The sequence below is a fragment of the Castor canadensis genome, chromosome 1 (genome assembly GCF_047511655.1).
Source record: "Castor canadensis chromosome 1, mCasCan1.hap1v2, whole genome shotgun sequence".
NCBI classification, from domain to species: domain Eukaryota; kingdom Metazoa; phylum Chordata; class Mammalia; order Rodentia; family Castoridae; genus Castor; species Castor canadensis.
This window is the reverse complement of record NC_133386.1, coordinates 115,333,050-115,477,228: the sequence shown is the minus strand read 5'-3', so window position 1 is coordinate 115,477,228 and position 144,179 is coordinate 115,333,050. Positions and strand designations below refer to the sequence as shown.

Below are 144,179 nucleotides of genomic sequence, written 5' to 3'. Positions count from 1 at the left end.
GGACAAATTTTCTGTTAGGTCCAAGTAGACTCCTCTGCCCTGGAAAAGAAGCAGAGTACTGTGAAGTCCTGGACACTCCTAAAACCCAGACTTTTAAAAAACATTGACACGTCTTCTTTTCCCCCACACCAAGCTAACACAGGTAGAGTAAAAACAGCAGTGCAATACAGCTGGGTGAGTTGTAGGAGTTAAATCCTTACTAGGGGCAATGCCTAGGGAAATTAAAAGCTATGGAAGAAGCAGACATAGAGAAAAGAATCTCTGTTAAATCATCTTACGCTGCATTCACAAGGTATCATGAGAGGAAACTTAAACTCAAATTCAACCCTTCTACTGAATAGATGGAAATGAATCCCATGCTTAAAATCTAGCTGAACAAATGAGGTGCTCACTTTTAATCATAAAAATTATTTACCTCATTCTTTATAGTTTTACACAATATGCCTGGCTTTCAACAAAAAAATGTCATGTGATAAGCCAAATATCTCCACCACAAACATACATAGACTGAAGATGCAAAGACATCATCAAAGCAGCCTGCATTTGACACAGATGTTGAAATTGTCAGAAAGAGATTTTAAAATAATTATGATTAAGTTATCAACTTTCCAATGTAAGACAGCATGTCATATCAGATTAATTGGACAGAGATAAGAAACTCTAATTAAAAAGATACAGACACTAGAAGAAACAAATAGGCAACAGTCTACTGTTCCAACAGGCTCATAAGTAGAGTCAACACAGTCAAAGAAAGAATCAGTGAGCATGAAGACAGGTAGTGGAAGTTAAGTGAGCTGAAACAAACAACAACAAAAGGGTGAAAAAAGAACAGAACAATCAATAAATAGTAAGGGAAATTTTCAAATAGTTACATATGTACAACTGAAGTCCCAAAGGAGAAGAAAGTGAAAATAGGGCAAAAGCATATTTGAAGAAATAATTTTGCAAAATTAGTGACAGACTTGAAGCCACAGATTCAAAAGTGTCACAGAGCACCAAGCAGAATAAATACTTATACGGTATTTCAAACATTTGAGTTTGTCAGAATATCTTGAATTGAAAAGTAAAAAACAAAAACAAATAAACAACAAAAATACTAAAATAGATTTTCTAAAGTCCTGGGAGTGGGAGCTAAATGGGGAGGCATTAACCTAGACTCTTAAATGTAGTAAAAAAATGAAAGAAAAATAAAAATTTCCCTAGGCAAACAAAAACTGAAGGAGATTGTTACTAGACACACTCTCTAAGAAGTATGGAAAGATATTTTAGATGTAATACATTTGATATCAATGAGAAACTTGGATCAGATGTACAAAAAGAAATGAAGAGGATAGAAACTGGAATGAATGAAAATGAGATAAAATTTATTTATTTCTTACACACAATGGTTCTAAAAGTACTTAGCCTGTGTAAAAGTAAAATGTATGACAATAATAGCGTAAGCAGTATGTGGGGAGTATCGGGAATATTCTGTTGTAGACGCTACATACTGCATATGAAGCAGTATAATGTTACTGGAAGATAGATCCAGATTAACTTAAAATGTATATTGTACACTGTAAGAGTATCACTAAAGAATTTTTTTTAAAGAGGAGAAATTAGTAAGTCTATTGAGGAGAAAAATAGAACCATGAAATTGTGCTTCAATTCAAGAAAAGGCAGTGAAAAAAAGAAAGAAAAAATGTAACAAAGAGAAACAACTAGCAAGATACTTACATTTTAATCACTTGAACTAATAATAATATAATCATTTTAAATATGAATTACTTAAATATACCAGTTTAAAAAATAATGGTAATTATTCTGTCAGATTCAGTAAAAAGCAGAACCTAAGAAACCTATTTAAAATATAAAAGCATAAATTCACATCTTCAAATATTTAGACCTTACTAATATAAAAACATATAAGACATAGTACCTATATTAATAGATATAAAAGACTAGACTATGAATAAGGCAACTCATTAACTTCTGAAGGTGTTCATAATATATACAGGTGTGTGTATATACATATATATATATATCCATCTTATATCACTACGGTATCCTATAAAGTACTTACTATTATCTGTAACTTTGGAGACTAGAAAACTTTAGCTTAAAAAGTTAAACAATGCATCCAATGTTTCTTGGCTAAAGTAGAGCTGGGGTTAATATCCAGGCTTATTAGAAACCCCACACGATGATTCACTGTTTGAAATTGCCACTACAGATAGCTTGTTTAATAATAACTGAGAGTCAATTGATTGATTTTTGCAATATTTTCTGGACCTTTTGAGGATATACCTTTATTAATTATGAAAACAGGTCAATTTTATTATGGAAAAGAAGAGGGAGTTATTATGATCTCAATTTGCAATCTCACATGTCAATATTTTATAGGTCTGTAATAATATACTTATAACTTTTTGACGATCCAATTTTATTATGCTTAGTGATCTGAACTTGTGCTCTGAAATTGTCTAAATACTAACTATATTACAATATTTATTCTACGATTTTCTCAATACTCTTCTGTTTTGAAAGTACTGGCTAGAATACTCTGTATCTTGACACTCTCCAAGCTTTTATAAATGCTCCATAGGTATCAATTTTTCAAACTCTTTATCTATTACTTGTATACATTTTGAATCCATTAAGCCTTATAAAAATTCATGTAAAGATAAATCCAGGAACTGGAAGTAATTTTCTGGAAAGGAAGGGTTGAATACAGACCAAAAATGCTTTTATAGGAAAATAAAACCAATAGACTATTAAGATGTTTTTTACTTAAATGCTCAAGTTATAAATTTTATGCTTTAGAGTTTTACTTTAGGTATGACTGACTAAATAGTCACCATGGAACAAAATCCTGTATTCCTTACTTAAGAGTCACAAGAGTATATTTGGATTGGAAAACTGCAAATTCGTTTTTTAGCTACACATGGTTGCTGTAAAGAACACTAAAAGCGCTCATAAAGCAATAGGCCAATAAATACACTAAAAACAGTAAAGTGTATCTGGGACAAACTGGCTTTCATAGCACAGTACCACCCATTGTAATCACCAGTATCAGTTTCAGCAATAAAGAAATGGGTACGAACAAGAGTAGCTGTTAACTCTAATCAGATTGCTAGATACCAAAACACTAACTGGGAATAAGAGAAGAAAGCTTGGAAAAAAATGTTTCACCTGACTGACAGTAGGGCAGGCAGGTTCTTGTACAGCAGGCTGGGTATCACACCCCACTCTAGAATTTTCCTAACTCCTTAAGCTAATCTTGTGGTTTCCCTGATCCATTTCAGTATTACTTGATAAAATACATACTTGCCTGTGCTGTTTGGCCCCTAAAGATACCACATGTTCCATTTCATCCGTTAGAGAATAACACATTGGAGCAAAAGAGCATCAGATACAGACTGAATTTCTCTACAGCTCCGAAGTGTGACTGGTGACATGTTTCCTGTCATGGGCCCATGAGATAAGCAAATCCTAATATCTGATTATCTTCACTGTCAAACTACTACGTATGCTTCCCACCAGGAACGATTTTTCTGTTGGCAGTTGAGTCAGATCTATTGGAACATGTCTATTCTTACTACACTAAAGAACTGTGAACGAAGTATAACCTTTAGTCACTGTTTTAAAAGCATGTCAGATGAGTTAAAATAATATGCTCTTTCTAAACAAGGCGGCAGACATATTAACTAAGCCTACTGAGAGTCCTGCACTGTCGTAGCGCTGAGAACAAAAAGAGGAAAAGACCAGTGCCCTGTGCTCAAACGCAACGTTCACGAGAACTAAGCCACCATCAAAGGAAGAACGAAGCCTGTGTCTTCTGGGGGCAGTAAGAAGGCTTCGGGAGACAGATCTGTCAATCAATCAACGAGCCCATCACCCGAATGAAAGGCCCCGCCTACTCCAGCTCAGGAGCCCGCCCCCACCTCAAGTTGGCCCCAGCGGTCCCCCACATACGGGCCCAGCCAACCCAAGGACGTCTCGCGTGACGTACCTGAGACGCGTGCGCATCCGCGGCCGGGACCCTCCGTGCATGGAAGCGCTGGGAGCGACCTCTTCGGCCTGGAGGCCGCAGGTACAAGGCTCATCTGCGGCTTCCGCCGCCGCCATCTCGCCGGCGTGAACAGTCAGGTGGGCGACGGCGGCGGCGGCGGCGAGGACCGGGACGAGGACGGCGTCTGCGTCGAGGGCGGCGAGGACAGGGATGGCGGTGGGGACGGGGGCGGCGAGGATGGTGGTGGCAGCGGTAGCGTCGGCGAGGACGGCGGCGGTGAGGACGGGGGCGGTGGCAGCGAGGACGGGAGCGGTGTAGACGTCGACGAGGACGGGAGCGGTGTAGACGTCGACGAGGACGGCGTCAGCGGCGAGGACGGCGTCTGCGTCGAGGGCGGCGTCAGCGGCGAGGACGGCGTAAGCGGCGAGGACGGCGTCAGCGGCGAGGACGGCGTCAGCGTCGAGGACGGCGTCTGCAGCGAGGACGGCGAGGACAAGGATGGCGGTAAGGACCGGGGCGGCGAGGATGGTGGTGGCGGCGGTAGCGTCGGCGAGGACCGGGACGTCGTAGGAGAGGACGGCGGCGAGGACTGTGGCGGTGAGGACGGGGACGGTGGCAGCGAGGACCGGGGCGGCGGTGGCGAGGACGGCGGCGTGGACGGGGGCGGCGAGGACGGCGGCGGTGGTAGCGAGGACGGGGCGGCGGCGGTGAGGACGGGAGCGGCGTCTGCGTCGAGGACCGGGGCGGCGGTGGCGTACGCGAGGGCGGCGTCTGCGTCGAGGACAGGAACGTTGGTGAGGACCGGGGCGGCCAGGATGGTGGTGGCGGCGGTAGCGTCGGCGAGGACCGGGGCGTCGTAGGAGAGGACGGCGGCGAGGACGTGGGCGGTGGCGAGGGCGGTGTCTGCAGCGAGGACCGGGGCGGCGGCGGTGAGGACGTGGGCGGTGGCGAGGGCCGTGTAGGCAGCGAGGACCGGGGCGGCGGCGGCGGTGAGGACGTGGGCGGTGGCGAGGGCGGTGTCGGCAGCGAGGACCGGGGCGGCGGCGGCGACCGGTACGGAGGGTTTCGGCCCCGGCAGCCCCTCCACATTCACTCGTTTCGGGCCACAGCTCGCGGTGGTGCCCCCGTTCCCACGGGGCCCCGCCGCCCTGAGTTGGTCTTCGGGCGCTTGTCCGCGTCCTCGCCCCCGCCCCTGAGCCCGGACTTCGCGCGGCCGTCCCCTAACAGCCCTGGCGGGTGTGGAGACCCCTGCGTGGACCCGGGACCGCGGGCCTCGGCCGGGGCGGCGGGAGGGTCGCCGGAAGTAGCGGGCAGTGCCGCAGCGTGGGTCACCAGCAGTGTGGTTTCTCCTTCCGCGGGAATCCTTCACACGGCAACGAGTGTGCGTCTGTCCGCTCCTCCCGAAATGGCCAAGGTAAGTCCGTCTGCCGATGCGCTAGGGCGTAGAGGGACGAGAGAAGCGGAGCGCTAGCAAATGGCCCAACGTAGAGTGTGATCTTTGTGTGCCAGGCAGAAAGGAAAGTGGCAGTTTGGGAATCACTTACTCGGAAAAGTCTGTAACTGCTTTTAATGCTTTTGGAAGATGAGTGGGGTTTAGGTCGTTAAAGACGTGGGTTGGGAGATACGGAATGAAGTCCCCTCCCCGTCACAATTTAGGAATTGGGCACCCTCTCTTGGGACCCCTCCCAACTCTGGAAGCTCTAATCCTGGTGGTTTTCTGTCCCAGAAAACTCTCAGGTTTCACACAGATACAGTAAGATGTGTGAAAGATGAGTGGAAGATAAGATGGAATTGCGAGGTGAGAACCAACTAGCAGGGAGCCTTGAATTCCAAGCTAGTAATTTATAGACTTTTTCTTTAAATCGTGATGATTTAATCTGAGCCTTGTGTTAGGAAGATTAATGTGGCAACAGTTAGCAGAGTGGTAGGTATCCTGTAATTGCAAAGATGCTAAAGGTGTGATTATATACACAAGTCGTAGGAGTAGGGTACTAGTAAGATTAGGCCAGATTTTACGATGAATTTTTACTTGGCTATTAGCTGCACAGGAAAGGGGTGTTGTAAAAGAAGCATGTGGTACTCCTAGAGGAGGGAAATTTAATTGAACTCTAATGGAATGCTAATATTTGAGCTGATTTTCTTTGATCTCAATTAAAAAATGGGTCCAGTACAGTGATGTTAGAAGATATTTTTGCAAATTCTGTTTTGGAATGTAGTTCATACTATATTTTAGTATCGAAGTATACTTAAATTTGCGTGTTAATTGAACTAGATAATGTGTCTTGAATAACTTGGTATACATATTAAGAGTCATAAATGTCCATGTTTTAGAATCTAGACAAACTAAACTTCTCATGCTTTGGAATATACTTTATTTATGACTATATTTTCTCCTCAAAGTAATTTTTTCATAAAATTTCTCAGATGGTATGATACCTATCATTGATGACACACATAATCCTTTTCTCCTTAAATCTCAGAAGCTATGGCAACAGTAGACTCACAAATCCAAATGGCATTAGTTAGCAAGAAGTCACTGTAGCTGAAAGAAGCCTACTGCTTTTATATCCGAAAGACATGTTTCAGTTGGTCTACGTTCTGAAGCATGGACATTTACGATTCTTAATATGTATGTTGAGTTGTCTGACTTTCCCTAAACTGAGACCTGTTGGGATTTTTCTTTTGGTTTGGTTTGTTTTATCTAAACAGCGAGACAGTAAATATTTTAAGTTCTGTGGATGAAGACGTTCTAAACCTACATAATTTTACCATTATGTTATGAAAGCAGTCATAGGCAGTACATAATGAATGAATGTGGCTGTGTTGCAGTAAAACCTTACTTACTGAAGCAACGGGCTGTATTGAGAAATGATGTGCTGTCTTGTGCTTTACCTTATTCCAACTCAAGTATTTTAGTGAAAGTTTATCCATGAATACTATTTACATATTCATCCATTTTTTTATTCATTTATTCTTATGTGCATATATTGTTTGGGTCATTTCTCCCCCTTGCCCCCTTCCTACCCTCTCCACCCTCCCCCCCTCAGTTCCAGGCAGTTCTGTTCTGCTTTTATCACTAATTTTCTTGAAGAGAAGAGACAAGCATAATAAGGAAGTCAAAATGTTTTTGCTAGTTAAGGATAGCTATACAGAAATATTCCTAGCATTCCTTTCATGTCCACCTGTTCATGTTCATCCATTTCAAACTGATGTTACAAGTCTAGAAAATGAACATAAGATTAAAAAAAAGTACGGGCTGAAATGAAGGAAAGTGAATGTTGCCATCAAACCAAGAGGAAATAATAGCATAGGAAACAATTATAATATATTGTAGTAAAAGAAGAAATGGATTAGAAAGTAAACAGATTGTGGTCCAAGATGTTTTCCAACTTCTCTGTTTTGAGGATGCCAAATCTTACTAGCTGTGCTAGCTTTTTAGTGTTTCATTAAAAAGTGCAACTTTGATACATTCTCTTTCTATTATGTGGTGTTCTTGAATTCTGCCCTTTACTGGAGAAGACAAACTTTTACCCAAATTAATTAATATTTGTGTTGTCAACCTAAAATAAATGGTGAAGAAAAAGGTTTCCTTATGAAAAGAGTTTAACCAGAAAGGAGACAGTGGTTGACAAGTCCATAGGCACAATCAGAGAGACAAAGGAAGGCAAAGGTTTTTAAAATTAAAATGAGGAAAGTTACCTAAGTTATTTTGAAACAGTAGTCCTTAACCACAAGGATCAATAACAGAGTGCCGTCAGTCTAAGCCTGAATACGTGGCTGCTAGGTAGGCATCCTCATGGAAGTATTTTTTTTGTGTAACATTCCAGAGGCCTTTGTGCCCGGCTTTTGTTTTGGCAGTCCTTTGTTACAGTTCTTATTACCAGGCAAATATGCACGAAGACTCCCTCACCATGGCCTTCTGGCTCCACGTCAAGGTTTGACATAAGTGACTATTTTGATTCTGACAATTTTCATAGCGCTTATTTTTAAAATTATAAACATGCATTATGCTTGTCACATAATAGGTGCTCAATACAGGTAGAATAAATGTTGATTTTTAAAGACACCACAATGTAAAGATTTGCCAGAGGTTCTAACTTTTCCAGAATAGATCTTTTTTTTCTTTTTTTCTGTTATTTTTAGGCACTTTATAAAAGAGCCGGCCTGGTTTGCTATCTCCCATCATATTGCTCTTTAGTTAAAAGAGTGGTCAGTCCAAAATGCTTTTCAGCTGTAGGGTCTTGAGGTTCTAATGAAGCTCATGTGGCAACTTAAACTCCAGGTACATATATGTAAAAGTTGTTATTTTACTTACAGGTGTTTCAAAACATTTTGAGTTGAGTTGTGTTTCCTCTTACAGTTTTTACAGGGGTTTTACAGATTTGTTTGAAGTGGTGTTTGGTCTATTGAAAATAAATCAGCTCTCAATATTTATAACAGAAACTTACAATGTTTTAAAAAATGCTCCTTGATTTATGATGGAATTACATTCCAGCAAATGCATTGCATGATAAGTCAACAGTGATCACATGGCTAGATTAGAATTGTAAGTCACTGCCCAGCCTCGAGAGATTATTATATAGCCTGTCCCTACTGGGGAAAAGATCAAAATTTGGTGAATAGTTCTTTCACACTATCATAAAGTCAAAAAGTCTTAAGTCAAGCCACCATAAGTCGGGGACCATCTGTCTTCCTGGTTTTCATTCTTATTTCTGAACTTTCGGTTCTTTCTGTCCCCGCTTACACACAGTGCAACCTGAAACAAATCACATCTCTTCTTGATCCTATTAATCCCCGTTACTGCTTTTTGTTGGTGGTGATAGTGGTACTTTGGTTTAAACTCAGGGCTCCTTACTTGCTAGGCTGGTGCTTTAGCACTTGAGCCATGCCTCCAGCTCTTCTTGCTTTAGTTATTTTTCCAGATAGAGTCTCAAGTTTTTGCCCAGGACTGGCCGCCTCAGCTAGTGATCCTCCTGCATAGCTGGGATATGCAGCTGGGACATACACCACCGTGCTCAGCTTGTCCGTTGAGATGGATCTCCCTAACTTTTTTGCCACAGGTTGTCTCAAGCCACAGTCCTCCCAGTCAGTCTCCACCTCCTGACTAGCTGAGATTACAGGCATTACCACCACACCTGGCTTTTCTAAATGTCTTAAATGTAGCAGGTACGTTGTAAGTATAATACGTATTTAAGTTGATAATTTACCTGCTATCTATAAAGTGCTGTTTCTAATCCGTTTTGCACATCAGTATCATGCTCGTTATTCTAAAATATTTAATCGTGTCAATTTTTTAATTTTGATTAGCTCTCATTGCTTTCAGCAGCAATTCCCAGCTATCCTCAATCTAAGTCATTACTCACGGTTATTTAAGAAAAGGAAGGAGAGATTATGTAGGTTTGAGACATGCTACGTGCCAGGCCATACTCCTGTCTGTGAAGTTTATAATGCGCACCAAAATATTAAGGACTGTTAGAAATTTCACCTAACACTTCCCAAAGGTATTGCACATGGAACCTTTTTTGCTTGAAAATACTACTACAAAGAAATTTAATTTCACTTGAATGTTCAAAGCCTTCCATTTTCCCCGCTTTTCTTTTATAACAGCATCTTCAACTTATTCCCCTACTTACATCACCTGCATACTAACCATTTATCTTAAGTGAAACATTTGCCCTCCAGAGTATGTAAGGGGTCAGTATCCTGAATATAAAGAAATTCTATAGACAGCCGGGAAAGAGACAACCCAGTAGAAACCCAAAAAGCAAACAGGATAGGAACAGGCCTTTCACGAGAGAAATCTGAAATGAGCAGGAAGCATGTGAAATGTGATCACATCCACTATGAATGTGGAACATTTGTTTTCTCTAAAGAGAAAACTAACAAGTCCTGAATAATTTTTTAAATTCATCTCGTTCAGACACAGATTTCACCTTAAGACACATTGCAGTCTGGCATTGTGACTACCTTTGTTACTCACATGCTCTGTATCAGTAATCATGTAGGAACTCGTTCTAAATGTAAAATCTTGACCCTCACTGCAGACTTACTAAATGGGGATTTACAGTTTAACAAGATCCCAGATGATTCCTAAGTACTTCAACCTTTGAAAAGCGTTGGCTAAGGGTTTTGTTGAGCATTTTGAGACAGTGTCTAGATTCAGTGGGGAAAGAATTGCATGACTGAGGGTGATGGATGGTACTGTATGTAGAAGAGGAATATGGTGGCACTGAGCTAGTGATGAGGACTATGTGGACATGGCCATTTTTACTCAACTGTGGCATGACATTAAATAAGTATTTTATTGTCAAGTAATGTCCTTGCTTTCTCTAAACTAAACCTATATCTGAGTACTTATAAGTTTAATTTTCTACTTTATTCTTCTCTGGATCTTTTTGAATTTTTTTTTTATAAATTAGGATATTTTTAAATTGTTATCTAAATAAAGTAATATGGACTGTTCCACATTTTTAAGCACTGAGTACAGTGGTACATGTCTGTAATCCCAGAACTTGGGAGGCTGAGGCAGGAGGATTTTGAGTTTGAGGCCAGCCTCGACTACAAAGAAAAGATGGAAAGCAATTACAGTAATACATGCTGTTCTTTGACTTTTCTTTTCTGAGGTGGGTTTGTGGTTGCTTTACTAGGGTTTGAATTCAGGGTCTTGGGTTCTTAAGCAGGTGTTCTACCACTTGAACCACCCCCCTCGCAGCCCTTTTTGCTTTATTTATTTTAGAATAGGGTCTCACATTTATGCCAGGCCTATCTGTATCACGGTCCTTCTTTTTATGCTTCATACGTAGCTGGGAAATACACGACCACCACTACACCCAACTTCTATTGGTTGAGATGGGATCTTGAGAAATTTTTGCCTGCTATCGTCCCAATCGCCATCTCCTAAGTAGCTGGGATTACAGACATGAACCATTGCTCCTGGCCCAGGGTTTGGTTTTGTTTTGTTTTGTTTTTTTGTTTGTTTTTTTAATGTACTGTATTCTGAACTTCATAAAGTTTTTTTTACATTTTTTTTAATGACTATCACATATTCTGTGTATCTATAAGTACTGTATTAACTTCCCCAGTAATGGACTTTCCTTGAGCCAACAACTGGTTGTTCTAAACACCTAGTTTTTGGAAACAACATGAAACTAATTTATTTCACACAAGAAAGCAGATTTCAAAGATACAGATGTTAGATTTTAAAATGTCTAATTGTAAGAAGAGCATCCTTTCAAGCTACCAGTGCACTTGCCTGTTAGGAAGAAAATGATCAATTTTGCTCTTTCTCTTGAGGCTGTCAAACAGTTGTGGCCTGATGAAACTGTGGGACTATTTAGCTCTCAGGATCAGAGATTCCAGCATCCTGGAAACATAGGTTTTGATTGTCACCTCAATGGGACTGCTTCCCAGAAGAAAAACCAGATTCATAAAACTTTACCCAGTGTTCTAGCAGAACCTTTATCAGCTGAAAGACGTGAATTTGTGATGACACAGTATGTGAATGAATTTCAGGTAAATTATTAACAGCATTATGTTTTTATTCATGTTATATTACTTCTTGATTATGATAAGCACATTACTTTCCCTATAAAAGTAAAAAACAAACCAAAAAAAGCCTAATCACAATATCGACAGCTTTTAAAAACTTTATCATTGTCCAAGTTGTTCATTATTTGCCACATAATTTCTTTTACTTAACTTTAGGTTATAATCTCTTTTGGATGATTAAACAATTCTTCAAAAATATGTCCCTTAATAACTATTCCAAATGTAGACAGATTATTCCCGTATTACTGGAAATTTAAGTTTCCTGTTTTTCCCTTTTGAAAATGGCTATTATAATTTGTATATGGACTTAATTCCAGCCAACTTCTGAAGCCATTAACAAATTTTAAAGTCTCTCTCAGCTTTAGTAAACTAAAAGGGAAGCATAATAAATATTTCAATTTTTTAAAACAATTTCTAGTGGTTTGGGGGAGTGCTTTTGTTTTTGAGTTTTGCTTTGGTTTTTTTTGTTTTTTTTTTTTTTTGATTGTAGGTTTGAACTGAGAGCCTACAACTTGAGCCTATTCACCAGTCCCTTTTTAGTTTTGTGCTGGGTATTTTCGAGGTAGGTTCTCTGGAACTATTTCCCCATGCTCGTTTATCTCTGCCTCCTGAGTAGCTAGGACTGCAGACATGAGCCACCAGCGCCAGGCGCGTTTTGTTTAAATTTTGTAACTAGGAATTGCACTATATAGTTTCAGGTAGAGTTTTTGATCAAAGACATTTTATTAGGAACAATAATCCCTCACAGTTACTATGATTTTATTAGATGACCTGACATTGGGACCCAGTTGACTTTCCCTGTCTTTATACCTTAAATAATTCTTTCTCAGTCTTCTTGGTTTTTTTGGTCCTCCTCTGCCTACCAAATTTATTTGAAAGTGCCAGAGTTGAGTGTGCAATCCAAATATGTCCAGAATTGCTATGAAGAGGTATGTCACACTTTCCGCATGGAGACATTGAACATGTAGTAGGTAATACTAATTTTTCATCTGCCAAGTAAAGTGCTCTGTAGTAATCCTGATGCTCTGTACCTTAATATTTAATGCGTCTGGCTCAAAATGATTGCATGTTAGAGATAAAGGCTTTCGGATGTCCCCTCATCTGACCTCATGCTGCAGTTAGGTAGGAATAATAGAATTTGTAGTACCCTTTTCCCTAGAACTTGTCATTTCTACTCCTAGATGGTTATGATAGCTATAATCTCATGAGCTAATGTATCATACAAACAAAAATGATAATTTATTTGAAAATTATGTTAACAGCAATAACATGTAACACTGCTTATTCTTCAGAATTGTTGGCACACTGCCATTTCAGCTCATCCAACAAAACCAGAAGTCAACAAAACTGAGTTCATTTTACTTTTCAAATATAATGTGCATTTGTAAAAATGACTTAGTACAATAATTTAACTGAGTCCTTAATTTTCTAAGGTTATTTTTATGAAGTATGTGTCTTTCTAAAAAGCAAAGTATTTCATTTTTAGGTTTTGAATCACTATTTCCTGAAGTGGCTGATAGCAAACTAACGTTTTTGTTACACAGAAAACTAACAGTGATATGACTGTTTGGAGTGAAGAAGTAGAACTTGAAAGAGAAATGTTTATAGAAAAGTAATTTTTTTAAAGTTACTGATTTCAGTATCCTGTAAGTAGTGCTTTAAAATGATGAATTTTTTCCAATTCATTTTGTGAAGTATTTCAAAATACTGAAAATTGTAAGTATTTTTTTTGAGAATTTAAACTCCTAAAATTTTTAGTTTCCTTGAAAAACTTAGATTCCATTCATTACTCTCCTGGATTTTTCTAAAGTTTGTCATCTTTCTCTTTGTTTCTCTCTCTCTCAACGTCTCTCTTTCCTTCTCCTCCTCTCTCTCTCCTCCCCTCCTTTCCACCTCTTTACCTTTCCCACATTATAGCATATCAAATAAATAGCATTACTCCAAATCATCTCCAAGGAGTAAGTAGTAATAGTATATAGTACAATACTAGGACTGGGCATGGTGGTGCATGCCTGTGATCCCAGCTACTCAGGAGGCAGAGACAGAGGATGAAGGTTTTTGGCCAATCCAGGCAAAGAAGTTTTAGGAAGACCATATCTTAAAGAACAAACGGGAAGGGGAGGTGGTTGTCACATCTGTAATGCCAGCTACTCAGGCAGTAAAGGTAGGAAGATTGTGGTCCAAAGCTAGCCCTGGGCAAAATCCCATATGAAAAATAAACTAAAGCACAATGGGCTGGAGAAGGTGGCTGCAGTGGGAGAGAGTCCTCTAAGAGTTGGTTGTTGGATGATACCAGTTTCTTTCTCTGCAAGATAGAAAAGAATGTTCCTCTGCTTACATACTCGCTTAACTGATCTCCATACAGGATAATGTTAGGAATTATTTTATATTTTCTTCAGGATTAGATGCATTAGTCTCCGCATTTGTAATAATTTAATTTGCATATTCAGTATTTTATGATAATTTCATACTTAAATGTTCCACATAGAACTCTCCAGTAAATTTCATGTAGTATCTGAGAATTTTGAACATATTAGTCATGTACTAATTAACAAGGAATTTATAGAGAGGCATAAGACAGTCTTTCTGAATTTCAAGGCGATCTGAATGTAGAGAAATGGAACTTAAATAAGCAGTAATTAACAATAAACATTCATACCAATAAACATTTTACTTACATATAAAGGTAATGCTTAGTAAATGTATACTGATCCCCATTGTTATTGAAGCGCTCTCATAACTGCATTGCATTAGTGATCCTAATTTTTGAAATTCTGACTAATTTGATAGTGATTCCAGTATAATTCCCATTTTTCTTTGACAAGTTGTAGGGCTTTGAAATAGCAGCTGTGTAATTTTGAGATTTATAATGTTATGTTTACTGAAACCATTTCAATTTCTGTAAAAAAGCATTCAGTTGAAGTATTTCAGTGATTATTTTGGAAGCACCCCCTAGCTAATTCTCCAAGTACATATATTTTTATGGCTTAACCTATTAGCATTTTTTCCAGCACATGTCAGTATTTCCTGTTGGTGAACATAAATCTGAAGAGAAACACTTAAACTGATTCTTGTAGTAATTTCATATTCTTTTAGTTAACCATTATAAATATTTGATTGCATTGTTCTGCTCTCCTTGTAGTTTTTATGTGTAGCACATCTTTTTATGAAATTGAAGTATGTTCTAATGACTATTCTTATTTTTAAGAATTAAAAGGATTAATAAGGTATAGTAATAGGTTATAATATGAGCATTAGCCTACAGAGTACAGTTTCATTTAGTGTTACGTTAATCATTACTTTACCAGTAGATGCAGGGAAAAAATACGTTAACATAGATGTTGTGCCTCTGTAATAGGGGTCAAATGTATTTTCTGTAAAAAGTAAAAGACAAAATTACAACAAACTTAGTTTTGTAAAAAGAAAAACTTTTGAGAAATTAAAGTGAACAAAGTTTATTTGAACAAAGGATAATTTAGAAACGGGCAGCCCACACAACTAGAATGAGTTCAGAGAGATCTGCAGTGCCTTGGGAGGCAGAAGGTAGCAGTAAGATCCAGAAACAAGTCTGAGCTTGCCTTATTTGTACAATCATTGAACAGCCTGTGACTAGGTAACACTTAGCTTTTTTGTTGTTGCAAAACGTATTCCTACATTAGGCTTTCCTATGTACTAAGTCTGATTGCAGACTTAGGTAGATTGAGACTTGAGGTAGGGAGGCAGCCTCAGGCCAATTTTAACAGTCTACATATCTAGGTGGCTTTCTCATTCTATAAAATAGAATGAATGCTCCCATAAGCTGAGCAGAGGATTTAGGCTGTATACATAGAAAAGGTCTGAAGAAAGTAGAAATGTAGAACCTTCTTTCAACATTCCTTTCCTTCTAAGGTAAAAATAAATGGGACTTTCTCATGATACTGGCTCATGTAAATTCGGCCCCTCTGATTGACTGCTACCAATCTCCTGGCCTTTTTTCTTTTTTGAAAACTGGCCTGTTTCATAGAGAGTTTGATAACTGATTATGTGGCAAGTAGCATGCAGACGACATTCTGGTTTGGTCTGTTCTGCTTGTGCCCAGTACACAAAGAGTGACCTCCCATAAACTTTGTTTAATGAAGATAGACTCCGAGATTAATGGGATGCCTGAAACTGGATAAGATTTTTCCTGTCCATTCATACCTGTGATGATGTTTAATTTGTAAATTAGGTACAGTGAGACAATAATAGCTAATGCTCCAGTTATAGTAAAATTACTGTAATCAGAGTTATGTTTCTCAAAATATATTACTGCACTTTTACTTTTCTGTTTAAAGAACACTTGTCTTTGGCATATCCTGGTTGCCTGCATCATTATTCTTGCTCTTTACTTGCTCATAATCACTGTGATAACATCTGTGGTTGATGTGGTAATCTAGACAGCTCATAAATGATGAACAGGGAGATAGGAAACAGTGTGGATGTGCTGGACAAGGGTGATTCACATCCTGGGCAGGATGGAGCTGGATGGCACACTATTCAGAATGGCATGCGATTTAAAACTTAGGAATTGTTTGTAGAATTTTCCATTTAATATTTTTAGAGGTCAATTGACTGCAGGTAACTGAAACCACAGAAATTGAATCCACAGGTGGGGGTCTCCTGTATCATAGGCATTGTGGGCTATTGAATCTTGGCTATCATGTCCATCTTTTATTATTAAAACAACCATAGATAACATGTAAGTAAATGAATGTAGCCGTGTGTCAATAAACATTTTCTAAACAGGCAAGCCAAATTTGGCCCTAGGGCTATAGTTTGCTAGTTTCAGATTTAAAATACATCCTCCATTCCTAAACATACGAATGTATTTGTGACCCAGGATAAATTGCAAAATAGCCTATATCACCAAAAATACGCATCATTTGAAAACTATTCATCCAGTAAAATAAAAACAAAGAAATATGTTACTTTGAAATAAAATGACATATGGAGAGATCAAATATGAGAGAAATGCGTTTAATATAACAAACCAACTGGGGTGACATTCTTTTTCAGAACAACTGAAATGGAGGTGCACATGTAATGCATGAAATGAAGGTACCCAATTTTGGAAAGTGGTTTTTAAAATGCTGCAACAGAATGCTTTCTAGAGTTCTCAGTAGGAACCTTTTTAAGCATCTTTTTCCCCTGCTTTAAATAAGATGATATGAACTTGCTGTTCATCATCTTGGCACAGAATTCAGTGATTCATTATCTTTGACCACTTTCAAAGGAACAAAAGGCTTGTTATTAAGGATTTGCCAACTGTTGCAAGACTTCATCTAGGTATTTGAGGAGCTCTTTGCCTCATACTTATTTTTTCTGTGAAGTTGCATGATCTAAGGCATTTCACAGCCCCCTGATGCTCACCTTAGCAAATCTCTCTGAGGTGATTAGCGTGGTAGAAAAAATTGATACTGTGTACCCAGCTTCTGCTCATAGTGAAGTTTCACTGAAACCTTTTCTCCTCACAAGGGAAAGTTTTGTTTTGGGATCAAAAAGGCTTTGCTCTTTGGTGATTTGTGTATAGATTCCTTTATTCCATCTGGTAGAAAATACAGCTTTTCATAGGATTCTTTTGTAACTCAGATTTTTGTTAAATATTGTTAAGGTAGCATTTTGATACACATGTACATATTGAAATGTTTACTGAAGCCGAACAATTTAGCGTATCTAGCACCTTAATTACTTCATTTCTTTGCTTTTGTCATGAGAACACCTGAAACCTATTGTAGCAAATATCCAGTATCCAATTTGATATTATCAACTGTGGGTGTCGTATTGTATATTAGAGCTCCGGACTTACTCATTCTACTTAACTACAACTTTGTGTCATTTGACCTAAGTCTGTATTCCTCTTTCACTCCCCTCATTCCCATCCTTCTGGGTAACCCACTCTACTCTTTGTTCCCATGAGTACAAGTTTTTTTTTTTTTTTTAGATTTCATATATGAATGAGGTCATGAAGCACTTTTCATTTAGCATAGTGCCTTCCAGTTTCGTCCATGTGTTTGCAAGTTGCAGTAACTGTTGCTAGGGATTGAACCAGAGCCTCGCACATGCGAGGCAAGTGCTCTTCTACTGAGCTACATCCCTAGCCTGGGATTTCCTTTTTAAAGGTTGACCAGTATTGTGTTGAACATATATACCAGAACTTCTTTATCTCCTTTCCTGATGATAGGCACTTAGGTTGTTTCTATATCTTGGCTATTGAAAATTATGCTACAGTGCGTATGTAAGTATACATAAAAATCAACTCAAAGTGTATTGAAGACTTAAATGTAAAACCTCAAACAGCAAAATTCCTAGAAGAAAAGAGGGGAAAGCTGCTTGAAATGGGCCTTTCCAGAGGGTTTTTCGATGTCACACAAAAAACTTAGGTAATAAATGCAAAAATAAAGAAGTGGAACTGTATGTGACAGAAAAGCTTCTGCACAGCAAGGGAAGCAGTCAGCACAATGAAAAGGAGTGGGTGCAAATGTTTGTGAACAACGTATCCGTGAGGGGATTAATACAAAGACTTTGTTAAGTAATTAGGCCTCATGTTAACCAGAGTACCTCAATGCTAGAGGTGCTGTGTAATGCATGGTCCCTGTCATACTATTACTTTTCCAAAGTCCAGAATTTTTCAGCTGAGGGATTATGGACAATAGGGTGAGTAGAACACAATATGTTGCATAAGAGATAGAGGACAGTTTACCTACTGTGCCAGTGTGGATACGCTGAGTTGATCAAAGTCAGTGAACTCAAGCGCTAACAAGGGCAATGGAGTACATTTAGGAATGAAAATAATAAAATCTTTCCGCTTAAAACACACTAATGGTGGACTTGAAGTATTACCCCCAGTAACTCAGGATGAGCCTTTGTTTAGAAATACAGTCTTTGCAAATATAGTTAGTTAAGATGAAGCCATACTGGAGCTCTGTTTCATTATGCTTGGTGTCCTGACAAAGGGCGATTTAGACAGACACAATTGTAGGGGGACTGCCACATGAACATGTGGATGACCTCTACAAGGCAAGGATAGGCCTGGGGCAGAGCTTTCCCAGTGCTCTGAAGGAACCAACCCTCCCAATACTTGTATTTCACATTAAAGCATCTAGGATTTTGAGACAATAAATTTCTGTTGTTTAAGGTACCCATTTGGCAGTACTTTTATCAAAGCAACCCCAGCAAACTAAGGTGGTAATTTTACAAAATAGAGTAAAATTGCTCTTGTAGAATATAACAGAAGAGGATGCAGGGTCTGTTTAAGCAAAAGGTGGGCATAATTGTACTCAGACCTTTCTGGAGTAGATGTCACAGTAGACCTGATGTGGGAAACACTTAGTGTCCACTGTGTGCAGGTGTGTCTGTGCTGTCTTCAGTACTGGAGAACAAGAAGGCAGGAATTTCTACAAAATAACCTACTGAGAATGTCCTGAAGATGAAAGATCTAGAAAGACCACCCAAAAGTGAAAGTTGGGGACTTTGAATAAATAATAGAAAAATCCTCATTTGGATATCAGGAATTTGGACATTTTGATAATTTATTGAATTCTACTTTCTATGTATTATAGCATTAGAGGAAGAAACTATGTAAGAATTAACTATTTTGAGCTGGGTATGGTGGCTCGTGCCTGTAATCCCAGCTGCTTAGAGGCAGAGATAGGGAGGATTGCAGTTTGAGGCCAACCTGGGTAAAAAGTTACCTAGACCCCATCTCAATCAAAAGCTGAGCATTGTGGTATACACATGTAATACCAGTTATGTAGGAGACTGAAAGTAGGATCACGGTTTGAGGCTGGCCCTGGGCAAAAATGTGAGACCCTATCTGAGAAATACAGCAAAAAAAGGTCGGGATGTGACTGAAATGGTAGAGCACCTGTCCAGTAGATGGAAAGCCCTAAATTCAAACCCTGGTACTACCGAAAAACCATCCGTGCAATTACTGTTAGCATTACTAGGAGACCAAGGATTCAGCACACACGGAAGCACTGAGTAGAGAGAGCAACAGCACATATGGTAGAGTTCCTGCTGCTGCTGTGAGCTTGGAGAGTGCACAGGGAGGCTTCAGGGTCTCTGGAGGGGAGGAGAGGGGCAGGAGACGGGGAAGCGCAGTGAAGTCTCCCGAATGAGATGAACTCATGTCAGGATGGAGCAGGCTGGGGTCCCACTCTGGGCTGTCCCTGGAAAAACTGGCTCAGAATGATCCACTCCAAGATGATATAGCAAAGCTATTTAGACTTTCAAAAAAAAATCATTAGGGCCTCCTGCAAAAAGAAAAATTACTTAATGGCTGAAAAAATTAGGCTGACTGGTCTGTACGAGAAGTTGATAAAAAGCAAGGCAAATATGATAAATGTAGGGGACGGGAGGATAAAAGTAACAGTGGGTGACTGTAGTCAAATTATATGTATGTCTGGAAATATCACAACGAAACCCCTTTGCATAATCTACACCTGATGATTAAACAAAACAAAAAAAAAAAACAAAAGGCAAAAGTGCAGCAGCATTTTTAAGAAACTCAGAGGTAGGAGGTTTTATATCTAGTTTTTCTTCATGCATCCTGGTGCTAGAAAAACATGAAACACACAAAAACTCAGGCCTTCCCAAGGATCTGCCATAGCTGTGGTTCTCAACGTGTGTTTCCCAGACCGGTAACATCAGCATCACCCAGAACCTTGTGAAAAATGTGTGCCTCAGGACCACCAAGCCTCCTGGCTCAGAACCGGGAGTGCGGTTCATCAGTTTATGTTTTGGTGGGTCCCACGGAGTCACTCACAGGAGGGTGAACCTCTTCAGCCACAGGAAGATTAGGAAACTTTGGCAGAGAACTGACAATGAGTGTTGATACTCATTGTAGACCTAACTCTAAGATGTGATTGGAAGATCAGAATGTAAAGTATCATGTGTGTTGCCAAAGTACAAAGAATACAACTAACAAATGAGAGATAAGGGGGTGGATGGAAGAAAATGGGATAAAATCATCATTATTACACTACCACCAAGGTAGCAGATGGAAGTCAGAAGATAACATTTAAAACTGTCCAACACGAGAAAAAATAGAAGTGAAAGTGGAGGATGAAGGGATCATAAGAGATAAAATGGTAGCCAGGCATGGTGGTGCATGACTTAATTCCAGCACTAGGGAGGGTGAGGCAAAAAGATTGTGAGTTCGAGGCCAGCCTGGGCTACACAGTGAAACCCTATGTCCCTCCAATCCCCCCAAAATATATAACAACAAACATAACCAGTGGAACAACTCTATTAAATGCAGTAGATAGGCAGTCCTGGATGAAGGAAAGAAAAAAAAAACATAGCTAAGACTTTACTAGTGTAGTTGATGAAAGTATACTATGAAATATAGGTGTAATAAAGAATTGCATGAATTGAATTTGATAACTATAATGTGAATTTTCAAGAGAACTTTCTTATCCTTGGGAAGTACATACTCCTGATAGAGTGAGGTGGTGAGACATGGGTTCACAAAAAGTAGTTTGTATTAGAGAGAGGAAAAATAAATGTGGAAGTGTTGAAAATTAGTAAGTCTGTAGGGAATGCATGATTTTTGTGTACTATTCTTGCAAATTTTGTTTAACATAGGCTTGAAATTCCAAAATGAAGAGGTTATTTAGTTATTCTGTACTTTGCAGGTTTTATGCAGGCTTATTACATGTACTACATTTATCTGGATGAAACAGACTTTACTTTCTTTATATAAAATCGGCACTTCGGGCTTTACAATGCGTATCAGTTATCTCTAATTGGTATTTACTGAACTTTACTAGTATGAGATGATGGTGACATGTCTTTCTCTCAAAGTAGCAGAATCACACTAGAAAGTTGGTAGATGGACAGTTTTTTTTTCTTTCATTTATATATGCATACAATGTTTGGGTCATTTCTCCCCCTTCCCCCCCCACCCCCCTTCTTCTCCCCACCTACCCCCTCGCTACCAGGTAGAAACTATTTTGCCCTTACCTCTAATTTTGTGGAAGAGAGAATATAACCAATAATAGGAAGGACCAAGGGTTTTTGCTAGTTGGGATAAGGATAGCTATACAGGGAGTTGACTTGCATTGCTTTCCTGTGCATGTGTGTTACCTTCTAAATAAATTCTTCTCGAGCTAACTTTTTCTCTAGTTCCTGGTCCCCTTCTCCTATTGGCCTCTGTCACTTTAAAGTATCTGCATTAGTTTCTCTGCATTGAGGGCAACAAACGCTATCTAGTTTTTTGGGGGTCTTACCTATCCTCATATCTCCCAAGTGTGCTCTCGCTTTATCATGTGATCGAAGTCCAATCCCCTTGTTGTGTTTGCCCTTGATCTAATGTCCGCATATGAGGGAGAACATATGATTTTTGGTCTTTTGGGCCAGGCTAACCTCACTCAGGATGATGTTCTCCAGTTCCATCCATTTACCTGCAAATGATAACATTTCGTTCTTCTTCATGGCTGCATAAAATTCCATTGTGTATAAATACCACATTTTCTTAATCCATTCATCAGTGGTGGGGCATTTTGGTTGATTCCATAACTTGGCTATTGTGAGTAGTGCTGCAATAAACATGGGTGTGCAAGTGCCTCTGGGAGTAACCTGTGTCACATTCTTTTGAGTATATCCCCAAGAGTGGTATTGCTGGATCATGTGGCAGATCTATGTTTAGATTTTAAGAAGCCTCCAAATTTTTTTTCAGAGTGGTTGTACTAGTTTACATTCCCACCAGCAGTGTAAAAGGGTTCCTCCCCGCCCCCTCGCATCCTCACCCACACCTGTTGTTAGTGGTGTTTCTAATGATGGCTATTCTAACAGGGGTGAGGTGGAATCTTAGTGTGGTTTTAATTTGCATTTCCTTTATTGCTAGAGATGGTGAGCATTTTTTCATGTGTTTTTTGGCCATTTGAATTTAAGAAGGACAAATTTTGATATTAAAATTTTTAAATATTGGAATGGCTCAAGTATTTAAAAATGTTCACATATGCAATGTGATTTGAAGCTAACCAGAGATGAAAATCTATTTGATGGTTTCCTTGGGTCTGCCATCCATACTTCATGATCATCCACTACAGACCTCATGTGGGCAAAGCAGGCAAATTTTTGCATTGAGGACTTTCAGTGGTTACTTTGTATTGTATTATGGTAATGGAAGGAGGGGGGAATACATCCAGTTGTTTCTTTTTGAATATATCAAAACTCAGAGTTAAGGCAACCTAATTTACTCAGGTGGAAACAGTAAAGATAAGTAGTATTTCCTTTGTTTTTTCCCCTGGTGGGACTGGGGTTTGAACCCAGGGCTTCACACGTGCAAAGCAAGCACTCTGCCACTTGACCCATGCCTCCAGTCCATTTTGCTCTGGTTATTTTGGAGATAGGGTTTTACAAACTACTAGCCTGAACTGGTCTTGAAACTTGATCCTCCCAAGTAATTGGAATTACAAGCACAAGCCACCAATGCCTAGCTTTTCCTAATATTTTAAAGTTCATTTATACCAGTTTTAACTAAAATACCATGAAAACAATAGTGGAGTCTTTTTCTTTTTTTAAAGATATGGCTGTAATGAGGCCCTTAATAAATGAACAGAATTTCGATAGTACTTCAGATGAAGACCACAAAGAAGCACTCCTGCCTGTTCAGAAGCACTACCAACTTGATGACCAACATGGTATTTCGTAAGTATTAGCATTTACAGTCTCCTTTTTGTCTTCATTAAGTATGTATTTTGTAATCATCTACAGGAAAGGCTTGGAACATAAAGAGATTAAGCTGCAGTTTCCACCTTAAAGGAGTTTGCAATCTAGTTGGGAAGCAGTAATAATTTAAATGACAATGCAAGTAAGAGTTACCACAAGGATGCATGTCACATGCTGTGTGTCCTGAGAGAAGGGGGATTGAGAACGCAAAAGAGCAGTATGAACAAAGTTGTAGGAAAGACACAACTTAATGATGTGTCCTTATCATTAATGAGTTCTTATCCTGAAAGGAGTTCAGTGATTAAACAAAGTAACATGAAATTTGTCGGAAGAGAAGCGTATGAACTAAAAGATTCTAGGCAAGCAGTTTTGCCTAGCAGTTCTGTGCTCTTCCTAGCTTTAATTTCTTGGTCAAGAAAAGTTTCTTCAGCTGCTGCCTAGCAACTATTCTTAGGTCAGATCCCTGAGGGAATTTGTGATGTTCGGAAATTAATTGATAGTTATCTTACCTGATAACACAGGTAGTTTTAAACTTGTGCTTTCTTTTAATTAACTTCCTCTCAGATTGATAATCATAGGCCAGGTGTTTAGTGCCCTGATTATATAGACAGTGCCAGTAAAGTGCTGTTTTACCAGCCTAATCTTCCACATTGTTCTGAAGTCATAGCAGCAAAGTATCTTACAAGAAAATCATCATTCCATTATCACTTTTCAGTGTGCAGAACCACTTTCAGTTAAATATCTCATTCAATTTCCACAATAATTCTCTGTGTTCCACTTGTAAGTAACAAAGATAGGACTGGAACCAAGTATGAATTCTGGATTACTTGTGAAGTGGAAATAGGCTCCAGTAGAAGTGGAAATAGGTTCGTCACCTTGATTAAATTTTCACTTCCCTTCTAATAGTAAAATTATAATTGTGATTTTAATAGTTTTGTTCTAAAATGTTTAAATCTCACAATTTTTACTTTTCAGGTTTGTGCAAACTCTGATGCATCTTCTTAAAGGAAATATTGGGACAGGCCTTTTAGGACTCCCATTGGCAATTAAAAATGCAGTCATAGTGGTAAGACTTCTTTGTAATCTGCACTCAGCTTATAGGTAATTGTAAGCAAAAATCACTGCCAGCTAGCATACAGCCTCACCAAATATAACCTTTGAAGTGATATTTAGAAGATCTTTGTTGTACTGATAAAATTATGTGAACTGTGATAATGATATAACATGAGAATTACTGTTTTCATTTGTTGTTAATTACTTATTTATACTCTGACAAAACCCCCATGAAACCTAGCACAATATTGGAACGTCCCAGGTATGGTTTTGTCTTTTGGAATTTCAGAGATTTGAGCAGTGTACTTACAACAACAAATGTAGTTATAGAGCAGATTATTGTATTGTCTCCATTTTTCTTTAGACTCAGAATGAAGTATACAGTTTTCAGACAAGGAAACATAGTTAACAAAAGGAGTAACAATATCTTTTAAAAACAAACATTTAAAACATTGTTAGAGAAATTACTGTAATTACAGAGAACCTTGATGGGGAGAACTCATTTATAAAGTAAAGAAGTTATATTTAACCCTTTTGATTGGACCCATTTCTTTTTTTGCAGTGCTATCATGCGTGTTGTCTTAAATATTGCTTAATGTCCTTTCTGTATCAAGTTTATTGATTTTTTCCCTTATGCAAATAACTAATCATTTTGTCCAATTTTTTTCATTGAAAATCAGTATTACACTGACTTACTGATTTTATGATTAACCAGTATCTTTAAATTTAAATATTTAAACATTTTGCATTTTCTTTCCCACAGCTTGGGCCAGTTAGCCTCAAGCTGAGAAATGCATCCTTAGCTAATTTAATTTAAAATTAAGATTTATTTTTGATAGCCTAAAGAATTCCTTTATTTCTTACATGCTGTATTTCTACTAAGCCTTATTTCTTCTCATGTCTATGATTACTATGTTGTTACAAAAGGAAACTTACTGATTCCTTCTTGCTTGGCCATCAGTTAGAGAACTGGTTATAATCCTTACTGCTTTAAGTTTTTTTTGTTGCATTTATTAAAGTCAAGCTGGTTAAATTACATATTTTATTATTTTAAAAACAATTTTATTCACCTAGTTGTGTGTAGATGACACAAGACAACTTACTTAAAACATAATCCTGTAGTGAATTTTTGTAATGACTAAACTATCCCTTGATTTATAGTTTTTGTTCATTTGAGTTTTATATGTTTGGTTTGGTGAAAGTATACTAATAACATCAAATATTGAGCCTTTTCTGTAACAAAGATTTGTTGCTTATGTAATGTTTTACAGAATGGATTTATCTCACTGTAATTATACTATTACATGACTTAAAAGTGTCTGATGATAGAAATTAAGCGTGTAAATACTACAGTTACACAGTGTTCCTCCAGATGGTTTCCAGTGTTATTTCTCTTAATTTACTACTGATAGCTTGGATATTGAAAAAGATCACTGAGAAAAACTAGATTCCAGATGGAAAGTTGTTTTGGATGGTGAGGTTCTGGTTATTTTTATCTGGCCTTATCTGACTTTTAGCCGTATAGGTATGAAGTTAGATTTGTAATTTCAAGGCAGTTTTATGACTAGCTTCCAAAACAATTTGAACAGAAAATGGTAAGTAATAGCTTCAGTTTCTATGAAAAATACAGTGGTAACTTAGTTCCAAATTAATCCTACATCCTCTTGAAAAACAGAGAGAGTTACAAGGAGAAGGGATTAAAAAACTCATGAACAAAAATTAACAAATAGAGAAACCAGTAGACTGCAAATCAAGATTAAATTACAAAAAGGACAAATTAAACTGTATGTATAGGTACAGACATATAGATACCTCACAGAATGTTTAGTAAAAGACAAAGAAGGTAGAAGTGTTGAGAAACAAAAGGAAATGGACTTAGAAATACAGAGCAGGATAACAAGGATTAGAGAGAAAATGGTAGCAATGGGAGACCAGCATGGACAGCTGCCAGCTGCGTAATTGGACGTCAGAGAAGCATCATGGTGGCAGGATTATGTCTGGAGGCACTGGTAATGTCCACAGCTTCCAGAGGAACAAACTCCAAACCCTCAGTAAACCACTCAGCAGATGATTTAAGGATGAATTGAAGAAAGAATATAAGACTAGGTTTTTGCACATCTGCTGTGGGTACCTTTTGGTAAGATCAAGATACCATCAAGAAAGCAGCAGATTAAAACTTACAGAAAACTTGTGAATGACTTGGAAAGATAATCCTGCTCACAATACTGGAGTATGCCATTAGGTAGGAGGAGTAAATTCTCATGTTCTATGGTACAGTAAAGTGACTGTAGTTTATAACAACTCACATAGTTCATGAAGAGCTAGAAAAGAGGGTTTGGAAGGCTCCAAACACAAAGAAATTATAATATTACTTTTTAAGCACAACTTGACTTACTGAAAAAAATCACTTCAATTTGAAGTAATTTAGATAGGAAAGTTGTCAAATTAAGTAGAGTTACTATAAACCCTTTACTTAACTTCCTCTGATGTTAACAGGTGTACAACCATAATGCAGTTACTAAAACCAGGATAATAGCATGGATACAATGCTACAATTTATAGACCTTACTGTAGTTTTGCCAGTAATAGCCTTTTCTGGTCCAGGAGTGAATCTGAGGTTCCACTTTAATTTAGTTGTCATGTCTTCTTAGTTTTTTCTAATCTTGGTAGTCCTTGCCTTTCTGGATCTTGATGCTTTTGAAATGCCAGTAGTTTTTGTAGAATTTCCTTCAGTTTGGATTTTTCTGGTGCTTTCTTGTGATTGATATTAAGCTTTTTTTTTTTCTTCCTTTTTTCAGACAGAGTCTGACTGTATATCCCAGGCTGGCCTCAAACCTGTGGTCCTTTTGTGTTACCTCCCAAGTACTGGGATTACAAATGTACAGCACCACATCTGGTTTAAAGTTAGGCACGTTTAGCAAAAATACCACAAGACTGATGCTAGGTACTACATCCCAGTACCTCTATCTCTTATTGGTTGTCAGCTTTGATAACTTGGTTAAGGTGATCTCTGACATATTTCTGTACTCCAAAGAACTGTTTTCCTTTTATCATTATTGTGTTAGGGAAGATACTTTTAGAGTTTGTAAATATCCTTATTCAGTTTTTTTTTCATCGTAGGGTTGGAGATCCAATCCAGGTCCTTGGGCATGCTAGGCAAGTGCTATACCAGTGAACCACATCCTAGGTCTTTGACTTTTTGGAGACAGCATCTTGCTGTGTAGCCCAAGCTGGCCTTGACTAGCAGTCCTCCTGCTTTAGTCACTCTAGTGCTAGGCTTGAAGTTGTGTACCACCATATCTAACTCATCCAATTTTTGACCACAAGTTTTAGTCTCCTTCAGCGACTCTTCTTGCTCAGTGATTATAGTGGTGTTTGCATAACTGTGATGTGCTGTTTCCATTGCTTTTATATCAGTTAATTGGAATTCTATTATAAACTATCTCTTACTTAAACCATACCACCTGTTTTGTGTATTGTAGAATGAGCTGTGTAGGAGGCAGAATAATGGAAATGCTTTGGAAATAAACTACCTGAACTTACTTACAGTGGAAAAATAAAGTTAAACTGTTCACAAGTGATAGTCCAGGAAAGATCACTCTCTGTTCTAGTTTGTTTTGTTTCATCACTCAGAGCAAAATATTTTTCCACAAGCAGTAGTTTAGAATCTGACTTCTGTTAATTACATTTACTGTATTGAAAAGATCTACATTTAGTATTCATGTAATTAGTGCCAAACATTTAAATTTAGAAGAGCATGTATTTCTGTTTTCTAGGTGCTGGAGCAATTCTCATTCCTCGTTTAGACATTGTGATTTCCTTTGTTGGAGCTGTGAGCAGCAGCACGTTGACCCTGATCTACCACCTCTGGTTGAAATCCTTATATTTTGAAAGGAGCATTACAACATATGGATGATCCTGAAAAATACTTCTATAGCATACACTGGAGTTGTTGGCTTCTTGCTAGGTACATACGTAACTGTTGAAGAGATTATTTATCCTAGTCCTAAGGTTGCATCTGGCACTCAACCAAGCCCTCCTCCAAATACGACTTCAACATGCTTAGCCTCTGGCTTGAGGTAGAAGAAGCAGAGCTCTGAGTCCTCTGTTAGTATCTCAGTTCTGAAAATTGTTAAAAGAAGAGCCAGAAAATACATCGCCGTTTCTTAAAAATAGTGCCGAGTACACTGTTGGGTTGGTAGAACATTCAGACTGGACAGTAAACTAACTCACAGCAGTGCTGTACCGTTAGAGACCCTTGGTTTTATGCATTAGGTATATAGTTTTTAAAAATTCATTTTAAAATTTCAAATATAAAAAATTAAAGAATAAAAGCACTCTGTTATTCTTCATATAAACACTTTAACCCAAATTTACCTCTCTTCTCCCTGTGTTCTTCTTTTGCTGCTGAGTTGAGAAGGTACAGGATTTCAACTATAAGGGAATTAAATAAGGCTATATAAATATACAATTTCTCCAGACCATCCAAGTGAATTTCAAAGTAGAATTTATGTATAATATAAAGTGCATTTATTATGTTTTTATTAGATAAACAGTACTTATTATTAGCTGCAGCAAGTGTAGAAAACTCCGACTAACCATAATACAAGCATCAGAAAATCCTCCAACTCAGAATGATTTTAATGCTGCACTGTGATGGTAATTGTTGTTCATACCATTCGAGAAGCACTAGGCCAGATTCTGACTTAGTGTTTCAGTCATATTTGACAGGCCTTTGAAGTTTATCCAGTACAACCATCTTATTTGCCGTTGGAGGAAATAGTCTCAGAAAGGTGAAGTAACTTGTTCAAGACCACTCAGCCTTGAGATCAAGAAAACCTGATCTGATTCCCAGGCCAAGAATTTGTTTTTCACATCACATCGAAGAAGAATCAATTATGTTCTGTTTTAGTGTTGAGTCTATTTAATTCTGTTTGTAATAATTTTGCACTATGGCTTCATAAACCTCAGAAAGGAAAGAAGTAGTTGTCTTTGAAACAGAATGGAGATACTCACTGGTGTAACTGCTGGCTGGTAGAACAAGCCCAGTTACAGTGTTTATGACTTGAGTTCTCCTTGAGTTTCTTAACTTTCCTTGGTTTTGTAGGCAGAAAATAGTTATTTTGACAAAATACGTGATTTGTGGACTCTTTCCAACCTTGTGGCTTTCCTAACCACAGTCTTTTACTGATCTGGATGTGCAGGATAAAAGAACTATGAAATGCATGCTTAGGTTCTTTCCTAAACAACAACAAACTTTATTTTTTTTTAATTTTATTTTATTTTTTCATTTTTATTTTATTTTTTTCTTTTATTATTCATATGTGCATACAAGGTTTGGGACATTTCTCCCCCCTGCCCCCACCCCCTCCCTTACCACCCACTCCGCCCCCTCCCTCTCCCCCCCCCTCAATACCCATCAGAAACTATTTTGCCCTTATTTCTAATTTTGTTGTAGAGAGTATAAGCCATAATAGGAAGGAACAACAACCAACTTTCTAATAAATATTGAGACACTCCAGGCATCTTCCAGAGAAGTACCTGCTATCACTCCATATTTTTCAAGCACACAAATCTCATTTGATGGGGAAGCTGAAAAATTACTAAGCTTTTAAAGCATTCAGAATAGGATTGTCTCCTGATAATCTAAAAAGATTCACACTTTAAATCATGAACTTTTTAATCAGCTTGATATAGTATTCTAATATATAATTCTGAGATGCCATTAAGCTCACTGTATATATTCTCTATTTTTGTATGTAAATGTTAACTTATTCAGGTATTTTTTTGCTTACATTATTAACTGGTCATCAAATATGAGCCTACAGATACATCAGAAGCTTTATTTTGGTACAAATTCATAAGAATACATTTTTGAACACATATTAGGTATTAACAATAATTGTCATAATTTTATATTAAATTTGTTACATTGAGCCTTTAGCACACTAGGAGAATGTGAAAGAGGTCATAGGAAAAGTAGTCTCCATTGTACTAAGGTTATATAGTGTTGAATCCAAGAATAAAGTAGACATTTAAAAATTTATAACTTGGTATAAAATGAGTTGAAAATCATTACTTAATAGAAAGCAGTATTAGGTTTTGTCACCTGTCTTTATATGGTATGGCTAGTCTGTGCACAGTTTTATCTTTGTACCTATTTATTTCCTTATGGAATTAAATGCAATTAAATTTTGAATAGTTGATCATAGCAATAAGTAATTTGTAAATTCAGTGCAAACACATCTTGAACATTATTGTCAAGGAGGCTTTCTTATTCAGTGAGAAGCCTGAATCAACATCCAGTATCAAAGTCACTCAGTTACAAAACCTTAAATACAAGAAAACAGTTGAAATGCAGAAAGGAAGAAAGGCTAAAAAAGGAGAAAGTTTTAATCCTTAACAAGAAACATTATTTAGAGGCAAAGTGTAAGTGCACTCTTACTAAGGACTTTTGACAATATTTTATCATTGGAGAATTTTTTCTCTGATATTTAGTTTTAATGAGTCTAACATCCTCTACAGATACTTTGATTCTGCCGGCTGTTGCTTTTGTTCTGAAGCCTGGAGAAATGAGAGCAATTACACCTGTCAAATTCCGTATCTGCCATCGTTTGATCCATCACATTGTCACTAAGATGACTTCAGCATTTCTCTGTTACCACCATGAAGACTTTTCTGAAAGGTGAACCTTGTCTGAGAGCCACCTGCGTGGGTGAGTGAAGAAAAGCTGTGTTACCTGTGATGAGCTGTCACAAACCAGTTCCCTCTGTTCCCTTACCCAAAAGAGTTGTCAGCATTCCAGTCAACTTGTTGGTGTACTGGTTCCCAGATTTGCTGTCAGAGGATCTTTTCCTCACATGGCCAGATTTCTTCACAATTCAGGAAATAAAAATTAGGGATTTTTTTTGTTGTTGTTGGTTAAAGACCAGTTTACATGGTATTTGCAAAAGGAAGCAAGTACTGTATTAGCAAATGCCACATTATGCTTTAGTTCTGCCTTATGGGATTCTTTATTAAAACCATTTCCAACTCTTTCAGACAACACAGTGCATTTTTACAAGCAGCTATGATAGTGTATGTGCTGTAAATTTTGTAACAGGGTTTGATTTTACTCAGTATTTTCATAATAGTTATTCTTCAAAGTACTGTAAGATGCTAAAGTTCTATGTAAATGCCATTTTTAGAGGTGGAAAAGCATAAGTCTTACCATACCTTAATGGTCACATCTCATGTCTTTGCCATAGAGTCAACACAGCATCTGAGTAGTGCATTTGTTTACTGACAGCATGTACCCTAAAAATGTCATCTTGTCCTTGCTTCTTATTCTTCATTTAAGAGGGAGGACATAGGAATAGAGCTATGGAAATAATAAATAAAATTATTTAAATAATGCCAGTGGCTCAATAAAGACTGTCTGTTGAGAAACACAGTAACATCGTAAAAACGTGCAGTGTTGACAATGTAAAATAAGTTTTTAAAATGGGGTTTAAATTTTTTAATTTATTTTTACTTTTATTACTATTATTTTTTATAAAGACTTGCTAGGCAGGTGCTCTACCTCTTGAGCCATACTGCTAGCCCTTTGTTTGTCTGTTTGTTGTTAGATAGGGTCTTGCTTTTTCTCTGGCTTGCCTGGGACCATAATCATCCTGCCTGTGTCTTCTGAGTAGCTGGGATTACAGATGTACACCACCAGGCCTGGCTGAAAAGTGGGTTTATTTTAGTCACTTTAATTCAACTAGCTTCCCCTTCCTAAGAAAACTGGAGAAAGTGATCTAATAGGTAAAATAGGGTATCTTCTAACACTAAATGGCTGAATGTAATAGTTAATACTTTGCCAGAATTGTTTCTTGTAATATGTGCTAGCCACACACCATTCTGAAACTGGTTAGTTTTGATCTAAGAGATTAAAAAATAGGATTAAGAAATGGTATTTATTGCCCTATGAATAGTAAAATGACAGAGTACTCTGATCCTTCATATTTCTTATTAAAATTGGCTACTTTGTACTTGCACATGTGCATACACACACATGAAATAGAAATACTAATTTGCTATTTAAACTAACCCAGCTGTATTGAACAGATCACTCTAAAACTACTGCATTGGAGTTTTCTTGCTGCGAGAAAAATATGTGTTTATACCCTGAATAAATCAGGCTATAGATTTTCATGGTTTTGTTAGTTTGACTGAAAACTAAATATCATTGAGCTTGAGTCAGTTCTTTCATTTTTCTTTGTAAAAGAATATGAAAAAGTCTGTACTGTAACTTTTCAGTTTTTAATAAAATACAATTATTTTGCTTGCAGTTATCTTTTGAATTTGTTTTTGTATGGTTAAATGCCATTGATAAATGTCTAAGTTGAAAATGGCACCAGTATAATAATCTCATAATAAATAATACTGTCATTCTTTATGGTAGATTCTTTGTCATGTTGGAAGTTGATGTCAAATATCTCTTAAGATTTAAGAGCAGAAGTTGACTAAGAAGGAGAGGACACCCTCAGAACTGTGATCTGAAATTCCTGTGGTGACTGCAGGGTTAGCATTCATGATTTAATTTATCATTGTCTTAATTTCTATACATAGATCTAGTTTCAGTTTTTTGCAGACTGCTAACCAGTTTTCTGGCAGTTTTTGTTGAAGAGGCTGCTATTTCTCCATCGTATATTTTTAGCGCCTTTGTCAAAGACAAGTTGGTTATAGTTGTGTGGCTTCATATCTGGGTCCTCTATTCTGTTCCACTGGTCTGCATGTCTGTTTTTTTGCCAGTACCATGCTGTTTTTATTGTTACTGCTTTGTAATATAGTTTGAAGTCAGGTATTGTGGTACCTCCTGCATTGTTCTTTTGACTGAGTATTGCCTTGGCTATTTGTGGCCTCTTGTGTTTCCATATAAATTTAACGGTAGATTTTTCAATCTCTTTAATGAATGTCATTGGAATTTTGATGGGAATTGCATTAAACATGTAGATTACTTTTGGGAATATGGACATTTTTACTATGTTGATTCTACCAATCCATGAGCATGGGCGATCTCTCCACTTTCTATAGTCTTCCTCAATCTCTTTCTTCAGAAGTTTATAGTTTTCCTTATAGAGGTCCCTTCACATCTTTTGTTAGGTTTACACCTAGGTATTTGATTTTTTTGAGGCTATTGTAAATGGAATTGTTTTCATACATTCTTTTTCAGTCTGTTCATTATTAGTATATAGAAATGTTAATGATTTTTCTATGTTGATTTTATATCCTGCTACCTTGTTGTAGCTATTGATGATGTCTAGAAGCTTCTGAGTAGAGTTTTTTGGGTCTTTAAGGTATAGGATCATGTCGTCTGCAAATAGGGATATTTTGACAGTTTCTTTACCTATTTGTATTCCTTTTATTCCTTCTTCTTGCCTAGTTGCTCTGGCTAGGAATTCCAGTACTAGGTTGAATAGGAGTGGAGATAATGGGCATCCTTGTCTAGTTCCTGATTTTAGAGGGAATGGTTTCAGTTTTTCTCTGTTAAGTATAACGCTGGCTGTAGGGTTGTCATATATAGCTTTTATAATGTTGAGGTACTTTCCTTCTATTCCTAGTTTTCTTAGAGCTTTTATCATGAAATGGTGTTGGATCTTATCAAAGGCTTTTTCTTCATCTATTGAGATGATCAGGTGGATTTTGTCTTTGCTTCTGTTAATGTGGTTTATTACGTTTATTGATTTTCGTATGTTAAACCACCCCTGCATTCCTGGGATGAAGCCTACTTGGTCGTGGTGAATATCTTTTTGATGTGTTGTTGAATTCGGTTTGCCATTATTTTGTTGACGATTTTTGCATCCGTGTTCATTAAGGAGATTGGCCTATCGTTCTCCTTTTTGGAGATTTCTTTGCCTGGCTTTGGGATAAGTGTAATACTGGCTTCATAAAATGTGTTAGGCAATTTTCCTTCCCTTTCTATTTTGTGGAACAGTTTAAGGAGGGTTGGTATCAGTTCTTCTTTAAAGGTCTGGTAGAATTCAGCAGAGAATCCATCAGGTCCTGGACTTTTCTTTTTGGGGAGACTCTTGATTGCTGCTTCAATTTAATTTTGTGTTATAGATCTATTCGGGTGATTAATTTCCTCTTGGTTCAGTTTTGGATGATCATATGTGTCTAGAAATCTGTCCATTTCTTTAAGATTTTCAAATTTATTTGAATATAGGTTCTCGAAGTAGTCTCTGATGATTTCCTGAACTTCCATGGTGTTTTTTATATAAGAATCTGAAAATAAAAATTAAGAAGACAATGGCATTTACAATAGAACCAAAAAGTATCAGACCTATGTACTAAAAACTATAAAACATTATTGATAGAAATTAAAGATCTAAGTGTACATGGATCAGAAGACTTAACATTTTAAAATGAGAATATTCTTCAAGTTGGTCCACAGATGCAATTCAATTCCTACCAAAATTTCAAGAAGATTGACATGCCCCTACACACCTGTAATCCCAGCACTGAGGTAAGGCAGGAGGATCACAAGTTTGAGGCCAGCCTGGGCTGCATAAAAATGACCCTGTCTCAAAAGAAAAAAAAAAAAAACAGCAAAAACAAAAACACCTCAACTATCTATCTTTCTTGCAGTAAGGAACACACTGATCCAAAAATTCATGTGGGAATGCAAGAAACCTAGAGGAGGCAAAGCAAGATGAAAAAGTTCTGGTTTCAAAATTTACTGCAGTCAAGTGCCAGGATACTTGTCTGCAATCCTAGCTTGTAGGAAGCAGAGATCAGTAGGATAGCCTTTGGAAACTAGCCTCAGGCAAATATTACCAGAGACCCTATCTTGAGAAAACCCATCACAAAAAAGGACTGGTGGAGTGGCTCAAGTCATAGGGCGCCTGCCTTTCAAGCATGAGTACCTGAGTTCAAACCCCAGTGACACACACATACACTTTACCACAAATCTTCCACGGTATTTTTATAAGGATAGAGATACAAATAAATAGAAGACAACTGAGAGGTTAGAAGTAAGGTGTCATATTTTTGGTGTTTCAGTAAGTGGAGGCAAGATAACTCAATGGAAAAAATAATCTTCAACAAACAGTCCTGAGAAATATGGACATCCACATTCAAAGTAATAAAACTGGACCCATAACTCATAACATTCACAAAAAATTAACTCAAAATGGATCAGAGATCTGAACTAACAGCTACAACTTTAAAAGTGTGAGAAGGAAATAAGCCAATCTTTGTGACAATGGTTTCTTAGACATGACACCCAAAGCACCTACAAAGAGTAGGTAAATTGGCTACATCAAAATTAAAAGCTTTTGAAAGAATCACTAGAGGTATCAACAGCGGCACATCTAAGAGAGTCATCAGCATGAAGACCCTCCTGCTGCACTCAGTAATCATGGCCTTTGGTGCTATGTGGCCACTATTGTTGCTATGGCAACCTTCTGTGCTGCAAACCAGGACAACAGCTGTGTGAATGTGATAAAAATGCTGCCTAGGGTTTTGCCAGAAACAAGAAAGCCTATACTAAGAGGTACCAGTTCTATCCCAACCTGTGGTGCCCCTTCCTTCTACAAGCTTTGTTATCCAATGCTGAATCTCCTCTAACACACTCCCTCCCTCCTTCACAAGCTCTCTGGCAATAAAGAACACTGCTCTCCCATTCTAGTACAAGACAGGAGAGGAGCCCTGTCTTCCCCACCCAAAACAAGTCCAAAGCCCGGATCAGGTCTCCCCTTTCTACCTTGGGAGGCCGGACATTTCCCCAGTTCCATTCCACTGTTCCACTCCATGTCCAATTTCCCACTTAGCATTAGAGCTACATACCTAGGGTTCTCTTCTGAATCATACAATTCATTTGTGACCATTTGTGTGTGTGTACACACATGCACCCTGCCCATTATTAATGTAAGAACATACGGGTATCACACCATACACTGTAGGGGTTTGAGAATCTGGAGCTAGGGACATAATGCAGTGGTAGCACTTGCCTGGCATGTCCAAAGCCCTGACATGGACAGAAATCCAAAAGTGTGACAATGTGCTCTATTGGCAAGGCTGTGTGGGAAACCAGCACACCATAGGTAGCTGGTGGGAGTGTGAAATGCCCACAGCAGGCAAATTGGCAATAGCCATTTAAGATAAAAATGTATTTTTTTAATTAAAAATTTTGGCCAGCCATGGGTGACACATGACAATAGTCCCAGCTATTGAGGAGCCTAAGGTGGGAGAATCATTTGAACCTGGAAGTTCACTACCAACCTGGGCAATAGAGGGCAATCCCACCTCAAAACAAACCATGAAACTTTTATAGTGCAAACCATACCATTGAGAAAATAAGTAAGAGTGCCTGCTCTCAGAACAAAATAATAAAAGGTCAAGAACCCAATTATAATCTGGGCAGGAGCAGATATGGTTAGCAGCTTCTAAGATGGCTCCCAACGATCCCCAACTTTTACATTCAAGCCCGGTGTTATCCTGTCCCTTGAGTATGGGCAGACTTACGATTTGTTTCTTTTAAAAAATATTTCCTAGGGTCAGTGGGGTGACTTCAGGGGTAGAGTGCCTGCCTAGCAAGTATGAAGCCTTGAGTTCAAACCCCAGTGCCACCAAAAAGTAAATAAATATTTCCTTTTTAAAGCTTTTACACACAATGAAATTTATACACAATGAAATTTATTAAAAGTTGTTTAAAATGTGGGGGTGGTAAGACAGTAATTGAGGGAGTGAATTTGATCAAAGTATGTTGCATGTATGCATGGTTATCACAATGAAACCTCTTTGTACAATTAATATACACTAATAAGAGAAAAATGTAAAAGAAAGCTATCCACAGCTAATGTGTACAACTTGATAAGTTTGGAGATAAGCATACATCCATGAAGCCATCACCAGAATCCTATGCCATAAGCTTATCTGCCCATGTCCAAAAGTTCTCTCCTCCCATCTTGATCATTTCTGTGCAAGTGTGTGGGGATTTGTTTCTAATGAATGCAGAATTTGGATGTCATTTCCAATACTAAGTTACATTCTGATTTGAAGACCTCTGCATACATCTTGCTTTTTTTCTTTTTCATTGACTTGTGTCATGGATAGATGAGATATCAATTGACTTGTTGAGCACTGCCCTACAGAGATGCCTTAAGTGGTAAGGTATTAAAGGTAACGGGTTTGGGGAAACTGAGGACCTCAGTCCAAAGACCCACAAAGAACTGAGTCATGTTGACCTGCTACACATGAACGAGCTGAGAACAGGATTTTCCTCGGCTGAGACCACACACCATACTCCGACACCTTGACTGCAGACTTGTGAGACACTGAGCCACAGGTGTATTTCTATTCCAGACACACACAAACTGTGAGGTAATAAATGCTTGCTGTTTTAACTTTGAGCAAAGGATCTGAATAAACATTTCAAAGAAGATATACAAATAGCCAATAAACAAGATGGTGGATGAAAGGAACCCAACCCTAGCATCTCCAGGGAAGTAGCTGGAGAACAGTTACCTTAGAAGGTGGGTGACAGCAGGAAGACATTGAGGTTTCAGGATCAAATAGAACCAGATTTTAAAAAGGAAGGAAGACAGCTTTGGTAAGCAGAACAGAAGGAGAGACGGACCACTCTACTGCAGGTAGAGAGCCCTGTGTGAAACATGGAGTGTGGGCAGCTGCAAAGAGTAGGAATTGAGCCAAAAGAACAAATAGACCAAAACTTCAAAAAGCATGCACTGTGGTTTCAGCTGTAAACAGATGGAATTTCATTTTTTAAAAAAAGAGGGGGGAATAGTAGAACTGGGAAAGACAGCATCCACAAGTGGTTTGAGCAGAAGTGTCATGGCACAGAGGAGTAGAGAGTAAACAAAAAATAAGAGACTTAGAAAACATAACAATGAACATCAAGAAGGATACTGGAATCTGCAAAGCATTTAGGCACCAGGAAAATTCTCTGTTTTCTGAATTCAATCTCAGATCACTGGTGGGAAGCCATTGTGTAAGGAGCCTGATCCAGCAATTGATATTAGAGATTAGAAGTCTGCATCATCTGGTCTATGTGAACACACAGCAAGGGCTGGGAACCCTTTCTTGTTGTCTTTGTTTTTATACACTTTTTCTCCTTTCCTTGCTTTTATAGTTATGTTACTTCTACATTTAATGATTTCTTTGATTTGTTCAGTTTTTTTTTCTTTTCTTTTTTTTTTTTTTTTTTGTGGGACTGGGGCCTTGGACTCAAGACCTTGCAGTTGCTAGACAAGTGCTTTATTACTTGATGCATGCCCCTAGCTCTTTTTGCTTTATTTTCAGATAGGATCTCATGGTTTTTGCCAAGGGCTGCCCTTGGACCACCATCTTCTTACCTGTGCCTCCAATTGGGATTACAGAAATGAGCCACAATACTTACTTTGTTTGTTGAAATGAGTCTTGCAAACTTCGCCTAGGCTGGTCTCAAACAACAATCCTTCCAATCTCTGCATCTCAATTAGATGGAATTACAGGTGTGTCCCACCATGGCTGGCCTTTGTTGGTTCACCTTTTTTCTGTCTTTGAGATAGTCTCTCCCCATAGGGTACAAGCTGGCCTAGGTTTGTGATCTCCTTGCCTCTGCCTCACAAGTGTAGGGGTTGAAGCCATCTTGTCTTGTAATATTCAATATTTTTATCTTCCTTTCTTCCTCCTTTCTCCCTCCCCATTGTTTTCAGCTGGGTGTTTGTTTGCTGTGTCTTTTTTTTTTTTTAAGTTTCTCATCCGCCCCCGCCAAATTACATCTTTAACCAGATCTCTATTCTCTTCTTCTTTCTCATTCCTCCCTTCTATTTACTTCAGCTCCTTCTTCCATTTTTATACCTGTTTATATTCTCTAACTATTCACTAGTATAATTCTTCCTGTTTTATTTCCATTCCTACCCTAAATTAACTACTATCATCTTAACTTATATAGTGTTACCTTTGCTTCTTATTCTATGAAAGTTACTGGAGTTCTGGTGGTAATTGTTCTTAATTAGTTATTAGTGTTCTTCCATATATCACATACCCAGTCACTTCTGCAGCTAGTTTTCTTCTCAGAGTGGTGCTAGAGTGCCATAAGTTTGTTGGGTAAGTGTTTGGCTACTTAGATGAACTCTCAGTCTAGTGGTGAGAAACAATGGCTCACCCGTCACTACCCAGTCCTGCATGAACATTGCAAATACTTCAACTGAAAGAACAAAGAATATAAAACATCCAATCAGTGATGTGGCCACAGACAAATTAGATTAAAAAGCCGAACCATTTGTTGCCTGCAAGAATTGTACCTCACTGGCAAAGACAAACAACTTTAAAGTAAAAAAGATGGAAAAGGATTTTTCAAAACAAATGGGACCAGAAAACAAGAAGGAGGAGCTATACTCATATAAAAGCAGATTTCAATCCAGAATTACTCAGAAAACACAAAAAAGTCATTTCATCCTGATAAGGGGAACAATCCATCAAGAGGTTATAGCAATTGTAAATATATATATATTTACAATTTGTATATAATTATATATATTGATGCTTGAATTTTATATATATATATATATACACACACACACACATATATATAATCAGCACACCCAGTTTCATAACACAAGTATTACTAGACATTAAGGCACAGATAGACTTTCAATATAATAGTAGGTGAGTTTAATACTCCAATCTCACTGATAGATGGCTCTTCTAGACAAAACAAAAAGAAAATCAAAACAAGTCTCTTCAGAATTGAATGACATACTATAGATCAAATGCTCTTAACAGACATCTACAGAATATTCCACCAAACAGTCACAGAATACATTCTTCTCAGCAGCTCATAGAAATTTCTACGCAACAGCTCATGTTTTAGGACATAAGCCAACTTTTGCGATTAGAAGAAAACTGAAATAACTCCTTGAATCTTATATTAGAAATCAACATCAAAGAGCTGGGTGCCAGTGGCTCATGCCTGTAACCCTAGCTACTCAGGAGACAGAGATCAGGAGGATTGCAGTTCAAAGCTACTCCAAGCAAATAGTTCCATGAGACCCTATCTTGAAAAAACCCTTCACAAAAAAGAGCTAGTGGAATGGCTCAAGGTGTAGGCCCTGAGTTTAAGCTCCAGTACTACAGAAAGAAAGAAGGACGGACGGAAGAAAGGAAGGAAGGAAGGAAGAAAAGAAAGAGAAAGAAAGGACACTACAGGAAATATACAAATACATGGAGACCAAAAAAGAAATATACTTTTGAATGATCAGTGGGTTTTCAAAAAATGAAGGGGGAAACTAAAAAATTGCCACAAGCAAATAAAAATGAAAACACAGTACATTAGAGCCTCACTGTTTTGTGTTTCTCTGTGCTCTCCTCTCATTGGCTCTTCTGTAGGTATTCTCTTCTTCAATACCCAAACTCTTATTCTTGGGCCCTGGTGGAGAAAGCTTCTGCTCTTCCATCTTTTCCCCTCAAAAGGTCATTATTTTACATTTTACACATAAGTAAGTTTATAGTCACACATAAGTTCCTAACTTTATATCCTATTTTATATTTTCAAATAAAACATTTTAGTAATTTTAGTAAGCTATAAAGAGATAGTGTTTTGAGAATCCTAGTGCCAGGAACCCAAATTTGAGTGAGTTTACACAGAAAGGAAAGGAAAGCAGCTGGGATATGGCAAAAACAAGACCCATGAACTGAACACCTCCTAGGGGGAAGAGGTTCCTGCCCCCTCACTTCTAGCTTCAGGCAAGAAGCCTGAAGTATGCAGTGCTAAAATCCCCTAATGAATGGGAGGGAGTGACTTGGAGCACAGTAGGTGAAGAATCAACTGCACAAAGTGGAGGCATTTGCTTTGATTAATGAACACTTCATCACATGATAGGAGAAAAAGTATAATCCATGGGGATGTGGGTACATTAGTTTGATGACTTAAGATTCAAACATGGAGGCTTTTATGATGGGGGAAAGGATAATTTTCTGGAAATAATGAGGACACTTAATGTATATCAAGACCCATTGGTGTCTGATGTGCAGCTCTGGTTTCCTGGTACTATTCTAGTCCCTTGATCACATACAGTCTGGTTCTACCATATACCTAAGAAATTCCCTGCTGTCCCCCATCTGCCTGCTCTGGTTACTCAACTATTTTCCTCTATTCCAGTAGTTTAAAGGCATTTTGATCTATGTGGTTTTCTCTGCCAATGTTGCCTGCTTTTCCTCTTCTAACCAGTATTAGTGAACTCAGGTTGCCATGATGAGTACCAGAAACTCAGTGGCTTGAAAAATTTATTTTCTCACAGTGTGGGAGGCTAGGAAGTCCAAATCAAGATGCCAGCTGATTCAAGTACTGGTGAGGTCTCTCTTCCTGTCTGAGAAACAGACACCTTCTCATCATGTCCACATGGGAAGGAGGAGGAGGAAGAAAGAAAGAGAGAGAGAGAGAGCTGTCTCTTTCTATAAGGCCACCAATCATATCCTCAAATCAGATTGTGCCCCATTCTTATGGTACTGTGACCTTGATTACCTCTCAAAAACCCTATTTCAAATATAGTCACATTGGGAGTTAGTGCTTCACCACATAAATTGGTGGTGGAAAGGGGGGTTTACAATTTAGTCCATAGCACTACCCATCCTTTTATAGAGTCATTAGCCTCCAGAAACCAGCTTTTTTAGACTTCCACACTGGTATTAAAAAATGGTCTTGAGTGAAGTAGGCAAAATAAGCTGCCTTACCTCATTCTGTCTCAATGAGGTAAGGCAGCTAACCTGCCTCATACATGGATTTATTACATGTGGTTTTGACCAAGCATGATCCAGAAAATATGAAGAAGAAGAAGAAAGTCAAAAGAAATTACAAAAAACAAAAAATTTTAAGTTCCTGCATGCACATCGTGTAGCTCAGTGCAGAGAAGCTCTCAGTCAGCCCTGTGTTACCATCAGTTGTGTTTAAATCATTGTGTGATCTGCTATTTCCCTGCTCTTTGTTTTGTGAAAATCTCCCTCCTCAAAAGCAAATGGTGCCCCAAAAGAAAGGTAAAAGTTAATGTGCTTAATTTAAGTGATAAAGTGACAATTTGAGATTTGTTGATAGGGGACATGTCTTTAGCAGAAGTTGGATGGCATTATGGGAAAAAAATGAGTCAAGTATCTTAAGTACATCACTGAACTCTATACATCCTTGGAACCAGGTACCCCTTAGATACCAAGGGTGTACTGTATCATTCTAAGGGAGCTGAGATGATTGCCTGAGACTCATGTAAGATCTAGGTTTATTGTACTTCTGTGGAAAGAGCACTGGCTTTGTATCAACAGAACTGCATTTGAATTAGAAATTGTGTGAACTTCAATAAACTACTTATCTCTCTGTCTACATTGTAACATGGTGACCAATTTAATAGAAAATTTGAGAGAATTAAATGAAACAAAGTATGTAAAAACTCTTAAGTGGGGCTGTAATAAATTGCCATTACCTTTTAGTTTACAAAAACATAAAATTACAATAAGATAAGTTCACTCTATTTGGAATCAAAACTTAGGTGTTATTGGGAAGCCATTTCACACAAATGATAACATTTATTTCCCTCAGCCTTTGAGACATTTTAGGATCTAGGAACAGATTGTTTACTGGCCATCTAACATGAGAAGAAACAGAAAAGAATGAACACCATTGTTCTGATTATAACTAGATGTTAGAGGTCTCCTATTTCCAGGAACTGCATATAGGAAACAACCTCCAGAAGGTAAAAAACAGAAATACTGGGCTTTGTCCCCTGCTCATGTCTGTACCCAGAAGATGGCTGAAGGTGGACTGAGTGCTTACTTTGCCTCTTCCTATGACACATCCCAATTATAGTAAGAGAAATTTAGTAATACTATATACAATTAAAAGTAACTAGACTGTTATATTAATTACTAAACTGGTAACCAGTTTAAGTTTTGTCATTATAGTTCTAATCTTACTGGGACATTTAAAGATAAGCCCATGAAAAATGACTCTGACAAGTTCTTATCTGTCAATCAGGACAGACATTCTTAAATATTGGGATCATTTTGCATTTTCCTTGTACAAACTTCATAACCGTTGCCTGCTGACACTTTACAGCAACTTAAAGGTGTCAGTACATCCTCCATGGGACAATTAGATTTAATTAAGTCCACCCTAAGAGCCATTTTTAATAAATCTCTTTGTTGCTTAATTTGACCAGAAAGGTCGCATTGGTGCTGACTTCTGATTTGTTTGATTTGTTATTTTTCCTCCTCCGTGGAACAAAATCTGACTTTCTAAAAGAAGCTATGACTTTGCACGAGAGGCTACTCCTGGGTTTGAGGGACAAAACTGCCAAATTGGCAGAATCTTTAGAGATGACGGTTCAGAGAAACAGTTGAAGAGGATGAGGCCCCTGAGCAGTTAGCTTGGCGTCTTAGAGAGACAAGTGGTGTTCAGCCACCTGAGACAGTTCAAAAAGACTACATAAATGAGGGCACTTCTCCAAATCTAGATGAAATCAATTATGCCAGACCTCTAAAAGTAACCAAAGCAGAGAGATTTTTAAAAAGGGTCTCTTATGCATGTGCTCTAATATTTAAGCCCTCTAGGCTTCTGGCAAAAAGCAAACTCATTCTTTGGCCAAGGCCTTCTGTTTAAGCAATGGCAATAGAACATTTAATGTTATCTAACTTCTGCTTAGGGACGCTGTGAGTCTCCTTTCTGTACCTCTTACTGGACTAGGACCTGCCCCTGGTACAGCTGTCCCCTAATGTAGATCTTACCCCAAATAATCAGTCCTTAACTGCCCACTACAGTGGCAGTCCAAACAGAGGGCCATCCAAGGGTTAAAAATAGCTACAGGTATAAACACCTACAGGAAAAGTAACCATAAGACTGTCAGTTTTCAAAATGAAAAATTAGATTTTTTTATCATTCCTGCTACACCTGGCAGGGCCCCTTCTGATCTCCTAACAGTGTTCGCCTTTGGGTCATGCCTCTTAAACTTGCTAATCAGATTTGTCTTTTCCAGAATGAAGGCCCGTAGGACCCAAATCATGAGACAACAGGGCTATCAATCTCTACTGATGAACATCTCCACAAACAACCTAGGTCTCCATGAGAAACCTTGACTGTGCTGGACAGTAATTCAGACACCTTGTGTCCACATTAGCCCCAAGGGAAAGAAATGAGAGAGACAATATCCCCTTGTAGGTAGGGTCTGCTGCCCCTTGTCAGCTCAAAGCAGATTCAGAAGAAAAGAGAATTCCTGTCAGCAACCTCAGAAATATTTTTGGGGGCTCTTGTCTCTTGGGGGGATTGAGGCAAGCCAGAATTAGGGAAAGTTCAGAACTCATAAAAAAAAAATTGTATTTCAGATTAACCATGCTGTGGTTCAGGGACCGCCCTCACCTGGCCTGGGAACTGCCCATGCCCAGCCCCACTCATTGATTACTGGATGGAAATCACCTGGTTCCCTTCCCGTAGGTTTGTGTAGGTTTTAAAAGCACCTGGATAGCAGAAACATGCTCGCTCTCTCTCCAGATTCCACCTGGCTCCACCATGCTCCCTTTTGTATTTCTCGCCCTTAACTTGTAATAAACTCCACTTACACCCATGTGTCCTGCCATGGATTCTTCCCTGTGGCACACAAAGAGTTTGGAAGTCTTCTGATCACAGACTCCACTGTACCAAGAGAGCCATGTCATAAATCTTTCTCTGTCACTCACAGTGTCTCAGGGGCAAGTGGCTGGACCTGGCATGTGGAATCCCAGGAGTTTGGGCCTTTGGTCCAAAACTCTGATTTCAGGAGCATGTGGCAATTCATAGTGACAGAGAGAGACAGAGGGAGAAAGGAAAGGGTCAGGGGTATGTCCCCTAAGGGCAAGCCAGTGACCTACTTGCTCCAACTTGGCCCCACTTTATTTTTTTGGTGGTACTGGGGGTTGGACTCACAGCCTCACACTTGCTGGCAGGCACTCTTACCACTTGAGCCACTCCACCAGACCTTTCTTGTGTTGGGTATTTTTGACATGGACTCTTGAGAACTATTTGCCTAGGCTAGCCTCAAACCACGATCCTCCTGATCTCTGCCTCCTGAGTACCTAGGATTACACGCATGAGCCACTAGTGCCCGGGTTGGCCCCACTTCTTAAAGGCCCTCTTACCTCCTAAAATAGTGCCATCAGCTAGGGATCATGGCTTCAACACATGAAACTGTGGGGTACTTTTCATATTCAAGTCCTAACACACAACCTTGTCCCTATGTATTCTTAAATCAGTCATCAATTGCTATGTAACAAAGCACCCAAAAAGTCATAGGCTTAAAACAATGATAATTGTTTGTTGAACCATCTGTAGGCCCTGGTGGGGTCCATTCTGTCCCAGATACTCATCTAGCAAAACTTCACTATAACTCTTTGGTATCTTCAGGAAGATTTTTGTTTTTCACATTTTAAATGTTTTATTTTATTTTATATGGTACTGGGGTTTGAGCTCAGGGCTTCATGCTTGCTAGGCAGATGCTCTACCACTTGAGCCACTGTGCCAGCCCCTCAGGAAGGTACTTTTTGTACTTCTCCAGTTTTTAAATTGTCTGTAATGAGATGGTTCACCTGAGTCATCTAACTATTACTGGAAATAAAAATCTTTTAATATTTCACATTAGTCATTGGTTTTTCCTCTTCTGACAAATGCCAGTTCATACTTTTTGCCTATTTTCTATTGTGTTCCTCTTTCCTTATTGATTTGTAGATGACTTAATGCATTCTGAATGCAAGCTGAATTTCATCAGCTATGTTTTGAAAACATATTTTCTGACTGCGGTCTTGTAAGGGGAGCAATGACAGAGTGACTCAATTTTGGATGAGAGAGGCACTTTAAAAGCAGACATCTAAAGAGGCATGGGAAACAATGGACTTCTCAGAGAAACAACAAGCTTCTCACTAAAATAGCAAGATGCAGCTGCGCAATGTGGGTAGTGGGCCCCAAAGCCAGGACAAGTTGAACAAACTTCCAAGGATGAGCTGACCAGGCCCTCTGGAATGTCCAGTTTGATAAGGAGAGGGACAGGTGGCCGGATTTAATGAGAAGTTGACTAGGCGCCAATCACAAAGTATAGTTCAAGGTAGACTAGTTGTACCTAAGCCAGTTAGTGCTCTTTATCATCTCCTAGACTTCAGCCCTTTTTTTTTTTGATTTGGCTCTTTCACTAAGTCCCACCTTCAGGGTTCTTTTCTATCCTATTAGAAAAAATTGTGCTTGCTTTACATTTAACTTTGGTCCAGTGTCTTCGATCATCGACTATGCTAGGACACACACTTGGGATTTCAGTATCAGTCTGCCTTTCTTTTTGAGCTATAGTTTGACAACAAAAGGTTTATGTATTAATGTCATAATATCTGTCTTTTATAGTTCTTACTTTGTTCCTTAGGAAACATATCCAATGTCATAAAGATATACTTATGTATTTTATTGTAAATATTTTTATTAAAGTGTCAGCATTCATTCACATCTAGGTGTTTATCTGGTATTCAGTCCAGTCCAAATGATTTTTCAGTGTAAGTAGTTGTGTCAGCCATGCTTGAACACAGTTTCCTTTCTCATTGATCCTATGGAAAAAAATCAAGTCTTTGCATGCAAGGATCTTTTCTGGCCTTGGTTTTCTCTTTTATTGGCTGAATCCTACTACTACCAAATCTATACCGTTTTACTTATAAGTTTAGTTATTTTTGTTATCTATATATCAAATCTCCCTGACCTTGTCTTCAAAATTATTTTTGCTTAGGTTAGTCTTTTACTAGCTCACATATTTTGAGATCAACTGGTGAGTCTATGAAAATCCCTACTGGGATTACACTGGCACTGAATTAGATTTAGACTTAAGAAGAATCTAAGTGTTATCTTCCTAGATATGAATATAATTATTTTGCTTTTTACATTTTCAATAACTTTATAATTTTTCATAAAGGTTTTATATATATATAAATATGCACTAGGATATAAAGTGATCCTATTTTGTTTAAAATGGTCTCCTTGCTGGTGAGACTGGGGTTTGAACTCAGGGCCTTACACTTAAAAAGGAGGCAGTCTACCACTTGAGCCATGCCTCCAGTCTGTTTTGGTCTGGTTATTTTGGAGATGGAATCTTGCGGACTATTTGCCTGGGCTGGCCTGGAATGCCAATCTTCTCGATCTCAGCCTCCCAAGTTGCAAGTGTTACAGGCGTGAGCCACATGCACCAGGCCTCTGCTGTTTCTTGAACATACGAAGTACTCTCTTGCCACTGAGCCTTTCAACTTGCCAGGATGGACATCAAATAACTTCATGGTTCAGTCCCTAATTTTTTCAGGTTATTGCTTATGTGTCTCTTTATCAGAGAAGTCTTCCCTGTTGTCCTATATAAAATGTGCAATAGTCTTAATTTCATTTTGATGTTTGCTGACAGCTTTTAAACCTTACTCTTTCTCCTTTCCCTTCTGCCTCACACATTGGCAAGCAAAGAGCCTGATGCTCCCTTCTTTGATACCTGTGGGAAATTCAAACCTCATGTAGGAACCATCACATTGGCTTTACCATAAACCTCCAAAAAATCCTAAGCCAGTCTCTTTCCCTGTTCTCTCAAGTCAATTTTGGACCAACTTAGGAGTTGCCCTGCTGTCCCCAGAAAACTTCCTTACATGAGGACTCAAGCTGTTGGTCTGTGACTTCATCAGCTTTGACATGCAAACCAAGTCACAGCAGGGAGTTTGAGATGACCACCACCAACCAGAACCCTCCTTTATGTCCATCTGTACCCCTTGATACCACCTCATGTGTATTTGTTTACTGTTTTCTCCCACTACCCAGATCCTCAGTTTCTAGTGAAGTGTCTGGCATAATCATCTACTCATTCACTCATTCAACAAATGTAGTGAGTGCCTGTTTTGGCCAGGCACTGTTAGTGGCACTACTGCTAAAGTGGTAAATAAACACCTTGCTACCGTGAAGTTCACACTCGAGAAGACAGAGTTAGTGTACTGACCTATTTGCTAAATAAAATAATACTAGTGCTGTTTTTGCCTGGAGGTGAGATACATCAATTTTTTATTTCTTTCTTTTCCTTTCAAAACAGTGCTTATTTTAAAATAATACTTGGCGGGGGGAGAAATGACCCAAGCCTTGCATGTACTATGAATAATAAAACAATAAAAATAAATAAATAAATAAATAAATAAAATAGTACTTGGCAATTTATACTATCAAGACATGTTATAGCTAACACCCAAAGTAAATAATCAAAGTTCATTATTTGAAGATTTGCTTAGTATTAAAAAGTCCTAAATTTGCACCTTGTTGATGCTATAGCAAGACTGGAGAATTGACTTCTGGCTAATGATTATTATAGAACATCAAGGTAAATTTCAACCATTATAATGAGTAGAAGAGTGTCATTTTCATTTTTTTTTCTGGGGGCAGGATGGGGTTTGAACTCAGGGCTTTGCAGTTGTGCAGCAGGCAGTCTATCATTTGAGCCACACCTCCAGCCAAGAGGGTCATTTTTTATTTCATATGGACAGTGGTCAACTTCAGCAAGAGCCTGAAAATAAAATATGCTCCTACCAACATTGTATTTTGATACTGTTTCTTTTTCTTTCTCTTCCTGCAAATAACCAATAAGGTACAAACTGCTTCTGACTGGCAACCAAACAAGGGAAGAATCATGGCTAACCAACTCATTGCTAATGCTTGTGAAAGGCAAATTACAAACTCTGAGTATGGTTTAACTTCACAGAAAGGGTGAAGGCCTCCTCCTGCCTACCCTGTTCAATGAAAAAACTATGCTTATTTCTAGAACGGATTTTTAAAATTCAGTACAAAGATTCAACGAACATAAAGATTTAAAAACAAAGACTTTTCTAAAACCTGGAAATAATCCACTTAGCTGTTGTGGGACTAATTTGAAAATTTTAATAATGCTACTCAAATGTAAGTTATTATTAGGTAGTAGGAATAATTACATTATTCCTGTTCATGCTTATATTTAAGGTATAAACATTATGTTTACAAAATAGACTGATATTATAGAAGAAAAAAATGAAGTTGGTTCAATAAATGTGAGTATATAAAAAAAGAAAATGAACATCTCAATTATAAATTTTGTTCCCAATAATCTCTTTCAGAGAGACTGTGAAATAATCTACAATATTACCATAATCCTTCATTTTAAATCACAATAAAAAAGGATTTCAGTACTGAGATAACTTCTATTGGATTTTGTATTAATACCAAGTATTGAGTTAGTTAATTAACCTTAGTTAATCATTTCTTTTTTAAACACGCATTGGCTGATTTAATCTCTCCCAAATGAATGGGTCTCTTTCGGTTGATCAATGCGATAGAGAAAGTGGGCGGGAGTGAAGTATCCGAGATATTCCACTGTATCTGGAGTAGTGTCATAGTGGTAGTGTCCACCTTCTCCATGACGACTAAAAAAGTGGGTGTGTTCCAGCCGCAAATCAAACCCCTAGGACAACATACAAGTAGTTTGTTAGTAAACACTCAAGTTACCTTTATTAGAATCTGTTGAAGGGGGAAGGAGAAATTTTTTATTTTTGTTACAAAGGTTTTTTTTAATTATGTTTTTGTTGTTTTTTAAAATGGTCTCAATGTAGCCCAGCATGGCCTCAAACTTCCTATCCTCCTGTCTCTTTTTCCTGAGTGCTAGGATTACAGTCATGTACCATCCGCTCCCCAGATTTTTTTTTTTTGCAGTGCTAGACAAACACTCTACCACTGAGATACATCTCCAGCCACCCCTTTTTAAATATAGGCAATTATAGTCACATGACTCTAAAATTAAAGGATGTAAAAGGTTATATTCAGTAAAATGTTCCCCTCTCCTTCTTGTATATCCTTCCAGAAATATTTACTTCCACTTTTTTTTAACTCCAATTGTACACTCTGTACACATGGTTCTACATGCCGCTCTTTTTCACCTAACAAGACCTTTGTTTATCAGATAATAAGAGAGCTTCCACATTCTTTTATATACGTAGTATTTCATTATATGTACATAAGTTCTCAACTGATATTTACATTATTTCCAACTCTTCTGGCATTACAACAATGTCATTAATAATCCTTTAACTACTGATTTTATATAGTTACACATACATCTAAAGATAAAATCCTAGATACGGAGTCACTGGGATCAAAAGGTCTGACCAATCAGTATTTTGGTAGATATTTACTTTGAATTGGTCTATATTAATTTATTTTAGTGTGTAGAATTAGAAAGTGAACACCAAATAAGAGATATGAATCCACCTTGTGTTTCTACTATTTAATAGCATGAATTTAGGTGTTACTTTAAAATGCCTATTTTACCTCCTCCAAGCTAAAATCTGATCTTCCAAACTCGTAGGGTAGAAAGCCACATAGTCCTTTCGCTTTGAAGAAAATTCTGAAGACTTATGTCTTAAACAATAGAAACAAAAAAGTACCTAATTCTAAAAGAATATTCGAACAATGAAGCATTATCATTGTAGCATATTGTAATATAAAAGACAGCAAAGACATACTGGGTCTCTGGAGACAAAAACTAGTAGACAAACCAAAGGAGCCTTCATCTCATAAAAATTCAACCATTTATTCACCTGTTCATCAGAGGTCAATGGGCAGGGAGAAAATTCTGCAGGCTACAATGCAAGATCATTAAACAGGTAAACACACTGAATGTTACTGAAAATTGAGAGTTTTTAAAGATATGATCTGAGTGTTATAAATTTTAAGCTCTGTTGTATACTCTACTGACTGTTTTTGGCATCAATTATATATCCTAGTTTTCAAAAGGATAACCAATCAATTAGTACAAACTAAAAGTTAGAAATAAATAAATGAAGAAATGAGTCAATTACTATTTTCCTTTCCCTTCCTCCCTCCCTCCCTCCCTTTCTTCCTAGCCCCTATTTTTTTTTCATAGCCTCTCAGTTTTCCTACGTGTATGTGCCCATCCTAATCTTTAAAAAAGTTTTTTTTTTTTAATCTGGGGAGCTGGAGATTGAATCCAAGAACTTACACATACTAGGCACTATCTACCACTAAGCTACATTTCCAGCTCTTCCATCTTAAACTTCATTACTGATACCAGGAACGATGGGGTGGAATGGGAAAAGCAAGGCACTAAAATTAAGTAGAAACATCAAGAACTGTAATAAAAGACTTTGGAATAAACTTGACCAAGGAGGTAAAAGACTTACACACAGAAAACTATAAAACACTGCTGAAAGAAATTAAAGAAGATGCTTATGGGGAAAGACGTTCTGATTTTAGGGAGTGAATGTCTTAATATTAACACATCAATAATACCCAAAGCAATCTATAAAGACTCAGTGCTGGATTAGGCACAGTGGCTCATGCCTATAATCTCAGCTATTAGGGAGGTAGAGATCAGGAGCAACACAGTTAGAGGCCAGCCTGGGCAAAAGTTAGTGAAAGTCTCACCTCAACCAATTAAAAAGCTAGGTGTGGTGATACATGTCTGTCCTTCCAGCTACCTGGGAAGTGTACATGGGAGGATTACTGTCCAGGTCCATCTAGGAACAAATGTTAAGATTCTATTTAAAAATAACCAAAGGAAAAAGGGCTAAGTGTGTGATTCAGGTGGTGGAGCTCCTGCCTTGCAAGCAAGAGGTCGAGTTCAAGTCCCAGTACTGCCAAATAAATAAAGAGGAAGTAGGAAGGAATGAAGGAAGGAAGGAATAAAAACTCAATGCTGGGCTGAGTATCTCAAGGGTAGAGTGCTTGCCTACATGTGGAAGGCCTTGAGTTCTATCATTAGTACCACAAAAAAAAAATCATCTCATCACGGAATAGGGGGCTATAGCTCAGTGGTATTAGTGGTAAAGTGCTTGCCTAGCATTCTAAGGCCCTGGGTTCAATAACTGACAGAAAACACTCAATGTAATCCATATTGAAATTCTTTTTTTTTTTTTGGCAGTAATGGGATTTGAACTCAGGGGTCATTCTTGTTAAGCAGGTGCTGTACCACCTGAGCCACCCCACCAGCCGTTTTTTGTGTTGGGTATTTTTGAGATAGGGTCTTGTGAACTATTTGGCTGGGCTGGCCTCAAACAGTGATCCTACTGATTCTCTGCCTCCCAAGTAGCTAGCCCCCAGCTCTATTGAAATCTTAATGACTTTGCTTCAGAAATAGGAAAATTCATCATAAATTCACATAGAATATCAGGAGACCTTGAAATTTTCAAAACAACTTTGTAAAAAAGCTAGAGGTCTTAGCGTGGGACTCAAGAGGAAGAAGTGTTTGCCTGACATGTGTAAAACCCTGGGTTAAATCCCCAGTAACACACACACACACACACACACACACACACACACACACACACGAGTCTCATATTTCCTGATTTCAAAACCAACTACAAAGCTATAGTAATCAAAACAGTGTACTACTAGCTTAAAGACAGACATTCAGACCAACAGAAGAGAATAGAGAGGTCAGAAATAAACCCTTGCATATAGAATCAAGTAATTTTCAATAAGAGTATTAACACCACTCAATGGGAAAAGGACAGTCTTTTCAACAAATGGTGCTGGGAAAATTGGGTATTCTTTAAAAAGGATAAAGGTGAATTCTTACTTTATATAATATATAAAAATTAGTTTAAAATGGATCAAAGGCCTACACATGTTAGCTAAAATTTATAGAAACAAAACAAAACAAACAACAACAACAAAAAATAGCTGGGCACCAGTGGCTCACACCTGTAATCCTAGCTACTCAGGAGACAGAGATCAGGAGTATCAATGTTCAAAGCCAGCTGGAGCAAATAGTTCATGAGACCCTATCTCAAAAATACTCAAATACTTGAGCTGGTGGAGTGGCTCAAGGCATAGGCCCTGAGTTCAATCTCAGTACTGAAAAAACAAAAAACAAACAAAACACATGGGAAAAGTTTCAGGGCACTGGGTTTGGTCATGATTTCTTGGATATGACAACAAAAGCACAGGGAGCAACAACAAAACAGATATATAGGAACATAGAAAAATTATAAATTTTCAGGCTGGGAATATGGCTTAAGTAATAGAGTATCTGCCTAGCAAGTGTGAGGTTCTGGGGCTGCAGATATAGCTCAGGAGTTGAGTGTTTGCCTAGCACATGTGAGACCGTGGGTTTAATCCCAAGAATTGGTTTAATCCCAAAAACTGAGGTTCTGAATTCAAACTCCACTACTGCAAAAAAAAAAAAAAATCACAAACTTTTCATCAAAGGACACGATCACTTAAGTGTCCATGAAATAATGAATGAAACTGAAATAGAAGTGGCTGACTATAATCCTAGCACTTGGGAAGCTCAGGCAGGAAGATCATAAGTCAAGTCCAGCCTAGGCTATACAGTGAGATGTTGTCTTTAAAAAAAAAAAAAAAAAGCCAGGTGTCAGTGGCTCACACCTGAAATCCTACCTACTCAAACAAACAAACAAAACATAAGTACCGGCTAGGATGGATAGAACAGAAATCTTTGTGCACTGCTGACAGGAATGTAAAATGGTACAGCCACTATGGAAGATGATATGGTGTGCCCTCAAAAAATTAAAAACAGAGCTGAGTGCTAGTGCCTCATGCCTGTACAATCCTAAATACTTGGAAGGCTGAGATCAGGAGGTGCAAGTTTCGAGGCCAGTCACAACAAATAGTTCACAAGACCTCCATCCAAACCAATAGCTGGCCACAGCGGTGTGCACTATCATCTTCAGGAGGCTGAAATTGGGAGAATTGTGGTTCCAGGCCAGTCTGAGCAAAAAAAAGTCTGCAAGGCTCCATCTCAACAGAAAAAAGATGGGCCTGGTAGTACGTGCCAGGCCAGCTTGCGCAAACAAGTTTGCAAGAACCCATCTCAGTGGGAAAAGCTGGGTGTGGTGGTGTATGCCTGTCATCCCAGGCATGCCTGGGCAAAAAGTGAGACCCTGTCTCCAAAACAATCACACCATAAAGAGCTGGAGGCAAGGCTCAAGCAGTGTAGCACTTGCCTAGCAAGCATAAAGCCCTGAGTTCAAACCCCAGTACCACCTCCTCCCTCGAAAAACTAAAAATAGAAGGGTATAGCTCAATAATAGGCATGAGGCCCTTGGTTCAATCTGAAGCACTGCAAAAACAAAGCAAAAACAAGCTGTGCACCACTGGCTCATGCTTATAATCTTAGCTACTCAGGAGGTAGAGATCAGGAGGATCACAGTTTAAAGGCAGCCTGGGCAAATAGTCTGAGAGACCCTATCTTGAAAAAACCAAGCACAAAATAGGCTGGTCGAGTTGCTCAAGTAAGAGAGTGCCTGCCTAGCAAGTGTGAGGCCCTGAGTTCAAACCCCAGTACCATCAAAAACAACAAAACTCCAAAAACAAGACAAAAAAGTACATCAGAAAGAAAACTTCTAATATGTTAACATGAAAAAGAACTCTAACCTCACAATTTGACTGACAGTATGGTTTGTCATTTAAATTTTAAAGTAATACACTCACAGTAAAAGAATTTGTTGAGCGCATCTTTAAAGGTATAAATATCTAAAAATCCTGAGAGCATAGCACGTGCACACACATCCCAATACATGCAGGCATACACACAAGGCCCTTACCATAATGTGAGCCTTCACGTTTCCCTTCTGCACTATGAAAGTGCCTCCCATCCCTATGGGCTTGTTTCCGTAATGTTCTTCCAGAGTCTGTCTCATACAAGTCACAAAGTTGAGCTGTCCAGTTCTTCTTTTGGCTTTTACCTCAATGACCTACAGAGGACATAAATATACACACCACTGGGTAAACTGTAAAATTTTGTGTCGGAAACTACCAAAATGTACCATATAATTTAGTGGCAGCAAGGTAAACATTCTCTTATTTGCTTAGTGTACCCAGATCTGAGTTGAAATGTCTCAGTCCTCTGAGTCTTAATGACATATGCACCTACACATCTCTCTCTCTCTCTCTCTCTCTCTCTCTCTCTCTCTCTCTCACACACACACACACTTTAATAGTAGGTCTCTCTTCCCTTCCTTCCTTACTTCCCTAGGATATGGCATATACCACCAGTCATCATTTGTTAGTTGAGATGGGGTTCTCACTAATTTTTGCACTGGCTGGCCTCAAACCACAATACTCCTGATCATTGCCTCCTGAGTAGCTGGGATTAAGGGCATGAGCCACCATGCCTGGTCTTTATTTATGCTTTCTTCATTTCTCCTAATTTGAACTCTAGAGATTTAATATATATGTTATGGTGATAAAAGGTTAAAATTCCCTGGCTTAAAGAGATTAACATGGGGGTGAGGTAAAAATGATTACATTTTCCTATAAAGTTCTGGACTATGTTTTGACTGTTAGGTATTTTTACTTCTCTACCTCATTTCTCAAAGTAGCTGAAGTAGCTATCTCACAAATGCTAACACTGAAATCATCATTTCTGCATACAAACAGAGAAAAATATGAAATTGTCCTTATTATTTTCTTGCTACAAGTTTTTGCTACTACCATTTCTATCTAGCACAATATGTGATTAGTCAGAAATAAGCAAATTAAATTGCCTATTTGTTACCAAAAAATAAGCATTTTTTTTCTGCAGGGTACATATAAATGTGACTAATTCACCCCCCAAATTAATACTTTGTTATCATTTCATTATTCAGAAAGATATTGCTAAGTATTCTTTAATTTGAGACAGGGTCTCACTGCATAGCCAGGCTGGCCTCAAACTCCTAACTTCAGTTTTAAATTAGACTTTCAGATCTTTCATATTCAGGGCAACATGACACTGGGCTATGTAAGAGCTTTCACTTTGGTATCAATGATTTTCTTAGGAAAACTCTCTTCTGAGAACATCCGAAGAATGCTGTTTTTATGAACACAATCACCTTGCCAGAACAGGACAAGGGGATTGGACTTTGAGCACATGATAAAAGCGAGAGCACACAAGGGAGGGGTGAGGATAGGTAAGACACCTAAAAAATTAGCTAGCATTTGTTGCCCTTAACACAGAGAAACTAAAGCAGATACCTTAAAAGCAACTGAGGCCAATAGGAAAAGGGGACCAGGAACTAGAGAAAAGGTTAGATCAAAAAGAATTAACCTAGAAGGTAACACACACGCACAGGAAATTAATGTGAGTCAACTCCCTGTATAGCTATCCTTATCTCAACCAGCAAAAACCCTTGTTCCTTCCTATTATGGCTTGTACTCTCTCTTCAACAAAATTAGAAATAAGGGAAAATAGTTTCTGCTGGTTATTGAGGGGGTAGGGGGGAGAGAGAGGGGGTGGAGTGGGTGGTAAGGGAGGGGGTGGGGGAAGGGGGAGAAATGACCCAAGCCTTGTATGCACATATGAATAATAAAACAATAAAAAAAAATCACCTTGCCAGGTTGGCCCTCACTGGCAAAAAGATTAGCCAGTAATGCACATCCAAAATCATGATGTTTTTCACTGTACTTCTCTAGACGGCACCTTCCATCTTCAGGGTTAACACGGGCAAAGTAACTGCCATTCACAGGAGGGTTGTGCTCACTCTCTGCTTGTACAACTGGCATAAACTGAAAAGAACAGAAGACAATTGGTCAATCTTGGTATTCCTGTGTAGAGAGGATAGCTTAACACAATGACATGTTTTATTTCAGACTTCAAGTATTTCCCATACATACACAAACACAGAAATTATTAGGTATTTAATTTTCTATACAAAAAACTGGAAAAAAATGCTACAGTTTTTGTCTTAAATGTTCCCCAAAAGCTCATGCTTGAAGGCCTGGTCTCCAATGTAGCAGTGTTCCAGAGGTGGGGCCTTTTGGAGGTGATTGGATCACAAGGGCGCTGACATCATGAACAGATTAATTCACTTATTGATTCATACCTTAATGGGTTTGGGGGGAGGGGCTTTGTTATAAAAGGGATTCCTCCCTCTCTTTCTCTTTCTCTCTCTGCTTACTAGCTGCCATACCAAATCCTCTAAAATTGTGAGCCAAATAAATCTTTCCTCATAGGCTGGTTATCAGGTATTTTGTAATAGCTATGGAAATCTAAAATGTTTACAGTAATTCATTTTCTTTCCTGTCCTCATCCCTTCATCCACCCCTTTTACCTTCCTTCTTTTTTTTGAGACAGGATCTCACTTCATAGCCCAACATGGTCTCAAACTCACAATCCTGCCTCAGCCTCCGAAGTACTGGGATTACAGGTGTGCACCATCACACTTGACTATAATATCTCTTTCTCTGAGGGCCTTACACTTGCTAGGCAGGCACTCTACCACTTGAGCTACTCTACCAGCCTCTTCTGTCCTATTTGAACTGTGTTCCCAATATCATCATATGGAAGCATGGCTTGACATAACTGACCTATAGGGCAACTAATAGGGCCAAAGTTTGGTTTGGGTAAGGTTTCTAGAATTAATCTATAATGCCTTACTCCCTTAAAAATCTATTTTGTCTGGGGGTGTGTGCTTGTTTCTTATTTTGGCTAAATTTGTTTTTAAATTTAAATCGTTTTATTCTTGTAGAATATATGTTCTTTAGATCCACATTGGGAAATTCTCTCCTAAATTGTTTATTCCCAAGATTGTTATGCAAATGACAACTAATAATAGATAAGTTTAGAGGCTAGGAGCTTTCTACTTGTTTTTTTTCTTTTTGGTGCTGGGGATTCCTGACCTCAAGCCTTGAGTCTACTGAGAACAAGTTCTACCACTGAATTACACCTCCATTCCTCTGCTTACATTTTTAATTATTATCATAATACAGCTAGAAACGAGTTGGACAAAGGAACTTTTTAAAAGTGTAAGGTGGCAAATAATTATCATTTGTTTGAGAAAAAGTAGTCTTGCCAGTTTTATGCTAACATATTACACAGCAAAGTACATTTAATTGCTCTATTTCTTCAGCTATGCAGATAGGTACATAAAAGTCTTATAGGTCCCTTTTGTAACTGGGGATTTAGAAAATGTTTTCCATGGAATCAGCAGAAATGCATAGACAAGACTTTCATTAAGTGACAGTGATGCTGAAGTGTAGAGAAACAGGGAATTCTTTTAGCGGTGCAGAGAAATAATAGCTAACCATGGTGACTGTAGAGATAAGAAGAGGAAATTACAGGTGAGATATCCTACAGGCAGCCAGAAATACTGAGTTATAACTAAGAAAAAGAGATCTATTACACATATGATTTAAAAATGATTTTCTCCAGGTAATGACTGAAACCACAAGATAGATGGAAAAACCTGGAGAGATTATACAAAGTAAGAAGAAGCTGAAGAAAACAATACTATTCCAAATAATTTCAAGGTGCTAAGAGAAATTGCTATCAGATACACAAACGTTCTAGAATGCAAACATGTAATTACAGAATGTTTAAGCTGCAAACACCCAAGAAGGACAGTCATCTGAAATCCCCTAATTTTAATCTATCTGAGGTAAGCTACATTAAGCGGCTTATTCCAGGTAATGAAATTTGTATGTGTCAGAACAGAACTAGGCTCCAGGAATTCTATGGCAAATAACCTTTAAATAAAAGATGTCCATTTCATAATAAGAGAATAATGCATTTACCTCCAAACTCATCATAGTAAGGTAATGGGAGAAGATTAGACTTCTGAAACAGATAGACCTGCATTAAATCCTATGATTCACACTGAGTCTTCTCAGCCCTCACAGCTCTCATCTATAAAATGGAGTTAGTATTTTACCTTGCAGTATCACTGTAAAAACTAAGCCATCAAATATAGTTATCTACAATACTGACTATTTTACTCAACCAATGTTATTTTCCTTCCCTTCTCACTTCAAACAGTGGATGGTAACATGGCAAATTTGTTAAAGGGTTAGAAGTATTTAATAGATGAATCAAATATAGCCAGTACTGAATAAATAATAAAACTAAAAAGTAAAGTTAGTTTCCATAAAAGTCACTTGAACAATTAAAAACAAAACGTTCATGTGGTATCAAGATTGTAGCCCATTAAGTATCTATTATGCAGCCAGTGAAGGTTTTGAAAGTACATAAAACACAATCTTTTCCCACATGGGTATAAAATGAAATTTCCAACATCTAAAAGCAATAAGAACAGAAATTAGTCAAAATATAGCCTAAAAGTTGTAACAATATAGTTTTTTTTATAGATAAAAATAACACTGGCTTTAGAAAAAGAGTATGATTGAAAACCAAAAGCATGTAAAAACACAACAAACAAGAAACAAAAACTGCTTACCTTTTACAGGAAAGGTAAATGGTTCTTTAGTCAAATCAGGGCAATCAACTACAGAGACCTGCACATCAGCAAAGTTATCTTTTAGCCCCTTTTGCATAACTAATAAAGACATAAAAAAGGATTATTTAACATTAGGTAAAAATGTGGCCACCATATACCAAGTATTCCTTTAAATTTTCTATGTGTCACACTGTTAGCCTAAATTTATGTAATAAAAAAAGGGGAAAAAATTTTTGTGTGTGTGGTACTGGGGTTTGAACTCAGGGCCCTTTGAGTCACTCCAACAGCCTTTTTTTGTGATGGTTTTTTTTGAGATAAGGTCTCTAGAACTATTGGCCTCAGCTGGCTTCAAACCAAGATCCTCCTAATCTCTGCTTCTTAAATAGCTGGGATTACAGAGCCACAGGCACCTGGCTCTTTTCTTGTTTTGATGGTGTTGGAGATGGAACCTAAGGCCTTAGCCATGTGCTTCAGCACATGTGCTACCACTGACCTACAGCCCCAGAAATGGTTTTATTAATGAATATAATTAGACTTTGGTATAATTAGAAGATATACTAAAGCACATAAATATTTTATCCACAGTGATTACCAACCACTGAAGATAAACAGACTGCACACCTGTGAGGGCTTTCTTTGGGGGAAGGGATTCTAAAAACCTATTGAAATGTAAATATTTAAGTTTTTTAAAAAGTAAGGAATCACATGCCACAACTTCAATGAAGGTTACAGACAAATGCTGAACTAAAGTAACCAGACATAAGCTGGGCGTAGGTGGCTCACATCTGGGAGCTACTTGGGAGGCTGAGATCAAAAGAATCATGGTTCGAGGCCAGCCAAGGCAAACAGTTTGAAAGACTCTATCTCCAAAACAACCAGAGCAAAATGGACTGGAGGTGTAGTTCAAGCTGTAGAGTGCCCTGAGTTCAAATCCCAACACTACACACACACACACACATACAAAAGAGAGACACAGAGAGAGAGAGAGAGAGAGAGAGAGAGAGAGAGACAGAGAGAGACAGAGACAGAGAGAAAAAAGAGAGAGAGAGAAAGACACTGAAAGAAAAGATCCCTAGCTGTATTGTAAGGGAAAACAAATGACTGGTAGGTAAAAAAATACTAGCAAGATGGATTATTTACTAGCTACTACTCAATTAGGAAAAAAAACAGGAAGCTTGTAAGAGGAAAGCAACAACAAAGCAAAAAATGAGTATATTTCTTGACTTCATTCTTATTAGGAGAACAGAGAACTGATTAACTATTTGGGAAAATACAATCTTGAGAAATAAGGGAGAGTTCTACATAAAGCTTAAAAGGCTGTCAGGTAAATGTCAGAATTCTAACAGACTTTACAGTTTTGGATTAGTAGTATTCCTGGCTTAATTTTATGTCCCCATTTTTCCTTTTCTCATCCATCTCCCCTCCTTCTAAATGATCTCGGGAAGCTGCTTTAAATTGTTTAATAAGGTAAAATACATAAAACACACAGAGAGGAATCTAAGCAGAGTACTGGCTGTCTCTCAAGTCAGAAGGAGGGGACTGGAGGATGTCTCTCCAAAAGCTCTAAGCCCTGAGTTCATTCAAACTCCAGGACACCAGGAAAAAGAAGCATGCTTGGGAACGTGATTAAAACACAATAGGAGATTATGTATCTGCAGAATATTGTAACTGGCAGAAAGTTATTGCAAAATTCTGCAACTCTTTGGGCATTATACTTACTTAAACCTCGGAGTACTATAGTCATTTTCATTGTAAAAGTTGGTATCATCAAGAATCTATAAATGGTGAGTTTAGCTTTTTTAGAGGGACAGAATTTTGAACTTTCCCATCCCCCTAAAACACAACCCCAGAAATTGAACTTTCTCAATAAAATCAGTATAGAACAGATAATGAAATGGAAAACTCTGTATCAAAAGTACCATTCCAATAAGTAAAATACAGGTAAAGATAAGTAGTAGGCTACATATATATGTTAGAATCTTTTAATTTTTTTCTTGTACTACTTCTTAGAAATGCAGTTAGTATTGTTTTTACCTTCAGCAAGCTCCTCTAGACTTGGCATATGAAAAGAAAATTCAGTACAAGCCATTTTTCTTTCTTCTTCAGGTGTGAGATTGTACAAATAAAGCTATTGCTGGAAAATGATCACAAAAGCTCACAGTGCACCAAGCTTGATCAGTCACTGCTCTGGAAATGAGTATTTAAGAGTTCAGTTACCCAAAGAGAGCAAAGGGCATTTAGACTCTTCTATCCTCACAGTCTAGTTACACAACAAGGGAAACCATAGATGCTAGCATTCAGTATTCCAAATGAGCAACGGACAAGTGACCTCTCTTAATACTACTGTTTTCCTTTTTGTAGTGCTGGGATAGAACCCGGGGTTTCATGAACACTAGGCAAACACTCTACCACTGAGCTATACTTCTAGCCCAATACTGTTATTTTAAAGGATTAATATTTAAAATAGACTGACAAGAGAAAATGCCAAAGGAGAAATAAAAAAGAAAGCACTTACGATTCATTTCTTTGGTCACTTACCTTGATAGAACCTGCAAGTTTCTAATGGATGACCTAAGGAAAATGAGTCAGTCTTTTTTTTTTCTTTGGCAGTACTGGAGTTTGAACTCAGGGCCTCATGCTTGCAAGGCAGGCACTCTGCTACTTGAGCCACTTCACTGTCCCAGGAAAATGGGTCATGAAGCAAAAAGTACTTACTAAGGATTATGAATAAATGTTTAAATGGTTGTAGCAAAAGTATGTATGTTTTAACATATATGAAATGTATAGCTATATATATATATAAAAAACAACAGATATTTAAGAATTTCTATAATAGATAATTTGTCTCTTATCTACATTTGACTTTTAAACTAAAAATTAAGTTTCTTAAACTATTATTTTTACAAAAGAAATTTTAAGTTACCAATAAAAATGTAAACCTATGGCACAATTAGCTTCTGAAATTCAAATTTTTACTTTAAGTTACAAATAAATATACTTTCATGGCAAGCAGATTTAATATTCAATTTTTCTGATAATATAACCAATTTGTTATCTTACACTAAGATAGTAAATAGGTATACATACATAAAGATTATAGCAAATAGGTATACATATGTAGAGATTAAACTTACCTGAAGTGTTCAAGTGATGAGGTATATAAGCACAGTAAAATAAATAAAATGAAACAGGGAAAAGAAAAAAAAAAAAAAAAAGAGGTGGGTGGAGGAATTTCACCCCAGACCAATCACAACAGGAAACAAGGAGCACAGACCACTCTTAAGGGCATTTGTTTCTAAGAGCACTGCTGGAACATGAGCCAAAATTGTTAGTAGAACACCTCACTAATCTGAGCAGTCTCAGCTTTATCATACTTCCTCAGCAAATGTGGTCCCTCACAATCACTTGAAATAGTCTTGCAAACTTTTTTTAAATCTTCCAGACTCATAGGTTCTTAGAAACTGGATTTCTACTTTTGATGACATTTCCAAACAATGTATCATCCATAAATTTGCTATGGCATACATTAAGGACTTGATATTTAACTTTTTTTTGTTTTGTTTTGGTAAGAGACAGATCTCCCTATGTTGCCCAGGTAGCAGGAACTCCTGGACTCAAGGCATCCTTCTACCTCCTTAGCCTCCAGGGAAGCTGAGACAAGTGACCTTTACTTTAGCACTTTATCAACCACTAGTTTTTATTGTCCTTTTGTTATTTAATATACATAAACTGAGGTGGGCATAGTGCATTCCTATAATCTAATCTACTCAGGAGGCAAAGATCAGAACTATTGCAGTTTGAGGCTAACCCAAGGAAAAAGTTAGTGAGACCGCCTCTCAATAAACAACATGGGCATGGTGGCACAGACCTGTAAAGAAACGGGCAGGAGGACTGCTGGTCCAAGGCTAGCCCTAGGCAAAATCCCTAGACCCTATCTGAAAAATAATTAAAACAAAACTCTGGGGGCGTGGTTCAAGTGGTAGAGTATCTGCCTAGCAAGTGCAAGACCCTGAGTTCAAACCTCAGAACCACCAAAAAACAAATAAATAATAATCTGTCTTCCAAATTAAATATAAATAATTATTGATTATGGACCCCAAGTGCTATATAATCATACTTCAATTACCTTAAATACATTTTTGAGTTGAATAAAATTGTTTTTAAGAGTAAGACATTTTCATTTTCTTTTGAAATACTTTCAGATTGACATATTACAAATAATTCCTATAAAGCTGCTGGAGTGACTCAAGTGGTAGAGCACTGCCTAGCAAGCCTTAAGGACCTGAATTCAAATCCCAATACCACAGAAAAAAATTCCTGCATACTTTTAACTCAGATTTCCCAAATGTTAACATTTTATTATATTATTTATGAGGCAACCAGCAGGTACTTATTTATGAACATGTCAAAGTCTACACTCTATACAATGAATAGTATATTCATTTAGTGTCTTTTTTTTGGAGACAGGGTCTTGCTACCTAGCAGAGACTGACTAATACCTCCCCTAACCAGTGCTGGGATTATAGGTATGACACCATGCCTGGTTTTAGTATATTTATCCATAATGAGGTTAATAAAAAGCACTTTAGAGCTAGGCCCTGGTGGCTCACACCTGTAATCCTAGCTACCCAGGAAGCAGAGATCAGAAGAATCACAGTTTGAAGTCAACCCTGTGGAAACTGTTTGTGAGACCCTATCTCAAAAAAACCCATCACAAAAACGTGTTGGTGGAGTGGCTCAAGGTGAAGGCCCTGAGTTCAAACCCCAGCACTGCAAAAAAAGAAAAAAAGAGGTACTTTATGTATTTATGCTTACTGTAGAAATAAGAACTGATATAAAATCCTTTATTATCTCTAAAAGGTCAGTCAGTTTGTTTGTTTTATTTCCATTCCAAACAGAAACAAAGTTCAACCCTGGGAGGTTACAGCCTGAATAACTGGATTAGAAATGCAGAACTTCAGGTGGGCCAAGGGCAAACAGGGCAGGGTGGTAGTACAGGTATAGCACTCTTGAGTATAACTGTGATTATGTTTGCTTTGCTTGTTCCCCCTAGACTGTGATCTCTTATCAGTCTTCCATGTACCTAGCATGCAATGGGTACTAGTTCAGTCTCTTTGTCTACTTATATTTTTACTTTTTTATTTTTAGGTAGTACTTGAGTTTGATCTCAAGGCCTTGTGCTTGCTAGGCAGGTGCTCTACCACTTAAGGCCATGCCCCCAGTTTGTGCTTTTTCAGATACAGTCTTCTAATTTTGCCCTGACTGGCCTCAAATCACAATCCACTTGATCCCTGCCTCCTGAATAGCTGGGTTTATAGGTATAAGCCACTGTGCCTGGCCCTCAATTATTTATTAAATGTTCACGATCTACCACACTTGTAAGGCTCTAAGACAGGGCTGCCTTTGTGGGTATGCAAGTAATGCAGTCAGTCATACAGGGTCACCATATTTATATATGAATATGCTGTCACCGTATTAAAATTCTTAACTATGCATGAGTGTGCACAGTTAAATAGATAGGTAGATAGGTAGGTAGGTAGATAGACAGATAGATAGATAGATAGATAGATAGATAGATAGATTGTGTGTATGTGTGTATGTGTAGTACAGGAGATCAAACTCAAGGCCGCACATTCTAGGCAAGTGCTGTATCACTGAGCTAAACCCCTATCCAACAATGTTACATTTGAACTTGTGTTTTGTCTAAGTGAAGTCTGTTAGGTCAGTGAAACATGAGCAGGACCCGAGGAGAAAGGTGCAGTGTATGGGTCTTCCTATGGTTGCCACCCCATTCATATTAGGTGACTGTAATGCCCCACTAGCACAGAATGCTGTTGGATCTACAAGGTGTGGAAGCTCATGAAGACTCAATGTTGTCAGGAGCTGATGGCTCATGCCTGTAATCTACCTACTCAAGAGGCAGAGATCAGGAGACTTGTGGTTCAAGGCCAGCTTAGGCAAATAGTTTGAGAGACCCTATCTTGAAAACACCCAACACAATAAAGGGTGGTGGAGTGGCTCAAGTGGTAGAGCCTTTGCTTAGCAAGTGTGAGGTCCTGAGTTCAAACCCCAGTACTGTCAAAAAAAAACCCAAAAAAGACCCAGTGTTGCCAGATTCCATAGAATGTTGATAGAATGTACATGTATCAAGAAGTAAAATTCTTTAAAAAAAAAGAAATAAAATAAAAACTTATGGATTTAGAGTTTGAGACCAGCTGGGGCAAAAGATAATGAAACCCAATCTCAAAAACAAAATAAAAACAAAAGGGCTGGGGACTTAGCTCAAGTGGTATAGTGCTTGCTTAACATACAGGAGGCCCTGGTCCAATCCCCAGTACTTCGGGAAAAAGAAGTAAAATAAAAACAGGTGAGTTAGTTGTGTACTGCATTTCCACTGTTATAGCAAGAACAAAATACATATGCTTGTATGAGCTATGAAATACTGGGACATGAATACTGTGACATTTCAGTGATTATGCATACAAGCTAAATGTCCTTATACCTGTATTTAAAACTAGTATTACATAATATAAAGAAAATGGTAAAGTAATGATAATAATTTTAATTTTTCTTTACTTGAAAAGGCATTAAAGTAGTACTTTTTTGGGGGGGTGGGGTGGGACTGGAGTTTGAACTCAGGACTTTGCACTTGCAAAGCAAGTGCTCTACCACTTGAGCTACACCTCCAGCCCATTTTGAAGATGGAGTCTCGCAAACTATTTGCCCAGGCTGGCTTTTAACGTCAATCCTCCTGATTTCAGCCTCCCGAGTAGCTAGGATTAGGTGTTGAGCCACTGACACCAGGCTAAAATAGCACATTTTAAAACACCAGAACACATCAGAGCAATTCCATAGGTGAAGGAGCTTATATTTTAGTACGTTTCTGGGGGGACAAGACCTCACTATAGGGCAGCTTTGATCCTCCTCAGCCTCCCAAGTGCTGGGATTATAGGTACCCGCCATCACACCTGGCTATTTTCGTACCTGTAATGACACTTCTCCCCTTCTTCTCCATTGTCATTTCGCATTGGGCCTTACAAATCACATGGCTGGGCCTGCAGGCAAGCGTTCCTGCTTGTGACTAGTGTGAATGTGACAGCGGGACACGCGATGACGTCCTAGAGCTGACAGTGATTGCAGAGTGGATGGAATGCCCTGGGCTGTCCGGATCAGACTTTTTGTCCTGGAATTGTTCAGTATTTGAAGCAAAGAGCCCATATTTCTTTCAATGTCTGTCCTATTCTAAAATGACATTCGCTATTAAACTAAGAATAGACAATAAACTAAGAATTTCCTGCTTAATTGTACAAGAGGCTTCAACGGCAAAACGAACCAGTTTATTCCTTCATTAAAAAAAAAAAACAAACTGCTTTTTTTTCGGGGGGTGGGGGAACCGACCCAAACTAAGGTAGTGTAAAACTTACACTGTAACCAGCCTCAGGGAGGGCTGGCTGGGCTCCGGCCGGCCTGGAACGTACGAGCTCCACCTAACACCGACTGCGTGCGGGCGCCGCGCACACTCCAGAAGGCCGGCCTGGCACAGGCAGGGGCCCGGCTCCGTCAGGCTCACCTGACCCAAGACTTGTCAAAACATGATGGCCAACTGCACTTACCACATCGGCTAGAAGAGCCCGCGGGCCCACAGCGGCCTCCTCTGCTCAGTCAACTCCGCCCCCTCCGGCCGGGGCTTAGACTCCGCCCCTCATCGCTCCTCCCCTTCCGCCTCCTCTCTCCTCCCCCTTCCCGAAAGCTGAGTAGTCTCGCGAGATTTCGGCGGACGTCTTAGCTGGGTGACAGGGGTGCGCGTGGTTTTCTCCCGCGCGGTTTGAGGAGGTAGGCGGCTGCGTGCGCGATGGCGAGCTGAGGTGGGTGCGGCCTGGTTCCGACCTCCGCGGGCTCAGGAAGCAGGTCAGCCAGCGAGCCGCTACCGAGGGTGCGCCTGGGGGTTCCCGTCTGGGGAGGACGAGGCGGGGCCCCGGGACTGCGGGCTCCGGGGCACTAGGGGTGAGCTGAGCCCCCGTGGCGCGATGGCGGTGCGGGCGTGACTCATTGTGCCGCCCAGGTGGTAAATGTCTTAGGTCTTACGTGGATTTTCAGGCACCATTATCGACGCCGTATTCCTTGCAAGAGGGTAGGTGCTTAAGGGAGGCTTTTGCCCAAGGTAGTACTTGATAGCTCCGGGAAGGTGTCACTTCTGGACACGTGGCCTGTAAACATCTCAGAATTCCAGAAGAGGGTTTGAGCTAGTTCAAGGTGTATTTGTCATGTGCCTTTAAAAAGAAATGTAGCCACAGCTATTCCATTAGTGCTAACGGAGCAAATGTTAGGGGTTTTTTGGCGGCACTAGGGTTTGAACTCAGGGCCTCATGCTTGCTGGCAGGCGCTCTACCACTTGAGCCACTCACCAGGCCTTTATTGTGATAAAGATCTTGCCAGCTGTTTTCCCGGGCTGGCCTCTAACCGCGAGCCTCCTGATCTCTGCCTCCTGAGAAGCTAGGGTATAGTTTCTCATATGGTGTCTCATAACTTTGAGAATTTTGCCTTTAAAAAAACTAATAAAATGCCCAATGTTAAAATTGTTAAGTGACCATGTCGTCTTCCTGTATTTGGAATATTTTGTCATTTTACAACTTGTTAGGACTTCAATGTAAATTTGCAATTACGTTAAAGAATAAACCATTACAAACACAAAGACCTAGGGAGATGCAATAGTGAAATAGTGACCGTTAGCTTTAAAAAACTTGGATTGCAGTGGGAGGGGGGAGGGCGAATATGGCGGATGTATTTTATATTCATGTTAGAAAGTAGAACAATGAAAGCTGAAATTGTTTTAAGAAGGGGGAGAAGTGGGATGAGAGAATGATGGAGGGGGTGAATGTAATTAAGATAATACTGTAAGCACATTTGTAAATGTCACAGTGGCTCCCCCCACAGCTGTTACATGCACTGCATTGGGTACAAGGTGGAGACAGAAAACATCAGTATTAGTTTGTGGAAAAGTTATGAGCTCAGTTTATAGCAAAGATGTAATATGATACAATTCCATACCAGAAATTTTAAAGTGCATTGGATGGATATCCGACCTAAGGATATTTCCTGGTATACAGCAGGTACACTGTGCCTGTAAGTTTTTCCTTGGAGTTCCCCTACCTTGGAAAATAGCTTTTTGGCCACATTAATCGTATTATCAGTAATTGTACATTACATTATGGCTGGTGATAAAATCTTTTGTACTCAGATACATTTCTTGGAAATACAGGACTTGGATTGAATACATTTAGAGAACAAAAATGGAAAGAGCTTGTGAATGGAAATTCATCTGAAGTGGACTGTTCTAGATCTTGCCTAGTAAATGATTTTGGCCCTGATTCACATGGTCATTTGATCTGCCTTTGCTGACCTTGACCTTGAATATTAGATGTGTTCAGTACTACTGGTATGCTTCAGCATTTACTTATTGAAGCTACATCATGTACATTGTGTTTCGTAATTTCAGAAAGCTTCAAGGGTAAAGAGCAAGTGATGGTTAAATCAGAAATGGATTCTCTTGACTACATGTCATCTGATAGAGCTGTGGAAATTGAAAACCAAAGGTAAATAGACATTTACAAGGACTGACTAGCTCAGTCAACATTTACTGTATTTGATTATTAGGGAAAGTACATAATTGTATATGATTGGTGGTAAGGAATTGGGAAAGAAAATAGTGGATAACACTGGCCTTTCTAAGTTTAATTATGTTGTTTAGTTATGACAAACAGTTTAATTCAAAGTCTGAATATATTATAGAGGAACACATTTTTAGCTTAGGGAATCAACACATTTTCTTGGTTATCTCTTCCTGACTTAAGCTTCGCCATTTACTGTGCTGTTGAGAATATACTAGACAACTTTTATGGAGGTTGTATTCCATAAAAGTCTTTGTGGAGGGAGGAGGAGCAGTACTGGTAATTGATCTCAGGGCCTGGCAGTTGCTAGGCAGGCAGTCTACCACTTGATTGAACCACAGGCCCTTTCTTCCTGTTTTGCGTTCACTGGAGCTGGCAGGTGCATGCCCCCAAGGTTTTAATGGTTGAAATGGAGTCTCACTGAACTGCAGATGCTCCCAGTCTCCACCTCTTGAGTAGCTAGGATTACAGACATGAGCCACTACATCTGGACAATTGCTGTGTTCATTTTGGTTATGGTCAGTACACAGTGGCTGGTTGGTTCTCAGCCCGTTGTTCTAAAATTATTTTAGGCATGTGTTAATGAATTGGTCTTAGAACTATAGACGTGGGATTGAGTGATCATTCAATAAAAAACTTTTGTTTTTCTAGTGACAGCTCTTCATCTGGTCGCAGCTTATTTAAAACACAATGTATTCCTTCCTCCCCTAAATGGAGACAAAGAAATTCCCTTAGAAAATCTGATCATTCACCTGAAAGTCTTCATACAGATTCATCAAGTGACTCATCTTTAGAACCAAGACCACTGACTTTAAAAGCTATTTTTGAAAGATTCAAGAACAAGAAACATAAAAAGAGGAAATACAACAGACAAAATAGAGGAAAATTAAGACCAAGAGGAAGACCAAAAGGAAGTAGAAGCACTAGAAGGTCATCACAAATAGATTTGAAACAAATTAAAGACAAAGGAACCGGATTCCCATTTTTACAGTGTGAAAATGGAAGAAAACCATTACCATGGAGGAAAATTTTAACCTTTGAGGTGAGTCAATATTTATATATATATATATATATGGCTAGATTTCACATAGGTAAAATGTCTGAGGTCATGGACGTTTAAAGAATTGGCTTAAGATAAACATGGAACATAGTCTGCAGTTTTGAGACTACTTTTTCTATATTGTTTTTCATGTAATGCTCACTCAGCCCTTCAGCTCAAACTTCATTTGGGTGTCTGCGTGAAATAGAAATTTATAAAGTAGTACTCCAAGTTTGTTTATCTATAAGACCCCTAACCTCATCCTGTTGGGTTTTTTTTTTTTTTTCCTTCCCCTTTTCAGTACTGGGGTCTGAATTCAAAGCCTCACACTTGCTAGGCAGGTGCTCTATCACTTGAGCCACTCAATCAGCCTTTTTGTGTGTGTTGGGTATTTTTGAGATAGGGTCTCCGTGAATTATTTGACCCTCCTGGGATCCAGGATTGCAGGTGTGAGCCACTGGTGCCTAGCCCTGAAGTATCTCAAGTCATACATGTTCAGTAGATAACTTTTTGATAAAGCTTGGATGTTTTTAGCAGTTCCTTTATAAGTAACCTAATTACATTAAGTTTGGCCAAATATCTCAAGCAGTAAATGTTGAATTAGTGTATACTTAATATAGTTTTCTTGACAAACTATAATTTTGTTTCAGAGGATTAGTACTTGAAAACCCTTGAAACTTAAGGCGATTATAGCAAACCGTTGATACGCTGTCATCCAGAACTCTAGATTGGTTAAGTCAAAATTCAGGTGTAAGGATATGTTCACCTTTTGTGGAAAAGCATCTGCTGATTCTTGAAACAAAACTTGAATTTTGTTAAGACTAAGGCATAAAAGTGTTTTTAATAGCAAGCTGTTGCAAGAGGATTTTTAACCACATGGAGAAACTGAAGTATGAATACCACCTCAAGGAATCCCTGAAACGAATGTTGGTGAAGATTTAGAAAAAGAAGATCTTGATAGCCGTAGACATAAATATTTGGATGATGATGGATCCATTTCTCCTATTGAAGAGTCAGCGTAAGTTGAATCACGTAAGAACACTGGTCATTGGTTTCTGTCTAATATAAACTTTAATGTGTATTGCCATCCGTGTTTCTGATACATAGATAGGAAACACAACAATAGGCAAGTTAGAACTATACTTGAACCTGAGCTCAGGGCATAAGACATCCATTTTAGGTGTTAAACAGAATACTGTGGTTTTTTGTTGACTAGTATTCGTGTTACAGTTGTATGTTGACAGTGTCTAACTAGGTCAGAAGATTTGTCATTTAAAATACACATTTCCATGTTACAGAGCAGAAGATGAAACGGCATATCCTGAACATGATGAATGTGATATCAAGTTGGTAGTAAGTGACTTACTCTCGTTCGAGGAAGGTAGGAGTTGTTAGTACAGGAGGAATTAACATTCAGTAGTTTTAAGTTTTATTCCACTTAAAATTTGAAACACTGAATAAATTTAATGCAGGAAATGTAAGAATACACATGCTATTTTTTCAGTAGTTGCTAATACGGGCTTTTTCCTGGGGAGCAATCCAAAGGCCTTAAGCATACTAAGCAAGCACTTCACCCTGAGCTATCCCAGCCCCCAATTTTATTTATTTATTTGTGGTATGGGAAGGTTTCAACTCAGGGCCTTCATGCTTGCAAAGAAGGTACTCTACTGCTCGAGCTACAAATCCAAACCATTTTGCTCTGGTCATTTTGGAGATGGGGTCTCACCTGCATGGGCAGAACTCTCAGTCCTCTGGATCAGTGTCTCACGTAGCTAGGATTATGTGCATGAGCCATGGGTGGTTGGCATCCCTAAATACTTGTAATGAATATTGAAATGTGTAGTGTTTTTAAACCGTGAAATGAAAAAAATATGTAGATGTTGACTTGGGAGTTTTTAAACCTAGGTATAATTTACAGTTGCAAGTAATTAGTATAGTTATTTAGTTTATTTATTTTTATATTGTTGTACTGGGGACATTGTGACATTTACAGAAGTTCATAGAATATATCATAGTTGAATTCACACCTCCTAGCTTAGTTATTAATGGTGTTTGTGTGTGTGTGTGTGTGTGTGTGTATGTAGGATGACAGTTGTTTCATAATAAGTTCTGAATTCCCAAAGAAGATGAAGGTCTATTTAGAGCAAGAGAATGACGACGTTACAGTGTCTAAGAGAAAACTTCTGAGGCTAAAAATACTGGACAGAGGACAGAGTGGCCTGAAAAGGAGACACTGTGAATATCAGGCAACATGCAGTGAAAGTGACTTCATAGGAAGAAATGCTTAAAAGGATAACGCCACCCTGGGGAGGAAGACGTTTTAAACCAAGAACATCCTAAGAATGAGAACCACCTGAAGAACATGGTGAAAACAACTAAAGAATCATAAACTTTAAAACACTAGGAAGAAGCTGAGACATTGCTTCCTAAATAATAGTCTGGCTGTTTTGTCAGTGCTTATTGATTTCAGTGTAAGAAACTTAACAGGTTTTACTAAACCATTGAAACAACGAAGAGATTTTAATCCAGAAAAGAAAATGCTAGTTAAACATGACTGACATCCAGCCAAGTTCTTCTGGTTTGTTTTTTCATATTTCAATTTCTATTTTTGGCAGTATTGGGGTTGGGACAGTGTTTGGAGCTTGCTAGGTAGGCACACTATTGATTAAAGCTGGGCCTCCAGCTCACTTTGTTTCTTAAATGAGACAAGGTCTGCTATGTAGCCCAGGCTGGCCCTGGCCTCATGATCTTCCTTGCCTTAGTCTCCTGAATGCTGGAATTATATGTGTATGCGCCACGATGTCCAACCTCTACCAGCATCCTATTATACCAACTTTTTTCAGATGAAAGTAACATTACTGTAGTAAGAATTGAATTTTGGTTGGGGATGTAGTGTGGTGAATTACAAGATCCTGAATTTCAAGGTCCTGAACTTAATCCCCAGCAGCATAAAAAATCATCTTAGCTTGTTTCAGTCACCATTTTTCTTACTGTGATCATCATTGTGTAGCTGATTAAGGTTAAATGTGAACGAGTAGTGCACGGTTAGCACTTGGGTGTGTTTTTGTTTAACTTCTGGACAAAGACTCAGGTGCAAAAAATAAATCCTCTTTAGCAACCCAAAACACACAAGAAGGTATAAGGATACCTAACAGTTTAAAGTGATGACCATTAAGGTTGACTTAAAGAACAAAGTGTAGAATAGGAAGATAACTTTCAGCTGTGTTCAATCACCATTCATGTTGTGATGCATGAAAAAAGCTCTTTACTTCTTAAGGCTTCTAATTTGAGACTTGAGGTCTGAAGCTGAAGACATCCTTCTGTGAGTGGATCATGCTTGTCCAGATGTAGTAAGTACACAAGTCTCCAAAGTTTCATTTTATAAGACTTAGAGCTTTAATTTCCAATTACATTTCCAAAAAAGCAATCAGATATGTAGTTATGTAGTATCAGTTTCATTTTACTTGAAAGGATTTGTAAGTAGAGCTTTTGAGTTTCCAGGGTTTAGGCATACATTTATCTGGAATTAATTTCAGGTGAGCTAGGGGATTTGAATTAAATACATTAAGATAAATTTGGTAAAAATTAAGAATTACAATTTTCTTATGTGAGACTGGGGTTTGAACTTGGCCTTTTTGCTTACAGAGAAGGCATTCCACCTGAGCCACACCTTCAGTCCATTTTGATCTGGTTATTTTGGCAATGGGATCTCAAAAACCAGGGCTGGCCTGATCTCAGCCTCCCAAGTAACTAGGATTACAGGGCATGAGTAACTGGCACCTTCCTACCTGATTTTTAAATTATAGCCACCTAAGTTACTAACATTTAAGTACTTTTCCATTTGTGAGGTAAAAATTCATCTCAGGTAAAACTGGTGATCTGGAGTGGAATATGGGAAACAGTGAAAGTGATATTTCAATCTTTAGTTCATCTGAAGTAGCTGGTTGATGGTATTATTTAGTAGCCTACACTCTCCTGAAGAGCTTGATTAAAAATACTTTGAGGCTTTTTTTGTCGGATATGGACAATGCTAAAAATTGAACCCAGGGCCTCACATAGCTAGACAAGTTTTCTACAAGATATAGAAATGATTTCATTTTTGTGATTAAAATAGATTTTCCTGTTCATGGCTATTCTTGCATAATTTTGCCAGAGCTTATCAGTTCTTGATAATTACTAATTTTTGTACTTAAATTTATTAAAAAATAAATAAACATTGAGGTCTATCCCGATAAGGCTTCCATACTATAGCCACACATCGTTGGAAATGGCTCATACAGTAATTGTGTGGTTTTGCTTTACTCACAGGGCCTTTTTTTTTTTTTTTTTATGTGCATACAAGGCTTGGGTCATTTCTCCCCCCTGCCCCCACACCCTCCCTTACCACCCACTCCGCCCCGTCCCTCTCCCCACTACCCCCTCAATACCCAGCAGAAACTATTTTGCCCTTATTTCTAATTTTGTTGTAGAGTATAAGCCATAATAGGAAGGAACAAGGGTTTTTGCTGGTTGAGATAGGATAGCTATACAGGGAGTTGACTCACATTAATTTCCTGTGCGTGTGTTTCCTTCTAGGTTAATTCTTTTTGATCTCACCTTTTCTCTAGTTCCTGGTCCCCTTTTCCTATTGGCCTCAGTTGCTTTTAAGGTATCTCATAGGGCCATTTCTTAGGTCTGTGGTAAGTAAACTACAAGACAGTTACAAAGTTTGAAAGAACTGCTAATATATATACATATATATGTTGTTTACCTTAGGTATTGGCAGAAATCCACATATCCTTAGTGTGTAATAGGTAAGTTTTTAGTTGGTGATTAATGGACAATCTTTGAAAACACAGTTCAGATGATGAATTTGACTGTTCAACTGCTGAATGAAACAGACATGAACTAAAACTTAATTCTGACAGAGCTGGAGATAGCTATTAAGGTCAAAGAGTAAACTTAGTTTTTTTTATAGTGAAGTATTTGAGTATCCTTTCTAAGTCTTTGATTTGGCACTTTCGCTGTAGGAGAACTCATTGATGAAATGGGTAAGTGAGATAATTTCTAACTAACTTATCAAGGACTTTTTTTTTTGGTAGGAGGATCTCAGGGAACACCCCTAAGTTCTAGGATTTGAAATTATAAGAATTACAAATTTGCAAGCATAGCATTCCAATACTGTTAAAAGTACATTATTTTAGGTATAAAACAAGAGCTCAGCAAAAATATTTGGTACCATATAGGACATACAGTAAGATAACTCAGGCTCAGTGTTGTGTCCCCATACCTTCTCAACAGGAAGTAGAACAGGAGAATCAAGCGTTGAGGTCAGTCTGGGCTATATAAGAAGACCTTGTTTAAAATGTCAAGATTCTGACTAGTGTGCCTTTTATTTTATGGCTCTACTGGGATGAGAACCTATTGCCATATTGGGCAAGACCAAACTAAAGCTCTATAGTGATTTGGCTTAATTTGATGTGCATATTATGGAGACCAGATAAAGATGACTAGGATTATTTAGTTTGTATTTAGATACCATTCTTTTCAAGGGGTTACAGCATGTGGGTAACTGGAGTTTGAACTCAAGGCCTCACACCTTCGAGGCAGGTGCTCTACCATTTCAGCAATCCCTTCAGCCCAGGATTATATAATTGAAAAAGTTCTGTGGTTCCTTAGAATGACAATTTGGAAATAAGGGTCGAATTAAATTTCTCAGCTGCAGTGCAAACCTAAGAAGGTTGTTAAATGTAGTCAAATGCGATGTGGTATCTGCACTCAGCAGTTTATTTCTGCTGGTGTGTTCAAAGGACAGTGCAATAGAAATTCAGTATGTGTCATTGTTGGTTTTCTTGCCTTTGTGCATGTTAAACCTGGTATTTAATATTGACACATTATTTTCATGGTTTCTTGCTACAGCTATAAATAGTAAATGCTAGGGTGTCAGCACTTGAGATCCAGGAAGGTCCATCTACTCTAAAAATGTAAGGCTTTCTATTGCTTCCAGCTGCTTGTTTTCCTCCTGGCAGCATAACAGAAGAACTTGATAGAGATTCAGAAGTCTTTTGCATGTTGCATGAATCCTCTTGAAAGGAATTTGCCTCATTCCAGATGAGAGGGGGCACTGCTGATTGGTGTCCTAGATTGGTCAATGTGGCTAAATTGAGACACAGGTCATGCTTCCATCTCAGTAAATGCATTGCAGTGGTGACAGTGAGATCTGTAACATTTTGCTTAAGCTCATGGATGAAAAGATGCAATAAGAAAAATGTTTCCTAGAAAAACTTGGTATTTATAAAGTGCTTTCTATAATTAATCTCCTAGGACTGAACAATAAATTGCTTCAGGAAATTAAATCCCACAGGTCCTCAGGTAAGTATTTTTAACTTGTTACTTCAAAAGCAGTGTAGGTAGTTTTGTAATGTTGTAAACCATTATTATATGTATAGTAAATTGCCACTGATAGGATGTTATGATGATAGGCAAAATGTTCAACTGCTCTGAATTAAGCTGACTGATAATAGCCTTTCTGAACATCCATACACTGCAGAGGCTCTAAGGAACTTAAAACATGCATGCATTAAAATTAGTGTTCACTGGGCACTTATTTTCCCCTCATACCCTAACTGCCCTTGAAGTAGCAAGCCCCAGTGGTGGGATTATTCCAAAATACATTTTATAATTGAATTAAAACCATTGAGAACCTTAGTTAGGTGCATTTTCAAAGTTGTTTTGTTCTTTCTGTTTTTAAAACACAAATTTTTCCACAGATGGGGAATTTTGAAGTTGCCATCAATAATTCCAATCTGCAATTCAAGTGGTCACATTAAAGATGAAGCCCAAATTTTGTGGGAAGTAATTTTTTAGATACCTACAGGGATAAAATGGTCATTACCAAGGCTTTTAGAATGCAGTTTCTCATTTGCTGTGGACATGACCATAAAGAAATTTCCCACTAGGTTTTCTATATGCTACTTTGTTAGCAATCAACCTATTGGGGACACTACTGCCCAATAAAATAACCGCACAATGATTTTTCTAATGGTAACTTCATTGCTAATGAGATTTTGTAACAGTCAAATACTGTGCAACATTGCAACATTTGTAATTGTCTTTCTTGGTTATGTTTTTGTCATGCAGGACAACTGGATTAAGCATCTTTTAAAGAGGTATGCACACATAAGAGAAATCTAATGTATGTAGGTCATTTCAAAGAGGGCTTTTAGGGCTGTAAAACCAAGAGCTCTTAACGCTGTGACCTGAGATTGAAGTTCTCTATGGGATGCCACAGTCACTCAGCAGTAGTGCTGTGCTTTGCTGAGGAGAGACACAGATGGTGAAATGGAAAAGTGTTGTAATTCTCTTTCACTCTCTTTTAGGGCTATCCTGGAAGAAAAATCAACTTTAAAGGTGACCTTGATGTGCAGTAAAACCAACCAAAACATGTAAAATTATTAAATAATTTATTGACATTAAATAATTTTGCCTAAAAACACTGTAAAAAGTCAGCATGTATTTTTGGCTCGAAGTTTCTCTAGTGTTTTCTGTGGGGGGAATAAAAATCAAATCATTTCAGTATACTTTTTACTTTAAACATAAAAAACTGGGGGATACCCTGCTCCCCTTATGAAATTCTTTTGCTCTTGCTCTGTTTTGAGCATAAGCTTGTTTCACTTTCTCTTCCTTTTGTTGTTTCACTTCAGCTAGTTGATCATATAATCTGTAAGAAGCTGATGTAGAATTAAAAGAAAACTAATATTGCAGAACAGTGAATCACAGTGAAACAAAAACTACCTGAGAGCCCTTTGATGTCTGAGGACTTGTGTCTTTCTTTCCTCAAGAAGCAGTGCTCTAACTTTATTTATACCCCTGAGGTGACTTACAGATGAGCCTGAAAAAAGATGAATAAGTAAACAAAATAAAAGGGCTGGCAGATATTGGGCAAGACTCCAAATTAAAGGTTACTTAAAGATACTGTACCTGTACAGGGTTGAAAATTTATAGTTTTACTCTGTATTTCCTTCTGCCTCTGACAGGCTTTCTCCATAAATGACTTTTCTCTCTTTACAAATGGTTCTTGTAAGTTCCCTGATATGGCTATAAAATTGGGAAGATTTCGTTAAAATCTTGCTGAATATTTTCACCTCATTTAGCAGTTATATGTAGAGGTGAATGAAATACCTGTAGGCTTGTTCTCTGATACAGCTGGACCATCTGGGGTTTCTGATAGAAGAGGCAGAAATTCACCCACCTAGTTGCAAAAGTCACAGATGAGTTTGTAGTTCGTAGTTACAGGCCAGGTAGGCCGTGAATTACCCCACACCTGGCTTGTTGGTTCTGTGCCTGCAGATCATCCGCTTTCTCATCCTTTTCTTGCTATTGCTGATAGCAATATTCGACAAATACTTTCTTCCAGGTGTGTTATGAAAAAGGTAGATGGTCGAACTATATGAATCCTACATATATAGGGTTTTCCTATAAACTGTCAGTTTCTGCTCTCTAATGTTCAAATGCTAATAAATTTACCTGAACAAAGTTTTTTGTCTCATTCTCTCTCTTCTCTTCTAGGGTTAAGTTTGCAAAATCTGCTTCAGCAATACTGATGTCACTGGTGCTTACTAAAGTGAGTTCTGGTTCTTCCATTATACCATGGCCAGATTCTGTTTCCTGGGCAATGGAAAAAAGGAAGAAAAAAGCCTTGGAACATTTGGTACAAAAGAAATACTAGAGGGGACTGTGGGGTTTTCTCTGCTTTTGTTATTTTCAGTTTGAGGGCCTCATGCTTGCTGGGCAGGTGCTCTACCACAAAGTCCTACATGTGACTTGGAGAACCAAGCAGGTTAACAATGAATTCATTTTGGAGTTTTTTCATGTTTGTTGCTTCTCTTAGCATTTAAGTTTCTCCTGAAAAGGAGTTTGAGTTCTATTTACATGAGAGATGTCACTTACCCAGATTGGAATTGAGCTCTGGAATGAAAATGACTCTCGACTTGTAAGGGGCTCTAGTTGTGCTAGTTGAGATAGGTTTCTTAGGGCTTTTGGAGTTTCCTTAGTTGAATTCTCAAAATATTTTTCACTTGAGAATGGTGTCTGAATTGAAGTTCCCATTTCCACTGTTCTTGCCCATAATTGAGAGTCAGTTTCTTCTCCATGTGGATTTACAGCTAAAACCCTACAGGTTGTATTTTTATCTTCTGTGAGTCCTTGACTTTGTAATACTGTATCAATCTCTCTTTTTGAAAGTTCTTCAAAGCCCAACTTTTCTTCTCTGCTTTCTAGTTTTATTGAGCTCTCACTAGAGGATGAACCACATGGAGTACTATGCTGTACTCGTAACTGATCAAACACAGCAGTGTCATCAGATGAACTGCACATGGAACTTTGGAAGTGAACGCTTTTTTTCTTATTTTGTAATGTTTCAGTCTGTTCAGAGGGACACTTGTGATTATCCCTGCTTTCAGAAGAATCTCTTGTTTCAATGCTAAAAATACTTGGTAGGTCAGCATGCTGACTCCCCTCCTGAGAAGAAAATTCTGGCAGAAGTTGTTGAAAAGATTGTTCAGATCCTGCATGAAGAAATTTTAAAGTTACTCAATAAAACTTGAATAGATAAATCCCACCTAATAATGAGGTCACCTCCTGCAATATTAGTGAAAATCTGTTTTTCAGGCACTGAAACTGAATTTAAGAGCAAATACTCAGCCTTCAATTGAGTCTACATATTAGCTTGAACAAAAAGTTCTAGAAGGTAAGTTGAGGGACAAGGGGCAACTCTTTCATTTTGAAGGTTAATATTTCAAATGCAAGCAAACTGAACACCAAGGACAAGAAAAACCAACAAGTTCAAAGAAGTGGAACCATGAAGTCTTTACTAATTTAGCCATACATACCCTCAATATTTTCTATAGCAAAACTCTGAGCTGCAGCATGAGGGTCAGGTTGTCTTGTGTTAGGAAAAGAATGTAAGCTGGTTCTCCTCAGTGCTGTAAAAGAAACTGTTCTGGATGATGAAGTACATCTTTCAGTTGAAGAATCTGAGCTCTGTCAGAAACATGTAAAGGCTGAAATCAGTTGAATCCATCATCATTGTGTTCCCTTAATATACTAGCTTACCCTAATTCTAAAGACTTGAATATTAGCCAGGTAACATAAACATACTTCTCTGGCAATTGGAACTGTAACACACCTTGGTTGTCAAGTTTGAAATCGGCTGTACTAAGTGTAAGAAGGCACATTAGAAATCTTATAAAATCATACCTATCAAAGTAAAAGGCCAACTCGCAGCACACCCTCCCCCACAGAGTAACTTGCCCAGGGTGGGTCTTCCAAGTGCATAAGCCACCACACCCAGCAGATGTAGAGGTTTTCTTGTAAGAGCCACTGGAGAGCTTTTAATAAAACAACCCCAGCAGTTGGTCTGGGGTGGGGGAGGTATAGCCTGAGCAGTGGGATTTTTTTTATCAGTACTTCAACTAGGAGCCTCAAAACCTAAGCCATGCCCCTAGCCGGTTTTTTTTGCTTTATTTTTCAGATATAGTTTTATACTTTTTGCATGGGGCTAGCCTTGGACAGCAGTCCTACCTAGGGGCTTCCCAAGTGACTGGATCATAATTAACCATAGTTAGGAACCACCACTCCCAGTTTGTTGAGATGGGGGTCTCATTAACTTTGTATGGGGGTTGTCCTTGAATCAAGATCCTCCTGATCACCTCTTGAGCACCTGTATGAGCCAGTTTTTTTTCCATGTGATTCTAACAGGCTGAGAGGCCACCAAGGTTTCTTTTCTACAAAAGAACTATTCTTTGAGATTCACTGCAATGGAAGAGCTCTTTAATATACCTGGTAAAAGTCTCTGTTGTCTTGAGAAATCACAGAGGAAGATGACGATAAGTCAAAGTCTGGATGAGCTTCTAAGGGTTTAAACAGCTGACGATGCAAATTTGGAAAAATGTGTTCCAATTCTGGAAAGTCGAGGTTGACTGTTAGAATTTTGTGGGGGGTGGAAAAGGAGACATTTTAATTTTTAGGTTTTTTTGTTTAGCACCTAGAAAAATACTCCTTTAGAATGCAACAAAATTCTTTTTTTCATGTTTAGCAGATGCTTTCAAATTAAATCCTATATGATTATCTGCAAAGTAAAAGCAGGGATCCTTTCAGTGATCAAAGCTTTGGACAAAGTACCAAAGCCTGATGAGATCAACTAGGAGGAAAGGAACTTTACTGTTCTTACTAAACTTATTTCAGGACTAGTGACTTAATAAGAAAAGGTTCACTGTGTTCAGTGCTGTGGTGGGCCAAACATGTCCTTTAACCTCCAACATCTTTCCCTTATGGAAGATGAATAAGTTAATGTGCCCATGGTCTCGCTGAATCCAGGCCTATCTGATCTGAGGTAGAGCTCAGCCATAGTAGATGAAAGTATCTCTTCATGCCCTCTCACAAAATGCCCTCAGTATTTCTATGGTAAAACATGAAGCTCAAACAGTAACTGCTTAAAATGTATAAAAATCATATAAAAGAGGAAAAAAGTTTTCCTTTAAAATAATTTTACCCCGGAAGTCTGATTTTTCAGGAATCACATTTACTTCCTTTATGTGCTTTTCTGTCATCTGCCGGAAGTGTATGTGACCAGATGTAAATTCTTCCACTATAGGCAACAGAGATTTATGAACATCTGAAGAGTTCTGCTGATAAATAGCTTGTGTTGAAGGAACTATAGAATTTAAAATATCTGTTTCCTTTTGTTTACTGGCAATAGATTCTTGTTCCTGATGGTCTATGTGCTCCGAAAATGACTCTGAAAATTGAATTAAATGAAAAGATTTAAAGGACAGTAACACTATTGAAATCAGGGCCTCCTGCTTGCTAGTCAGGCACTATACCCCTTGAACTGTGCCCTCAACCATTTGCTTTAGTTATTCAAATAGGGTCTTTAGTTTTTCCCCAGGCCAGCCTGGACTGCAGGTGCTAAGATGACAGAAGGTACCACCATGCCCAGCTTTTACTGGTTGAGATGGAGTCTTTCTACCTTTTTACTTGACATGGCCTCGAACCAACAACTCAGCCTAATATTTAAGTACTTTTAATGGTTGGGTAATTTCTTAGAAACATTCTAGTAGAGAAGCATGGCTATGTAAATAACCAAGAGCTCAGTGAAACAAGGTAGATTTTCCATATATGGGAAAAGGTGACACTAGCAAATACTTCCAAGCGTGCTATGGATTTACAGACCACACCCATGACTTGCAGTCATTTATGGAATGCCATACTGTCCAATAAATTCTATTCAACATAAAAACTTTCCTTTTGAGGTGAGCTAATCACTTGGAGCCTGAATTCAAACCCAGTACAGCACGGCGAAAGCCAAAACGAGCAATCAAACAAAAATCCAAAAGAACAACCAAACCAAAACAACAAAACTTTCCTTTTCAAGCTTAAAGACTCCCCACCCATGCATTGTGAAAAAGTAGTGCTTTCTCCCACCATTATACTACAATTTAACTGGTCTTTCCATTTGTTTACAGTCTGATGCTATTACCTGGATCTGTAAGGCTCAATTCTGTGTTTTCATAACTTAAAAAGCTCCCAGTAGACACAGTTATTGAAGATGATGGCTCATGAGAAATCTCTTGTGTTTCAGTCTAAAAGTTAAAGGGAAATATTAGAGCATGATTATCAAGCAATACCTAGAAAAAGTTTAAATCACCAACATGAGCAGTTGTCAATTCTGAGCTCAGGTCAAGTGTAGAAACCTTCATAGTTAGGTCAGTAGTAAAACCTTTTCATCATTGCTCAGAAAGGACTAGCCTTACACACACATGTGCCCCCCCCCCCCCGACACACACACACACACACACACACAAGTCTATTTTAAATCACTTTGTAGTTTTGCTTCTCAGAACTCTAGAGATCATGTGTCAGGCAGACTGAGGTCTTCTGATACTCAGATTTGGCTATTTTCATCATTGATCCACTTCAATAAAAGCAGATCTCAGAGAACACAGATTTTACTATTTTGGTAAACTAGAGAAAGAATTCAGCATACATGAAGACATTACTAACCTTATCACATGGCTTCACAGTTGGACTCAGACATGTATACTCTTCTTCCTCCAAAGCATAACTTAATACTGCATGATTCTCAACATCAGGTTTCTGAACCTTGACTAAAAAATGGGTTTTGAAGTTCAAAATGAAGGGGGATAAATTAGGACAAATTAAATTCTTAGCACCAGAGTCAACATTCCCTGCTCTCCTATAATTTCCTTTAATATTTTGCTTCTTAAACTTGCTTTATCTTAGACCAAACAAACTCACTTTGGTTTTTTAATGAAACAGCAGTCACTGCTTTAATAAAAACAAAAGCAAACTATTTGTCACTGTTATTCCATAAATAAATAAATCCCTATAAAAACACCTGACTACAGCCTAAAAGGCAGAAAAGACTCAAAGTAGTGGGAAATACTTTTGTCATTTTAATGTGGAGAAGCAAGAACAATCATAAGTACAGTTTAATACATGCAGAATGATAGAATAAAGTTGCCATTTTGTGAATCAGCAGCCATTTTATCCTCAGGCCTCACTTCTTGAGAAATGGAGCTTTCAGGTAGCTCCACCCCCAACAGAAATTCTGGTGCTCTAAGACAACTCCGCCCCTAACAGAGACTCCTGCACCTGCGCTAACTTCCTTAAGCTCCCTCTTCTATAAAAGCCACACCTAGCCCAGAGTCTGGGCTGCGCCATCTTTCCCTGGCCAGCCTGGCAGTTCGAGCCTACTATTAAACCTTGCTCTTGGACATGACACTTTTCTCATGAGCTTTCTTTTCGAGCAGCATTTTTCCTAACACAGAAGAGACACTGAAGAAAAATATCAACGTGTAATCAGTGATTGTTAATAAGTGATAGGAAAATGAGTAATTTTTAATACACCCTCCACTTTTTGAGATGGGATCTCGCTATGCTGCCCAGATTGGCCTCAGAAATCCTGGGCTAAAACAATCCACTTGCTCATCCACTGAATTGATGAGACTAAAGATATATACCACCAAACATGGCTTTGATTAAATTTTTACTTATTGCTGTTAGCAATCTAACCCAGGGCTTTATGTATGCTAAGCAACCATCCTATTACTGAGCTATAACCCCAGCTTCAAATTTTACTTTGTTTAAACCTTTTAGTGCTTCCTAAACTCACAATGAGCTTAACAAATTATTCCTAATTATATCTGACATATTAGAACATATCAAATGTGTACTTTCTGCTGGGTGTCAGTGGCTCAGGCTATAATCCTAGTTACACAGGAGGCAGCAATCAGGAGGATCACAGTTTAAAGTCAGCCCAGGCAAACAGTTTGCAGGACAATATCTCAAAAATACCCATGCAAAGCAGGGCTCGGTGGTGTGGTTCAAGTGGTAGAGGACCTGCCTAGCAAGTGTGAGACCCTGAGTTCAAACCCCAGTACAAAAAAAAAAGTTCTGAGTATTAATATGTGTTTGAATTTGTGAGAAAGCTCTGAAACAAAAATAGTTCCACTGAATATAAAAATTTTGGCCTTATTACCACCATATTAATTAAAAGATCACATATGCTAAAGGTATATTATTTTCTCAAATGTTTGTGTAAAATATTTTTAAGTGGAAACCCAATACATAAACACGTACATTTACATGTGTATGTGTGTGCATATATTCACTCATAAAACATTACAGGGCTGGTGGAGTGGCTTAAGGGGTAGAGTACCTGCCTAACAAGCATGAGGCCCTAAGTTCAAACCCCAGTACTGCAAAACAAAACAAAAACCGCCACAATTATATCATAGATAAATAAAGCAGAAACAAAATAGCAAGCATCATGTTCATTTTGTAAGTGGTCTATTTCAAAAGTGAGTTAGGAGTGAGAAGTTAGTCTGAAATTTCTCAGTTTGATCACAGGTATTCACTATTATCTATAATATACCAAAAGACCACCTCAGAGGAGAGATGAGTGAAGAGGGTATCATTTGGGTACCAAGAAGAAGTGAAAAGTAAAAGAAAGAAGCAAAGTCAGACATTCAAAAATTCACTGGATAGAACCCTGGAAACTGGAAGAGAAATTAAGTGTTATTAGTTTAGATTTGGTTCTAAAATGGGGAAGTAACATGAAAGCCACACCTTGAATATCTTCCCAAAACATGCACAAGGCACCATTTCCTGCTGTCCTACAAAAGCAAAGGGTACAAACTCAAAAGTTGGTGAGTACACCTAAAAGGCTAGTAAGAAATTAAAGTGTGAGGTATTGACCAGTATTAAGTGGCAGGGAGAAAATGGAGAAGTAGTAATACAATAAGACACTTCTAAAATAAAAATAATCTAAATTGAGGCAATACTTTCAGAAAGAGAAAAGCAGCCCTGACAGAGTAAGGGGCCAACCCAGAATTATTAGCTAGGTCTTGGTGTTTCCCTGTTAAACAGCAACAATTTCATGGAATGCCAATGCCAGAAAAGGCTGCTCGCTTTTGTGTTTTGACAGGGTTTACTGTGTAGCCAGGCTTGGGGGCGGGGGCGGGGGGAAAGCCTCTCTGTGATTGTGGAAGGCAAAAATAAGACCACTCATAATCATGTCTAAATGCAGACAAAACCATGAGTATTGTCCAAAACACAAAAATGATCAAGCATCCCTTATCCTGGTGACTGCTGTTGCTTCACTAATTACAACTTTACCTTACTGCATTCTTCCTTCCTTCCAGATAAAACTTTCTTATGGCACCCCATAACAGAATTACCTCTGCTTCCTGACAGCACCCAATACAAATATGCAAAACCTTGTTTCTTCCCCTGCAGATAACAAATCTGTGGATTTTCAAGTGCCTCCTATAAAAGGGCATAGTAAAAAAACCTACACACATTCTTCCATATACTTTGGATCATCTACAGATTGCTTATAATACCTAATATAAAGTAAGTGTTATTTATGTAAATGGTTGTTATACTATATTGTTTTGGGAATAATGACAAGGGATAAGTCTGTACATGTTGATATAATTTTTTCCCCCTTTTGGCAGTGCTGGGAATCAAATCCTGGGCCTCATGCATGTTAGGCAAGTGCCCTACCACTGGGCTATACCACAGCCTTTGAAATTATTTTTGATCTGCAGATAAAGAACCTTTAAGATAGACAGATAATTGTAATTTTTTTCTAATACCCTTTTATTAAGAAGCCTCATGTTTGCTTTTGGTGTGCATTTTCCCTTGATGCCTGAACAGGTCAAGACACCCAAGTTCTGTTCAACTATAGTATGTTCCAAAATCTTTGGCTAGAGGACATACAGATAAAAGGAAAATACAAGTATACGCTGGTGTAATTAATCTAAAGGAATGATGTAACAGTTTTATTTTAAAATGATAAGAATTATAATGTACTAGAAATTCTGTATGTTACATTTACTTTAACCTACAGTTTAAAAAGCAGATGCTAAAGTCAATTTTTTTCTATAAACCCTCAAGAAGAAAATCTCTCATCTCATTCTATTTAACTACAGATATAGCTACGATACCAATTATCTGAATATATGTGACAGCTAAAATTAAGAAATCTGGGTAGAAAGTTAACCATTTAAGAGGTGTGTCACATATAACAGAGCAGTGCTACAACTCTGTAAGGTCAGTAAGCAATATTACACAGAAAATAGCTTTCTGTATACATGTATACACTCAAAAGCAAGAAAATTAACATCGGTTATTACCAGGTGGTAGCATTAATTGATTTAAAGTTCCTTACAATTATTTTCCAAATATTTACAAATGAAGCAGCTCATTTAGAATCCCACAGAGAGAATTTTTTAAATATCTCATAATACTTGACTTACAATGTAGACTCTTACAAATAGGCTTAAACATAAAATTTATGGAGCTGCCAACTACATAAACTCATCCTGATATACTTCCTGTTGGTATTTATTTAATAAAACATTTTAAAAGCAAAACTACTTACTTTCAATAAACTTCAAGTCCCTCAATTTTCTGTACAAACATAAATACATGCTTATTTTAAAAATCTACAATATATGAGCATACAGAATAGAAAATGAAACCACATCTCCAACAAAGGTAAGCCTGTATCAACACTGATGACTACCAGCCCAGGTAATTTGTTATGCATAGAACAACAGAGTATGGGTGTACCATACAGTCACTATCATAAATAACCCTACCGCAATTCTTTTTTGTCCATGTATCCTTGTGCACAATTCCACTTTCAATTTCTTTACCTCTCACCTGCTTCATCAGAGTCATCACTTTTGATGCCCTTCTGAACAGGTAGTTGTTGACAACCAAATGGGTCATGAGCAAGTGGACTCCCAAGGAAACTTTGTTCTCGGCTTATTGAGACCCTCATGGGGTCTCTGTCTTGAAGAAAATTTGGTTTACCTGAGAAGTAGTAAAAAGAATTGACTTACTAAATTTCCACTTAAGTTTCCTGAGTGAGTTAAAACTAAAATGGCAATTTAGATAATTAGGTAAAAATCTAAACTCTTAAAGACCCCATTTATGTAGTAGAAAAATAATGACTGTTTATCATTCAGTCAGGCCTTTATTTTAAATTTTACTAAGATTTTAATGATATCCCTACTACCTAACTCGATTATATATCAGTGGTGATTAATCACATGAAAAAAAATACCTGGATAATCTAGTAACTATCAGTAGTGTTTAAGATATAATATGCATAAATGATAGACATAAAGTTCAAAAATAGCCACAACAAAATAGGAGCTTAGGGAATAGTAATTAGGAGGGCATGAGGAAAGCCCTATAAAGGACCCTCTAGTGTTCCAGTTCTTGTCCTGGGTGTTGGTTACATGGTTATTTCAGTTGTTTATCTGATTTCAGTGACTTATTTTACTGATAAATCACTGAAATAAGCACCTCTGAATGTCATGCTTTGACACAAAAATAAGTAATCAAAGGAATGTGCAATACTGGAAGGAAGTAAGCTAATTTAATGTGCAGAACCCAGAAAAAAACGGGAATTAAAGGCACCAGGTATTACAAAAGGAAGACACTCATTTTCAGGGACAAAAAACACGGATAATGTTTAAAACTATGTACTTGGAACATTAGATCTTCTGGTCTCCTGCTATCCCTGTCCTTCAACATCATCCCCAGAGGAGACTGAAAGTTTATCTTCTGGAGAAACTGAATTTAATACGCTCCGAGTTCAGGAGGATCAGGCACAGAAAGAAGGAAAGTGTAGAAGGGAGTGACAGAATGCCATAAGGAAAATCTGGGTTAGTAAAGAAAGTCTGCATCAACTCAGGCCCCCAGTTCTGGCTCTATAACACTTAAGTCAGGCTTTTGCTGTCATTAGAGGATCTTTCTTTACAAAGAAAAAGAACTATAGGTATTACATTGAGGGTCCTTGATGAAAAAGTCACACCTTTCCCCATGAAGTCCAGCAACTAAATAAGGTTCTATCCATAGGACCTCCATACAGTCCTCAGCATCTCACTCAAATATATAAAGGTATAGAAGAAAGCCTGTAAACTATAAGACACAAATCACACACACACATACAGGGGGAAAAAAAAAAAACCCACCAACTCAAAATGAGAAAAGCAGAACCCAAATCAACAACTAAAAATGTAAACATGAGGCCCTCTCGGAAAAGTAACTAAATCAAAAAGGGCTGGGGCTTGGCTCAAGTGATAGAGCACCGTCTAGCAAGTTCAACGTTTGGAGTTTAAAATCTCAGCACTCTCAAAAAAGAACAAAAATTTAAATATTCTGCATTCATGAAACAATAGCAGAACATTATACATGAAAAACAAGAGAAAAAAAGAACCTCTTGAAACTACAATTTGATAACCAAAATAAAAGTCCAGCATACTGGGATAAAAGAGTTAAGGAAATCTGCACAGAGAGCAAAAGCAAAATAAATGAACTACTGGGGAAAGGAAGACTTGGAAGATTATACAGATCAACATTTTCAACTTTGTCAAACCCCAAAGAGTCTACTTAGATTTTTTTCCCCCTCTCTATCTGGCCTACCCAAATCAAAGTTTAATAACTACAGATACAATGTATAGCTGTGCTTTTTAAATGTACACATTTTAAAAAGGTAAGTTTTCTCACCTCCACTCCCAAACCAGTTTTATATCCCCTCCCCCTTCGAGCAAGTAACACTTTGCTCTAAGAATGACCTTGCTTGCCACCTGTAATCCCAGCTATTCAGTGGAGATCAGGAGGAAAACCAGGCAAAAAAGAGCAAGATGCCCATCTCAACCAGCAAACTGGACATGATGGCTCAAGTGAGCATTGATCCTAGCTATAAGGGAGGCCACAGGGAGGATCACCTCTAGGTCTGAGGCCCCAGGCAAAAATGCAAGACCCTATCTGAAAAAATAACTAAAGCAAGCAAAAAAGGACTAGAGACATAATTTAAGTACCTGCCCCGTAGCATGAGGCTCTAAAAAAACAAGGACCTTGGTAAAGCCATCCAGCTTTCAATTAAAAAGGTTTTCATGGCAGAGGAAACAGTGTCAACTTCACAGAAAATTGTATTTAGAGGTGTAGGTATTAAGAGAATGTAGAAGGATAGCCATCCATTCTACAGAAACTTTAGGCAAATGGAAAAAAGTTGACTTACAACAGGACAAAAGGTTTATGGAGAGAAATGTAATCATACTGTACCAACTGTCAAAGCAGTAAAAAATATTTACACTAAAATGATAATTTAGCTGAATTTTTGCTTAAATCCAATACAACCATGGTGGTAAATCCAAGAAGGACACCTGAGAAGTGATTGTTGAGTAGGATTCAGAAGAACTGCTATTTAACGGTATATGGCAATGTTTGGCTTTTTAAACTATTTGTATGTAATACTTTGTTTAGAAGTATTACCTGAAGATGTATTACCTAAAGATGTATGATACCAGCTATCTTATGAGAGCTCTCAAAGGGCACATGAAAGGGAAACTTGTCAGTTCAGGACAAACTTACCAGAGAAATGGTGCCAGCAAGACCATGAAGGGCTTCGCAGATAAAGCTAGGGTCTTTGATTTATTTAAATTTACTGCTCAAATACAAAGAAACCAATGGAAAGTTTTAAATGAGGAAAGGGAAGGAGATTACTCTAAACATAACATGGGAAAATTGGTTTAGAGTAAAGCAAGACTGGAAACTAGGAAAACACTGGGAGTAAGGTAGTCATCCACGAAAAAAATGACTGCCTGAAGTAAATAAGTAGTAGTGGAAATGGAAAGAACTGGGCAAATTTAGGAGTTCACAGAGTGGAACTGAAATTTGGTGACTTATTTATTGGGTGTTGGAGAAGGGTATAGCCAAGGGAAGGGCCAAGCCTTCCCATCTGAGTTCTATTCACCAAAGGTAGCAGGGAGGAGCTGAAAGATAAAGGAGATAAATTGATTTTCCTTTATACAACATGACATTTTTGAGGATTCCCTCATAGCCATTCTGAATTGGGCGAACTGTTCAATTCCTGAACAGCTGTGGTTTATCAAATGCAAAACAGTTTAAAAAAGCTTCCAAAGCTAGGAATAAATAAAATCATTACTCCATAAGTTCCATGAGATATAATAAAAGTGCAGAAAGTGCAATGATTCTTAAGACTTACTCTGAATTTCCATCTTCCTTAATTCTCTCAAACAGAAAAAGGCTGAAGACCAAAATAGTTAATTGTAACACAATACTTCTATGTATGTTGCTAAGAAATATAAAAAAGCTCATTTACACACACGCCCTTTAAAAAAAAAAAAGAGAGATTTGCTAACTGGGCACAATGCCTCACATCCTAGCTGTCTCAACTTGACATCACTTGGGCCATCATAAACTGTTTGACCTCCCGAAGAGACGGACACTCCAAGGGAAACATCTTATTTCCTAGCACCTGTGCCAGAACGAAAGCCCTAGCTCCTTGACTGCCCCCAGCAACTCCTATTCTTGCCATTGGTCTATAAATGAAATGCCCTGGCTCCTAGAACCTGTACCAGGACACAAGGCCCAGTTCTTTGATTACCCCTAGCAACGGACAATGGACAAGTCACAATGGGAAATCCTCCCTGACCCTTTACTAGGTCCTTCCTTTCCTATAAAACCCCCCAGTCTGTAAGTGACAGTGGACTCTAGCTCTCTGGCTGGAGAACCCCTCTGCAGGTTTCTTCTCCTGAATGAACTTGTGCTGATGTTGAGCCATGTCTTTGTCTATCTCTCTGTGCTTTTCAGTCTACTTGGAAGGCAGAGCTGAGGAGGACAGAGGTTCGAGGCCAACCCATCTCAACCAATAGCTGAGCATAGTGATGCACATTTGTCATCCCTGAGTCATGGGAAGCATAAATAGCTCTTGGTCTAGGCTGGCCCTGGCATAAAGAAGATCCTATTCAAAACATAACTAAAGCAAGGGCTGGGGTGTGTGGCTCAAGTGGTGGAGCTCCTGCCTGCAAGTGTTAAGTCCCTGAGTTCAAACCTCACTACTCCAAGAAAAAAGATTTGCTTTAATAAATCTGATCAAGAAAATTATTCGGTTGAGTCTGAAATCTAAAAAAGATTATGAAATTCAAAGAACTGCTTACAAAATACTGCAGGTTGGAATTTTTATAGGTAAGAAATATGGTAAGGGACTATGGTTTGTTCTAATTATCCTTAAAGCCAGGATTCCTTTGGGGTTTTTTTGGCAGTAGGGAACTGAGGGCCTTGCTTTCCTTGGCAGGTGCTCTACCACTTGAGCTATACTGTCAACCCTTTTTTGTTTTACTTATTTTTTGGTAGGGCCTTGGCTTTTTTATTAGGGGCTGTCCTCCGAATGTGGCCTCCTTCTACTTAGGGCTTGCTGCCTAGCTGTGATCACAGGCACATTACCACCAAGCTCCATCATCCTCTGCTTATTTGTTGAGATAGGTCTTGATAACCTTTTACCCAGATTGACCTTGAACTTTAATCCTTCCACTCTCCACCTCTGGAGTAGCTGGGATCACAGGCTCAAACCACCACGCCCAGTTCCTAAGGATTTTAAACATCATAATCATCAGTGAAAAGAAAATCAGGAAAAGTATTAAAGTAGAAAAGTGGCAAGGAAAAACAGCAAAAAGAACTGAGTCACATCTTAAACATGTTTAGAAGAAAAACAGGAATGGAAGCAGAGGGAATAAGAGTGTTAGAATATGGGATATTGAAGATTTTTGTCTGCTGTAAATTGGTCTCCCCCTATATAAAATTAAAAAAAAATAGTTACTTAATGGTACATTTTTTAAATCCAAGTTTTAAAAACTATTTTAAGTAAAAAAAAGTTTCTCCTTGGGCTGGGAGCATGGCTCAAGTGGTAGAGCACCTGCCTATCAAGCACGAGGTCCTGAGTTCAAACCCTACTACCACCAAAAAGAAACAAACAAAAAAACCCAAACTTTTCTTCTCACAAGTAGTCAAAGACTAAGTGTCTTAGATAAATTTTGGTATCCTGAAAAAATGCAGAAAACTGGCAAACCATTAAAAAAACTTTCATCCAACCATCTATTCACCTGGTGTAGAAGGTCTGCCACTTGCTGGTGATTCCACTTCTTGTATAGCACTAAGTTCATGTTGGTTTAAGTCCAGTCCACATTTAACTTTGGCTACAGGTGGTTTTGAGGCATTTCTGCTTGGTTCTTTGTCCAGATGCTCACCTACCGAGAGAACAAGTTAAGCACAATGAAGATCAACAACCATATTATTCTCCAAACAGCAGACTGCAGGAGATGAAAGCAAAAATAATCAGCAGAATTACAATAAATGCAATCATCTTACTCCGTTGTGAGGCACTAGCAGCTTCTGAAAGCAGATGGTTATCATCAGAGGTGTTCCGATCTGCGTAACCATTGCTTTCCTGATCATCTCTTGGTAAGTCTTGAATATTCGGAAGGCACTCTCTAAGCTGCTCCATCTTCTGCATTCTTAAACCATTTTCAACTGTAGGCTGACTTGCCTGAAAAAGTGGACAGATGAGAGTGGGGATAACACATGTTGAGATTATGTGAGGAGTGCACTACATTTAGATCTCCCTTCTTACATTAGAACCTCCAGCAAATAAGTAGTTCCATCACTCACATGATTACAATTTTATTCATATATAAAACATGAGATATGATTCTAATATTAAAAAATTGATCTTCCCATTGAGAAGTACAACCACTCACAGCCCTGGACATAAAAACCCAGCTTCCTCTATACCTCTCCACAAGAGATTATACCTGGGTATTCCTCTCTGCTTTTCATTTGCATTACTTTTTCTTTAAACAGGCATTAACTTCTCTTGGACTCAATCCAAGTTCTCCTGAACTTCAAAGAGTTGTAGAACTCTGTTTACACTTAAATAATGAATTTAAGAAATGGCCGACTACAATATGGATACATTCATATTCAGGAGAAAGCCCTCTTGTCTCCCAAGAACTATGGTAACTGTCTGAGTGACTAAGCCAGTCTCCTCAACAATTCAGATGCAGGTCCAGCTCTACATCAGCCTACAACCATGCTAGCTTTTTAACAAATGATAGCAATGTCAATTAAGGAAAAAGAGAGTACTGATTTTGATTCACATATAATGTCAACAAAGTGCTATACACAAAGAACCCAAGGTTTGCTATGACATAAGAAACTTTCTGCTAACCAGTTATGCCTACAATTTTAATCTATGGTAAACTTAAAATTCATTATAACAAAGTATCAAATAAGAAACTATATACAAGGTGTGGCTCAAATGGTAAAGTACTTGTCTAGCAAGCACAACATCCTCAGTTCAAAACCCAGTACCACAAAAAAAAAAACAAAAACAAAACCTCTATTCTTACTGGGAATGTAGCTCAGTTTACAGTGCTTACCTATCAAGCACAAGTCCCTAGGCTCCATCCCAGCACACAAAGGCAAACAAACAACAAAAATTTATATTCTTTCATGGTGTTAGCATTTAAAATTAGTTGGGTTCTAACTATTAATCTCATAAACACCACATGAGGTAGATGAATTTTAATTTCCACATTGTTTAGTATAGAAAATAAAAGCACAGGTGAGATCAAATCATTTACTCTCAATAATTCAATACTTGTAGGCCGAGAATTAAATGTGAGTCAGGTTTAAACCTCTACTGTTTAATATTTAGGTATGTAAGTTTAAAACGTACCTGACCATTATTAAAGAAATCCTTCAAGGTCTCTTGATGTTTCTGTATCTGCTGTTGCAATGCTGTTTGTCTCAGTACAAGCGATTCTTCTTGGGCTTTTTGACTATAATGCAAGACTCTTTGTAGATCCAACTGCTTCTGAAGACCCACGTTATCTTGCTGAGCTGAGAAAGGCTGTGAATAACTCAAAAGCCTATCTTGAAACCCTGGTGTCACAGAATCACTTGAGGGAGCTGCATGTTCATTTTCAGAATATAATTCACAAATGCTTTTAGATTTAGCTTCTGCAAAAGGCAGTGGAATGAATGAATGATCTGTTTCCTTGGATAGCAATAAAGAGGGGACAGCATACTCAGCAGATTTATTTTGTTTCTTTAAAAGGAGCTCTGCCTGGGGCTTCTCATTAGGACACACCTCCCTTTCTAAGTCCAACAGCACTGTCAAATTCCCTTGCTGAGACAGAATAGGCTGTGAAGGGCTCAAAAGCCTATCTGATTGCCTTGGGATCTTGGTATCACTGCTTTTGGTTTGGAAAGACGTTTGGGTTCCTTCAGAGTCAGCAACAGGCAGGGCTACCTGGGATGAAAATGAAGAGGAACTGACCTGCTCCGATGACACCCTTTTCTCTAATTTACTTAATCTTTGCAAGAGCAGTTCTTCTTGAAGTTCCTGTCCAGATCGAATGGCTTTCCTTTGTACATCTAAGTGCTGCTGAAGCGTCTTCAAATCACCATGGTGAGACTGGACAAAATGCTCAGAAGATACCTTTTCCTCAAATTTAAATTGTCTGGGTAACACTAATTCTTTCTGGCTTTTTTTAACAGAAGGAAAAGAATTTGTCTGTGCATGCAAGTGTTCTTGAAGTACAATCAAATTATCTTGTTGAGGTAAAACAGTATGTGATAAACCCAGCAGCCTATCAGGCAAAATCAGCATCTCAGAATGACTTGAGGAGGTTGTATTATTGTTAGTTGGACAAAGTTCTTGAGTTCTTTCAGATTCACTAAGAGGTAATGAAGCAAATGAATGCTGTGAGGAAGAGGTACCAACCTGTTCAGGAGATAGTCTTCCCTTCCAACGTCTCTGTTTATGTAAAAGTATTTCTTCCTGAGCTACCTGTCTAGATTGAATGATGGCTTCCCTCTGTGCAGCTACTCGTTCTTGAAGTGCCTTTAAATTTTCTTGTTGAGGCTGGATGCACTGTGCTATCTTCGAAAGCCTGTCCTGCAATTCTGGGATCTGAAAATAGCTTGCAGTTATTTTATTATTATTGTCTATTGAAACAGGTTCCTGGGTTGTACCAGAGTAGGCAGAAGGTAATGATGTAAATGAAAGCTGTCCTGACTGAGGTATGAATGAAGATAAGCCAGTTTGTTCCTGGGTTGTACCAGAGTAGGCAGAAGGTAAGGATATAAATGAAAGCTGTCCTGATTGGGGTATGAATGAAGATAAGCCAGTTTGTTCAGAAGATGTATTATCTTGGGTTTTCTGACTAAAATGATAGGCTTCTTTCTCTGTCGCTAGACATTCTTGGTGTTCTTTCAAATGACCTTGTAGAGGTAGTGTATCTTGTGAAAATCTCAAAAAACTTTCCTGAAGTCTTGGAATCTTAGAATGGCTTAAAGGACCTGTACTGTTACTCTTGATTGACATAAACTCCTGTAAACCTTCAAATTCAGCTGCCTGGGATGAAGAGGAGGTGCAGGGCTGCTCAGAAGAAATTCCTTTTTCCAGTTCACTTTGTTTATATACAAATTCCTGAGTTCCTTGTCTAGCTCCAAGTATTACCCTCTGTACATGTGACTGTTCCTGGAATGTTGTCAAATTTTCTTGCCTTGGCAGGCCATGCTGTGGAAAGCTAAGAGACTTATCCTGAAATGTTGGAGGCTCAGCTTCGGTAGAAGCTTGAGAAGCGTCTAAATGCTGAGCTGGTGAGACAGGCATATTGTCCCTCAAATTCCTTTGTCTATGTAAAAGTAATCCCACTTGAGCATCAGGTCTAACCTGAAGCATATCCCTCTGTGTGGTCTGCTGTTCTTGGAACAACTTAAAGTTATCTGATAGAGGTGGGAACTGCTGTAGGAAACTCGAAGATCCATCCTGAGATCCTGAGATTTCAGACTGGCTTGAGAAAAGCCCTTTCTCTCTAGATTTTGTATTAGCGAAAGGTAGTGAAGTAAACATGTGCTGAGTTACTTGCTGTGGCAGAAAAGAGGGCTCAGCTTGTTCAGAACATATCCTTCCATCTAATTCATTCTGTTTATGTACAAGTAAGACCTCCTGGGCTTCGCGCCTAGCCTGAAGGACATCCCTCTGAATATTCAAATGTTCTTGGAGAAATTTTAAATTACTTTGCTGCAATACCATAGGCTGTGAAAAATGCAAAAGCCTGTCCTCCCATTGTGCAAGCGCAGGATTACCCGAGGGGAGCACAGAAGCTCTGTTGGCTGGAGAAGAATCCTGGAATCTCCCAGGTTCAGCTTTGGCAGAACTCAGTGAAGCATGTGAATCTACAGTCACCACGGGGTGGAGTGCAGAGAGACCAGTGTGTTCTTCCAGTTCTTTTTGTTTATACAAAAGCAGCTGCTCCTGTCTTGCCTGAAGAATACTCTTCTGTAGTTCTAACTGTTCTTGAAGGGCCTTCAAATGACCTTGCTGGGCTGCGATAGTCTCTGAGGATGTCAAAGGATGATCATGTATCTGGCTGATTGCAGAATGGCCTATGGAAACTGTACTTTTGTTTATGATTGAAAGGGGTTCCTGAATTTTTCCAGACTCAACTTTAACAGGGAGAAAAGTAAAAGAATGTTCAGATGCCAGTGGTAGGAATGAAGATGGTTCAGTGAGCTTAGAGGATATATTTTCACTGTCATCTGATAATATTTGTTGAGATTCTAAAGCTTGAAAAGTTGGTACCCTAAGTGTTTCAGGTATTTCTCTAGCACCCTGTAATACCTGTGGCTGATCATATGACAAAGCCCCTGAAAGCTTATGAGAATCTTTAGGGACCAATTTATAGTCTCTCTGTTGTGTTTCAGTCTTAGAGAACTGCCTTAGATATTCCTGTGATTCTATGTTGGCTAAAACATCTGAAGTTCTTACTATTTCTGTTGTTTTTATCTGTCTTTGTGGAAAGTGATTTTGTCCTGGTACCTGAATATGATCTTGTTCTAATTTACAGATCTGTATGGGTTGCATGTTAAGACTTAACTTGAGTCTCTGACTTTGATTCCAATGCTCTGATATAGCAGTACGTTTTTCAGATTTCTGTGGTAGTATTGATATAACAGAATCAGATATCAAAGATGTGGCTGACATGGATGGATACCTTCCTTTTAATATAGTTTGATACTCTAGTAATCGTTTCCTGGCAGTTTCAACAGATTGCTTGTGTAACCTATCAAAAACAAGCAGAAAAACAAGTATATTATTATTTTTTTTAATGAACGAAAAATGTCTTACATTCTCAAGTGTTTATAAATTCAATTTAATAAACAGCAATCTAGGACTGTCCATGATCATGGTGGAAAGGGAACAACACTCCTACTGCCCTTGGGGAAATCTCTATCCCAACCTATCTTGGGATACAGAGACTCCCAGCTAGAGTATCACATAAACAAATAATAAATCCTGAAGACATAGCACACTGTCAGACAGAAATTATGCTTAAACTAATACCTGTTTTGTTGTAAAAGCTGTTGTTGATAGTTACGAATCATCTGCCTATGTCCATCTTCATCAGAAATAACAGTGCATGATGCCAGAGCAGTGCCAACCTAAAGAAGAAAAAACTAATTAAAAGGCACACTTTGGAAGCAAGTACTAAAATATCTCATATAATGTTCTGTAATTATACATTTTCATGTAGCTTTGTACTTTATAATTAGGCACGTGGGACTAGGAATGTAGACTGGTGGTAGAGTGTTTGGCTAGCATGCACAAGATCCTGGCTTCAGTCCCCAGCACTGTAATAATAAGTAAAAGCACCAAGTGTTCTTAAAAACAAACTTATCTAGTGGTGATGTCTGCTCAGCTCTAAACATTACAAATAAGTTAATTAAATAAAAGAAAAAACAGAAAAAGTCCAGCACAGTAGCACATGCCTGAATGCAGCACTTGGGAGGCTGACGCAGGACCATGGAGAATGGAGACCATGCTGGGCTACACAGCAATACCCGACTTCATACAACACCTCAGTGAGACCAGCTAGTACAACTAGTGCGGAGTCCAAAAGCTCAACATACAAATTTCCCACAAATCACAGTCTTACCTATATTAGCGCTCAACAGAAACTAAAGAAAAAAACCCATAGGTTGTTGCAAATGTAGGTTATTAAATGGTCAAATAAAAAGAAAGGCATTTAATTTTCTGACTGTCATGACCATATTTCTTGACGCCCACCCCCCCAATGGTTTATATAGGGATGAGATTTCCTGCATCCTACCTTAGTCTGTTGAATATTTTTTCTTTTTTCTTCTTCCAGCTGAGCCCTAAAGCAATCAGTTTCTAATCTTAACTTCTGTTGTTCAATTTGTTCCAGTAATTCTAACTGCTTTTGCTTTTGCTCTTCTATTTCCATTATCTAGGTGATAAAAAATACTACTGATCTGTTAACAACAAGCTCATACAAAAGAAACTTCATATGCATTACATTAAAAAAGAAATAGGTCTTGTCAGCAAGTGGATCTATTATCTATGAAGTGTTGCTAGCACTGCCAAAGGATGACAGGAAGAAGAGATGGGAAAAGAGGAAAAGAAAAAAGGGAGAAAAGTATAAAGGAGCAGAGAGAAAAGAAGAAATAAGCATATTAACTACTTCTGTTTTTTGGGAGTGTGGGAAAACCGTGATCACCACAAAGAACCACCTCCAGAGAAGCTATCAACACTGAGCAGCCAAATTCCATGTTCACATCTATAAACTCACTTCTTTATTTGTATGAATGATGACTAAAGAAATTAAATATTAAGGTCTTATGTAATACTTTGATTTCTATCTGGAAGCCAAAGGACTAGTCTTTTGTTGCCTGCCAAATGCAGTACTTAGTGTAGTCTCCGACACATAAATGTTTACTAAATAAGTGGAAAAAGGAATGCATTTGCAGTTTTATAAAGAGTGCTTCTATTAGAGTTAATGAGGACTATCTTGTTTTCAAAATAAAAAATATCTCAGCCTGATTCCTTCCTTATTCTCAATCAGGCAATAATGGCTATAGCAAGCTCCTCTGCGACAGGAGCCACTGAATTTAGACTGTCTACAGGCTTGTGGCAACTCTAGAACTGTATTATTAATAGACATCATTAGCTAAATAGGACTATTTAAGTTTTTTGTTTGTATGTTTTCTGTGGTGCTAGGGATGGAACCCAGGGCTTCATGCATGCTAGGCAAGCACCCTACCACTAAGCTACATTCCCATACCACATGTGACTGTTTAAATTTACATTAATTCAAATTAAAATTTAAAGTTCGGTACTTCAGCTACACTAGTCACACTAAGTATTCAACAGTTCACCTGGTTAGCAGCTACCACACTGGGCATATGATATGGAACATCACATTATCATTATGAAAAGGGCTACTGGATACCACCATTCTAGATTAGAAAACTTCTAAGAAATACTAGCTCAGAGAATCCTACTTCTCAATTGAAAAGAAATCATTTATTACAAGCAGAAGCTGGAAGCCAGTGGCTTACACCTGTCACCCTAGCTACTCAGGAGGCAGAGATCAGGAGGATGAGGTTTCAAAGCCAGCCCCAGGGCAAAGACTTCTCAAGACCCTATCTCGAAAATACCCAACACAAAACAGGGCTGGTGAAGTGACTCAAGAGGTAGAGTGCCTGCTTAGTAAGCATGAGGCCCTGAGTTCAAATCCCAGTACCATCTCAATAAATAAGTATAGATCAAACCAAACCTGTAGTTATGGAGGCTGACATGATGGAACACGACTGTAATCCTTGCCCTCGGGAGGCAGGAGTATCATGAATTGAAGTTCAGCCTGGACTACAGAGCAAGACCACGTCTCAAGAAAACAAAACAAAGCAACTCCTTCCTCCAGACTAAAGGGGAGTACAGACATGACAACTAGATACAGTATATGATCTCAGACTGGATCCCATCCCAGAGGGAAAGAATCCTATAAAAATACTGCCAGCTGACTGAATTAGAAATGAATATAGAGTAAAGTACTGGATCAATGGTAAACGTCCTGAATCTAATATCTGTCATATGATTATGTGAGAGGATGTCCTTGTTATTAAGAAATACATATTGAAGCCAGGCATGCAGAGGCCACATGAACTTACTGTTCAAGCCCAGCATGGGCTATGCAGAAAGAACCAGCCTCAAAAAACAAAAAGGCAAAAGATATTGATGTATTAAGGGGTGAAAAATGAATGATCTCAATCAGTAGTAGAGTGCTTGCCAGTACCACAAAAAGAAAGCAAAAAGCTTTTTTCCCCTTTAAAACACTACTTTTCAATAATCTTTTGGGATTACAAGGCCCATTTAGTATCTAACATTATGACGAGGACTTGGTAGTTCAACAAATACTTAAGGCACTGTGTCAGAAACAATGTAGGATCAACTGAACTTTTTTCTCTTTTGGTTGGACCGGGGCTTGAACTCACGGACTTGCACATGCAGAGCAGGCACTCGCAAAGCAGGTTTTCTACCACTTGAGACACACTACCAATCCATTTTGCTCTGGTTATTTTAAGAGATGGAGTCTTGCAAACTATTTGCCTGGGGCTGTCCTCAAACCTTGATCCTCCTGATCTCAGCCTCCCAAGTAGCTAGAATTACAGGTGTGAGCCACCCGTGGCCAGCTAGGATCAACTGAATTTTCTTAAGAGAGCCTCTGCCTTAAAAAAAAAAAAAGAAAAACCTTATAAAAGGTTTAAAATATAAAATATAAAGCAGACACGGTAAGGGTTAAATCAATAGTGTAAGTGAAAACGAAATAACATTTTATCAAATGTTTATGTAAGACAAACTAGAAAAACATGAAATCAAAAACAGCTGGAAAGTAAGACAAATTACATGATTCAAACAAAATCACAGTACCTAGAAGAAAGAAACATTTAAAAATAAAATTTCAAATGACCTGTTTCTGCCTTGCTGATGTTCTAACTCTGACTGCTTCTTCTTGAGGATGAAGTAGAACTGAGCTCTGAGCGACAGTCATGCCAGGTGGAGTCTCATTTACTTCTGTGGGAATCCCCAAATCAAAAATTAGTTTCAGTTGCTTAGAATTCTGAACCCACTACAATGCCCTGTCGTTCATTTATTACATTTAATCTTACTGGGGAAAGACCTGATGAGCCTAGCAAGTGTAATACGAGGAAGTGAGAAAAAGAAATACCTTGTTCTTTTCCAAATTCTGTTTGACATGAAAGTGGTTTATCTTCACTAGAAAGTGGTCCAGACTCAATTGTCAATGTATCACTTTCAACAACTGCAATAGATGATACAATTGTTATTATAACCATACTGTCAAGCTTGAAGGGCGCAAAATAATAAAAATTTACAGATTAACATAGTCTACTTTAAGTAGAACACTTAGCTAAGATTCTGTCATCTTCTTGATCACCAGATATATTATTCCATCGAACACATGCCTAATGGAAGACCAAAATCAGAAACAAAGAAAAAGTAAAGATCTGATTAAAAATGCATGCTGGCAGGGTTTTCAAACACAACAGAAAAACGTGAAATAAGCAAGGTATCAAAGTTAAAAAAGAGAAGCTGAGGAAATGTCAGTGTATCGTTGATATATTTAGATACTAGAATTTTTATTGTTTGTGAAAACCAGAACAGAGAAGAAACTCGAAGCAATTTACTCTCACTGTTATCAGGATAACCAGATACTCTTCAGGCAAGCTTATTCACTCAGTCTTTTGGCACCTAGATGCTGGGGACACTGTGGTCAATGAAAACAGGTTTCAAGTAGGTTTGAAACTTCATGTAATCATCCAAAAGACTTGTAGAATTAGAAATTGTGATAGGTACTACATTAAGAAAAGCAAACTACTATGCAATACAGTATATTAAAGATTATATTGATTAGTGGCTCAGATTTGATTTCTCTGAAGACATGCCCTTTAAGCAGACACCTAAAAGGTAAGGAAGAATCAGCTAGGTAAGGCATATGGTAACGAACAGGAAATCTATCCAAGTAGATCAGCAGGTACGAAAGGCCCTGTGAGAATAAAGATGCTTGGCTCACTCAATGAACTGAAAAGAAATCCATATATATGGAGTACAGTCAGAAAAGGGGGAAGAAAGAAGCAAGATGAGAATGGAGAAACTCTATTCATACAGAACCTCTTTCAAAAAACTTGGCTATGGACTGGACATACCAGTCCCTTCTATAGCCCTCTTCTCTATGAATTCTCTCCCCTGAAGATTGCTTCCATGCCCATGGCTTTAAATATTACATATATGTCTGATTTCCCAAATTACATCTCTTACTTTAAAAGATATTCGATTAACTTAACAAATACTAACTTTTCTGGGCACATTTTATGTATATGGCACTAGACTCTTGAGGATACTACAAATGAACAAAACAAAGATCCTACCCTCACGGGTGGGATGCAGAGGGGTAGGTGTTAAGAAAATCAGCAGAATGAATGAGAAAGTAAATTTACTGCTCATGAGATATTGGGAAAAGCTATGGAGAAAAAGCAGGGTAAGGGAGATAGGAAGTGAAGGGTGTGGGGGTACAACTGGAGAGGGGAAAGGATGCTATCTTATATAAAGTGGTCAGAGAAGGCCTCATTGAGAAAGTGAAAGTTGAATAAACATATGAAGGAAGGAGGGGAGGAAGCCATGGAGAACTCTAGCAAAAAAGGATGAACAATTACAAAGACTACACAAGCCTATGTTTGTTTGTTTTAGAAATAGGGAGGAAGCTGGCATTTAAAGTACAATGACTGGGGAGGGAAGTGTAGCAAAAAACGAAATCAGATAGATGGAAAGAGCCAGAGTGTGGGGCGTGTGTGTGTGTGTGTGTGTGCATGCGCAGATCACACATACAAGGCTCTGAAGCCACTGTAAACAGGTTGCTTTTTACTGAGTAAAATAGCCATTGGTGGGCTTCACCCAGAAGAATGCCATGGGCTGACCTGTGTTTAACAGGATCACTCTGTGAAGTAGGTTCTAGCAGAAAAAGGCAAAAGCTGAAGACAGCAGACTACTACAAGATAATGGGAAACAAATGTGGCTTGAACTAGGATGGCAAGTGGTGAGATATAGTTAGGATTTGGATAGATTTTGAGTATGAGGCCAACATGATTTACTGACTTAGGAAATGAAAGGAGGGAACCAGAAAGATTACGAACTTTTTGGCTTGAGCAAAGGAATTAAAATACTGCCAGGTACTGAACTGTGAAGGATTATACAAAAGGCAGAAATAGGGTGAGAGCGGATATTAAGAGTTCAGTTTTGCACAAATTTTAGATATACAAAGGAAGATGTCAAATACATAGGTAAATAAGTAAGTTAAATGCAAAGGGGAGGCCAAGTCTAGAAACACACACTTTGACATCAGTAAATAGATGATAACATAAAGTATAACATTAGGGATCAACGAAAGGAGTTTTGATATGAAAGAAAAAACAGATTTGAGGAATTAGCTCTCAGGGCAGAGGAAATGATTATGGAAATGTGGACAAACAGCAAAGGAAAACAAAGAGGAGGAACCAATGAAGATAGGAAAACCAAGAGGACCATGTCAAGAGGTCATGCGAAAGACATTATTATAAGGCTTTCTGTTTTATGTAGAATGAAATCCAACATGCAAGCATAGACTGCAAGCCACGTCTCTCAAAAACCTTCTTGCAAAACATTTCTACACAAACTCAATCACATCTTTAAAGGAATCCAAAAGATAAAACTACGAAACAATACAAAATAAGAGAGGAGTTACATCTTCACAATTCTCATTTGCCCATACATAATCGCAGGAAATATTATTGGTATGATCTTTGTGACTTCTGAAAATATTTTAATAGCCTACTTAAGGGAAAAAAAATCTTTAAAGATTTAAAATTAACAAATAAAGAAACACCAAGTTTCTGATGGGAAATATAAAATACACTAAAAAGCCATTAACGTGGTTTTATTTTTGGTCTTGGAAATTCTTCTTTCAAAAGTCCTTCCTAAGAAATAAAGATGTATGTAAAGATCTAGGTGTGGTATGGCTGGGGTTGTGGCTCAAGTGCCTAGAGCGCCTACTTAGGAATCACAAAGCCCTGAATTCAAACCCCATACCACCTCCCCTCCCCCAAATAAAAGATCCAGGTATGGTGGCACACATTTAGAATCTCATCAGTTGGGAGGCTGAGGCAGGAGGATAATGAATTCAAGGCCAGTTTGGGCTACATAGTGAGACTGTCTCAAAAAGCAAAATAAAGAACCCAAACAATAATAGAGGTTAGAGGCCCAGCTGAAGAGGTAGAGTGCCAAGTTCAAAGCCCTGGGTTCAAACTCCAGTAGTACCAATGGGGAAAAAAAAGAGTAATAGAAGACCTAGAAATAAGCCCACATAGCTACAACCACCTGATATGACAAAGGTGCCAAAACATGCATTGGAAAAAAAGACAGTTTCTTTGAAAAATGGTGTTGGGCAAACTGGATACCCACATGTAGAAGACTGGGCATGGATGGAGTGGCTCAAGTGGTAGAGTGCCTGCCTAGCAAGCATGAGGCCCTGAGTTCAAACCCCAAGGCTGCCAAAAAAGAAAAAAAAAAAAACAAAAAAAAAAAACCACATGTAGAAGACTGAAACTAGACCCTACCTATCTCTCACCCTATATAAAAAAAAAAAAAAATCAGTTTAAATGGATTAAACACCTTGATGTAAGACCTGAAAATCTGAACCTTATAAGGGAAAACACCTGATGACTTTCTGAATAGGACTCCAATAGTTTATGAAACAAGAGCAAGAACTGACAAGTGGAGACTGGGACATGTTGGCTCAAGTGAGTGTCTCCCTAGCAAGCGTGAGGCTCTGAATTCAAACCTCGGACCACTGGGGACTTGGTGTGTGTTGGGGGTAGGGGGAGTTGGACTGTGACATAAAAATGTGGGGGGAAAAAAAGAGATCTGGGCAAAGACGTAGAAATACTAAACCAGGGCTGGAGGTGTGGCTCAAGTGGTAAGAGTGCTTGCTTTGCCAAAAAAACCAAAAAAGCAGGAAATACTGATACCAAACCAACAAAACAAAGCAAAAACAACACCAAACCAAGAATAGAAACAACTTAAATGCCACAGCAACAGGCTACTGGTTAATTTCAGTTTGATTTCACTAGAATTAACGTATATATGAATTACTACTACATAGAAAGTGGTCTAGGAGCACTAAGGTTTTCAACATTTGTTTGTTGCCTTTAAGTAGCAGGATTATGTTTTAAAACTTTTGACTCTACTCTTGATTTCTCAGGTATGTGCATAGTTTTGAACAATTTAAAGAGCTGTGAGCTATAAAACAGACAAGCGGATGGAGCCACCTTGTTGCTCAGAAGATAATGTTCTTTCCTTGCTGCCAACTGCTCCTGCTGCTTTACTTCCAGTCTCACTAACAGTTGTCATTTCACCTTCATCTGCAGACATGGATTTAATAGTCCAGAGAGATTTTTGGCTTCGAATCTTATTTAATAATTTTTTAAAAAGAATTTTTGAAGTGATATGCTGAGTGTTCATAGCCAAGGGGTCTAAAAAAAAGAAAACAGAAAAAAAACTTAATACCTGTGATATATGCCAGGCAAATTACTCATCTTTATACTCAGTTATTGTTACAATCACTTAGTTAAAAACAAAAGCACAACTTTGTTTTCCTTAACATTTATAATTTAGCAGTATTGCCACACATTAATTTTATAAACCAGAAAAATTTCTCAACTCAAATAGGAAAGCTGCCAACATGTGACTGTTTTCTAACAATATGCACGTGACATGAACTTGAAGTTTAGACACTTCTCAGGAGGACACTTGTTCTGCTCACTAAATGACATAGTGCATAATCCCTGATTAACTTCTGGCTAAAGTCAGTATTTAAAACATGCACTGTGAGTTTCTCTCTGCTAGAGAATAGTCCCAAATGTGGCTCTGTGGCAAACTGGTTACGCCCATGTCATTCTCCCACCTACTCTCATAAAAGAGACCCTCAGTTATCCAACACATACACAAAAAAAACCCGAAACAAGGTATTTCTTCAAGCATTCTTTCATACAGGCTGACAGTACTAATAATTCCCTTTTTTTTTCTTTTTTTTATGGTACTGAGGTTTGAACTCAGGGTCTCACACTTGCTTGCTAGGTAGGCACTCTACCACATGAGCCATGTCCCCAGTCAGAGAACTAATAATTCTCTATGACAACAGAGCTGTGATGTAAATATATGCTCTGGCTAAATAAGGAATAAAATTTAAGAATCTCTTTGAAGGTTGAAAACTGGCAAACTATAGTTCCTTACCCACATTAAAAAACAAAACAAAAACTCTATCTGGGTACCAGTGGCTCACACCTATAATCCTTGCTACTCAGGAGGATCGTGGTTCAAGGCCAGCCCAGCCACATAGTTCTTGAGAGAGACCCTATCTCAAAGATACCCAATACAAAAAAAAAAGGCTGGCAGAGTGGCTCAAGTGGTAGAGGGGCTGCCTAGCAAGTGTGAGGCCCTGAGTTCAAACCCTAGTATCACAAAAAAAAAATAAAAATAAAAAAAAAAATTCTAACTTAAAAAGAATGCACAATACAGAGTTTTATAGTTACATCTATGTAACATTATCCAGATCTTTTTGTTTTCTTGGTTTTCATTTTCATTAGCATATATTCATCGTATAGGAGGGAATTCATTAAGCCAATTCCAAGTAGCCATATTACTGAACATTGGTTAGACTGCCCCCACCATCATCCAGACACTTATGTGGAACACTTCAGCACCTTGAAGGTTCTTTCTGCTTCTTCCCAATCAATACACTCTAAAGATAACCTTAGTCTTACTTGTTGTTTTGTGTTTTAACTTCACATAAACTCACAATCATACATGTAGGTAATAATTTCTGCCTGCTTCTTTCAATCACCGTTGGTTTGTGACTCACTCATTTTTAAGAAATAGATTAGTTACCAATATATTTTTTCTCAGTACTGGAGATTAAACCCAGGGCCTCACACATACTATACAAGAGCTCTACCACCAGAATAACATCCCCAGCCTTTAGCTGTGAATATTTTAAAATAAGGATTTAGTAAACAACAGGATTCTTAGAGGTTTTTTTGTTTTTTGTTTTTTCTTTTAAAGAGAATGTATCTCACCAAGTTCCCCAGGCTAGCCCTGAACTCTTGGGCTCAAACAATCCTACTGCCTCATCCTTCTGAGTAGCTAGGACTATGGATGTGTGCTACAATGTCTAGTTTCCCAACTTTGAAAAGTTTCCCAACTTTGAAAGATACTGGCAGACAATAAGTCAGCAATCCTATGTGGGATCAAGCAGGAGGTGAAGAACAACCATTCTCCCTTAGGTTATGCCAGACCTACAATTCTGACAAACTACAGAGATCTGCATGATACTCCCATGAAAGAAACAAACAAAGATGATGAATGGTGAAAATATCTTCTTAAAGACACTACTGATCTAGCAAGAAATTAAGACTCTGCAGAAGGCATAAATTAAGTTTAAGTGGGAACCCTGGAAGAAAGGCGAGTGAGCACAGAAACCATCTTAAAGTGAGTCTATGTAAAACTCAAAACACAGTAACCTATACTTGTTTGGACAGCACTGGGGGCATAGCAAAAGGCAGATAAAGCTTAGAGCCCCTACTTGAGGATTCTAATACAAGACTTAAAGTTGGAACCCTACAGGGCTACATTCACAATGTCCCGTGCAGATGATACGAAGTCTGAGTGGTTTTAGTAAAGGCAGTACCCATAGACACGTGGTGGTGGGGGAATATACAGAGGTCAATTCAATGAAGGGGACTTGGTCTTTAAGGTGAGGAAGGCAAGTGTCTGGCTTGGGTAACCACAGACTGTGGTGCCATTATTCACTAAGATAAGGAAGACAGGAAGAAGTTTCAGTAAGCAAGAAATGATGATAAATGTATGGCCGGACGCTGAGTTTTAAGTACTTACAGGACAGCTGAGTGGAAAAGTTCAGGATGCCAGAGTCAGACATGAATATCAGGAGACCAAAGTTTGCGTTATGCAACACTATACAGAAAGAACCCAGCAGTAAATTAAACACAATAGGGTTTCTGTTCTAAAAATGCCAACCCTTCAAATGAATTCATAATTAAGTATCTAACTTAACCTAATACTTTGCATACTTCATGTACATATGAGTACAATAGCTCCTCTCCTGTGTGTATAAAAATGTCCTTTCTTCCTGTCACCGTTCCCATTTGTATCAGTCACTGTTTGTACTTAAACTAGAATAGATTTTCCTGCTGACTGATGATCAACATTTGTTTTTCTGTGAAATACTGTAATATTCAGCTTTGAAGGAGCTTTTTACTGTTTCATCAGGACAGATTACTTCAGAATCTGTCACTTGAAGGTCCTCAGGTTTACCTTTATTTTCTTGTTCCATTGAAAGGTCCAGGTCTTCATCTTGGATCTGGTCAGTCACAGTGGGCAAAGGCTCTGGTTCAAGGTGCAAAATCAGATTTCCTTTCACCTCTTAAAAAAGAAATATAAAGACATGTTTCTATCTCAACATGATTAAAGAGTTTGATCATTCATAAAAATCTGAAGGCTATTATAATTTGAACATTTAAATATGAGGGTCTCTTTCAAACTGAGAGCTTATTCAAAAAGAAAAACTGCTTCATCATTACAAATATATTTTCCCATTAAAACATTTAAAAGCACTGCTGAAAATCTATGGAAAATATCTTACTTCTGTCTGCATTGTACACATCTTCAAAGGCAAATTCCAGCTCTCTCTGCCAGTCATCTTTTATTTCACTTCGTTTGTATGGAAGTTCAACTAGCTGTGGTGGCATTTGTGCAACAGTCTGTCTTTTACGTGCCAGGTCCTCTTGTTGCAGCTGTTTGAGTTCTTTCATTAGCTTCTCTTGATTCTTCAAGAATAGAGATTAATGACAGAGGAATCAAACTTTGGCTAGTATCACTAACCAGGGAGGGAAAGTGGGGAGACCATGAGGAGCAGGGCTTAGGCTTCCTTCCCCTGCCCTCCCATTTGTTCTGCACCAAAACACATTACATTTAATTAATTTATCCACTCAACAAACATTTGCTGAATACCAGATACTGCGATAAATTCTCGGGGAAAAAAAAATCTCAACCCTAACCTAATTATGAGACCAACAAAGAAGTAGCATTATGTTAGTAGCAAAAGAGAATGGTACTGGTTAGGCAATAAAGTTACAAAAGTGTCTGACTTCTGAGGGAAGTCATGAAGTTACTTTCTATTTGAGTTTCCATGGCTCCTGATATATATGTATCAGGTAAGCACTGAGATCAGAGTGACTGTGGGTTAACTGAGAGTCACTATTGTGACTCTCATAATTAAAAGGGACCTGTCTATCTCTTTAAGCTTAGAGTATGCCTAATATGAAAGTTTAAGCAGAGTTTTAGTGAGTTATCTAACCGAATTTTGGTGGTGAAGGGTAAAGAAGAGCAAGGGAAACTGCTCAGTGATGGGATGAGAATTTAGTTGGATAAAGTGGGTATAAGAGTAGTTGAAATAACAAGAAAACAACGGTGCACAAGGTGTGGAGATGAAGGCATGTGATGCTCAAAGCACACACTAGAGCAAGGGCTAGAGCATGGAGGGCAAGGGGATTAAAGAGAAATACGTAACTGGAGAGGCAGATAGAGGCCACCCACTAGTCACAGCAGACCCAGCAGGAAACAAGTGCCAGACCACAACAAGGTCTACGGCAACATAGCTCACATAGGAAAGGGAGACCGTCTATTAGCACTGAGATTACAGTTCTGGATAACTCTTATGTAAGGAGCATTAATTCTGTAAGAAGGTAGAAGAGCCTGCATACTCTTCTGGCTCGTGGGAACTATGGTGTGGTACTCTGCCAGTATTACTTGTGGTAACCATGACTAGTACCACTAACATTCACTGTGAACTTGTGAAATTCTACACACATTTCTAAAGGCTTTATGAAACTCAGTTAATCCTCATCAAACAATGATGAAACATTGCTCACAAAGGCTAAGTCACTTATCTGAGATCAAACAGCAAGTAATGAAGAGAGGCAAATCCATGCAAGCTAGAGCCTACATCTTAAACACTCAATACTGCTGTTTTTATGATGAATGGGTTTATTTTATGATTTTTTTCTCTCATGTGTATTTTTTCTATAGGTGTTAGCCTTAGATGAGGAGAATGACTAGTAATTTAGACATTCAGTTATTTTTGTCACAAATTTACTTCCAATTTATAGAAGCCAAGGGAAACGGTCTTAATTTAGTTCAAATAGTATAAATAAACTTTTATGAGATAAGAGTTTAATTTCCATAGAAGTACTTAAAGACTCCTTACTAAGGTGGGTGTTTAAAATTCCCAAATGCATTAGCAAATTGAGAAAATAAAAGTACACTTCCAACAAGATGAATTGTTTTATGCTGTTACAATGCTTACTGACTGAACAATCAGCAGGACAAAGTAAGGCTAAAACTATCCATATTTTTAGGTTGACAATACTTTCTCAAAGCTCCATGATAGCAAGGATCATCACTTTACCTTTGAATCAATAGTCTGCTTTGCTCAATAGATATGCAATGAATCTAATCCTCAAAATTACAGAGCACAAATGAAGCCCAAATAATTACATTAGAAAAGGGATTAATCTTCTCAGGCTCTTTCTGGATTAAATAAACTTAAAAACCAGGAAAATTTTTAGATTTAGTGATACACTGTGAGAATAACTTAACCTAACTAAACCTGAGTCACATGAGTCAGAGAGCGTATGTAACACCCTTCACACCCCCTTGCTTTGAGCCCAGCACCACCCACTTCTGTAATGCCATCAGAAACAGTCACAGAAGTTCTTACGTGGGCCAAATGGATCTTTTTCATTGCTTGGAAACCCCGTTCATGTGCCTTTTCAAACTGCTCCATTCTCTCCCGTGCTGCCTGTTTTTGTAGTTCTTCTAATCGTTTAGCTTCTTCTTCAGCAGCCAAATGAGCATCTGGCTAGCAGTCAATAACATTTTAGATAATTTTTTTTTAAAGTGTGAAACAAAAAAATTAACTGAAAAACAAAACTTTAAAAGCGTGCTTTCTATTCATTTAAAATTAAAAAAATAAGCATTCTATTAATAAATGCCCACAATTATCATCAGCTTATACACATACAAAGGATCAAATTGCTAGTATAAAGTCTTATAAATTCACTTCAAACTAGATTAGGCTTTGTTCATCCAAATACATTCCCCCATGTTTTTTTTTTTTTTTTTTTTTGTGGTACTGGGGTTTGAACTCAGGGCCTTATGCTTATTAGGTAGGCTCTTTACCACTTGAGCCACTCAGCCAGCCCTTTTTTTGTGTGTTGGCTATTTTTAAGATAAGAGTCTGGAGAACAATTTGCCTGGGCTGGCTTTGAACCATGATCCTCCTGATCACTGCCAACTGAGTAGCTAGGATTACAAGTGTGGGCTACCAGCACCCAACCTTCCATACTTTTAAAGTAAAGAAACACCAGTAAAATGACAATACTGTAGGTAAACACCCACAACCATCTAAGGCTGTGTAAGTAATTTAGAGCGCGCAGATTTGATTTTGGTTTCTAGCCAACGCCGGCTGCGTGTCTTCACCTGAGAAGCACCAGAACACCTACTTTAACAGAAATGGTAGTTTCTAGACTTATGCATAACCAATGACCACGCCTTTATGCAAGTCTTCACCTCTTAACATGACAATAATATAACCAGGATTTTTTCTCATTACCTAAACATTTACTTTCAAATATAGGCAACATTTTAAATGTAACTACGAGTGGAAGTTTTTTCATACGCTGTATGCTGAAATTCTATGAGTCAACTGAAACAATAAGAAATGACCACAAAAGCTATGAACACTGTATATAAAATTAAAACTCAAATAGTGAGATAGATTAGGTAAAGAGACTGATGGCTGATAAGAGTGCACTAGACAAATAGATTTATTAAAAATATTCTGTTTTGAGCCAATAAATATTTATGCAAATCTAAGTAACACTAGGCAAACAGAAAAAGGTTAGAGTAAATAAAATTATAATCTCCATAGAATTAGTGTATTAACATGCATAACATTAAACAAAATAACCTTGAAGAACAATATTTCATTCCACTCAGTCCATGAAGTTTTCAAGAAAAAAGTTTTTAAGGAATTCTTCATCTCTCTTAAGAATTCATTGAAAGCAGAGTATCAATTTCGATAAACCAAAAATTTAAGAGGATAAACTTTGAAATAGCATACAAAATGGATGATAAGTATGTCCAATTTGGAGATAATAAAGTATATAAGAATATGAAGAAAATAAAGCATTACAAAATAGAGGGGCTGGAGTTGCTCAGGAACAGAGACTTGCCTAGCACTCACAAGGCTCTAGGTTTGATCAACAGCACCACAAGGGGGAAAAAAAAAAAAAGAAATCAAGATCTGTAAACAAAGTTTGTTCTCAGTTAACAAATTTGAAAACAAGATTTTACAAGAATGCTTTATGGAGAAAAACTCTTGTAGAACTTGTGCTAATATAATTAAAATTTAAACAAAAATCTGGTTGAAATAATGAAAATTTCATTTTTAATAGTTGAAGGTGAAAGAGGTGAAATTTGCAAAAACTATGAATGTCAGTCAAAAAGAGTATGTTAGGGGCCAGGTGCAGTGGCTTATGCCTGTAATTCCAGATACTCAAGAGGCAGAGACAAGGAGCATCACCATTCAAGGTCAGCCTCAGTAAAAAGTTAGTAAAACTAACTTTGTGGGAGATGTAGGTAGGAGGATCAAGGTTCAAAATACAAGACCCCATCTGAAAAATAACGAAAGCAAAAAAGGCTGGAGGCATGGCGCAAGTGGTAGAGCACCCGCCTAACAAGCACAGGCCCTGAGTTCAAGCCCTAGTAACTTAACACTTCCCCCAACAAAAGAATTTTTTTGAAAACATGCTCTGACAAAGTGCATGAGTTGTATTCTGCAGTGCACAAACGGAAGTGACGGTCGCTTTCACTGTCCTTCTTTAGCAAAGACAAATGTATTGACAGCAGGCCGCTTTCACTGTCCTTCTTTAGCAAAGACAAATGTATTGACAGGCAAGAGATCTTGGAATTTCTTTCACAGTATATTCAAAAAGCCTCAAAGCCACAATATCAACTCTTACATGCTGAGAAGGCTAAACAAGCCAAAGTAGTTCATTTACAATCTATCCAAACATGCAAGCCAAGAATGAAACTATTTTTATATCACACTTGCTATAAGATCATAAAATTCTGCTCCCGGGAAGATGCAAAATTATTGTGACATAAGCTGAGATACATATTAAAGTTCAAAGATAATTTTATCTTGGAAGTCAGCATATTGCCTGTTGTCACATTTTAAATTCAAGGTTTAAGGATAGATTTTTTTTACCTAAGTGATTGTGTAAAGCAACAAGTAAAATACCAGGATAAACTTTGTAAAATCATATATGTGTTCTTGAGAATATTCAGAAAGCAACTTCCTTCATGACTGCATGAAGCTCTCATTTGTGGGACTACTTTACAACTACTGATCCAAAGACTGAAGGACAAAGGTCTTCTAGCTGCTATCAAAAGAAAAGATTAAAGACAAATGCAATAGCAGCAGTAACCTATACTGACGGAGATGGGGGAAAAGTCTTTCTTCATTAGTATCAGCTAAAAGGCAGCATCTATCTAATATTGCAAAAATACACTACCCAAAACAGGTTTCTCTTGTACTATAATGATATTGAAATCATAATAATATTGTACAATTTTAAATAAATCTCAGATCTAGTCTTGAGCCTTATAAGCTCATTCTATGATGATGGTACTCATCTTAAGTATTAACTGCTATTCATCAGTCAACCAAAATATGTAATTGTTGCACTCTGGCAAGTGCTCTAACACTTGAGCAATGACCCTCACCCCTATTTATTGCTTTCTAAATGCAAATGCTATGCTGATAAGTTACTTTTCTAGTAGCCAAATATATACAACATGAAAAATATTCAGATCCACTGTTTACAAAGACATAGCAATTATAATAAGAATATATCATTTGTCACTTTGAAGATGGCAACAATTTTTAATCCGTAATTCTATGCAGCCATTCTCATGTATTGCTGATACTTTTTAAAAGGCAATCTTTTGATCTGTATCAAATGTTACAGTTTAGAACCACAGATTTCTCATCTAGGAACCTACTCTTAACATACAACTAGATGCAGATATAAATGTACAAGACTATTACATTTAGAGTATTTAAAGAAGCAAAAAGACAATTAGAATGATGAAATATTATGCATCTGTTAAAAATCATGTTTTGAAAAGTATGTGTACATGTTTGTGTATGAAGACAAACTCTAATTCATTAAGATATTAACCATAATTGCTCTTTGGTGATGGAAACATTGGTACTTTTCCTAGCTTATGTTTATGTGTTTGTGGAAAAACTTTCACAAAGACCACGTATTATTTTGATAAAGTTTTAAAATCTCTTTTATGCCATAATGAAAGCCATTATTTTGTACAATTAATGCATGGTAAGAAAATCTATTTTAATAGATATCAATCTAAATAATCATCTGCTTTCTTCTATTTATATAAGACCATAACACACCTAACATGAAAAGACAAAGCATATTTAAAGAGGTTTTTTATACTTGTCAACCTAGGATGGTTAGTGGGACTGTTCAGATTTTAAAATTTGGCAACAACAGACACAGAACGACAATATAAATCAATTCAGTGATCAAAGAAGTAATAAAGTGAAGGTATGAAGAAAACAGTAAGTCAATCACCTGCTTTGTGTCCATCTGTCTGTTCACAAAAGTAGAAATATGATGGTAAGTAGAGCTATTGGTTTTCACTGAAGAAATTCTTTTCACTTCAATGTTCTGGAAAAATGGAACATAAAAAAATAGATGCTTAGGTTAAAAGCATTGTTACTTAAAGTTGGATCCAATGGAAAAAAAAAAGTATTTTAATCAGTGCTTAGTAGGTCCTCATTAGGATATATTAAGAAGTAGAGTTGGTGGCCGCTGGGAGGTGATCAGGGGTCTCCTCTCATGAGTGAGGTCAGTGAGTTACCCCAGAATGAGTCCACAATACAAGGCAGTTTGGCACACTTCTTGTTTATGGCCATGTTAGTCCTCCAACAACCTGGAACTCTGCCGGCCAGAAAGCCATCACCAAATGCAGCCCCTCAAAACCTGAACCACAATGTCTCTTCTCTTTATTATTTACCTAGTCAGTGGCATTGCATCATTAGCAGCAGAATATGGATTAAGACAGTAAGTTAACCTCATTCAAGTAAGTGAAAAGTCTGCTCACAGTAAAAGACATCTCTTTTTCCACAGTTAAGTTATTTCAAATTTTAATGAAAGTATCAGATCTCTAGTACTTTAAAACATCTTCTAGGTATCTTTAATACAATCGGTATCTTTTACTTCAGAAGTTCACTTCAACTTTATTTAAAGAAACAATTTGTTTTGCTAGTTTTCTCCCCTAGCAAAAATGACTGAGTCCAGAACCTTGTCCTTTGCTAAACAGGTGCTCTTCCACTGAACTACATCTCCAGCCTTAAGATATTTCTTGTAGAGTCTCTCTTTCATTGCCCATGGCCAGCCTCAGACAACAATCCTCTTACTTATTACCTCCCAAGAAGCTTTGACTACAGATGCACACCACTATGACCAGCTTACTGATTGAGAAGGGGTCTCAATAACTTTTTGCCCAGGCTGGCCTCAAATTGTGATCCTCCCCAGTAGCTAGAATTACAGGCAAGAGTTCCCAAGCCCAGCAAGTACTTAATTTTAAATCTTCCCAATAAAAAAGTGTTTATAGGACATGTCAAATCAAATTATAAGCACCTCGCTACATTAATTTTTTTAAAAAAGGCCCACACTATCAGGACCCTTTCCATGTCTAATCACAAAAAGTCCACTGTAATTCAGATTGGTTTCACTTCTCAATGTTTAATGATGCAATTTAAGCTATACTTAAGAGCACCAATTCCAGAACAGAACAACTCTCAAAAAAGGTGAAGTAAACTACTTCTCCCCTTTCCTGTAAGAGTGCATTTGGTCATCGACAACAGTTTATTATGTACTAGTACCTAACTAAATCAAGTGAACTAATAAGAAGTTTCTTAAGTGTCAACTATGTGTTAAAATGGTAAATGATATTGAAAAGTAAAATAATGGCCCCTGCCTTCAAGGAGCTCAAATGGTTCTGATAATCAGTTATATCAGTGACGTTTTGTACACAACACAATGAGAACAATGTTCACGAAGGAATGCTGACACTTCAGCTGAGTCCCTTCTGCACTAGACTACAGCAGAGTTCTGTAACCTCTCTGTTCCTCGTCTTCTCAAGTAAAGTAGGTTCACAGCAATCCCTATAACTTATGGCCATTGAGACAGCTACTGTAGCTATCCAATAATGTATGAGAAAACACTTGTAAACACCAGATAAACTCTGGTTCTCTCACATTAAGGACTGTGATCAGGTTAACACTTGATTTTCAATTTTCCTCACCTGTGACATGGGATAATTTCTACCATGCACAGCTATTGTGGTGATTTAACGAGATACAACTAAAATAATAAATACACAGTTAGTGCCCACTCTCTCCACCATGGAACAGTTCTCTCGTAAGATTTTAGTCTATAAAATAGTGTTATTTTCTGGGATTGCTTGAAGATTTTCTTTATTTGTGAAGACTAAAAAGTTCAGATCCATTTCCCCAGGTTTCTCAGCATTCATATTTTTATAAGCTTGGAGGAATAGTGGTACAGACATGCCGATCTCCTGACTGTATGACGTAAGCTACTTATAGGGTACACCTCCTTGGTCCCTAAAATGTTTTATAATTTAGTCTTTCTTAGACCAAAATCCTTTACTTCCCTGCCACACCATATGTTCACATCCAACTCAAATTATACAGAAGACACTGCTTTCCCTAACACCTTTATAGGCATGGATAATGGACTCCTTTCTAAAATAATGTTTTTTAAGTCAAATATGAACACAACCCAGATCTTAGTTTATAAGTGTCATTTCTCCTCTAAGAAGAAGCAGGACTCTTTGTAAACACCAGAAATGGGATCCAGTAAGTTCATAGTAAAGAAGTGCTCAAATAGGAAGGAGGACACAGAGCCAGCCTGGAAAGTCTCCTACTAACAAAATTTCAGACACTAAAACATCAGAAAGAAAAAGAATAATCACTATTATAATATTATAATGACTATTATAATAACTATGTAATACTGAATAAATAAAAATCCACAGGTCCACAGTGATATTCACAAAAGAGAAAAAAAAACTGCCATCACTGGATTATTCCACCGATCCTTTACTCTAAAAGTTGGTTAAGGGGAAAAAAGTATATGCCCGTCTTCTTAAAAGAGCTGAACTCCATTCTACTGACCAAAGAGAGCTCTCTTTCTTCTTTAAAACAAAAGTAGGCCAATTAATAAATGCAGAAGGATGACAGATACCTAGCCAGTTACCAAAGCATCACCTCACAAATTACTTGGTAACTGGAAAGGGAAACATATGACTTTCTGATGGAGAGCTCTCACAGTTGCAGCCATAACTAGTGATCAAACGGGAGCAACTGGCCATTCTGTACTTTCTGATGCGATGCATAAACCTATTCAGCCTCACCTGTATAGTATTATCGCCAAAAGACAATCAAACCTTTAAACCTAACTTTCAGTGTCATGAAAATGCAGCGCACAATTTCACATGAAAACAAGACAAGGGAAGAAGTGAGAAACTCGTGTAGTCTCTTCAAAGAGTCTGAAATAGGAAACCCGCTAATTTGTACAATTTAAGGCACACTAATGAAAACCATTATTTTATACAATTAACATATGCTAATGGAAAAAGATTCTAAAATGAGAATTTGGCTAGCACTGCAAAGAAAATGTTCTAGTCTAAGATAAACCAAAGAGATAAACCAAACAGAAGCAATGTGAGAGTCTAGAGCACAGCCTCATTTAAAAACAGGGAAAAGCTGTAAGGCAGGACAATCAGAGTTTAGATTATGGATGGAAATTAAATGGAATTGAGGTATTAATGCTAATTTCTTAGAGTGATGAATGTATTATGATTGTGTAAGAGAATCCCCTATTGTAAGAAGCATGCTGAAGTATTTAGGATGAAACGGTACCTCTGCATTCACATTAAATGTGTACACATATATATACAGTTATCTGACTGAAGTCTACACACAATACAAACAGGCATTGGTTATATTCTTTTTTTTTTTTTTTTGAGGTACTGGGGTTTGAACCCAAGGCAGGTACTCTACCATTTGAGCTACTCCAACAGCCCAATTACTATATTCTTAACTTTCCTATACTTTGAAAATTTTCATGAGAAGTTGAAAGAAAAAAGGACAACAACATACCTGCATATAATTCATACCTACAAATCACTTACACACTTATTTTCTTTTGTACGTTTTTAATCTTGGCTTGTTATGTATGAATATTAGTAATAAGACAAAGGTAATCAAAAGGCATCATGAATAAAACACTGCCTGCCTTTTTATAATCCTGCCTGGCGCTGAGGGCATGGCTGAAATAGGACTCCTCCATCTGAACCTTGTTGGACCAAATGCAACACAGCAGATGGCTCAACACAAAAGCAGAAAGGCTGACAAAGTGGAAGACCTAGAGAATATCTGGGACTTATGCTAATTAGACACACATAAAATATACTTGTATATACAACCACATTAGACATCCATGTATTTGTGAAGGTATTCTTTTACTTCTGCTTAAGTTTTGAGATAACTGCAATTTTGACAACCATATAAATAGCCATGTCAATAACCACAAAAACCAAATATGAACAAGAAAACCAACACTTTTTTTTGGAGATGGGAGCTGGTCTTGAATTCGCCATAATCCTGTCTCAGCCTCCTGAGTGCTGGGATTACAGGCTAATGCCAACGCTCCGGGCTCCAATACTTCTTAAAGTTAATTGCTATTTTTATTAAGAATTCTCTTAAAAATGAGTTTCAATCACAAAAGCACACATTTTACTCATATAAATAAATCCCTCTCATTACCTCATAATCTTGAGCAGATTTTTAAAGTATCTGAACCGTAATTTCTTTTTCTTTTTTTTCTTCTATTAGTGGTACTGGGGTTTGAACTCAAGGCCTTGCACCTGCTACCCAGGCACTCTACCACTTGAGCCACGCCCCTAGCCCTTTTTGTTTTAGTTATGTTTTGAGCAGGGTCTCAGGTTTATGCCTGGGCAGTCTGGACTGCAATCCCAGCTAGGGTGATAGGCAAGCCACACCATGCCCAGTATTTATTGTTCAAGATGGGGAGAAGGGGTGTCTCACAACTCTTTGGCCCAGCTGGCCTCAAAATGCTATCCTGTGTTCTCCGTGTACTAGGATTACAAGTGTGAACCACCACTCCATAATTTATATTTTCAGAGCAAGAAATCCATAGTGCGGAAAAGTCTGCAGGAAAATGAATGCAGTTTTTTTAATCACAGTACATGAGAAAATAAAAGGACAGAAATGTTAATAGCCTTCAAAAAGCCAACCCCAAGCCACATACTGGTGGCTCACGCCTAGCTACTTGGGAGACTAAGATCAGGAGGATCATGAGACCAGTCCAGGCAAATACTTTGAGAAAGCCCATCCCTAAAATCATCAGAGAAAAACAGACTGGATGTGTGGTGCAAGTGGTAGAGTGCCTACTTTGCAAGCATGAAGCCCTGAGTTCAAACCCCAGCCCTACCAAAAAAAAAAAAGAAAAAAACGGAAAATCATAGGTGTAGATACACATCAATAATCCTAATTACTCAGGAGGTCTAAATCAGGAGGATCATGGTTAGAGGCCCACTGGGACACAGATTTTTAGAGACCCCATCTCAACAAACAAGTCACACATGGTGGTGCGCACTGTTATCCCAGCTATGCAGAAGGCGTAAGTAGGAGGCTCAAGGTCTGAGGCCACCCTGAAAAATACTTAAAAGGGCTGAGGGCATGGCTCAAGTGGCAGAACACTCGCCAAACAAGCACAAGGTCCAAGTTCAAACCCAGCACCAAAAAAAAAAAAAAAAACACAACAACTTAACAAAAAAAGCCAAAACCACAAGTTTTTCAAACAAGCAAAAAAACTGAGCCCACTGGGGAAAACTGAACACACACTGGGCATTAAATAACACTGAGCAAACTATGAATATTATGTTTTTATTTAATTTATCTATCTATCTATTTATTTTGGTGGTACTGGGATTTGAACTGAGACTTCACACTTGCTACACAGGCATTCTACCACTTGAGCCATTCTGCCAGCACTTTTTTTGTGTTGGTATTTTCGAGATAGGGTCTCAAGAACTATTTGCCCAGGCTGGCTTCAAACCATGATCCTCCTGAGCTCTGCCTCCTGAATAGCTAGGATTACAGGTGTGAGCCACAGGCACCCAGGTGTTTTTGTTTTATTTTTAAAAAGTCTATACATCAGAAGTACATACTGAAGGTGAAATAATACCTAGGATTATTTTAAATACACCAGATACACTCATGTGTTACTTATATAACCACAGATTAAGTTTAAACAAATGATAATTATGTTTACCTCCAATAAATTTTAATAGTAAAGAATTATTATATGCTAGTGCTTTTCAAAACTCAAAGCAATTCACCTCAAAAGGAGCTGGAAGAGGCAGCGGCAGACTTGTTATTTTTGCAGATCTCTCTTTTTCCACAAGCAGTGCTTCCTTTCGAGTTTGTATATGCCTTAAAAACAGGAGATGTCATCAATTAGTCTCTCAGAGTTAAAAACATAAAAGCCATTGACTGGACTGAAGATGTCCTCCAGTCTGATCCCACCAGCTCAGTATGCTGTTTAATAAAGTCAGCATGTGTGAGCATGTTTACCAACTGAAAGAGGCATCTCTAAAGACACAAAGCTCCAGGGAGGAGACCCGCTCGACAAACAGCTACTGTTCATTAGAACAGTTACAGCACAGAAATGTTGATAAAGATGGACAATTGCATAGAATGACCACTGCACACCACTAACAGATTCCTAATTTTTAAAACATGCATAAAATACTAAAGACTTCCTCAAAGTCTACAACCTCATTTAGTGTTCTTAATCACATAGATTTTATGTTTCTTTTACATCAGGAACAGATATTAGGAGGTACGTGCTCTGAACTGATCACAGAAGCTCAGACCACAACAGGAAGAGGAAGCTCACTTTGCATGTTCACCTAAGTAAGCCACTCACCCACTGCATTATTTTTAAACCCAGCTTTAACAAATGCAATGGATATACTACATGACTTTTATCTAATATCTGCGTTCACAGCATCCTGTGTGCCCTCTATTCCAGCTCTCTTACTGTCAGTAGAAAATAAGGCAAAAATTATTACCAGGTTTTCTGTTTCATTAATATTTCCTTTTGATTTTTTTGTACTTTCAGGGCTTCCTTATGTCTCACTTCTGCTTTTCTTTTCCTTTCTGCTGCCCGCAGTGCCAGAGCATCCAAATCAGGTTCCTAAAAGTAAACACCACTTAAAATGCTACTGAAACAAGATGAATAGAAATGCATCTATTTGGCATCAGAATAGAAGTGACTTTTCGATTTTGTCACTGCTCCCTCCACACTACTACAGTATTTCCCAAAGTATGGCAATGGTACCACAACATGCCATATCAGGAGGGACAAACAGAAACAAGTTAAAATTAATGTAGTCATTTAACTTACTACAAAAACCTAAATAAAAGATAATTCTAAATACTTAGGACAAGAGTTAACTAATAAAAGAATCCACTTAAATTAAAATGCCAAATACATAGTAACACGCATGGCTCCCCAGCTAGGGAAGTATCATATAGATGCCACTTAAATGACTGAGGTTCAGGACTGGAGGCATGGCTCAAGTGGTACAGCACCTGCCTAGCAAGCATGAGCACCAGGCCCTGTGTTCTACACACAGTATTAACTTAAAATGACTGAGGTCTGGGGGGGAAAAAAACTGCACTAAAGCACAAAGTTAGAGGTGGCATGCATAAAGCCAGAAAAATTTGATGTCAGAACTTAGGGCTATTACTGAAAGCATAGATTAAAACCAGGGGCAAAGACACAGGCTGCCACATTTAAAAAAGATTTGTATTTGTTTTCTTCGCTAATTGTTATAAAAGATTTGTCTATCTTGGAACCAGCCTGTTTATTGCATTATTGACTCTGAGACCATAAATTTTCTTTCTTCTTCTTCTTTTCTTTTTGGTGTTAATGGGGTTTGGCAGTACTGGGTTGTCTCTTTGTGTTGGGGATTTTCAAGACAGGGTCTAACTATTTGCCTCGAACTGTAATCTGATCTTTGCCTCCCAAGTTTCTAGGATTACAGGCACAGGCCACCAGCGCCTGGCAGTACTAGAGTTTGAACTCAGGGCTTCAAGCTTGCTAGGCAGGCATTCTATCACTTGAGCCACTCCATCAGCCAAAATATTTTCTAACTGAAGTCAAATAAACAAATGAAAATAAAGTCAGTGAACAGTCTTAAATATTGAGTTTTACTTGGCCTTTCTAAAAATCACTAAGCAATTTTTACTATTTGTGAATGAAATCCAAGTGTATATATATTCACCCATACATATTTGAAATTGGTAATCCAAATTTACTCTCCTGAATCTGTCCAAAATGCTTAATATGAACAACTTCTACTTCAAAAGGTTATACAGATAGATAAGAACTGGAAGGGAATAAGGCTAATTTAATCATAGGAAGAAATATTTTACTTGACATGGATTTTACTTAACATGATTTTCTAAGAAATGAACATATTATTATTTTCAAATTATATTAAATTAATAAAGAAGTCTCAGGCTGCCCAAAACAAATTTGATACACAAAAATATTCTTATCTTGAGCATTCAACAAATGCAATTTATCTTGAAATCATATTACTGCTAAAATCAGGTAGTCAAAGAGGCTCACTCACGTTTTCTTTGGCTTGTCGATGTCCTTCTCCCATATTTCTTAAACTTCCCAAGTACAGTTTTTCCAACTTTTGTATTTTCTGAGTGTGTGAGTTTTCCCATTCTGCCCTTAGCTTGTCTGCCAAACGAGTAAATTGTTGATTTCTTCTCTGTTTTATGTCTTCTCTTATTTGCAAAGCAATGTCTCTTTCTTGTTCTCGAACCTGAAGGATGAATATTTCATGTATTATGAAGGAGGCTTAACCCAATAACCTATAAAAGGCTAGATTAGTAAACATGACTTGACAAAATTCACAGCTCAGAGTACAGCTAGAATCAGACAAGAACTTCATTTCTGAGGTACACCATCTCTGATTCTAGACAGAATAACACTTAAAACATGCTTCATGAAGATTTAACTATTCTACACTGCAGGATAATAACCTGTAACTTCCCAATAAATGCTTCTTAAATACCTTCTTTAAAGTTATTTTAAGCTTTCTGTTCTTATCTTTGCTGACTTCAGATCATTTAAAACTATGTAAAAAACTATTTCCAATATTTATTGAGTCAAATGATACCTGTCCCCCAACTCTTCTTCGGTGTACCTACCACATCAGCCTATCTTTTGAAATGTTCCAAACCTGGTTAATACACAAGAACCAGGACTCTATACAGTTTTTTTTTTTTAAGGGTTTGAACTCAGGGACTCCTGCTTGCTAGGCAGGCAGGCACTCTACCATCTGAGCCCCTTGCCAGCTCTAATTTTTTTGTATTGGGTATTTTCAACATAGGGCTTGAACACTATTTGCCCAGGTTGGGCTTCAAACCATAATCCTTCTGTTCTCTTCCTCCCAATTGGCTCAGATTACAGGCATGAGGCTCCCCCGCACCTGTCTTTACACAGCTTTTAAATACAACATTTCATTTAGAATACTCTAATGTAAAAAAGAAAATTATTTGAGGAAGACAAAGAGCTTAAAGCTTCATTCCAAATAAATCATACCTGTAGCAATCTTAGTTTTCGTCTTCTTTCATAATCTTCCTTCAAAATGCAGGCTTCCTCGTTAGGACTCAATCTTAGCTTGCCAGCACTCACTATCTTTCTTTTCATTTCTGTGTACTTTAAATAAAATGGATCTAAATTTTTTAAAAAAGAAAAATATCAGTAAAGAGATATATTATTGAAATAGGACAACAGAAGTTTAAATTATTTTAAAATTAATATTCTTTTACTATAAATACACAATAAATGTGGGTGAATAGTAAAAAGCCAGCTTATTTACAAATGGCATTTATCAATCCAGTCTTCAGATCTCAGGTTCTCAGATAGGTGGGAACTGCTCAGTAAAGTGCTTCCCCATCTATAGCGCACTGTACTTAGAGTATCTGGACCTGTCTTATTCCTGACTGGCATTTCCAAAGTTTACTTAGCTAAAATGGAAAAACGCAAAAAGACTTAAAGAGATGTGTTAACACAAAAATGTTCTCTTACTACTGACAACCTGTGATGACCAACAAGAGTAAGGTAATTTTAGGGGCTCCTGGCTGCTAGACTCAGCTCCTGGGTCTAGATAGATGTAATTTGATCACAAGCATCATTGTATCTCATGTAATCACATCAATGCCATGACTTACTCTATAGTAAAAGATTCTTCAATAATTACAATGGTGTGATTTTTAAAAATCAATGATATTAGAGCCTGTGTTACAATCATTCTGTTTGGACCCATGAAGTGTTTAGATTTCCTTATCTATTCTATCACTACTTTTATTCTCAGATGCTCTCATCCTTAGATTTTCTTTTGATGGTCCTGGAGTTTGAACTCAGTGCCACACCCAACACTGGTTTTGCTTTAGTTACTTTTGGGATAAAGTCTAACCTAGACTTTGAGTCTCCTATCTATGCTTCCCATATATAGCTAGGTTGGCAGGCATGTGCTACTATGCCCAGCTTTTATTGGTTGAGATGGAAATCTCACAAACTTTTTGCCCAGGTTAGCTGTGAACCTCGATTCTCCTGATCACCATCTCCCTAGTAGCTAGGATTACAGGCATATTTAGGCCAGCCCTCTCTCTCCTAGATTTTACTACCCCTCTCTCTGGGGGAAGGCAGTGGGAAGAAATGGAAAAAATGTGAATCTATGATTTGTATAATTTGAAAACCTTTCCAAAGTAATCCTGATATCAATTTGTTCCCATTATCACCATTTCCAAAAAAATCCACATTAGAATAGTTCTACTTGGATAGTTAATACACTCTGTGATTTTATCTGAGATAAGTGAACACTTTGCATATGTAAAAATTCCTCAAATGGTACAATGAGATCTGTGTATTTTATTCTAAATTATATCTCAATCTAAAGGAAAAACAAAAAAAAAGAAACCTTGCTTTTCAGGTTGTTTTGAGTATCCATTATCTCATTTGTAAGAATTATAACAGAATGTATGCACATTTCTTATTTTTAGAACCTAAGACATTTCTTATTTTTAGCACCTAAGATATGAAAGATGTTTTGTGTATAATTAAAATTTTTTAACTTATTTAAAAATAACTTTAGACTTAGTATTTCCATATACCATCTCCCCCATTCTGTAAATATTAACAGCTTACACACTTATAACCAGGAAAGAACACTCACATAATACTTTTAAACAATCTGCACCTTATCCAAATGTCAATTATCCCACTACTGTCTATTTTCTGGTATCCAATCTTGGACGTTTCATTATTGCATAACTCTGGGTCCTATAAGAAGCAAACATCAAATTGGATTAAACTCACAGGATTAAGGGAAATGCCTGTGTGAGAGAAAATGGGAGGGGGTGGGGGGTTGAGAAAAGCTGAAAGCACCCTGGACATCAAAGCAAATCTGACACTGAGTAAAGGAAAGACAGGAGTACCTCTTAGTGATGCTGTCTAAGAAAGGTTCAGAGAGACCCTTGGGAAGTTTCTTGAAAACAAGCCTGCCTTAGCATCCCTGTCACTGACACTGGCTAGGAACAGCCCATGGGATGTGCTGCCTCCACACAAATAGGTTTTGGAATACAAGAACCAAAGTTGTGAGTTACAGTCCCATGACTGCCAAGATTGTTGGTCTCCCCTAATATGAGACATTTCCTCAGTCTTTCACTTCAAAACCCAGACATTAAAACAAAAAAAAAAATAGCAACAACAACAAACACCTGGCCAGTTACTTTGTTCAGTGTTCCTCAATCTGAATTTGTCTAATTTTTTCTTGTGACAAGGCTGAGAGTACACATTTCAGGTTAAGAATTATGAATTAGTCAGCCCTGTGCAGTGGATTACTTACACCAGTAATCCCAGGCACTTGGGAAGCAGACTTCAGGAAGACCGTGGTTTGAGGTCAGTCTGGCAAAAAGTTAGAGACCTCATGTCAAACAATAAACTAGGTATGGTGGTCACTCCCACTGTGTAGGATCAAGAGGCACACATAGGGGGACAGATCTAAGGCCGGCCCTGGACAAAAATGTGAGACTCTATCTGAAAAATGAGTAAAACAACAAGGGCTGGAAGTATGGCTCAAGTGGTGCGCTGCCTGGCAAGTGTGAGGATCTGAGTTCAAACCCCAGTTACGCCCACCAAAACCAAAACTGCACAGAAGTGGTGATGCACCTTTCCCAGTGCATCAAGTCAGGAGGCAAATGATGTTGGTATGTCTTACGAATGGTGATAAGGCAGTGTCTAGCAGGTTTGTCTACTCTCATCACTATCTCCTTTGTAAGTATTCAATGGACAGGGAGTACAGGCTACATCCAAATGTCATGCCTCGCACTACAGTTTTGCACACATTACACTCAGTACCCACTGAGGCCTGTCGACTTAATTACAGGGGTGTTCATCAATGTTATTTTCTATTCCTGTTATGTCTTCTGTACCTATCAATTGCTACTACAGGTATCCCTACTTCCTTAAGTTTTTCCTGCGGCCCCATTTACTTCCTAAATTAATTATTCCCAAATACGGATCTTTAAGTTGTTTTCTTACCCCAGTATCAGAGACGATACCACTGATCTGGCAAGATTTCATCCTGAGGACTTAACATTAACACCAGACTTAGAGGATGCGGGGTAAAGACCCAACACTGCCGCCCATCGGCAGGGAGACACTAGCTGGGTCACTTAGTCATTTTGGTTTTCTTAAGCTGCGCAGCGGAGCAATGCCACCACAACAGGATACACGGGACTGCGCGGCGCTTTCACACGCGTTCCCAGTGAGAAAGCTGATAGTGCGGCTGTGAGAGAGGACTTCAGGGTGGCGGCCCGGACCCCGATCCCCACCCCCGGCCACGCGCCGCGGGAAGCCCGCGCGCCCGCCCCCCGCCCCCCCCGGGAGGCGCGCCACGCCGTGCGCGCGGAGGGCCGCAGGCCGCGCACCAAGGAGCGGCCGAGCCTCCTCCGCGCGCCGCGCACGCCCGCGGCCCGCCGAGGCCTGAGCAGCCCGGGCCCCGGGGGTCGTGCACGCCCGGCGGGGTTGGGGGGCAGCGGCGCTCTCTCACCTGAGCCCCAGGAGCGCGAAGTCCGGAGTCCACAGGAGGCAGCTCCCCGCGACCCCCGCAGTGCCCGACGCTCAGCGTCCCAAGAGCCGTTTGGGCGCCTGCGGGGCGGCCATCGCCACGCTCTCGTCACTTCCGTCATTCAAACCGCCCGCCAATGGCTGAACCAAGCCGCGGGAACCCGCCCGCTTCAGCCACCCCAGGGCCGCCGGGAAGGCCGCGCGCGTCGCCGCCCCGCCCCGCACGCGCACGCGCACGCCAATCTTAGGTAAGGCCATTATTTCTCCTGGCGGTCCTGGGGTTTCTAGCATCTGCCTCTCTCGCGCGCTGCTCCTTCCACTGCTCCGCAAACCCAGGTCTAGGAAGGCGAGCTATGTGTTTGCCGGTAGCCGTGACGGAAGCCTTAGTGTTACGGACATCATTGGGTTGTAAACCCTTTCATGTACGGACTCCATAACTCATTGGTTCTGTTACGTGCACTTAGTGAAAAGCTTTCCGAGCAGGGCAGCAGCGAGCTGCCCGCTGCCGCCGGAGGTCTGTTGCCGCTACAACATGGCACAGATTGATCTGCAGTAAATAACCTGCAATCACAGAGCGGGTGAGCACAGGGACTTACTGAGCATCTGCTGTGTGACAAGTGTATTGTGCCAGGTACAGGGAGACAAGGGTAAATGGATTACAACTTACCCAGATTTTGCAGTCTTTTACATGGGAAGGGGTGGAGATGAAAAATTGCTGACATCAGATTTGGCTGCATTGTGGACATGTCAAAGGGAGTGACGATAAAAGGCAGGGAAACTGATTAAAATACTAAAGAAAGTTAAAGATAATAGCAATGAAAATGACGAGAACTGGGTAGATTGAAGAGGCAAACGGGAAGCCAAATACCAGGAATTTGTGATCTCTTGGTTATAAGAGATGAAGGAATGGGAGAAATCAAGGATGACACCCAAGCTTGAGATTTGGCAGCTGATTGGAGGGATAACGTCCCAGTAGAGCAGAGAAAGAGAAAGATGTTTGACAAGAGAAAGTAATGAGTTAAGTTTTGAATATTTTGAATTTGAGCTGCTAAGGGGATATCTAGACAAAGCAATAAACTCCAGAAATACTTAAGATGCAAAATTAGAAGTTCCTGACACTGCTCCTGAGGTTGAGGGAAAGGAGGGTGAAGCTGGGTATGGTAGCACCTGCCTATGATCTCAGCACTCGGTAGACAGAAGGACTGCAAGTTGGAGTGCAGCCTACACTACATAGGGAATTTGAGGGTAGCCTGGATTTCAAAAGCAGGTGGTGGTTGGTTAGGGGCAGGGGAGAGTGTCACTCTTACAGGCCACTAGCTTTTGTAGTAATGTTGATTATTGATTCTCCAGAGAGAAATCGAAGTAATACTTAAGTGGATGTGGTGATGAGGTCAGCTCTGCATATTTTGAATGTGTGTGCCTGAGGAACATCAAGCAATGTGCATTGGGAGACAAACCACAGAAAGAACTGGGCTAAGCATGTAAGGGTTTCATTGTATGAGTAATAAAAATGGGATGAGATCACTTAAGGAGAATTTGCAGAGTGAGAAGAGCAACAGATAAGGACCAAGCTAAGGAGAACCAGACTTAAAGAATTGGAGGACTAAGTTCTCAAGTACAGAAAGAAGAAACAGTGCGATCCTGTCTTAGCTGTGTAGGCCAGGAAGCTTAGAGGTTCAGCAACTTGGCCAAGATGAGGACTAAAACTTCCAAATCCTTGGGTTCTTCTTCTCAGCCTCCCTCCCCATTTCTATTACATTTATCTTGATAAATAATTCACTACAAATGTATTCTTCATCATCCTCAACACAAATTTAGAGATACCCTTCTACACCCATCAAAAGATATGCCTATTAATTCATGCTTTGGTGCATTTCGTGCCTCATCACGGTTTTCAAAAGCACCTTGCAGTTTGTCCATCATGGTGTTTGTGATTTTTCATTGAGGCGAGGATCCCTATTGATTAGACTTTAAGTTCCTTTGAGAACCAAAAGTACATTTTATTCTGTTGCTTGACACATAGAGCTTCTCAAATGTTTGCTGACCAGTTGAATGAACTAATTATATGCCCTACTTCCCCAGTTGGCATCCTGGCAGAAGTTCTACAAATGAAGATTCTGAATTGAAACTTGTTCTGTTTCTTAGTTAGAGGCAATGAAGAATCAATGCCTTGTAGGTTTAATATCAGTGTCCAGCTTAGCATCACAACACTAACACTTTCTAGCTCTGTCACAGGAGACCACTAGAGTCTTAATTTTTGCTCTGGTTCTATATTACTATAAAACAAAACCACCCTGCTATATCCAGAATGGTTCCTTTGTGGAGGCAGCTGGGGGGTGGGAGGTGTGAAGGGGGGGTATCTGGCAGTTGATGTTGACTGTCAGCTGAGAGTTCCCCTGGAACTGTTGACTAGAGCACCTACCTATGCTCTCTCCATGTGGATCAGACATCTGCCTGATGACTGGGTTTTGAGAGAAGTATCCTAAAAGTGAGCATTCCCAGAGAAAGTGGATGCTGCAATTGCTTTTGAAGGTGAGGCTGAGGAGCACTACAAGTTTTTCCACATTTTATTGGTTAAGTATTACAGGGACAGCCCAGATTCAAGTGAAGGGGATATGAAGTCCACCTCTCAATGCGAAAAGTAGCAAAGAATTTGTTACATCTTAAGCCACTGTTGTTTCCTTAGTAAGTCTTTACCTGCCCTCTTCATAGGGTCTCTGTGAGACTCAAAAGGCAAGACTCACATAAGAGAACTTTGCAAATTCTAGAGGGGTGTACACATACTATGTAGGTTAGCAGTCCCTCTTCCCCACCATCCAGCACCTTTCTCTTTTCCTCCAGTACAGACCCAACTCTCCAAGCTACAGAGGTAGACATGTAACCTAGTGTGGACAAATTGCAGTTCGCTATCAGCCTTGCCATTGTGACTGACCCCAGGATGGGCTGTGACCTAAACTGGGCTAACCAGAGTCTTTCACAGTAATTGTTTTTATTGGAGCCGATAGAAACGGGACATTTTCCCTCTGCGCTCATGTTAGGATACGAATCTGGAGCTTCCCTAAGGCGGTTCTCTGCTATGTGGTTGCTCACAAGTTCTGAAAGTATGAGTCTGACATACAGCAAGGAGTACAAAGTGAATCCTGACAGTGTTCAAGTTCCTGGATCTATTCATCCCTGAGGTCAGCAGCATACCTGCTCATTCTCTATCTTACTGATGTGAATGCCTCCTTTTATTCAAGATGCTTCGAATAGGAGTTTCTGTGTTTTTCAGATTAAAAGAAGATATAGATTTATGCTTAAATCCTCATGGACATATTACATCTGGGCATTTTGGGAAATAAAACATAATAACAGTTAAGATTTTGGACTGTGCCAACTACTTGGATTTAAATTTCTGGGCTTATGGATTAAGAAAATGTGGTATTTATATACAATGGGATTTTACTCAGCCACAAAGAAGAATGAAATTTTGTCGTTTGCAGGTAAATAGTTGGAACTGGAGAACATCATCTTAAGTGAAGTTAGCCAGGTTCAAAAGGCCAAAAGCCGCATGTTCTCCCTCTCATACGTGAAATATAGACCTACTACAAATACAGCAATATTATGAAAAACAGGACACACACGGGAGGGGTAGGGTAAAAGAAGGAAACTAAGAACTTGAATGTGGGTGATATATTCTCTATATAAGAATGAACATAGAAATCTTAAACTGGCTGAAACCACCATAAGAGAGGGACTAAGGTAGGTAGAATGAAGAAAATTAGAGGAGATAAACTAATTGGAGTTATAATACATACATGCATGGAAACATTACAAGGAAATTCCCTTTATCAAACAAGCAAAAATGACATGTTTTTCTTTTTCTCTTTTACAAAATCCAAGAACAGGAGGGTGGAACACGTCCTGCCAGGGAGGAGGGTTGGCACCAGTTGGAGGAGGAAGGTGGTGGCGAAAAGGGTAGGAGGGTAAATATGATGCAAAAAAATGTGTACACATGTATGTAAATGCAAAAATAATACCTGTTGAACTATTCCAGGAATGGAGGGGCGGATAAAAGAAAGGACAGAGGGAGTGAATTCATGTATGATATATTTGATACATTGTAAGAACCTTTGTAAATGCCACAATGTATCCCCACCAGCACAACAATAAAGGACAAAAATTAATTTCCGGGCTTACTAACTAGCTAACTAATTAACCTTGAGCTCCTTACTGAACCTCCCTAATAGTCAGTTTCCTCCTCTCTGAAAGAGATGCAGTAGAAGTACTCAAAAGGTTGTGTGTTGTAAGGCTTAAAGTGCTTAAGAAAATGGCTAGTACAAAGTGTTCAACAAATGTTATCTTTTTTGGCTTTTCATACACTTGTTTTTGACTACAGGAGGCAAAAAAGAGAAACTTTTAAATGTGTTTATTGGTGTTTTGGGTTTGATTTTTAGTTAAGTCCTTATACATTATAGCATAGAGAAAGGTGGGCATATTTACCTTCCAGTGCTGCTAACCCATTGGGAATGAACATTAATGACCAGTGATCAAGAGAAAGATTTGTCTGTAGGCAGTAATGATATTAATGTGACTGCTTTCCATGAAGTGCTGCCCTCTTCAAAATGCAACTGAAGTCAGTTGAGGGGCAGGGGCAGTTGAAGATGTTTCTCTGATCGTAATGGTTTCACTATTCTTATTCTACTTTAATTTTTATCTGCATATAAGATGAAAAACTAACATTTAAGTGGTATTGGGGGGGGTCCCTCAACAATTCTTATATATAAAATTCAAAAGGGAATTTCTACAAGAATAAAAATAACTGAAGAATGTACATCTGACTATCTATCAACTGGCCTCTCCCTTCCTGGCATAAACACCACAAGAGTTGACAAATGACAGTGTCTCAGTAGGAGTGAGAATAAGAGTGCGAGAGAGGAAGAGGGAGCTGAAAAAGACTCTTTTCTTTGTTTTTGATGGGACTGGGGTTTCAACTCAAGGGCTTTGCACTTGTAAAGCTGGTGCTCCACCTCTTCAGCCACACTTCTAATCCTAAAAACTGAATATACTTTTTGTAAGGGTGGAGCAGGGATTGAACCAAAAAAAAAAAAAAGCCATTTACTTAAAGGGTAAGAAATTAGAAGATAAAATTCATTGGCTGTGTTCCATCTTTTAACTCTTTCTTGGCATATTATTAATATGATATTTGTCAAAAACACTAATACTTATTAAGCCAGAAGTATGTAGTCTGTGTGCTACATTCTTAAAAAGACAGGGAAATCTAGAAAAAAAGGAAAAAAGGAGGTGAGGGGTAGAGATCATTAACAACCCAGAAAGGTACATAGCAGTTGACGGGATTTTGGAAAGAGTTGGACTAATTTTGCAGTTGGAGTCAGCAGATGTGGGTTTGAACATCTGTTTGACAAAGAGTTGATGTCTCTGAACTCAGTCTCTATCTGTAAAATGGTAATAAGGATGCGTGAACTTTATTAGGCATTGTTGTGAATTGTGAGGAAATGTGTGTGCCAAAAACATTAATATCCATCCTATCTTATAAAGCAAGTATAAAGATTATGTAAAGATCAAATAGAAAAATTGTAAATATTCTACTCAGAAGCATATAGTTATAAAAGGCCATACTATGACTTAGCCATTGATATAGACTTAGGGCAGGTGACTTCCATGCTACCATTTCTTTATTATTGGCAATTGACCTGCTTTAATTGGTCCAGCACAAGAACCAATATTATTTGCTTAATGTTGTCTTCATCCAATATTATTTCTACTTACCTGTGAACATAACAGTAATCTACACACTTGGTATCCAGAGTGTGGCCCAAGGACCAGCGGCAAAAGCCTCACCTGGAAGCTGGTTAGAAATGCAGACTCTCAGGCCCTGCCCCAGCCTGCTGGACAAGAATTTGTAATTATTGAAGTGCTAGGCCTTAAACCTAAAGCCCTGTGCATGCTAGGTAAGCACTCTACCATTAAGTGACAACTTCACCCCTCAGAATCTGTATTTTCACTAGATCTCCTCAAAGTTTGTACACACATTAACAGTCAAGAAGCACTGCTACATACAAAGCCCTGTGGGAAGTTAATAAACTTGGTGCCATACCACACATTTGGGGATCAATGGATGAAATGATATTGTATTTCCTAATCCCAGTCTTATTTTTCTGATTGTTTTAGGGTTGACCTCTCAGTTCCAGTCTTCTATTTCCAGATCTTGTCTTATCTTCAAAAATCATTAAACCCATTGATGTTTATTTATTTATTTATTTTTTTTGGTGGGACTGGGATTTGAACTCAGGGCTTTATGTTTACAAAGCAGGTGCCCTACCACTTGAGCCACACTTTTAGCCCTCATTGCTTTTTAAAGTCATTTCTTTTCAGGACATTTTGTCTCTTTGATTTCCACCCTCTTGGATCCATACATCTGCTCCAGGCCTTAGACATGCATCTCAGAGTGTGGCTTTCTTCAGCCATCTCCCTTCATTTTCACCATGGGCCTTTTTGCCTTCCCCAACTCTTGCAGAGTATTTAACCCTTATTTCTACCCCAATCTTTTTCTCTCCTTTCTTGAAAACCTTAAAGCCTTCTTGTATAAATTTGCAAAGGATGTTATAACAAAGTCCCCAAAATGGAATAGCTTAAACCATGGAAATTTATCATCTCGCAGCTGTGGAGGCTGGAAGTCTCCACAACTCAAGGTGTGTCTTGAGATCAAGGTGTCTGTTGGTGGGACCATGTTTTCTCTGAAGGCACTAGGGAAGGATCTGTTCCACGTCTCCTAGCTTCTGGTAATTCCTGACTTGTAGATGTGTCACCACACTCTCTGCCTTCAACTTCACATGGCATTTTCCCATGGGTGCGTACATGTCCATATTTCCATAAGGATGGGTGTCATTATTGGATTTAGGGCTCATCCTACTCAGTATGATCTCAACCAATTACATCCACAATGACCCTGTTTCCAAACAAGTTACATTCTGAGGTGCTGGGGCTTGGGATTTCTGCTTATCAATTCTTGGGGACACAGCTCAACCCATAACACTTCCTCTTGAAGCTAGTGCAAAGATTGTAACGTACATGAAAGATCATTTGTCACAACATAAAATCATAATATTGTAGATGTACAAAGTATGTGGGATTCCTTGCTCCTTGTTAGTGTTGAATCAGCACAGTGAGACTCCAAGTGTTGCATTCATCTGCCTAGCATGCCTTCTGTGCTGCTTGTGTATAATGTGAACTTCTGAATGGATAGGATAACTCCTTAGAGCATCAAGTCAAGTATGTGTTCATAAGTAATGGAGTAAAAATGCTCTTTCTTTCACTTCCACAAATTCTAAACCCACCCATCTTTGAAGGCTGACGTAGTCTTAAAAATTCTAATGTCTAAGGGCTGTCAGAGTGGCTCAAGTGGTAGTGGGCCTGAGTTCAAACCCCAGTACCACCAAAAAAAAAATCTTGCATTCTTACAGCAGTAGGAAGCACATAGTGTTGAAGCACAGGTAGCCCTCAATAAGTATCTGATGAACAAATGAATGTACATACCTAGAAATATTAGACATTAGACTGTTTTTCATACTCTGATGTAGTCTAACTTAAAAAAAAAACCAAAAAACCCTGGCTTTAATTCATTGGCCAATATTTTTCTCCCTATATGTCTTATATGATAAAACTTTGGCTGTAAGAGTATCCCTGGTGCATCATCTTTTACTGGACTTGTTCTTAAATGAGTACAACTTGATGACATTATTTTCAAGTTAAATCATTGAAAATGGTCTGACCACCACTGTAGTCATGTATCATCATCACAGATCTACCTTTTCTCCAGCTTCTGGAGCCCCCCCTTTCCCTATCCCACCTCTCTGAAACCATCTCTGTGGGTTCTATGGTAGGGCGCCTATTGACATTTCTCCTTTAGATAAAGCTTTTATCTTATTTCTGGGAATTGAAATAATTCAGACTTCCAGCATTGAAGCTCCCTAAACCTTTTCTTCCTATTTCCTCCCATCTTTGCTTCTAAGGTTGGGGTTCTACTTTTGGAATGTCCTGCAAGTTCTCCAGTCGGGATCTATTCATCCTGCACATTCTCTCCGTGGCTTTTCTAAAGAGGTAAGGACTGCATAACCTACCCTAGAGTCATTGAGCTGCCAAGCCCAGGTCAGAAGACAAATATTTCAGTGCATGTCCCTTTTGGACCCTCAACATCATTAGAATACACGACTCCTAGGGATTTCCAGAATAAAAAACAAAACTGTTACATAGTCTATGGTTCCACAAGCATTTCACTGAAAGCAGAATTATCCCCATCATGGAAGAACTCCTGCTCTGGGTAAATGTTTCACCTGATACAATACATCTGGTCAGTAGCAAGAGGGGCATTCAAACCCTGGTTTGTTTGGATTTTTTTTTACCCAAATTTAAGACTCTTGATGCCAGCATGTATTTATGTTAATGAGAGTCACCTTTGGGGCTAGGAAATTTTGGTGCATATTTTCCTTCAAGACCTATGTTCCAGTTTTATTACACCTACTGACATTTTGTGGTGTTACTCTTAGATAAATGATTGTTAACTTTGAGGATCAGAAGCAGCATTTTGGGCACTTATGTTTTCTGATCTTCAGCCTTGGAATACCCAGGACCCCACTGTATGTCACCTGTATTGTTGAGGAAAATTACGAGCTGAGATATGGGACACTGAGGCAGATCAGCAGGAAGCAACATTTTATTGTGCTGGCACAGACCCAGCAGTCTTGTGTCCAAAGGCTGAGCCCCAAGAAGAAAGGGGTCTCCCTTGCAAGCAGGTTACAGAGGCAAAAAGCAAAGCTCAACCTACTTGTGGCTGCATGTGACTTCACTGGCTATTTCATTTTCCCAGTGCTATGTGACCTTCATGTTTCAATTCTTTAAGTTTTACCTCTCTGCTTTGCCATCTCTTCCCCCATTTCATCAGAACACAGCATGTCTGTTTCTTTTGTGGCCCTCCTCCCTGCTACATCATTACTTCCTTTGATGCTTGGACCCAACTAGGGTCAAAAAGCATCATCTTGATTTAGAGGTTTGTATTTTTATAGCATCATTACATGTGTGGCTGTTTTGCCAGCAAGTTGAGAGCTCTTGCAGTTTCATTAGTTATAATTTTAACAACAGCCTGCAGCCTGATGATGTGGTTGAGCATATATAGGGGTGCGGTAGCCCCAGGACTTGCCTTCTGCACAGGTGGCAGGACCATAGTGGTGGATGATTCACTCAGGCCATCATCATCTTTCCAATTGCCAATTTGTAAGGCATCCCGTTTTGTCAGTTTAATTTTTCTTTAAATATGGGGACTCCCAGTTTTTTTTTTTTTTTTTTTTGCCTTGTCTGAGGGGATGTAGGAAAAAGGATGGTCTGATTGAACCTAGCAAGCAAGACCCAAACTAGCTACTAGATAGCACTGTATAAGCTTGCTTTTCACAGATCCAATATAGCCCCTGGGTGCTTGCCAATCTATGTTTGTGGTAAGATTGTCCCGAGCTTTTCTGAAATTAGAGAAGCTGGCCAGTGGGTGGGGCTGGGATTTTATATGGTTAGGAGCTCCCCCTCATTTGGGTCTCTTGGGCAATGTAATTGTAACACTTCTGTCCTAAGCAAGTTAATATCCCACTGAGGTGGAGAATTGGCCTTTTGGGCAGGAGATACAGTAATTTCTAATGATGAAAGTTTTTAGGAGCCAGATGTCTTTTCTGTTTTTTGGAAAAGCAGTCTCATTAAAAGGCTCTTGTGGGTTCAGCTCTCTTGCTTCCCATGGCCAATGGTCTCCCATGATGGTCCCCCCACAAACATAGGACGAAGTGACATTCAGTGTCTGGGCTGTAGACTCAGCCGGTGAGAGGAACAAATTTTTAGCTTTGGCAGAGATTGAAAATTCATTCCTCATTTCCTCATAAAAGGAGTGGAAAAACTTGGTAGGAGAACACTCATGGGTAGCAGTTACTAATTTGAGGTGCATCAGAGTCCAGGGTCAAGGCACTTTTTATCTATCCTTATGTCAATTACATGTCCCTGTGACTAATCAGATGGCTAAAGTATAGTGAAATTTTCAAGATTACAGGTCCCAGGAGTGCAGTTTGGGGCAGCTGTCCCCTTGTGAAGGAGGGCTGCCTGTTTTGTCCTTTCCTATGTAGCCCATGAAACATAACCCCAGAAAGGGCAATAGTAAGAACCTACATCATCACATGGCCAAGAGTTGTCTCTCCTGTACATATACTTATCATTTGATTCATAGGCTCTTTTCTAAGCTAGACCCCCACATCCATAGCCTATACCTCCACACCCACCTTGGTCTATGGCTGCACATGTATCAAAGAACATAGACACTGCTTTATCAGGGCTAAACACCTGAGTGTGGCTGATGAGGTTCCCAGGGTTACAGATGCTCTGGATCTCTATCCATTGATCCTGGGGTGGTAAGTGGAGTTGAAGCAGATATGCTGATTACCACAGGAACACACCAGATAGGTGGTATGGCTGTGGAGTGTATGACCTGATGACAGAGCCTCCATGAACAGTAAGGATGGAAAAGCAAAGTCCTAGTGACAACACTTTCTGCCCAAGAAGTATGCATACATAGGTCACAGGATGAGGGCTCTGGGACCATGAAGGGAGATCATATCAGTAACAATAAACAGTAACTATGTATCCTGCCCAAAAGAGATAGAAGAGAGCTAATAAATCCAATTATCTGAGGCAGTTTCTGCCAAACCTATGGCAAAGACTAGGGTGAGAACTACAGCAACAGGTACAGACAAGGGGTGACAATGCACCACAGTGAGATAACTGGCATGGAAGACAGTCCGTTCGTCCCTTCGGAGAGTTGACTCCTCAAGCTTTAGCCATGTGTAAATTAGTCAGCTTCCTGGGGTGAGTAGAGCAGGGCTGTTGTCCTGCTGTTCTTCGTCCCCTGTTGTTTCCTGGGAAGCTGAGTCCTGCCAAAGGAGGGCACTCAGGTTCTAGAAGGTGATCTTACATGGTGAAGCCAGATCAGGGATGCACTCCCATTCAAGAGAAGCTGGCTTGACTCAACTGTGGAGGATCCAAACAGCAATCTCTGCTACTTTAACCATAGTGGGGATAGACAAGACAACAAAAGGACCCCTCCAATGGGGTTTTAATGGCTGGACATTTTATTCTCTAACCCAGACAATGTCTTCTGGTTTTGGTTTTTTTTTTTTTTTAACTGAATAGAATTACCATAGCAACAATATATTATTAGTAGATATGTCCAAGATGACACATTGTTTTAAAAAAAGTTAAACCTACCATTTTTAAGTATTAAAGGACATGTTTAGAGCCAGTGAAAATAGTTATTTTGTCTCTATTTAAGTAGAAGACCCTGTCTAAAAAATATGAGTTTGTATCTGGCTTTAATGCCAGATGGCCACACATGCATAAGAACCATTTCCTCAATGCTCTCAGCCTTGGTTATTTTTGAGAGGTCCAGCATGAGTGACTCCATCTGAACTTTGATGGCATTCCCCCCTTGTCTCCAAATTCTTTGTCTCTGAGCAGTCTCTTCTGAAGATTTGTCTCCCATCCAAGTACTAATCAGGTCCAACCCTGTTTAGTTTCTGAGACCAGACAAGACTAGGCACATTTAGGGTGGTATGGCCATAGACTGAAGATCTTTCTTGATTGGTCTTTTTTGTTTGTTTGTTTTCATCATGAGGATTTTTTTCCTGGATTTTGTTTGGTTGGTTGGATTTGATCCTATGTGGCAGGGGGTGGGGGTAAGGTGGAGGGGAGGGTTGGAATAATGAGCAGATCAGGTGGGAGTCAGTGCCAACTAGACCCTTTTGGCCAAATTTAAGCAACAAAGAAGCTTAGGAGTGACTCTTAGGCAATGGGCTTTTAGAGAGTATAAAACAAAATCCAATAAAAGCAGATGTTTAAAAAGTTAATCTGGTTGACACATAAGCACTTATTAGAGTCATTTTTTATGGACTTGATTGTAAATGCGCCAGAAGGATCAGAATTGTAATGACAAAAACTTAAGAGTCATGCTTAAAATTTTGATGGACAATTTAGCAACTGACAGAACAGTATATTAGTACCATTAACTTTTTTTACTGTGTTTAAATTTTGAATTTTAGAAGGCTTGATATACTTGAAAAACATAAATATATTTATTATAAGGAGCCAGCAATAGCATCAAAACTCTATAGAGGAGCTATGTATTTAATATATCTATTAGATATGTATATTAGATATATATGTTAGTTTAGTTGTTCTTTCATAAGTTGTAGGGGGGAAGAACAGTTTTAGTAAAACGCAATAGTCCAGTCATAGACACATACTATGAGGTCATCCAGAAAATTTTATATTAACTGTTAGAAAATAAGAGGCATGGAAGAGGCAGAGAGATGGCTCAAACACCAGCACAGGGTTTATTATTTAGGCAGGAGCCCTGTGGAGGGGGACCCCAGCAAGAGAGCTAGAGCCCATTGCCACACATAGGCTTGGGCTAGATATAGGGGGCTAGTGGAAAAGTACCAGGAAGGTCACTTAGGGATACTGTTGCTGGGCAACCAAGAAAGATAAGTTGTAGTTAGGTCACTGTCTGCCCAACTGTTCTTGGCATCCATCCAGGGAGATAAAGGTTAATGATTGCCTCTTTGTCAGTCTTTGGGGTTGAGTGGGGAGTTTCTAGTAATCCATTTGCAAGAGGGGGAGAGGACATGGCTGTCCTCATTGTTAACCCCAACATAAACCAACTCTTAAATGAGCATGACTCAGTTACCTTAGTAGTTAAAATCTGACAAAAATCACCAGAGAACACAGGTAAATATTTATGGGGTCTAAGTGTGGAGTTAGGAAACCTAATGGCCAAGAATCATGGCTCAGATGTTGATAAGTGATCATATCTCAGACTGTTGACATTAACAAATGGCTCAGAACTTATGGCAGGAGCCCATCAACCTGTAGTCAATGGAGGCCCCCTAAGATAACAGGCCCAATCTGGCCATCCCAGGTCAAAAATTCCCTCTGCCTGACATGTGGAAGGAGTAGGACTAACATCTCCACTCTGTTGACTCCAATAAAAACTGGAGGTCTTTTTTTTTTAATTGTTTTATTATTCATATGTGCATACAAGGCTTGGGTCATTTCTCCCCCCTACCCCCACCCTCTCCCTTACCACCCACTCTGCCCCCTCCCTCTCCCCCAAAACTGGAGGTCTTGACTTTCAGTGTAGTCTCCTTTTTGAGTTTTTATTTTTTATCCTATCTGGAGGGTGCACTTTGACCTTTTATTTTTTTACTTTGTTTTACATAAGTAAATCTGTCTCAACCCTCAGTACTCCCTGTGCTCAGCTGTGTCCCTCTTGCTTCTCTATGTTTTAATAAACTCATTGTATTGACAAATTTGTGGATTAACCTGTAGCACCAAAAATTCCTGACAGTTATCTTGACAAAACAAAAACCATTTTTAAGACAGTTTTTGTAAATGTTATTAAGAATAATATATTTAAAATAGCCTTGTTGTTATGAGCTTAGAGAATTAAGTTTTAGTTTAACATCTGTACGTTAAATCTTGACCTTACAAAACCTTTAATGTAAATGGATTTTAGTCAACTCAGTTACTTATGTAAGCATTTATAAGCTCTATCCTTTTATGACAACTTACTCTATACCTTTATGACAACTTATTTTGTATCCCCTGGGGGAGCTTGTCTTCATCTTTTTTTTTAATTTAAAAAAGTATTTTTTATCCTTTTATTTTAAAAACCATATCTTTAATATCATATCTGTATGATATGATTTATGTTACTTGTTGAAATTAACTTATAAAACCTTTTAACTTAGAACCTTATATTTATATGGAAAAAACCAGAAAGAAAGCAACCTTAAAATTATTTTTTGTAAAAAAACAATTTATAGAAAGCCCATTTGTTAACAGACCCATGTATTATAAGACAGAATTAAATCCCAGATTTTATTTATGACAGAATGTAACAGGCTAAGGTCATTTTTAACTACCCAAATTTTAATTTTAAGATTCCTGTTGCAGACTGTAGCCTTGTTTTTTTTTTTCCTCTCTCTTCTGGTCTAAGCCAGAGTGTTAACCCCTGAATGCCTGCATCCTGGTGAGACCTGACTGAAATAAGTTTGAAAACCTCTTTTCTTAAAAGTAGCAGTAGAACAGAGTAACAATTTTTTACATTTACTTTATAATAAGAACCATCTTTAAGATGTTTACATATTTAAATGTAAAAAGCTTAAGTATTTTGTAACAGAGATCTTTAAAACAAACACCCTGGTTTTTTGTTACCTTGAATATCATATTAACCTTATAACAGCAATTTAAGAACATTTTGAAGATGCTTACACACACACATAAAAGTTTTATAAATTAAGTATGCCAGGAAAAAATGTCAACTTAAGCTCACATAAGGTGAGCTGGAATTCCAGGAGCAAATTACTTTTGCCCAGTGCTTTAAACAAATTTACATACATATGCACACACACACACACACACACACACACAATTAGAGTGCACTCTCAAAAAAAAGGAAAAAAAGTTTAAATTGTACCCAGGAGGGCTATCTGCTGGAATGGTGGATGATGTATCTGTTCTCTTGGAGTCTTCCCCCTTTGGAATTGAATTTTTTGTTATCCATCCCTTATCATCAGTTGTGACTATTTCCCAGGAAAAGCTCAACCCCCCTACTCTCAGAGATGTCATACACACTTTTGCCCCACTCCCTTAACCTGAGAGACCCAGTTTTACCCCAAATAGGGTTATTTGGGGGTCTCTGGGAGGTGATAATTCTCCCCTTCTGCCTCCTGAGGTAGGCCTGAATTCAAACCCAGGTTCTCACCAGTCTGATGAGCGGTGGTCCCAAGTTGGTTCCTGCACCTCACTGTGGTTCTGTTGTGCATCTGAGGCCAACTCACAGGAAAGATGAATCCCCATCCTATCAAGCTGTCCATTGGTGTCTAGTGGGATCTCCTCCTGGTGATCCAGGGGATGTACCCCAGTGACAAGGGAGGTGATAACTCACCATCTCCAATCCCAGCAAACAAGCCCCCAAGAAGTGTTGCAGAAAATTACAAGCTGAGGTACAGGACACTGAGGTAATTAGTAGGAAGCAACGTTTTATTGTGTGGGCACAGACCCAGTGGACTCATGTCCAAAGGCTGAGCCCTGAGAACAAAGAGATCTCACCTTATATACCCTTGCAAGCAGGTTACAGTAGCAAAAAGCAAAGCTCAACCCACTTGTGGCTGTATGTTACTTCATTGTCTATTTCATTTTCCCACTACTATGTGACCTTCATGTCTCAGTTACATTTTATCTCTCTGCTTTGCTATCCCTTCCCCCATTTCATCAGAACACAGCATGTCTGTTTCTTTTCTGACCCTCTTCCCTGCTACAGTATGACTAACTTCCCATGGACTTTCCTGATCCTTATCCTTGTCCCAATGGGAAAGTAATCTACACTGAGTTTTTTCCCTCAGACTAGCTCAATTCAAATTAAAGGATTCACAGACTATGCTTCCTAAGTAAAGTTTGCACCTTACAGATGCTGTTATACCTTTATGTGGTGGTGAGGGAAATAGTAGGAAGTGAGACTAGTATCTCACATAGCACTCTGGCCATTTTCTTCAACTTCATTTCAACACCACTCTTTTAGTGAAAATTAAGATGTCTGGCCCTAGAGGGCAGAAAACCCATACTTTGGTGTTTGCTGGCAACCAAGATGCTGGGGGAATTTTTTTTTTCCTTTTCTTGTTTTCACAAATTCTCCTGCATCAAACAGCGGGATGAGAAGGGGGGATGAAGGAGGAGGAGGAGGGGGAGGAAGGGGAGGAGGAAGTTTCACTAAAAATAGGAAAAAACCCAAAACAAAACAAGGCAGCATCATTGCTATTGATGAGATGAAGCAACAGGCTTATAAAAGTTAAATATATTGCTCAAAAGACAGCTGCTAATAAATGATACATTTGGGTTTTGAATTGGGAATAGGCTGGGGAAGGGAGGAGTCTTGAAAGAGTTTGAAACTCCATGAAAAATCATTTAAAGCTTCTAAAAGGATTTCAGGGAAGGGCATTGTCTGTCTTATGTTAGTACCTCTAAGTGGAGAAAATAGTTTTAAGTAAATTATTTGTGTTTACTGTAAAAAATAGTCAATACAGAATATTATAAAGAAGAAAGCAAAAAATGCTTTCAA

General features: G+C 38.4%; 2 protein-coding genes, 1 long non-coding RNA gene, 8 other non-coding genes and 2 pseudogenes across 34 annotated transcripts; 9 read left to right on the top strand and 4 right to left on the bottom strand.

Moving 5' to 3' along the window:
- Positions 1 to 30,624: 30,624 nt before the first annotated feature.
- On the bottom strand, positions 30,625 to 67,179 carry C1H11orf54 (chromosome 1 C11orf54 homolog). Of its 14 annotated transcripts, none has more exons than XM_074081277.1 (11): positions 62,605 to 66,879; positions 62,009 to 62,140; positions 61,505 to 61,657; positions 59,471 to 59,569; positions 58,812 to 58,854; positions 56,628 to 56,804; positions 54,863 to 55,012; positions 50,798 to 50,914; positions 39,297 to 49,740; positions 33,654 to 34,531; positions 30,625 to 31,643 (listed from the first exon to the last, which is right to left on the bottom strand). In XM_074081277.1, the coding sequence occupies exons 5-9, from the start codon at positions 58,824 to 58,826 to the stop codon at positions 49,567 to 49,569; spliced, it is 633 nt and encodes a 210-aa protein (XP_073937378.1). In that variant the 5' UTR covers positions 58,827 to 58,854; positions 59,471 to 59,569; positions 61,505 to 61,657; positions 62,009 to 62,140; positions 62,605 to 66,879; the 3' UTR covers positions 30,625 to 31,643; positions 33,654 to 34,531; positions 39,297 to 49,566. The 14 variants fall into 14 exon arrangements, with proteins under 14 accessions (XP_073937378.1, XP_073937303.1, XP_073937310.1 ...); XM_074081202.1 differs by lacking the exon at positions 50,798 to 50,914 and adding an exon at positions 67,084 to 67,164 and having other exon boundaries at positions 30,659 to 31,643; positions 62,605 to 66,653; XM_074081209.1 differs by lacking the exon at positions 50,798 to 50,914 and adding an exon at positions 66,895 to 67,077 and having other exon boundaries at positions 30,659 to 31,643; positions 62,605 to 66,653.
- On the top strand, positions 30,884 to 77,000 carry LOC109679297 (TATA box-binding protein-associated factor RNA polymerase I subunit D-like; annotated as a pseudogene).
- Positions 73,225 to 73,320, top strand: LOC141416727 (small nucleolar RNA SNORA40; annotated as a pseudogene).
- On the top strand, positions 75,015 to 75,086 carry LOC141416757 (small nucleolar RNA SNORD5). Its single transcript, XR_012441350.1, has one exon. It is a non-coding gene; the product is annotated as a small nucleolar RNA SNORD5 (small nucleolar RNA).
- Positions 75,916 to 76,053, top strand: LOC141416562 (small nucleolar RNA SNORA8). The gene has a single exon (XR_012441219.1). It is a non-coding gene; the product is annotated as a small nucleolar RNA SNORA8 (small nucleolar RNA).
- Positions 76,255 to 76,387, top strand: LOC141416602 (small nucleolar RNA SNORA1). Its single transcript, XR_012441240.1, has one exon. It is a non-coding gene; the product is annotated as a small nucleolar RNA SNORA1 (small nucleolar RNA).
- Positions 76,622 to 76,695, top strand: LOC141416554 (small nucleolar RNA Z40). Its single transcript, XR_012441217.1, has one exon. It is a non-coding gene; the product is annotated as a small nucleolar RNA Z40 (small nucleolar RNA).
- Positions 77,001 to 77,041: 41 nt separating the features above from the next.
- On the top strand, positions 77,042 to 77,162 carry LOC141416618 (small nucleolar RNA SNORA32). The gene has a single exon (XR_012441250.1). It is a non-coding gene; the product is annotated as a small nucleolar RNA SNORA32 (small nucleolar RNA).
- Positions 77,163 to 77,357: 195 nt separating this feature from the next.
- Positions 77,358 to 77,489, top strand: LOC141416582 (small nucleolar RNA SNORA25). The gene has a single exon (XR_012441227.1). It is a non-coding gene; the product is annotated as a small nucleolar RNA SNORA25 (small nucleolar RNA).
- A 113-nt stretch (positions 77,490 to 77,602) lies between these two features.
- On the bottom strand, positions 77,603 to 128,131 carry LOC109677740 (centrosomal protein of 295 kDa-like). Of its 11 annotated transcripts, none has more exons than XM_074081143.1 (31): positions 127,965 to 128,099; positions 126,087 to 126,193; positions 124,451 to 124,584; positions 123,468 to 123,668; positions 121,896 to 122,020; positions 121,161 to 121,254; positions 115,280 to 115,375; positions 111,334 to 111,474; positions 109,198 to 109,381; positions 108,870 to 108,977; positions 108,432 to 108,509; positions 105,809 to 106,012; positions 101,659 to 101,751; positions 101,401 to 101,504; positions 98,743 to 98,880; positions 97,977 to 98,074; positions 94,299 to 97,695; positions 92,930 to 93,107; positions 92,665 to 92,808; positions 87,410 to 87,562; positions 83,219 to 83,322; positions 82,695 to 82,797; positions 81,708 to 81,953; positions 80,996 to 81,135; positions 80,047 to 80,197; positions 79,106 to 79,722; positions 78,683 to 78,823; positions 78,338 to 78,407; positions 78,137 to 78,253; positions 77,951 to 78,047; positions 77,603 to 77,876 (listed from the first exon to the last, which is right to left on the bottom strand). In XM_074081143.1, exons 3-31 carry the CDS (start codon positions 124,556 to 124,558, stop codon positions 77,741 to 77,743), a joined length of 7,566 nt encoding a protein of 2,521 aa, XP_073937244.1. In that variant the 5' UTR covers positions 124,559 to 124,584; positions 126,087 to 126,193; positions 127,965 to 128,099; the 3' UTR covers positions 77,603 to 77,740. The 11 variants fall into 11 exon arrangements, with proteins under 11 accessions (XP_073937244.1, XP_073937251.1, XP_073937202.1 ...); XM_074081150.1 differs by having other exon boundaries at positions 126,111 to 126,193; XM_074081101.1 differs by lacking the exon at positions 126,087 to 126,193 and having other exon boundaries at positions 127,965 to 128,131.
- Positions 78,244 to 95,037, top strand: LOC141425031 (uncharacterized). The gene is made up of 3 exons (XR_012450107.1): positions 78,244 to 78,779; positions 79,826 to 86,092; positions 92,801 to 95,037. It is a non-coding gene; the product is annotated as an uncharacterized lncRNA (long non-coding RNA).
- Positions 82,885 to 82,950, bottom strand: LOC141416718 (small nucleolar RNA U2-30). Its single transcript, XR_012441319.1, has one exon. It is a non-coding gene; the product is annotated as a small nucleolar RNA U2-30 (small nucleolar RNA).
- On the bottom strand, positions 83,050 to 83,127 carry LOC141416721 (small nucleolar RNA U2-19). Its single transcript, XR_012441325.1, has one exon. It is a non-coding gene; the product is annotated as a small nucleolar RNA U2-19 (small nucleolar RNA).
- Positions 128,132 to 144,179: the final 16,048 nt, after the last annotated feature.

Bases quoted from the DNA above. Each gene is read 5' to 3' on its own strand.
- C1H11orf54 (XM_074081277.1), bottom strand. The intron at 55,013-56,627 runs GTGATTTTTTTT...TGTCCTCTGTAG, and splicing joins GTGAGGGCCAACCTGGCAAG to GTCATTGAGGTAAAAGCCAA. The intron at 49,741-50,797 runs GTATGTCTTTGC...ATGTTGTCCTAG, and splicing joins TTTTTGTCTCCAGAGACCCA to GGGTTTGATTTGCGGCTGGA.
- LOC109677740 (XM_074081101.1), bottom strand. From the start codon at position 128,103: ATGACGGAAGTGACGAGAGCGTGGCGATGGCCGCCCCGCAGGCGCCCA. The intron at 123,669-124,450 runs GTATGATTTATT...TTCATCCTTCAG, and splicing joins GAAAACTAAGATTGCTACAG to GTTCGAGAACAAGAAAGAGA. The intron at 97,696-97,976 runs GTATTAGTTTAA...TGTTTTTGATAG, and splicing joins CAGCTTTTACAACAAAACAG to GTTACACAAGCAATCTGTTG.